General features: G+C 58.4%; 2 protein-coding genes across 3 annotated transcripts; one reads left to right on the forward strand and one right to left on the reverse strand.

Moving 5' to 3' along the window:
• Window positions 1-2059: 2059 nt before the first annotated feature.
• GNLY (granulysin) lies at window positions 2060-9242 on the reverse strand. Of its 2 annotated transcripts, none has more exons than XM_084615043.1 (8): window positions 9163-9242; window positions 5945-6075; window positions 5378-5479; window positions 4685-4865; window positions 3927-4075; window positions 3343-3423; window positions 2417-2498; window positions 2060-2186 (listed from the first exon to the last, which is right to left on the reverse strand). In XM_084615043.1, the coding sequence occupies exons 2-7, from the start codon at window positions 5951-5953 to the stop codon at window positions 2418-2420; spliced, it is 603 nt and encodes a 200-aa protein (XP_084471169.1). In that variant the 5' UTR covers window positions 5954-6075; window positions 9163-9242; the 3' UTR covers window positions 2060-2186; window position 2417. The 2 variants fall into 2 exon arrangements, with proteins under 2 accessions (XP_084471169.1, XP_084471168.1); XM_084615042.1 differs by lacking the exon at window positions 9163-9242 and adding an exon at window positions 7493-7556.
• Window positions 9243-65197: 55955 nt separating this feature from the next.
• PAX8 (paired box 8) lies at window positions 65198-112534 on the forward strand. The gene is made up of 12 exons (XM_084615032.1): window positions 65198-65301; window positions 65605-65803; window positions 90554-90719; window positions 91963-92163; window positions 94107-94195; window positions 94947-95072; window positions 95888-96063; window positions 96713-96833; window positions 99003-99179; window positions 102543-102644; window positions 105887-105976; window positions 106489-112534. The coding sequence occupies exons 2-12, from the start codon at window positions 65779-65781 to the stop codon at window positions 106557-106559; spliced, it is 1344 nt and encodes a 447-aa protein (XP_084471158.1). The 5' UTR covers window positions 65198-65301; window positions 65605-65778; the 3' UTR covers window positions 106560-112534.
• The last annotated feature ends 7905 nt before the right edge of the window (window positions 112535-120439 follow it).

Genomic DNA, 120439 nt, shown 5'->3' on the forward strand with positions numbered 1-120439 from the left:
TGGAGACCCCAGCGACTGGTGACAGGGAGGCCCAGCTCAGGAGTCGCAGCTGGGTCTGGCCAGTGGGAAGACAATGGGCTACGAAAGGAGGACCCTGGTGACCTGCCCAGCCAGTTCCAGCCAGAGGGGCCAGAGGACAGAAGAGGGGAGAGGGGGCCCAGGTGTCACGGAGTCCCCGGGCGATGCTCTGGAACTGCTCCCCATGAAGCCAGTCAGGACTCTGGGGAAGTCTCCTTTCTGGGAGCAGCCTGTCTTCAGGACACACAGCTCACCCGGCTTCCACCTTCCTGGGTCTGACCTCGGAGCATTCAGCATCCTCTGCCCCTCTGTGCGCATCCCACAGCGAGTCCGCCCAGGTGGGGTCCTGGGGCAGCCAGAGGGTGCGGGGAGGGATAGCTCAGTGGTTTGAGCATTAGCCTGCTAAACCCAGGGTTGTGAGTTCAATCCTTGAGGGGGTGATTTAGGGATTTGGGGCAAAAATTGGGGATTGGTCCTGCTTTGAGCAGGGGGTTGGACTAGATGACCTCCTGAGGTCCCTTCCAATCCTGATAGTCTATGATTCCTGCACCACAACTCTGCAGTCAGACGTGACTCTCAGCCAGCCAGTAAAACAGAAGGTTTATTAGACGACAGGAACATGGTCTAACACAGAGCTTGTAGGTGCAGAGAACAGGACCCCTCAGCTGGGTCCATTTTGGGGGGCAGTGAGCCAGACAACCCCGTCTGCTCTTCACTCCTCGTCCCCAGCCAGCCCCAAACTGAAACTCTCCCCAGCCCCTCCTCCTCTGGGCTTTGTCCCTTTCCGGGCCAGGAGGTCACTGGATTCCTTTGTTCTCCAACCCTTTAGCTCTCACCTTGGCGGGGGGAGGGGCCCAGGCCATCAGTGGCCAGGAAACAGGGTGTCGGCCATTCTCTGTGTCCAGACCCCTGCACATACCTGCCCTCTAGGGCTCTGCAATGATCATACACCCTTATCCCACCCCCTAGATACTTAAGAACTGCATAGGAGAAACTGAGGCACCCCCACACTATTCAGAGGAAACATTAAGAACAGTCCCACTTCGTCACAGCAGGCACTGCTTGCCCACTCATTGGGTGTCTCAGTGCTGGGGCTGTTTCCTGCCCAGCCGGTTGCCCTGTCCATTCCTGGCACGTGGTGGGCAGAGCGTGAGTTGGTCTTTGCTCAGGCCACCCTGCCCCTGCTCCGTTCTTGGCCTGACCTGGTGATGATGGTGCTGGGCTTTGCTGGGGGCCCTCATGATGGAGCGCCTCATTGGGGTCCCCATGTAGGTTGGGAGGTCACTGGCTGGGGGGCCTGGAGACAGCAGGCTGTGCTCCCCACTGGCTTGTCCCTCCTGCTGGATCCATGGGGCGCCTGCCCAGAGCTCCCTCCCACCCTTCCCCCTTCCCCTCACCCCTGTTTGCCCTGCATGGAGCTGTGGGAAGAGGATCTGGCTTGAAGGGGACCTGGATCAGGGATGGGGAGCCCGAGATGGGGACCGAGCAACAAACATCAAAGCTTCAGCATGCAGCCCTGGCCTCCCAGGTCAGCCTCCCCCCTGCCCATTGCTGCTAATGAGATGCCACCCCCGGGGAGAGGGTATTTCTCTGCCCTGGGGCACCCTGCAGGATCAGGCCCTAGCAAAGAGAGTGGCATGGAGCATCCAGGCTGTATCTGGCTGAGCTGAGCTGAGTGATATCCCTGGGAGCAAGGCCCCAGAGCTAGGCAGCATGAGAGCAGGGACTGGGAGCTGGCGGGTGCATCTGGTCTGGAAGGACCAGCTGATGACAGCTCTGCAGCTGGGAGGTGGAAATGGAAGCCAAATCCCCCACCCCCTGAGGAGGAGCGGCTGTGGGGATGACACATAATGCCCTGTTATAAACAGTTGTCACAGCCCACTCCAGAGATGGCTGCATTTAGTGATGGGAGAGGAGGCAGCAGGGGGCTGGGAGGGTCAGCGGACAATGACCCTAGCATCATAGGGTGAGATCACAGAGACGTTAGGTCGATACTGATTCTTTATTGCCCAAAGCGGGGAGGAGAAGCGAAAGTCAGAGGCGTTAATGCTGCCATCCCAGCCGTCACACACCGGGGGGCGCTGTCGGAGCTGGGGGGGAGCAGTGGAGGCATGCCCGGAGCCAGCGGGGGAGCTGCCCACTGTGGATGTGGGTGCACGAGTCCAGGCCTGGAGAAGAGGAGGAGAGGGGTCAGTGCGTGCCAGCAGAGGTGCCCACGGGGGAGGGTGCAGGGTGCAATGGGGGGCCATGGGGCTGGGCTGGGCTGAGAGCCCAAGGCCTGTGCCAGGGATCTGATGGCCAGGGGCACTGGCAAGTGTCTGGCCTGGCACAGCGCTGCCCTCGCCTATGGACACCATCACTAGCAAAGGCCCCCCCAACCCCTGCCTATGGTGCTCACCTCATGGCCATGCCCAGGTGTTGCTGCCAGAGCTGGGCTCGTCTCGGGTGGGCTCCTCCGGCAGCTGGCAGGCATCTGCGTCCTGGGGAGAAGGGACACTGCGTCTCCGAGGGCATTGCCAGCATGGGGCTGCAGGAGGAAGGTGCCCAGGGCCCCCTGCACTCGGGGCGGGGGGGATCTTGGCAGGGGGGCAGGGATCCCAGTGGCTGGGGGAGGCAGGGACCCCAGTAGTGTGGATGGAGGGGGGGGCCCAAGGATCCCATTGTGTGGGTGGGGGGGGTGGGAGGGGAGGCATTCCAGAGGCAGGGGAGGATGGCGGCGGGAGGCCTGGGGACCCCAGTGGGGAGGACAGGGTGACAGGCTCCCTTCCCGCCCCCCTGGGAGCTTGGCCAGTTTGCCATAGCGATGTCTACCCCTCTCACTGGGGTGGCCCTGCAGTGACCCCCTATGGCCCCACAGCCTGTGCAAGGAGCCGCAGGGACCCCAGGCACTCGGCTCCCCACGGCGACTGGGCCACGGACGAGGTTTGTCAGCTGCTGTGAGCGAGGTCCCAGTACCGCTCCCTTAGCTCCGGCACTTCGGGTCCGTGGGCAAAGAAGGGGCCCTTTGTGCATTGCCCCAGATGCCAGCCCACTGTGTCTGGGGCAGAGCCGTGGGCACTGCCCATTCTGAGGGGGGTGAGCAGGAACCCATGCCCACTGAGGGGCTCACCCCTCACCGCCACCCTCAGGCCACAGCCAGGTGCGGGGAGAGTGGGAGGGGTGGTGGCATCACGCCTGCCCCATCTCTGCAGCCTGAGATCTTTGCCTCCCAGCTAATGCTGATTCCCTGAGACTTGTTTCACAGGATGGTATCGCTGCTGGGGGTGGTTTGTAACTAATCCCCCAGCTCTTCTCGCTGGCCCATCACCCGCTCCAATCTCTTACCCGACAGGTGGTGAGCGGGTCCTGGGGCACCCTCAGAACCCGCAGCAGCCTGGCGTGGTAGGTCAAGACGAAGTCGTTGCACTGCAGGGAGACGTAGAGCCTGGCTCATGGCCCCCGCTTCACAGAGGTGTCGACTGCCCCCTCCTAGAGAGTGACCTCACCGACCCCCAGCTCTGCCCAGAGAAAAGAACCCAGGAGTCCTGGCTCCCTCCCAGCCCCCCTGCTCTAACCACTAACCCCACTCCCATCCCAGAGCCAGGGATAGAACCCAGGAGTCCTGGCTCCCAGCTCCTCGCGGCTCTGACCCCTAGGCTCCACTGCTCTCTCATGGCTGGGAAAAGAATCCAGGAGTCCTGGCATCTAAATCCTCCCCAGCTCTAACCACTAGACCCCACATCTGAGCCAGGCTGGTGCTTTTCTAACACGTACTTCAGCCCCTGCCCCCACAGCCCTGCTTGGGGTGGATGAGTCCTCTGGGGCACTGTCCCACGCCCCATGGAGATGGCTGGAGACCCTCCCTTCTCCTAGAGCCAGTGGAGGGCTGGCCTGTGGGACCCCGAGCAGATCTGAGCCGTTCTACTGACCCTGGGGGAACCCCCAAAGTGCCGCTTGCATGTGCCATTCAGGACGTCTCCAAGGTCCCAGCCAGGCCTCACGTGCTGCAGGTCAGGCTGGGCCAGGCTGGTGAGGGTCAGGCAGAAGTCACAGGCATCTCTGGGGGGCACCAGGCCACCTGGCACATGGAAAACAAGGATCTCACCCTCTCCCCTCTGGGGCATAGTGCCTGCCGCCTGAGGCCCTGCCCTCCTCTCCTAAACCCACGGGGAGAGTGCCCACCACCCCAGGGCCCCTCCAGCAGCGGGTGGGAGCAGGACCAGCATAGTCAGCTCTACGGTGCTCCCCTCCTGACATGTGGGGCCTGGCCGGGGGCTGAGCGGGCACTCGGGGCCAGGGCACAGCCCTCGGGCAGCAGCTGTCACTTAGAGCCACCCCAGGGCTGCTCTGCAGTACAGGGGTGCAGCCAGCTCGCAAGTTGCCAGTGGCACCGATTCTGGTACCTGCTCATCCCCCCCTCCCCTGGGAAGGACTCTAGTTTGATCCCCACTCATTCCCCTCTGCCACAGGCACCCCAGGTCTCCCTCAGCTGGGGGGGGTGTCTCCCCTCTGTCCTGCATAGAGCGTGTGAGCCCATGCCCCCAGGGAACAGGCCATACCCCCGCTGGCCAGGGCGACTGGCTCAGATTTCTCTGGCGTTGTGCCCAGCAGAGACAGCAACGCCCCAGGCTGGCAGCAGCCGGCTGATGCCCCCTGACTCCACAGCAGAGGGAACAAGTGGGAAAACCTTGGGTGGGTGGGGACGCCCGGCACATCCTCAGGCTGGTACAGATCTCCTTGGGCTCCAGCCCGTCCTGCAGCGCCTGCATGATCTTGGACTTGAACTTCTTCATCACAGAGCGGCAGAGGCGCCGCAGACTCCAGCCCACGGCCCTGCACAGCTTCTCCTCGGCCTTGGTGATGGAGTCCTGTGTGACACCGGCCCGGCCCGGGGTTAGGACACAGCATGGGACGTCCCTCCACTGCCTGAAGGGGGCGCTCGCTGGGCCCCGCCCTGGCACCACGGTCCTTGCAGGATGTGTCATCTCTACGGGATGCTGGGCCTGGGGAGGGGCTCCCCCCGCCAGGGGACAGACACGGGCTGTGTCTGGGATTGGGAGAACCCTGACCCCAGGGGGCCGTGTGGGTGGCAGGTGGAGACGGGGACAGTAGGATCTAGACCCTCCTTTCCCTCCTGGTTGTACCAGGGCACTGGGTGCTGCCCGTGCCCCCTGGCACCGGTGGCAGACGGCGATGGAGCAGATGCCCCCTGCTCCCCACAGGCTCCCCACATCCTGGTCTCAGAGCCCACCTGCTGCCCCGCCCCCCCGCCCCACTCCCCATAGGTGCTGGAGCCAGGGGCCCTGGTGTACCATTGGGGAGATCCTCCCGAGACCCAGGGAGGCTGGGCTCAGTCCCTGGGCTGCCCCAGGGCCCTCACCTCGTCGGGGTCGTCGCCGACCATAGACTTCAGCTTCTTCAGGATGCGGGTGCAGATGGTGCACTTGGGGGAAAGGGCCTGCTCCTGGATGCGCCAGCCCTGCTGTGCCAGACACAAACCCGGGGTCACCACCCGGAGTGCCCCACATCACCCTGAGCCCCCTTCCCCCACTGACCCCTAAGCCTCCCAGCCCTGAGTCCCGTGACCCACACAGACCCTCAGCCTCCCAGCCCTGAGCTCCCTGCCCCACACAGACCCTCAGCCTCCCAGCCCTGAGCCCCCTGCCCCCCATGGACCCCTCAGCCTCCCAGCCCTGAGCCCCCTGCCCCACACAGACCTCTCAGCCTCCCAGCCCTGAGCCCTCTGCCTCCCATGGACCCCTCAGTCTCCCAGCCCTGAGCCCCCTGGCCCCACGGACCGCTCAGCCTCCCAGCCTTGAGCCCCCTCAGCCGTCTGGCCCCCACTGCCCCCTCAGCCCGCCAGCCCTGAGCCCCACCCCCCCACATCATCCAGCCCCCTTTGGAGCTGGGATGGGATCAGAGCAAGGGGCGCAAGCCCCCGGCTCACCTGGGGCATGTGCTGCTCGAGGAGCTTGCAGTCGTGCTGCCGTCCACACTGAGCCGCTGTGCCCAGATCCCTGCACCAAAACTCAGGGCCCAGCAGGCATTGCTTGGGGACCAGCTCCCGGGCACAGAGGGCTGCAGAAAGAGGAGCACAGCAAGGAACAAAACCGGACTGGGTTGGGAGTACGGTAGCTGGTGGGACTTATTTATTATATGCTACAGCAGCACCAAGATCAGGGCCCCACCGTGCTGGGCGCTGCCCAGACCCCAACCGAGATCAGGGTCCTATCATCCTAAGTGCTGCCTAGACCCAACCGAGAAACTGAAGAATTTGAAGCCAAGGGTGATTCAGTGATTAGTCCAAGAGGGCTGGGATGTAGACCAGAATTGAACCCAGTTCTAAACCCTACCCCACTGGGCTTGGGTCAACTCGGTTTGGAGCCGGTGATGGGCATGACTTTGCCAGTTCCAGAAAAATCGGTCAAGAAACCAAGGGTCTGGAATAGACAGATCACCTTGGGTGCTCCCTGTGGCACTGGGGCCCCGGCCCGGGCACTGAACCAGGATTGGCTGCAGCTGGGATCGGGGGGCACCTGGCCAGAGCGCAGCGCTGGGATTGGCTGCAGCCAGGATCGGGGTGACCATACATCCCGTTTTGGCCGGGACAGTCCCTTTTTTAAGCCCTGTGCCAGCCATCCTGACTTCTTTGGTGAAAGGGGGCATTTGTCTAGTTTGCTCTTGCCGACTTGATCAAACGGGACAAATGCCCACCTTTGTCAAAAAAGTGGGAGCAGGGGAATGTGTGTGTGTCTGAGGGTGAGCAGAGATGCCAGCCCTTCACAGGGAAGAGGGCTTGGGTGAGCAGCTGGGACCAGCCCCGCATGGGGAGGAGTGGGAGGCTTGGGGTAGCCCAATGCAGTATCACGTTTTCCTACTGAGAAATATGGTCACCTGGTCACCTGGCCAGGGCGCTGTGCCGGGATTGGCTGCAGCCGGGATCAGGGGCACCTGGCCAGGGCGCTGTGCCGGGATTGGCTGCAGCCGGGATCAGGGGCACCTGGCCAGGGCGCTGTGCCGGGATTGGCTGCAGCCGGGATCAGGGGCACCTGGCCAGGGCGCTGTGCCGGGATTGGCTGCAGCCGGGATCGGGGCACCTGGCCAGGGCGCTGTGCCGGGATTGGCTGCAGCCGGGATCAGGGGCACCTGGCCAGGACGCTGTGCCGGGATTGGCTGCAGCCGGGATCAGGGGCACCTGGCCAGGGCGCTGTGCCGGGATTGGCTGAGTCAGGATCAGCTGTGCCTGCACATGGCAGGAGGCTCCCCTGGGATGGGTGGGCTCTCACTGTGCTGGTAACCCCCTTGTATTGGGGTGAGGCTCATATGCCCCCAGGGGCAGAGAGAGGGGAGGCAGGTGCTGTCAGGGCAGTTGCCAGGCCCTGGGGTGCTGTCTTGGGGAAGGGTCTGATTCTGCCCTGGGGCTCCCCCCTGTAGGCCCCCAAGGACTGTACCGGGGAGGTGCCCCTGCTGGTGACACCTGTCGGGGGCTGCTTACCTGAGCCCAGCCAGAAGAGCAGGAGCAGAGGGGCCATGTCAGCGCTGACAGGACACTGCCTGAGATGTGCCCCCCCCGTCAGAGTCACTTCCCCCCGCCCTGGCCTTGGCCCCGCCCTTAACTATGATCTGTGGGGTTTTGCTAGCCCCAAAGCTGCTCAGCACATTTCCTGCCTTGCTCCGCAGGCGGGGGAGTGACAGCAGCCTTGGGCCCTGGGCCCCTCCAGCCCTGCCTGGCACCAGGGGCATCCTCTGGCCTCCACCACAGCCATGCCCCCCATGTCTCAGTGCTGGGGTGAGGGGTTGTAACGGGTGCCCAGGCTCAGTGCTCTGGAACGGCTCTGACTGGTTCAGACAGGCCCCTCTGGCAGTGTGACACCCCTTGGCGCGCCCCCTCGGCTCCAGCATCTCCCGGGACCAACTCGGAGCGTTCGGCCCCCTGCTCACCCCGTGAGCTCCCAGCAATGAGCCTGCCTGGATGGGACCCCTGGGGAAGCCTGAGGCCCACAAAGGGCCCTGCCCCCAAGCTTGCACTGACTCCCAGCCAGCGTGTGACACAGACAGGAGCACAGCGTAGAACAGAGCTTGTTAGCACCGAAAGCAGGAAGGTTCAGCAAAGTCCAAGGCCTGCCCCCCAGGCCTCAGGCAGTGCCGGGGATGGGGCTCCCACCCCTCCCTGCCCCCCAGGCCTCAGGCAGTGCCGGGGATGGGGCTCCCACCCCTCCCTGCCCCCCAGGCCTCGGACAGTGCAGGGGATGGGGCTCCCACCCCTCCCTGCCCCCCAGGCCTCAGGCAGTGCCGGGGATGGGGCTCCCACCCCTCCCTGCCCCCCAGGCCTCAGGCAGTGCCGGGGATGGGGCTCCCACCCCTCCCTGCCCCCCAGGCCTCAGGCAGTGCCGGGGATGGGGCTCCCACCCCTCCCTGCCCCCCAGGCCTCGGACAGTGCAGGGGATGGGGCTCCCACCCCTCCCTGCCCCCCAGGCCTCAGGCAGTGCCGGGGATGGGGCTCCCACCCCTCCCTGCCCCCCAGGCCTCAGGCAGTGCCGGGGATGGGGCTCCCACCCCTCCCTGCCCCCCAGGCCTCAGGCAGTGCCGGGGACGGGGCTCCCACCCCTCCCTGCCCCCCAGGCCTCGGACAGTGCCGGGGACGGGGCTCCCAGCCCTCCCTGCCCCCCAGGCCTCAGGCAGTGCCGGGGATGGGGCTCCCACCCCTCCCTGCCCCCCAGGCCTCGGACAGTGCCGGGGACGGGGCTCCCACCCCTCCCTGCCCCCCAGGCCTCAGGCAGTGCCGGGGATGGGGCTCCCACCCCTCCCTGCCCCCCAGGCCTCGGACAGTGCCGGGGATGGGGCTCCCACCCCTCCCTGCCCCCCAGGCCTCAGGCAGTGCCGGGGATGGGGCTCCCACCCCTCCCTGCCCCCCAGGCCTCGGACAGTGCCGGGGATGGGGCTCCCACCCCACCCTGCCCCCCAGGCCTCAGGCAGTGCCGGGGATGGGGCTCCCACCCCTCCCTGCCCCCCAGGCCTCAGGCAGTGCTGGGGATGGGGCTCCCACCACTCCCTGCCCCCCAGGCCTCAGGCAGTGCTGGGGGATGGGGCTCCCACCCCTCCCTGCCCCCCAGGCCTCAGGCAGTGCTGGGGGACAGGGTTCACACCCCCGCGCTCTCAGCTCACCCAGCCTGGCTGCTCACGTATTTTTCCACCACAAAGACAGAGCTGAGAAACCAATACCCCTTCCCTTCCCGTGGTCCCACGGCTCTGCAAAGCGCGGCTTGCAGGGGGCAGCAGGATGCTGGGGGCATTGCTGAGGGAGGGGCTCTGGGGCTGGCGCCCAGTGGGATACTCAGAGTCACCCCTCACCAGAGACCCCTGGAGCCCCAAACCTAGGCCAAGCAAACCTGGCTGCTGCTGAAAGGGGGCTGACAACTCAGCAGGGAGTGCACCCCTCACTCTCAGTGCTGGCCCCAGTGTGCTGCTGGGAGGTGCCGTGCTGCGGGGGGGGGCACTCAGCATGGGGCACCATGCTTCAGGGGGAGGGGTAGGGGGCTCAGCGGGGGGGGGGCTCGGCAGGGGGCGCCGTGCTGCAGTGGGGCGGGGTGGGGGGCTCGGCAGGGGGGTGGGGGTTCAGCAGGGGGCGCCGTGCTGCAGTGGGGCGGGGTGGGGGGCTCGGCAGGGGGGTGGGGGTTCAGCAGGGGGCGCCGTGCTGCAGTGGGGCAGGGGGGGGGCTCGGCAGGGGGTGCCGTGCTGCAGTGGGGCGGGGGGGCTCGGCAGGGGGTGCCGTGCTGCAGTGGGGCGGGGTGGGGGGCTCGGCAGGGGGGTGGGGGTTCAGCAGGGGGTGCCGTGCTGCAGTGGGGCGGGGTGGGGGGCTCGGCAGGGGGCGCCGTGCTGCAGTGGGGTGGGGTGGGGGGCTCGGCAGGGGGTGCCGTGCTGCAGGGGGCGGAGGCTCAGCGGGGGGGTGCTCTCCCTGAGTCAGTGCTGACCCCAATGCCCCAGGCAGCGCTGGGGGTGCTGTGCTGCTGGGAGGTGCTCTCAGGCGGTGACACGCAGCCCTGGTCTCTAATTGGTGTTCATCTCCCCGGGATGTCACCCAAAGCTGGGTGTGAGCACAGGTGCCTGCCCAGGGTCTGACGCAGATGAAGCCATTCTGCCCTCTTCACTTCCTCTGCAGCTTCCAGTCAATTCAGACGTCATCAATTCTCCCCTACCCCACTCTGGGCTGTTGGTGGGTGCCGTGAAGCAGCTGTCTTGCCCCACCCCAGAGGTGGCTGCAATGCAGTTCAGGGTGATTTCTGTGCCTACCAGGCCAGATTCACCATGTCAGCCATGACCACTAATGGGCATCACGTACAACAGCCAACCAAACTGTCACGGAGTCCCTGGGCGATGCTCTGGAACTGCTCCCCATGAAGCCAGTCAGGACTCTGGGGAAGTCGCCTCTCTGTGAGCAGTCTGTCTTCAGGACACACAGCTCACACAGCTTCCACCTTCCTGGGTCTGACCTCGGAGCATTCAGCATCCTCTGCCCCTCCGTGCGCTTCCCCCCAGTGAGTCCACTCAGGTGGGGCTCCTGGGGAAGCCAGAGGGTCCTGCACCCCAACTTCGCAGTCAGACGGGACTCTCAGCCAGCCAGTAAAACAGAGGTTTATTAGACGACAGGAACATGGTCTAACACAGAGCTTGCAGGTGCAGAGAACGGGACTCCTCAGCTGGGTCCATTCTGGGGGGCAGTGAGCCAGACAACCACGTCTGCACTTCACTCCATGTCCCAGCCAGCCCCAAACTGAAACTCCCTCCAGCCCCTCCTCCTCTGGGCTTTGTTCCTTTCCCGGGCCAGGTGGTCACCTGATTCCTTTGTTCTCCAACCCTTCAGCTCTCACCTCGCAGGGGGGGAAGGGCCCAGGCCATCAGGTGCCAGGAAACAGGGTGTCGGCCATTCTCTGTGTCCAGACCCCTGCACACACCTGCCCTCTAGGGCTCTGCAATGATCATACACCCTTACCCCACCCCCTAGATACTTAAGAACTGCCTAGGGGAAACTGAGGCACCCCCACACTATTCAGAGGAAACATTAAGAACAGTCCCACTTCGTCACACAAACGTTCTGCACACAATTCACCTAACCATCTCCAACTCTCTGGCCATGTGGTGTGAGTGTACGTTTGGCTAATGAAGATAATAGCGGTGACGTAAGAGGCTCAGACATCTGACTGGGCACCACATGACACGTTGATCACAAAACTAGAAAGCTATAACATCACCAAGGGCACACAAAACTGGATGTAAAGCCCGATAAGGCTCAAAAATTGTTGGAAACGGGGAATCATCTGAGAGAGGGCATGTTTCCAGAGGGGTCTCACAGGGATTGGTTCTTGGCCCTCTGCTACTTAACGTGTATCTATGACCTGGAAGAAAACCTAAAATCATCCCTGATAAAGTTTGCAGATGACACAGGAATTTGGGGAGTGGGAAATAATGAAGAGGACCAGGCATTGCTAGAGTGATCTGCCTTGCTTGGTAAACTGGGCACAAGTGAATATGGGTTTTAATACAGCTAAATGTAAATGTGCATATCTGGGAACAAAGCATGCAGGCTGTACTGACAGGCTGGGGGACTCTATCCTGGGAAGCAGAGACTCTGAAAAAGATTTGGGGTTCTTGGTGGATAATCAGCAGAACATGAGCGCCCCATGTGATGCTGTGGCCAAAAGAGCTAATGTGACCCAGGGATGCATAAACAGGGGAATCTCCAGCAGAGAGATTTTCCCTCTGTATTTGGCACTGTTGTGACTGCGGCTGGAATCCTGTGTCCGGTTCTGGTGCCCACAATTCAAGGAGGGGTGTTGATAAATTGGAGAGGGGGGCAGAGAAGAGCCACGAGAATGATGAAAGGATTAGAAAACCTGCCGTAGAGTGAGAGACTCAAGGAGCTCTGTCTATTTAGCTCAACAAGGAGAAGGTGAAGGGGTGACTTGATCTCAGTCTGTCAGTACCTACATGGGGAACGAATATTTAATACTGGGCTCTTCAGTCTAGCAGAGGAAGGTCTAACACCATCCAAGGGTGGGAAGTCAAAGCTAGACAACCCCCTACTGGAAACAAGGTGGACATTTGTACCAGTGACAGTAATTAACCATGGGAACAATTTGCCCAGGGCTATGGTGGATTCTCCATCCCTGGCCATTCTTAAATCAAGACTGGCTCTTTTTCATACAGATCAGTGCTAGGGATTGTTGTGGGCAGGTCTCTGGCCTGTGCTATGCAAGGGATCAGATCAGGTGAACACACTGGTCCCATCGGGCCTGGGAATCTCTGAATGTAGCAGAGCTCTGACTCGTGCTCTGGGACGGTTCCTACAGGAATATGGGGCCTGGGGCGAGAGCAACCACAGAATCCTGACCTGCAGCTCCCACTGCCCCCGGCGCTGCTCTAACGATGTCCCTCAGTCTCAACCCACAGCCCCCTGCTATCCCAGCCCCAGGATCCCCAGCGCTCATTGCGTTGCTGGTCCCTCTCCATCCCGAGCTGCAGCCGCCAAAGAGGGCTTTCACCCCTGCTAAGCAGAAAGTCTGACAATCGGGTGTAATTGTGGCTTTTTAGGTGGACAAATAGCTAACGGAGACTAGCCTGAGAACAGCCAAACTCGGTGCAGTCATGACCTGAGTGAGCTCTTGGACCCAGAATGTTTAGTGCCTGGATCACCCTGGGCCTCCCTGTGATCTCCCCCAGATGCCCTGGTCTGAGGAAAGGAGGGCCTGGTCAGCTCTGGCACCCTCCCCTTACCCCATTTCCAGCGGGGCTCTCCTAGAGAGGGGGTTGGGACACATCAGGAACCTGAGTTCTATTCTGGGCTCTGCATGAGCTAGGGCAAATCCTTCCCCTTCTCTGTGCCTCAGTTTCCCCCTACACTGAGGTGTGACCCTGCCCCAAGGGGGTCACAGGCCACCGTGTCAGCTCAGCCCAGCTCCAGTCCCTCCTGCAGAGCTGAGGGTTTGTGGCCTCACTGGGTCCTGGGGGACTTAGTGGCTCGTGTTCCCTTTTGCAGACATGTGGGGGCGGATCGGAGGGGGCTGTCCCCTCCCCAATTGGTGAATACCTGGGACGCATTCAAGCTCGGGGAGGCGCAGTTCCCCATTCCCACCACTAGATGGACCCACAGCCACATCACACGTTAACAGGCCTATACAGCCAACACCTTACCGTGCCCGTGGGCAGCTGCCATGTAGCCCCCCTGCATAGGGCCCGTCCCGTGCCCGCTGCTGCCCCCTTCGTGACGGCCCGGCTGGGGATCTGACCTCATGGATCCAGGCTGCCTGGGAGTATGGACACCGGCCTTGAGTGGGCACAGACCCCCTGCTCTTAAGCCCAGCCTGGGCTGCCCTGGAGATGATGGACCTTTGTCCCAGTGCGACCTCTGTGGGGGGAGAGATGTGGGGGAACCTCCCTGTGGGACAAGGGAGGATGGTGGCATCACCCTCCCCCCAGTGCCCACCCCTCATGCTCCGCGACTCAACCCCAGAGCCTGGCCCTTGAAGGCACCACAGACTGGGGTACCAGGGCTTGATCCGAGTCCACGGGGGTCAATGAAAAACAGTCCTGGCCTTTGGGTCAGGCACCCAGCTGGGAGACCCAGCCCCATGGCGGGGCAGGGGGAGATGGGCCCAGGCGCTGCAGACAGGGCAGGGGAGTGGCGGGGGCTTTCCGGGGCATATGCAGGTGATGGGCCATGACAATGTTGCCCTCTCCTGGCCATGGGGTGTGTGTGGGGGTCTGGGGAGGGCAGGTCTGCATCGAGGGGGTGCTGCAGCTCGCTGGCGTGCAGAAGGCAGAGTCTGGCTGGGAGCCCCCTGCCCCGAGCTGGAAGAGGGGCTGCTAGGGGTAGGGGTCGTGGCTGGAGTGGGAGTGTCCAGGTGTTGGGGGCAGGGCGGAGTTAACGGGTTGTTGTGGGACCTTAACTCTGAGTCTCGGGAGTTTAAAAAATCTGATTCCCACCCCCATCCACTGCAAGTGTAACCCCGACTCTGGCTTTCCTGCCTTGACTTATAGGGCAGGGTCTGGGTCTGACCAGCACCTGGCATGGGGGAGGGGCAGCTGGGACTGGGACTTCTAGGCAGTACCATAATACACCTAGTAATGTGCAGTGACTGGCATGGGGGGGTCAGGGCCAGGGGCTGGGGCTGGGGCTGCTAGGCGGTCCTGTAATACAAGTGCCCCCCCTCCCCATTGCCTCTGCAGCGAGTCTCCTGAGACCTGGGTGAAGTTTTAAACAATTTTTTTTAAAAAAAGAATAAATAAAGAATAAAGAATCCCCGCAAACACTGTGCACATCCCCCACCCTTCCTCCTTGTGTTTTGCAGCCTTAGTCCTGGAGGGAATTGCCAGGTGTAGCCCCCCTCCAAGAATTGGGACCATTTAGAAGCAAAATGCCAGCCTGGGCCGGCTACCCCGGGGTGAACTGGACCCAGCGCCGCCCCAGGAGCCGGCTGGCGGAACCTACACAGGTTCCCCCTGCCAGGCCCCGACTAGTGGTGGCCGTGTGGGATGGGAGACCTGGGAGTGTCACTCACCAGCTCAGACCCCTGGGGCCAGAGGAGACTGTCCTTTTAACACCGGGAACCAGCTCAGTGCCCCAGGGGCAGCCAGCGCAGTGCAGAACTCCCACCTGCCAGGGCACTGGGGGCAGGCAGCTGTGAAGGGCAACTTCTCTGGAGCTTTGTCAACAGCCAGGATCAGCCCCTGTTGTGGGAACTTAGAGTCTCCCCCCGGGATCAGGGCCCCGTCATGCCAGGCGCTGCCTAGACCCCAAATGAGATCAGGGTCCCCTTGTGCTGGGCATGTGCTGCCCAGACACAGAGTGAGCCCCTGTGCTGAAGAACTTCCAGTCTAAACAGATTAAAGGTGGGAGGGGAAACTGAGGCACAGAGGGGGTGGTGACTGGCCCAAGGTCACCCAGCTGGCCAGTGGAAGAGTTGCAACTAGAAGCCGGGTTTGTAGGTCCCACACTGATGCCCTGCCCACTGGGCAGCACGGCCTGTAGCTGCACCACCGTTCAATCCACCCTGGATCCGACGGGCCCGGCTGCTGTCCTGAGGGGTGCGTATTTGGCATCTAGGTGCCCCTGTGACATATGGGCCCTTTGGGAGGTGACAGGGCTGGGTTCAAAGGGGCAGCAGGGCCGGGGTCCTGTTACTAGATCTGTATCTCTGCAGGAGCGGGGGCTCACCCTGTATCTGGGGCTTGTTAGGAAGATGAAAGGCCCTGGCTAATTAAAGAGATAAGAGGAGGAAATTGGGATTCTCTCTGCTTGTCCCCTTCCCCCCAACCCTTGGCGCTGTCACGGTGATATACGGCCTGGGGGCGCTGGTTGTTTACATAGAGCAAGGGGGGGGATAGAGCTGGGCTGCCCCCCCTCCCTGTCTCTCTGATCTCTGTGCTGGGAGAAAACCCCTGCTCGTGTCCTGCCCTGGCGCCCAGTGGGGCCGCACCAAAGACCTGCCAGCTGCCTTCGCCCCCTGCCCCGTGAATCAGAGCCTGGGCGTCTGCCCTTGCGGCACCTGGGCTCAGCAGAACCGTCCTGCGGCCCAAACCTGCCTGCGGAGGAGCCGGGCTGGAGGGCAATGGAGCCATAAATGTGGGCCGGGCATAAATGTGGAGGCGTGTCCCTGGTGCGAGTGAGGGGCACCCTGACACTGCAGGGATGGGATCTGGCAATGGGGGGAAGGAGGGGTCAGAGCCCACAGTGATGGGGTGATAGAGTGGGGTGGATGGAGATAGACAGATAGATAGAGGGGTGGATGGGGAGAGAGAGAGAGAGAGAGGGTACGTGGAGATAGAGAGAGAGAGAGAGGGTACAAGGAGATAGATAGATAGATAGATAGATAGATAGATAGAGGGGTGGATAGAGGGGGTGGATGGGGAGAGAGAGAGAGAGAGAGAGGGTACATGGAGATAGATAGATAGATAGATAGATAGATAGAGGGGTGGATGGGGAGAGAGAGAGAGAGGGTACATGGAGATAGATAGATAGATAGATAGATAGATAGATAGATAGATAGATAGATAGATAGATAGATAGATAGATAGATAGAGGGGTGGATGGGGAGAGAGAGAGAGAGAGGGTACATGGAGATAGATAGATAGATAGATAGATAGATAGATAGATAGATAGATAGATAGAGGGGTGGATGGGGAGAGAGAGAGAGAGAGGGTACATGGAGATAGATAGATAGATAGATAGAGGGGTGGATGGGGAGAGAGAGAGAGAGGGTACATGGAGATAGATAGATAGATAGACAGACAGATAGATAGAGGGGGTGGATGGGGACAGACAGACAGACAGAGGAGGAGTGTCTGGGGATAGAGAGAAGGAAAGGACTGAGATAGCAGGAAGATTTGATGGTGGGGCGGGCGGGGGCTGGCTGTTGTCTCCCAGGCCAGCGTACGGGAGGAGTCGGGGCAGCTGCGCTTGGATCCGCGCCCCAGTGAGAAGACCCGGGAGCCAGACGGCACCTCGGAAACACCGCAGTGCCGGGGCGTTGGCACACGCCGAGCATTGGGCCCGCAGGGACGCTGCAGTGCGGGACCCAGCCCCGGGAAAGGCAGGAGGAAGTGGACGTGTTGCAGATGGTCCAGATCAGGGCCGCGTCGTGCCGGGCGCTGCCCAGACGCTGGCCGAGATCAGGGCCCCGTCGTGCTGCACCCCCAACTCCCTGCGCCCCCCACATTGAATCCCAACTTCCCTACGGCAGCGCCGGGGATCCAGCCACCTGCACCATTGAACCAGGACCCGCCCCCCCGCTTCCCTGGTGCCAGCTTGGGGGGAGCCCTGGGCTGTGGGGAGGGGAGGCCAGGGTACCTCCCCCCTCGCCTCCCCCCTACGTATCCAGGTTTCTTTCTTCCCTTCATCTCTTGGCTGGGAAATGCTCTTTTGCATGTGAACGCGGGGGGTGGGGGCGGGGGGGCACTGAGGCTCATAACTGCGCCGATAATTGCTTTTGCGGGTATTTCCCCCCCCCCACACCCCGTCTTGCTTCTTGGCGGCTTCTCAATTTCCCTGCAAAAGAGGGAATTCATTTCCAGGCGCTAATGTAATGTCAGCGCGCGGGGCGCCCAGCATGGATGATGTATAGGGGACGCGGCGGCACGAGGACTATTTAATGATGCATAGAATTAAATCCAGCCCTCCTCAGCTGAGCCGGCGCCTCCCCCTCCCGGTTCCCAGGCTCCTGGGGGGGGGCAGGGGATGCGACCGCTGGTGGCCCCCCCCATCTCCTGCTCTCCTGGCCTGGTTTGCACTAGCGCCCAAGCTCAGAGACCGCCGGCCCCTGGAGCTCGGGGCCCTGCCAGGGCACCCCGGGCTGGGAGTCAGGATGCGGGGTTCTGCTATGTGACCGCAGGTGAGTCACTCGCCCGTGCCTCAGTTTCTCCTCCCAGCCCTTGTCTATTCCAACCGTGAGCTCTTTAAGGCTGGGGCTGTTTCTCGTTGTGTCTGGGCAGCTCCTGGCACAACAGGGCCCTGACCGAGATCAGGGCCCCCTTCCCCAGCTCATGGCCCATCTGCAGAGCTGCTCCCAGCCCCCCAGGACTAGGCCCCTGGACCCAGGGCCCTGTGAAAGCTCTGGCCTCAGGCCCTTTCCCCAGGGAAGCTGGGATCCCTGGGTGGCTGCACTGCCGGTCAATCCCCCCCTCACCATGGAGGGGGCCCAGGGGCAGGGCTGACACCTTATCCCTGCTCTCCCACCCCCATCATCACTTGCACAAGGCATCCCCAGGGGGTGCTGTTCTCTCAGGGGGCCTGCAGGGCACTTTTCCCCAACAGCTGTAACATGACAGGGCGGCTCCACCCCACCCTAGTCCTAGCCTGAGGGGAAACAGGCTCTCAGGGAACCTGTGACTCACGGAAACCCTCTGCTCTAACCACTAGCCACCACTCCCAGAGCCAGGATCGAGAACCCAGGAGTCCTGGCTCCCAGCCCCCACTTTGCCCCCATTTCTTGATCACACATGGCACTTTCATCGGCATCAGCGGGAAGGGGGTTAGGCCCTGAGGCTGGGGATTAAAATGCTCCTTCTCTGGCTCTGTGCCCCCCTCCACCCCAGCGAAGCACCCCCAGCTTCTCTTGTCAAACTCATTGTATTTGTGTTTGAAACATCCCAGGAGCAAATTGGTGGTGCGGGGGTGGGGGGGCCGGGAAGAGTGGGAGGGATGCTACCACTAGCAGGAAACATAGGGCATGTGGGGAGCCCAGGGCTGGGACAGCAGGGGCTGTGGGTCGGGACTGAGGGACCCCAGCGGGGCTGGGTGGTGGAGAGGAGCCCAGGGCTGAGCTACAGGGGGCTGCAGGTCAGGAGTGAAGGGCCCTGGCAGAGCCGTGGTGGCCCAGAAAGTTGCTCATCATTTCCCTGCACTGCCCTGGCTGGCAGCCTGGGTGCTGGACTGGCCTGTTCCCGCCCTGAAAAAGGGCTGAAGGCACTGGAAAGCACCGAGGAGCCTGATCCTGCCTGCTGCCTCATGGGCTCATTGACACTCTGTGGGGAGGGGGGAGAGCTGCCAGAAAGGGCCCCTCAGCCCCACTGATATTAATGGGAGTTGGGTCCTGGATCCTTTGGAGGCTTGGAAAACCACAGTGGTGAGGTGCAAGGGATGGGAGAATCGGGCCCCAAGTGCTGGGTGAGGAGAGGATCAGGGCCTCAATGCTGGGCAGAGGAGGATTGGGCCCCCGGTGCTCGACTGGGCAGAATCAGGGCCTAGCAGTTGGTGTGGGGAAGGGGGAATTCTAGGCCTGGGCTGTCTCTCCCATTCTCCAGGCTGGCCGCACGGCTGTGGGGCTGGCGGGTACATTGCCCATTGGGGCAGGGAGGAAACAGGGGGCGTGTGCTGGCCCCTGCCCAGCAGCTTCCATGGATATTTGTATAACGCGCCACTCGGCCAGGTTCACACGCCCGTGGCTGGTGCTTGGAGCCGGCTCCATTGAGCTGAGCCGGGGCGGGACAGTCACCGATCTGGGGGTTCTCTGCAGAGGCTGCTGGACACAGACGGACCCTGGGGTGCACTCGGGCGCTCCTGCTCCTGGCCTGCACTGCTCAGTGTCACCACCTGCGAGCTCCCTCCAGCCCAGCCCAGCCCAGCCCCCCAGGAGAGGCCGTGTCAGAGGCGGTGCCCTACACATGAGGCCGTCGCTGCTCCCACCATGGCACGAGGGGGCACTGGGCTGTGGATGGCCATAGCTAGAGACGCTCGCTCCTAGCCCCTACAACGGCATGGGGCTGGCACCTGGGCTGGGACAGATACAGGGGGATACAGCTGGGCACAGGGGTTTACAGCCAGGCATGGGGGGGATACACATTGGGGGGGGGTACAGCTGGGCATGGGGCGGATACAGCTGGGCTTGGGGGAGGATACACATTGGGGGCTTACAGCTGGGCATGGGGTGGATGCAGCCAGGCATGGGGGGATACAGCCGGGTATGGGGGGATACACATTGGGGGGGTACAGCTGGGCATGGGAGGATATAGCTGGGCACAAGGGAATACAGCCAGGCGTGGGGGGATACAGCTGGGCGGGGAGGGGGGTACAGCCAGGCATGGGATGGGAGGGGAGGTACAGCTGGGTATGGGGGGATACAGCTGGGCGGGGAGGGGGATACAGCCAGGCGTGGGAGGGGAGGGGAGGGGAGGTATAGCAGGGTGTGGGAGGGGAGAGGGGTACAGCCAGGCATGTGGGGGAGGGGAGGTACAGCAGGGTGTGGGGGGTACAGCCGGGTATGGTGGGGTACAGCTGGGCGGGGAGGGGGAAGGGGAGGTACAGCAGGGTGTGGGGGGGTATAGCCGGGCATGGGGGGAGGGGAGGTACAGCAGGGTGGGGGGGGTATAGCCGGGCATGGGGGGAGGGGAGGTACAGCAGGGTGGGGGGGGTACAGCCGGGTATGGTGGGGTACAGCTGGGCGGGGAGGGGGAAGGGGAGGTGCAGCAGGGTGGGGGGGTATAGCCGGGCATGGGGGGAGGGGAGGTACAGCAGGGTGGGGGGGTATAGCCGGGCATGGGGGAGGGGAGGTGCAGCAGGGTAGGGGGGGGTATAGCCGGGCATGGGGGGAGGGGAGGTACAGCCGGGTGTGGGGGGTACAGCCGGGCATGGGGGGAGGGGAGGTACAGCAGGGTGGGGGGGTATAGCCAGGCATGGGGGGAGGGGAGGTACAGCAGGGTGGGGGGGTACAGCCGGGTATGGTGGGGTACAGCTGGGCGGGGAGGGGGAAGGGGAGGTGCAGCAGGGTGTGGGGGGGTACAGCCGGGCATGGGGGAAGGGGAGGTGCAGCAGGGTGTGGGGAGGTACAGCCGGGCATGGGGGGAGGGGAGGTACAGCAGGTTGGGGGGGGTACAGCCGGGCATGGGGGGAGGGGAGGTACAGCAGGGTGGGGGGGTACAGCCGGGCATGGGGGGAGGGGAGGTGCAGCAGGGTGGGGGGGGTACAGCCGGGCATGGGGGAGGGGAGGTACAGCAGGGTGTGGGGGGGGTACAGCTGGGCGGGGAGGGGGAGGGGAGGTGCAGCAGGGTGGGGGGGTACAGCCGGGCATGGGGGGAGGGGAGGTACAGCAGGGTGTGGGGGGGTACAGCCGGGCATGGGGGGAGGGGAGGTACAGCAGGGGGGGTACAGCCGGGCATGGGGGGAGGGGAGGTACAGCAGGGTGGGGGGGGGTACAGCCGGGCATGGGGGGAGGGGAGGTACAGCAGGGTGGGGGGGGCGTACAGCCGGGCATGGGGGGAGGGGAGGTGCAGCAGGGTGGGGGGGTACAGCCGGGCATGGGGGGAGGGGACGTACAGCAGGGTGTGGGGGGGTACAGCCGGGCATGGGGGGAGGGGAGGTACAGCAGGGTTGGGGGGGGTACAGCCGGGCATGGGGGGAGGGGAGGTACAGCAGGGTGTGGGGGGGTACCAGCCGGGCATGGGGGGAGGGGAGGTACAGCAGGGTGGGGGGGGTACAGCCGGGCATGGGGGGAGGGGAGGTGCAGCAGGGTGGGGGGGGGAATAGCCGGTCATGGGGGGAGGGGAGGTGCAGCAGGGTGTGGGGGGTACAGCCGGGCATGGGGGGAGGGGAGGTACAGCAGGGTGGGGGGGTACAGCCGGGTATGGTGGGGTACAGCTGGGCGGGGAGGGGGAAGGGGAGGTGCAGCAGGGTGGGGGGGTACAGCCGGGCATGGGGGGAGGGGAGGTGCAGCAGGGTGGGGGGGTACAGCCGGGCATGGGGGAGGGAGGGGAGGTGCAGCAGGGTGGGGGGGTACAGCCGGGCATGGGGGGAGGGGAGGTGCAGCAGGGTGTGGGGGGTACAGCCGGGCATGGGGGGAGGGGAGGTGCAGCAGGGTGGGGGGGGGTACAGCAGGGCGTGGGGGGAGGGGAGGTGCAGCAGGGTGGGGGGGGGTACAGCCGGGCGTGGGGGGAGGGGAGGTGCAGCAGGGTGGGGGGGGGTACAGCAGGGCGTGGGGGGAGGGGAGGTGCAGCAGGGTGGGGGGGGTACAGCAGGGCGTGGGGGGAGGGGAGGTGCAGCAGGGTGGGGGGGATACAGCCGGGCATGGGGGGAGGGGAGGTGCAGCAGGGTGGGGGGTACAGCCGGGCATGGGGGGAGGGGAGGTACAGCAGGGTAGGGGGTACAGCCGGGCATGGGGGGAGGGGAGGTGCAGCAGGGTGGGGGGGTACAGCCGGGCATGGGGGGAGGGGAGGTGCAGCAGGGTGGGGGAGGTACAGCCGGGCATGGGGGAAGGGGAGGTACAGCAGGGTGGGGGGGGTACAGCCGGGCATGGGGGGAGGGGAGGTGCAGCAGGGTGGGGGGGTATAGCCGGGCATGGGGGGAGGGGAGGTGCAGCAGGGTGTGGGGGGGTACAGCCGGGCATGGGGGGAGGGGAGGTACAGCAGGGTGTGGGGGGGTACAGCTGGGCGGGGAGGGGGAAGGGGAGGTGCAGCAGGGTGGGGGGGTACAGCCGGGCATGGGGGGAGGGGAGTTGCAGCAGGGTGGGGGGGGTATAGCCAGGCATGGGGGGAGGGGAGGTACAGCAGGGTGTGGGGGGGTACAGCCGGGCATGGGGGGAGGGGGAGAGGTACAGCAGGGTGGGGGGGGTACAGCCGGGCATGGGGGGAGGGGAGGTACAGCAGGGTGTGGGGGGGTACAGCCGGGCATGGGGCGAGGGGAGGTACAGCAGGGTGGGGGGGGTACAGCCGGGCATGGGGGAGGGGAGGTGCAGCAGGGTGGGGGGGGAATAGCCGGTCATGGGGGGAGGGGAGGTGCAGCAGGGTGTGGGGGGGTACAGCCGGGCATGGGGGGAGGGAGGTACAGCAGGGTGGGGGGGTACAGCCGGGTATGGTGGGGTACAGCTGGGCGGGGAGGGGGAAGGGGAGGTGCAGCAGGGTGGGGGGGGTACAGCCGGGCATGGGGGGAGGGGAGGTGCAGCAGGGTGGGGGGTACAGCCGGGCATGGGGGGAGGGGAGGTGCAGCAGGGTGGGGGGGTACAGCCGGGCATGGGGGGAGGGGAGGTGCAGCAGGGTGTGGGGGGTACAGCCGGGCATGGGGGGAGGGGAGGTGCAGCAGGGTGGGGGGGGTACAGCAGGGCGTGGGGGGAGGGGAGGTGCAGCAGGGTGGGGGGGGTACAGCCGGGCGTGGGGGGAGGGGAGGTGCAGCAGGGTGGGGGGGGTACAGCAGGGCGTGGGGGGAGGTGAGGTGCAGCAGGGTGGGGGGGTACAGCAGGGCGTGGGGGGAGGGGAGGTGCAGCAGGGTGGGGGGATACAGCAGGGCGTGGGGGGAGGGGAGGTGCAGCAGGGTGTGGGGAGGTACAGCCGGGCATGGGGGGAGGGGAGGTGCAGCAGGGTGGGGGGATACAGCAGGGCGTGGGGGGAGGGGAGGTGCAGCAGGGTGGGGGGGTACAGCCGGGCGTGGGGGGAGGGGAGGTGCAGCAGGGTGGGGGGGGTACAGCCGGGCGTGGGGGGAGGGGAGGTGCAGCAGGGTGGGGGGGGTACAGCAGGGCGTGGGGGGAGGGGAGGTGCAGCAGGGTGGGGGGGATACAGCAGGGCGTGGGGGGAGGGGAGGTGCAGCAGGGTGGGGGGGGTACAGCCGGGCATGGGGGGAGGGGAGGTGCAGCAGGGTGTGGGGGGTACAGCAGGGCATGGGGGGAGGGGAGGTGCAGCAGGGTGGGGGGGGTACAGCAGGGCGTGGGGGGAGGGGAGGTGCAGCAGGGTGGGGGGGGTACAGCCGGGCGTGGGGGGAGGGGAGGTGCAGCAGGGTGGGGGGGGGTACAGCAGGGCGTGGGGGGAGGGGAGGTGCAGCAGGGTGGGGGGGGTACAGCAGGGCGTGGGGGGAGGGGGAGGTGCAGCAGGGTGGGGGGATACAGCAGGGCGTGGGGGGAGGGGAGGTGCAGCAGGGTGTGGGGGAGGTACAGCCGGGCATGGGGGGAGGGGAGGTGCAGCAGGGTGGGGGGATACAGCAGGGCGTGGGGGGAGGGGAGGTGCAGCAGGGTGGGGGGTACAGCCGGGCGTGGGGGGAGGGGAGGTGCAGCAGGGTGGGGGGGTACAGCCGGGCGTGGGGGAGGGGAGGTGCAGCAGGGTGGGGGGGTACAGCAGGGCGTGGGGGGAGGGGAGGTGCAGCAGGGTGGGGGGGATACAGCAGGGCGTGGGGGGAGGGGAGGTGCAGCAGGGTGGGGGGGGTACAGCCGGGCATGGGGGGAGGGGAGGTGCAGCAGGGTGTGGGGGGTACAGCAGGGCATGGGGGGAGGGGAGGTGCAGCAGGGTGGGGGGGTACAGCAGGGCGTGGGGGGAGGGGAGGTGCAGCAGGGTGGGGGGGGGTACAGCCGGGCGTGGGGGGAGGGGAGGTGCAGCAGGGTGGGGGGGGTACAGCAGGGCGGTGGGGGGAGGGGAGGTGCAGCAGGGTGGGGGGGTACAGCAGGGCGTGGGGGGAGGGGAGGTGCAGCAGGGTGGGGGGATACAGCAGGGCGTGGGGGGAGGGGAGGTGCAGCAGGGTGTGGGGAGGTACAGCCGGGCATGGGGGGAGGGGAGGTGCAGCAGGGTGGGGGGATACAGCAGGGCGTGGGGGGAGGGGAGGTGCAGCAGGGTGGGGGGGTACAGCCGGGCGTGGGGGGAGGGGAGGTGCAGCAGGGTGGGGGGGTACAGCCGGGCGTGGGGGGAGGGGAGGTGCAGCAGGGGTGGGGGGGTACAGCAGGGCGTGGGGGGAGGGGAGGTGCAGCAGGGTGGGGGGATACAGCAGGGCGTGGGGGGAGGGGAGGTGCAGCAGGGTGGGGGGGGTACAGCCGGGCATGGGGGGAGGGGAGGTGCAGCAGGGTGTGGGGGGTACAGCAGGGCGTGGGGGGAGGGGAGGTGCAGCCGGGTTTCGGCAGCTGGTTTAGCTGAGCCAGGAGCAGGGCAGGGCAGGGCAAGGAGGGGAGGGGCGGGGCGGGGCAGGGAGGGGAGGGGAGGGGCGGGGCAGGGAGGGGCAGGGCACGGCAGGGCAGGGAGGGGAGGGGCGGGGCGGGGCAGGGCAGGGCAGGGAGGGGAGGGGCGGGGCAGGGCAGGGAGGGGAGGTGCAGCAGGGTGGGGGGGGTACAGCAGGGCGTGGGGGGAGGGGAGGTGCAGCAGGGTGGGGGGGGGTACAGCAGGGCGTGGGGGGAGGGGAGGTGCAGCAGGGTGGGGGGATACAGCAGGGCGTGGGGGGAGGGGAGGTGCAGCAGGGTGTGGGGAGGTACAGCCGGGCATGGGGGAGGGGAGGTGCAGCAGGGTGGGGGGATACAGCAGGGCGTGGGGGGAGGGGAGGTGCAGCAGGGTGGGGGGGTACAGCCGGGCGTGGGGGGAGGGGAGGTGCAGCAGGGTGGGGGGGTACAGCCGGGCGTGGGGGGAGGGGAGGTGCAGCAGGGTGGGGGGGGTACAGCAGGGCGTGGGGGGAGGGGAGGTGCAGCAGGGTGGGGGGGATACAGCAGGGCGTGGGGGGAGGGGAGGTGCAGCAGGGTGTGGGGGGTACAGCAGGGCATGGGGGGAGGGGAGGTGCAGCAGGGTGGGGGGGGTACAGCAGGGCGTGGGGGGAGGGGAGGTGCAGCAGGGTGGGGGGGTACAGCCGGGCGTGGGGGGAGGGGAGGTGCAGCAGGGTGGGGGGGGTACAGCAGGGCGTGGGGGGAGGGGAGGTGCAGCAGGGTGGGGGGGGTACAGCAGGGCGTGGGGGGAGGGGAGGTGCAGCAGGGTGGGGGGATACAGCAGGGCGTGGGGGGAGGGGAGGTGCAGCAGGGTGTGGGGAGGTACAGCCGGGCATGGGGGGAGGGGAGGTGCAGCAGGGTGGGGGGGATACAGCAGGGCGTGGGGGGAGGGGAGGTGCAGCAGGGTGGGGGGGTACAGCCGGGCGTGGGGGGAGGGGAGGTGCAGCAGGGTGGGGGGGTACAGCCGGGCGTGGGGGGAGGGGAGGTGCAGCAGGGTGGGGGGGGTACAGCAGGGCGTGGGGGGAGGGGAGGTGCAGCAGGGTGGGGGGGATACAGCAGGGCGTGGGGGGAGGGGAGGTGCAGCAGGGTGGGGGGGGTACAGCCGGGCATGGGGGGAGGGGAGGTGCAGCAGGGTGTGGGGGGTACAGCAGGGCGTGGGGGGAGGGGAGGTGCAGCCGGGTTTCGGCAGCTGGTTTAGCTGAGCCAGGAGCAGGGCAGGGCAGGGCAAGGAGGGGAGGGGCGGGGCGGGGCAGGGGAGGGGAGGGGGAGGGGCGGGGCAGGGAGGGGCAGGGCACGGCAGGGCAGGGAGGGGAGGGGCGGGGCGGGGCAGGGCAGGGCAGGGCAGGGCAGGGAGGGGAGGGGCGGGGCAGGGCAGGGAGGGGAGGGGCGGGGCAGGGAGGGGCGGGGCAGGGCAGGGCAGGGAGGGGAGGGGCGGGGCGGGCAGGGCAGGGAGGGAGGGGCGGGGCGGGGCAGGGCAGGGCAGGGGAGGGAGGGGAGGAGCGGGGCGGGGCAGGGCAGGGAGGGGAGGGGCGGGGCGGGGCAGGGAGGGGTGGGGCAGGGAGGGGAGGGGAGGGGCAGGGCAGGGAGGGGTGGGGAGGGGCGGGGCAGGGCAGGACAGGGCGGGGCGGGGCGGGGCAGGGCAGGGAGGGGAGGGGCAGGGCAGGGAGGGGAGGGGCAGGGCAGGAAGGGGCGGGGCAGGAAGGGGCGGGGCGGGGCAGGGCAGGGAGGGGAGGGGCGGGGCGGGGCGGGGCAGGGAGGGGAGGGGCGGGGCGGGGCGGGGCAGGGAGGGGTGGGGCGGGGGCGGGGCAGGGCAGGGAGGGGAGGGGCGGGGCGGGGCAGGGCAGGGAGGGGAGGGGAGGGGAGGGGCGGGGCGGGGCAGGGAGGGGAGGGGCGGGGCGGGTCAGGGCAGGGAGGGAGGGGCGGGGCGGGGCAGGGCAGGGAGGGGCGGGGTGGGGCGGGGCGGGGCGGGGCGGGGCAGGGCAGGGAGGGAAGGGGCGGGGCGGGGCAGGGCAGGAGGGGAGTGGAGGGGCGGGGCAGGGCAGGGAGGGGAGTGGAGGGGCGGGGCAGGGAGGGGCGGGGGCGGGGCAGGGCAGGGAGGGGCAGGGAGGGGGAGGGGCGGGGCAGGGAGGGGCAGGGCGGGGAGGGGAGGGGAGGGCAGGGCAGGGCGGGGCAGGGAGGGGCGGGGCGGGGCAGGGCAGGGAGGGGCAGGGAGGGGAGGGGCGGGGCAGGGCAGGGCGGGGCAGGGAGGGGAGGGCAAGGGCAGGGAGGGGCGGGGCGGGGCAGGGCGGGGCGGGGCAGGGCAGGGCAGGGAGGGGAGGGGAGGGGAGGGGCGGGGCAGGGCGGGGCAGGGAGGGGAGGGCAGGGCAGGGCAGGGAGGGGCGGGGCGGGGCGGGGCGGGGAGGGGAGGGGCAGGGCAGGGCAGGGAGGGGCGGGGCGGGGCAGGGCAGGGCAGGGAGGGGAGGGGAGGGGCGGGGCGGGGCGGGGCGGTGCAGCAGGGAGGGGCGGGGCAGGGCAGGGAGGGGCGGGGCAGGGCAGGGCAGGGAGGGGAGGGGCGGGGCGGGGCAGGGCAGGGAGGGGCGGGGCGGGGCAGGGCAGGGCAGGGCAGGGAGGGGAGGAGCGGGGCGGGGCAGGGAGGGGCGGGATGGGGCGGGGCAGGGCAGGGAGGGGAGGGGCGGGACGGGACGGGGCAGGGCAGGGCGGGGCGGGGCAGGGAGGGGAGGGGAGGGGCGGGGCGGGGCGGGGCAGGGCAGGGAGGGGAGGGGCGGGGCAGGGCGGGGCAGGGAGGGGCGGGGCGGGGCAGGGAGGGGAGGGGCGGGGCAGGGCAGGGCGGGGCAGGGAGGGGAGGGCAGGGCAGGGAGGGGCGGGGCGGGGCAGGGAGGGGAGGGGAGGGGCGGGGCGGGGCAGGGAGGGGAGGGGCGGGGCGGGGCGGGGCAGGGCAGGGAGGGGAGGGGCAGGGCAGGTCGGGGCGGGGCGGGGCAGGGAGGGGAGGGGCGGGGCGGGGCAGGGCGGGGCAGGGAGGGGAGGGCAGGGCAGGGAGGGGCGGGGCGGGGCAGGGCGGGGAGGGGAGGGGAGGGGCAGGGCAGGGCAGGGAGGGGCAGGGCAGGGCAGGGAGGGGAGGGGCGGGGCGGGGCGGGGCAGGGCAGGGAGGGGAGGGGCGGGGCAGGGCGGGGCGGGGCGGTGCAGCAGGGAGGGGCGGGGCTCGCTGGCTGCTCCTGTCGCTGCTGGTTCCCCGCAGCTCAAGCTGGTGGCGCCTGATTCCATCAAGCCCTGGTGTGAAATGAGCAAGAGGGTGGGCCACTATTGGGTACATTACGGTAGCAGCTGGAGGCCCCCTGCTGAGATCAGAGCTGCCCCAAAGTGCTTCCCTCTGGGCACAGGGTGGGAGGGGAAATGGAGTCACGGGGCAGCGAGGGGGCTTGCCCAGGAATCACCCGCAGCCCCAGCCATAGACCCATCTCCTGACTCCCGCCCGGTGCTCAGTGGTCCATATGCCTCTGGCTCCGGGCTGCAGCGAGGGGCAGGACTGGCGGGGGGACGGGGGCGGCATCTTGAGTGGCTCTCCCAGCCCCAGAGGAGATAGGGCAAAACCCTAACCTCTGGGCTAAGAGCCCGTGCCCCTCCCCCCTCATTTGCATAATGACAGCATGGCTAAGGCTCTGGAAATGAGATTGCCAGGTACTGAGGCCGGTGGGGCTGATGCTGGGCAGCCCGGCGGCACCGTATGCCAGCCAGTCCCAGCAGCAGAGCGTGGTATCCAGCTCGTCCCCTCTCTGTCTTGACAGTGTGTGTGTGTGGGGGGGGGTGCTGAGCATCGCCTGGCACAGGAGCCATGGGCATCCGGCCACTCACCTCCTCGGCACTAGCCCTCACAGCCCCTGCTGCACAGCTGGGGAAACTGAGGGGGGGTAATCTGGGGGAGACAGCCTCAGAGTCCAGCCCTGTGCTCTGTCCACTAGGCCTCCTGCAGCCTCCCAGCCAGTGATCCCTCAGCGGTTGCTCTGGTCCTACGCACAGCAGCTATGCCTCCTGGGGTCCCAAACATGGTGGGCAAGAGACTCGAACCCATCCCAGCCCAGGTGCCAGCCTCGCGCCGTGCTAGGGGCTAGGAACAAGCATCTCTAGCTATGGCCACCCGCAGCCCAGCCCGCCCTCGTGCCATGGTGGGAGAAGCAATGGCCCCATGTGTAGGGCACAGCCTCTGACACGGCCTCTGCCGGGGGGCCGGGCTGGGCTGGAGGGAGCCCGCAGGTGGTGATACTGGGCAGTGCAGGCCGGGAGCAGGCACGCCCAAGTGCACCCCAGGGTCCGTCTGTGTCCAGCAGCCTCCGCAGAGGCACCCGGTCACCTCTGCTCGGCTAGCCTGGGTGTCAGGCCAGGAAACAGCCCCACTGGCCCAATCTGGAATCCTACAAGCCGTTGTGGGCACGTGGCCCACGGGGTGGGATGGTGGCCTGAGAGCCACGCCCAACTGTACCACAGCATGAGCAGGGACGTGCAGCTGGAATTGAGGAGACGGAGAATGTGCCACCCTCCCGTGCCACCATCAGCAAGGGGGGCCTCCAGGGCAGAGCTATGGGACCCAGTGTGGCTTGTGCTCTGGGATGTGCAGAGAGGGATCCTGTGCCCGCAGGGGCCCATGGGGCAGGGATGCCCACCTGGGGTCCAGGAGCAGCTTGGAAGAGCCAGCTGAGAACTGAATGCAAGTAAAGGCTGGGTTAATGTGGTGTTTGCTGTGTTGGCGGGGGGGAGACACCCACGCGGGGGAACCGAGATCGCTCCCATGTACACACCTGCCCCAGGGCTCCTGGGAGCTTGTTAATAACAAATCCTCACCATAGCCCTCTCCGTCCACAGATCTCAACCGGTGCATTACACTGGAGGAAACTGAGGCATAGGGAGGGGAAGTGAAAAATCACAGTGGAAGCCAGAGTTGGAGATAGAACCCAGGTGTCCGGACCCCCAGCCCATCCTAGTCTAACAAGGAGACCCCATGACCTTCTTAAAATGTGGCAAGTTCAAACCCGCTAGAAAGAAGCATTTTCCCACACAAGGTGTTATCAGACAGTGATATCAGTTATCAGTTATCTCTGCCACAGGCCAGGCCAAGAAATTAGCAAGACTCAGAGTGGGATTGGCTAAATCTCCAGCGTTAAATCGGGAAGGGCGATTAAACCTCCGGCTTCAGGATTTAAGCCAGAGAACAGGGCGGGACCTTTCCAGGGACAGGGTACCTCACAGCAGCCCCTGCCAGGTTCTGCCACCTCCCTCTGCCAGGGTCACAGAGAGGAGCCTGGACTAGATGGGCCATGTTCCCCTCTGGCCATCTCCATGTTCCCGCTCAGAGGCTGAAAGAGAACCCAGGAGTCCTGATTCCTCGCTAGCTCTAACCACTACAGCACACTCCCTAGGCCAGGCATAGAACCCAGGCATCCTGACTCCTACCCTGCACAGGGGAAGTGTGTGTGTGTGTGTGGGGGGGTGTCTGAGGCAGGCATGCCAGCTCCCCCTCCCCCGCCGGTCTCCCCCAGTTCCTCCCTCCACCTCAGCTCCCCCGCCCCAGCCCGGCAGCGTCCTCCCCGGTTTGCAGCAGGGGGCTGAGCCAGTCCAAAGCCAAGTCCCGTTCGACCCTACCCCCATGCTGAACCCCTCCCATGTCCTCCCCACTCACCATGCTCACCCCTCGCCCTCCCCCACGCGCCGTGCACTTGCCCGTCTCACTCTCTTGCTCTCCCACGTATGATTTATTACTTGCCCTGATGCGTCTGACAAACTATTTGTGGGGAATGAGCCTGGATGGCTCCTTTGGGAGGGGAGCGGGGCGGGGGGGGGGGGTTTTCCTCTCTGCCAAGATTCCCCCTCCTTCCCCCACGCAGCCGCTCCCCGCGCTCACCCAGGCCTTTAAGATAAACGAGCAAAATTAAGAGACTCCTGGGGGGGTGGGGCAGGGAGGATTTAACAGCAGTGAATGTCTCCCCCCCCCCAGTGTGGGGTGCATGTGGAGTGGGGGCACTCTCTGGTTTCCATGGCAGGGGGCTGCCTGGCTGTTGGGGATGGGGGCGGGGGCAGGGGGAGCTTGGAATCAGCATCCCTGTCAGGGTTCCTCTGGGGCACACGGGGTGTCAAGGGGATAGAGTCTGTATGGGGTGGAAGAGCTCAGGTGGGGGGAGGGGGGCAGTGGGGGCAGGGGCAGGGAGGTAAGGAGCCTATGTGTGGGTGGCAGGGGAGATGAGACCCACCCGGTCCAGGGCCCTCACTCAGCCCAGCAGAACCACTCCTGCTTTGCACCCAGGGGTGACAGGACACTCCCGGGACACCGGAGCAGGAGCTGTCTGCGCCTGCCATGAGATGACATGAATTTCCACCCACTGGGGATCTGGCGGATGGGTCTTGCACTCACTAGGTGTGACCCCGCCCCACCGGCAGAAGGCATGTGTCACACCACCCTCTGGGTGCGGGTCCATGCTCTGATAACAGCCTACTACTTCTTCCAGCTACTGGCGTTACCCCGTCAGATCCCGGGGATGAGGCCTATGGCTTGGTGGCGGAGGGCCTGTGACCCATATGCGGGGCTTAGGTGGGGGTGGTTATGAGCTGGGATTTGAGCCCCTGAGGGGTGCAGACACTTGGGAGAAGCACCCCATCGTGTGTGTGTGTGGGGGGGGGGGGCTGTAACATGCTTGTAAGGTGTGTGTCTGGGCCGCCTCAAGAGAACAACCTACTACTGCTGCCGACAGTTCCTCCACTACCTCCAGCACTGCTGGGGGCCTGAGAGCCACCTCCACGGGGGCACAAACGTCACTCTCCCCCCAGTGCCCACCCCTCCCATCTCCCCCCAGTGCCCACCACTCCCATCTCCCCCCAGTGCCCACCCTCTCCCATCTCCCCCCAGTGCCCACCCCTCCCATCTCCCTCCATCTCCTATGCCCACCCCTCCCATCTCCCTCCATCTCCTATGCCCACCCCTCCCATCTCCCTCCATCTTCTATGCCCACCCCTCCCATCTCCCTCCATCTCCTATGCCCACCCCTCCCATCTCCCTCCATCTTCTATGCCCACCCCCTCCCATCTCCCTCCATGTCATATGCCCACCCCTCCCAACTCCCTCCATCTCCTATGCCCACCCCTCCCATCTCCCTCCATTTCCTATGCCCACCCCTCCCATCTCCCTCCATCTTCTATGCCCACCCCTCCCATCTCCCTCCATCTCCTATGCCCACCCCCTCCCATCTCCCTCCATCTCCTATGCCAACCCCTCCCATCTCCCTCCATCTTCTATGCCCACCCCCTCCCATCTCCCTCCATTTCCTATGCCCACCCCTCCCATCTCCCTCCATCTCCTATGCCCACCCCTCCCAACTCCCTCCATCTCCTATGCCCACCCCCTCCCATCTCCCTCCATCTCCTATGCCCACCCCCTCCCATCTCCCTCCATCTCCTATGCCCACCCCTCCCAACTCCCTCCATCTCCTATGCCCACCCCTCCCATCTCCCTCCATCTCCTATGCCCACCCCCTCCCATCTCCCTCCATCTCCTATGGCCACCCCCTCCCAACTCCCTCCATCTCCTATGCCCACCCCTCTCATCTCCCTCCATCTCCTATGCCCACTCCCTCCCATCTCCCTCCATCTCCTATGCCCACCCCTCCCATCTCCCTCCATCTCCTATGCCCACTCCCTCCCATCTCCCTCCATCTCATATGCCCACCCCTCCCATCTCCCTCCATTTCCTATGCCCACCCCTCCCATCTCCCTCCATCTCCTATGCCCACCCCTCCCATCTCCCTCCATCTTCTATGCCCACCCCTCCCAACTCCCTCCATCTCCTATGCCCACCCCCTCCCATCTCCCTCCATCTCCTATGCCCACCCCCTCCCATCTCCCTCCATCTTCTATGCCCACCCCTCCCAACTCCCTCCATCTCCTATGCCCACCCCCTCCCATCTCCCTCCATCTCCTATGCCCACCCCCTCCCATCTCCCTCCATCTCCTATGCCCACCCCTCCCAACTCCCTCCATCTCCTATGCCCACCCCCTCCCATCTCCCTCCATGCCATATGCCCACCCCTCTCATCTCCCTCCATCTCCTATGCCCACCCCTCTCATCTCCCTCCATCTCCTATGCCCACTCCCTCCCATCTCCCTCCATCTCCTATGCCCACCCCCTCCCATCTCCCTCCATATCGTATGCCCACCCCTCCCATCTCCCTCCATTTCCTATGCCCACCCCCTCCCATCTCCCTCCATCTCCTATGCCCACCCCCTCCCATCTCCTCCCACCCCAATGACCTCTGCGCTCCACAGCAGGTCCCCTCCATGGAGCTGGGCCAGGAGCTCTTCCTGGCAGGGCTCTGGGCCTGAGCTCCCTCGCCGGCTCTGAATGCGTGTGGGTGTGCGTGCGGGGGGAGGCAGATGGCTCCCCAGGGTGGGGCTGAGCCAGCTCCGGGCTGAGAGGTAGCCACAGTGGAGGGTAACTTGAGTGCCACTGTGCCCACTGCAGCCAGGGATGAGCAGATTGGGGTGCCCGGACTCCTGGGTTTCCAAGCACTCTGCCCCCTTCCGCCCTGCTCCTCCTGTTTCGGTAATAGACCCTGAGGAGAACCTTTTGGAAACCACCTCTCGGGGTGGGGAATCCTGCTAGGGATAAGGGACCCCCCTTACAGGTGCCCGCTATCGATCGTCGATCTAGGTAGTGTAGTTATTATTTTCAAGGAGGAGCTATCTGCCAAGGAATCTAGGTAGATAATTGATTGAGGATCTATAAGCTCTCTCTACAGGTGAATCCATCTATGAGTCTCCCTTTAGGGGATCCTCTATCTATGAGTCTCTGTAGGGGATCTCTCCTTGTGCCTTCAGGGCCCCGCTCTGTGCCAGGGAATGCCCCAACCTGCCTGGGACTCGCTAGCCCCAGGAGGGATGGGAGCAGCCCCCTCCCGCCTTCGCCACGGCAACGCTGGCTGCCAGACAGCAGCGCGGCCGTGCCCCGGCTGAAACGCTGGCCATTGTTGGCCGCACAAAGGCTCCAGGCGGGCTTTGTGAGCGCCCTGCAGCCAGGCCATTAACCAGCCCCCAGGCCTTTGAGGGACATCCTGGGAGTGGGGAAAGGTCGCTGGGGGCAGCTGGGCAGAGGAAGTGGGAGGGGACGGGAGAACAAAGGGGAGGCTGGACCCCCCCCAGCTCAGCTCCCCCCAAAGAGCAAGGGGCACACATGCTGGCAGCCCAGCAGAGAGGGAAAAGCCCCCAGGGGCTGGGCAGAGACCGGGGATTCCCAGCATGCAGGACAGCTAGCCCCAGCTAGAGCCGAGCAAAGCAGCCTGCCTGGAAAGGAAGCTGACTGAGGAGCCAGGACTCTTGAGTTCGAGCCCCAGCTCTGGGAGAGGGATGTGGGTTAGAGCAGGGGGACCTGGCAGCCAGGGCTCCTGGGTTCTAGTCCAGTTTTGAGCGGGGCTTATGTGCCATTTTATAGTGGTGTTTTATCCGTCCCCAGATCCCCAAGGGTTTTACTAACATCACCCCTCCCAGAGAAGTGGGTCAGTCCCACCCTCCCAACTTCATAGATTGGGGAAAGGGAGGCACAGAGCTGTGATGGCAGTCAACAGAACCCAGCCCCCTGTCTCTAACCTTTCCACTCCACTCCCCTCCCAGCTCTGGGGAGAGAACCCAGGAGTCCTGGCTCCCAGCTCCTTCCTTCCACAAGTCTGGTTGGGCCATGTTTTCAAAGCCAAACCTCAGCCGACCTAACCTGCATCCTCTGCTACCCCAGCACTGGACTCCCCACACTCTGCCGGTGCCCCTCACTCCCGACCCGCAGCCCCTGCTAGCCCGGCCCCAGGCCCCCCACACTTCTGTGGGCAGAAGAATCAATGCTGTCGGAACAAGGCAAGTGCTGAATCCTTGGGAGGGGACAAGCCCTGCTCTGGAGTCCAGCCACAGCCTGGATGTCTAGCCCCTGAGTTGAGATGCCCCAGGCCAGGAAGCGAGCAGTCCCCACAAAGGCCAAGGTGCTAGATGCTGCAGACACATGGACAGAGACAGTCCCTGCTCCCCACCCCCAAAGCTCACCCTCTCCATAGCCAAGACAGACACAGAACAGGAGGGGAAACTGAGGCACAGAACAGGTGGGATTTGCCTATGGTCACCCAGGAATAGAACACTGTTCTCCAGAGTCCCAGCCTGGTGCTCTGTCCACCAGCCCAGACTGCCCCCCTCACCCAGGAATCCAGACCAACTCCTTATCTGAGAGCCCCCTGACTGCATCAAGAAGTCTCCCCCCTCCGCCCCCTTGCTCCAATGCAACCTTTTAGGAGTTCCCGGAGGTCTCCCATCCACAGACTGATCAAACCCCAGCCTGCTCAGTGGGTCCCGCAAGCCACCCCCGCCCCAGCACAGGCTCTGCCAGGCTAACTGGGTACCTGGGGCGCTGCCAGAAGGGAGCTGTTGCTGGCAGCTTCACGACAGATTAAAACCCCCAACAAATGCCCCCACCCACAAATAAAATAGCAAATGGGGAAAAAAGATTCCGCTGTGCTTTGCATTCTCGTTAGCGGGGCCCTGTGAGATGAAGCACGTTATGTTATTAGCCGCATTCTCTCGACTCAGTAAACACAAGCCGAATAAATTTATAAACATCAGCATTAAGTGAGATTTAACAGGGGGCTGTTTATCTTCCGCCTGTCAGGCGCTGACAGGAGGCTCCGGCTGCCATGTATCACTCAGCAGCCGTGCAATGCAGCCGGGCCCGGTGCACGCCAAGAGCCGGAGCCGCCAGATCGCCCACCCGCCGTGGCGGGGGAGTGCGCCGAGCATCCAGGGCTGGACAGGCCTGTTGTGATCCAGCCTGCATAGCCCCAGGCCTGGAAACGCTCCACCCACGTCCCGGGGAAGCCGATGCAGCGGTTGAGCCCCCTCCCAATTTCCAGTCTGAATTTCTCCAGCCTCGACTTCCGGCCACTGGCTCTTGTTCCGCTGAGCGGGGCCCTTTCCTGGGATTATTTCTGCTCGAGGAGGACCTAAGAGACTGGGCCGTGGTGTGCCAGGTGCTGCCCCAAGGAGCTCACTGGCTGAATAGACAAAGGGTGGGAGGGGAAACTGAGGCACTGAGCAGGGCCAGGACTGCCCCACAGTCAGCAGCAGGGCCAGGCATAACACCCAGGTCTGGCGTGCCCCACCAGGCTACGCTGCCTCTGAGGGCAGGAGAAGAGGCTGGCTGACGAGCAGCGGGAGAGACAAAGGCGGTCACCGTGCCCCGCCCGGGCCTTGGGCCGCAGCCAGCTTCTGGGCCATTGAAAGCACAATGGTGGCCATGTTTAGTAGGGGTGCCTCACTTTCACGTGCCCAGAATGTAGGGACATGGCAGCCATCTTGATTGAGGGTCGTTCGGCTTCAGCCCCATGGCCGGAAAGGGGAGCTGGCTTCCTTTTTCAGTGGGGGGAAATTCTTGAGTCTGAGGCTGGGAACCAGGAGCTTGTGGGGAAGGCAAAACCCCCCGTCGCGAAAGTCGGCTGGTGATTTTCCTTCCCTTGCCCACCTGCCTCCCTTCGTCTGAGCACCCGGACGACCTGGCGGGAGGGCCGGCTGGGCCCAGGGAGGCTGCCATCGACCCCCGGCTGCCCCTTTCGCACTGTGTGCCCCCTGCCGTCCTCCCCGCACATCCGCCTGCCCTTGCACACTCGTCACTCCCCCGCTGCTCACACACGGACATGCGCACCTGGGCACTCGCTTCCACACACAAACGCCCGCTCCTGCAGGCTCCTGCACACACAAACACACCCAGCACCTCCCCTCTCGGAGTAACACCCAGCCCACACACCTGCAGTATTGAAGGCTCATGCACACAGCACACACACCCCCCCAGAGACAGGGTACACACAGTACACACAGACAGTACACACAATACACACAATACACACAGACAGTACACACAATACACCCAGAGACAGGGTACACACAGTACACACAGACAGTACACACAATACACACACACACCCCCAGAGACAGGGTACACACAGTACACACAGACAGTACACACAATACACACACACACACCCAGAGACAGGGTACACACAATACACACAGACAGTACACACAATACACACACACACACCCAGAGACAGGGTACACACAGTACACACAGACAGTACACACAATACACACAGACACACCCAGAGACAGGGTACACACAATACACACAGACAGTACACACAGTACACACAATACACACAGACAGTACACACAATACACCCAGAGACAGGGTACACACAGTACACACAGACAGTACACACAATACACACACACACCCCCAGAGACAGGGTACACACAGTACACACACATACACCCAGAGACAGGGTACACACAATACACACAGACAGTACACACAGTACACACAATACACACAATACACACAGACAGTACACACAATACAGAAACACACGCACAGAGCTCTGCAGGTTCACGCACACACACTCTTTCACCCATGCAGCCGTATACACCACACACACACACGCACACACGCGCGCACACTCATTAGTCCCCCAAGGGGAGCTTCTCTCTCTGCCCTTCACGCCATGTTCTCCCCCTTTCCCTCTCCCTGCCCACTCCCCCACCCCTGACCTGCCTGCTCCAAGGCCATACCGCAGCCAGTGCTGATGCTGTTAACCTGGCCCCCGGTAGCCTCCCCCGCCTTGCCCCTATTTCCCCTGCCTTCGGGGCGACCCCCGTCGTCCCAAGGGGTTTCGCTGCCCTGCGCCCTGTGCCCTGATCCTGAGGCCGGAGGCCGGAGACGCTGTGGAGTTGAGCGTGCCAGAGGGCCATTGGGATGGGCAGCGCTGGGCCATCAGGTGCTCTTGCCCCTCATCCCACCTGGGGGTTTCACACACCTGCGGCTTTGGCTGGCTCCCCCTGAGCTGCAGGCATCACTTCCAGCAGGCGGTGTTGCTAAGTGGAGCCCAGGCCTACCCCAGTCGGATTAGACTCGAGGCCCGGTCAGTCCAGTGGCCCATGGACCCTGCCCCCTACATGAGGTCTCCTCCTGAGCCCTAACAGGGCTTGTGCCCTGAAGCAGGACGTTGTCATTCATGCTGATCACTCCAGAGAGTCGCGCCGTCCAGTTCCTGCTCAGCTCTTGTGACGCTCCTGGCCCCTGCAGCTCCCTGTGGCAGAGAGATCCACAGGCCAAGCTCCCGGCATGTTTCCTTGCACTGACTGTGAATTTCCCACCGTTCTGTCTCATTGCACCGGTGTCAGGAGGCCGGGAGAACAGAAGGTCCCAATCTCCCCTTTCTACCCCCTGGCTCGCTCCCCTATTCCCTGTCTCTGGGGATCAGTACTCAGATCTTCTCTGCATGTGGGTACGTTCAAAGCAAAACCAGGCACCCTGCCCCTCTCCCATCCCCCATCTCGGACCGGCACCCCTCGCTCCCTAAGAACTGCTCCCAGCTGCTGCCCCATGGCCCCTGCTCGCTCATCTCAGCTACCAAAGCCCCCACAGGGTAGGACGTGGGGTCGTGGGCAGGGGAAATGTCCCGCGCAGCGAGAAATGACAGCAGCTCAGCGCGGCCGGCCAGGGCGAGTGAGACTCACCGGGTCTCTGCCCACGTGGAATGTGGACAGGTGGCATTTCACGCCCACACAGCCTGGCCTAGGGATAGAGGGAAGTTCAAGTCTCTGTGTGGGGGCTGCTGCCGACGGCCATGGAGCACCTCAGAACTGCCCAGCAGCATCGTCACACAGCTGCTAACAGGAGAGACACCATGGACTAGAGCGGGGCCAGGGCCATCAGGACTCCTGGGTTCTAGTCCCAGCTCTGTGAGGAGACTGTGACCTAGAGGTAAAAGCAGGGGGGATGAGGGAAGTGGGGTCTACTGGCTTGGGTCTATTCCAGGCTCTGGGAGGGTGGCAGGATCTACTGATTAGAGAAGGACTCCTGCGTTCTGCTCCCATCTCTGCTTACTAGTGATCTGGTAAAAGTCACTTCACCTTCCTACCTCATTCCTCTCAGCTCCGGGTGCTGAGAATTTGCGCCAATCATGTCTGTGAAATGCTCAGAACCCTTCAATAAGGAAAGGCAAATAATTATTATTAGCTGTGCCTTAGTATCCATTGGATCAATTCCAACCCGGCGTCTCATTGGCATACAAGAAGAAGGGGCACACGATGACATGACTGGCAGGTGCATCGCCAGGGAATAGCGTGGGACCAACTTGTGGAACTCACCGCTGCAGCAGACCATGACCAATAATAGCACTGGTAGCTGCTCAGCCTGAGGAGGACTAATCAAATCTCATGCTTCAGGGTGTCAGCCGATCACTGCTGGGTGGGGTCAGGCACCAACCATTGCTCAATTGGCTCCAGGGCCAGGGAACTTCCCACTTTCTTCTGAAGCATGAACAACTGGCCGGTGACCTCCGCTGGAGGCGGGAGACTGGACTGGGTGGACCAATGAATTGCAAGGCTGCTATGCTCCCTTAATGCCCTTGAAGTGACTAGAACAGGAATATTCCAGTGAAGAGATTTAACCCTGGCTGGGATCAGCTCCCCCGGGTGCGAATCTGCAGCCTCTGATACTGATGCACCATGGCAGGATTTGGCCTTGCGAGAGATTTCTTTTTTCTGTCACCTCCCCCCGACCTTCTCCTGTGCCGATCCAGCTCCAGCACCTTAATGACCTACCTGCCCTTTGCCAGGTATTTCTCAGCGCTTCCTTAAACTCAGCAGCCTCTGACTCCCCTATGCTGACTCCCCCTCGCCCCCCCAGCTGCCATAATGAGTTGTGTACAGGAGAAGCCAGCCCTGAATAAGTCAGCTATTGTCCCCGCTGGGGGATCGGGCCTCTCTGTCCTGTCCTCTTATAATTCCTGCCGTGCCAGCGTCTCTGTGGCCAAACAGCTTTTTCTGAGCCAATCTCCTCCCAAGAATTTCAGTGCAGGGCGAAGGAGCTGCTAAACCATAACCAGAGAGAGAAGTCCAGTACCCACAATGCACCAGGCGTGGGCCACGAGGCTAGCGCTGCGGGCCCAGGTCCCTGTTCCATGAGACTCTATTATATTCCTGTCATTACTGTAGCACCTGAAGAGCTCCTGCTCTGTGGGCGGGGGGAGAGGGGGGCATGTCCCTGCCCCAGATCCCACCCTGGGCCGCAGCAAAGGGGTCTCACTGGGCCAGAGGGGGATGGCTGCTGTTACAGATTCATCCTCCAGAGGGCGCCAGCGATGGGCCAGAACTTCAGGCAGAAGTGCAGATGGGGGAAGGGCGGCTCTTCTCCCGTGGCTGGCCAGTAGAGATCCCCAGTCCTGTATCTAGAACCGTGGCCTGGGGCTCTGGCGACATGAGCTCTAATCCCAGCTCTGTCACTTGCTGCCTCTGTTTCCCCTCCCCACCCATTGTTTATTCACACTGTAAGTCCTTAGGGACAGGGAACCATTAGCTAGTGATTAGAGCAGGGGACAATGTATCAGGACTCCTGGGTTCAGGAGTGGGGTCTTGTGAGGGCAGATAGGAATCAGGACTCCTGGGTTCTGCCCTCAGCTCTAGGAGGGAAATGTGTGTTGCCGGTTAGAGCAGGACTCCTGGGTTCTATTCACTGCCCTGCTACTGACTTGTCTGTACAGCACTCAGCACAATGAAGCGAAGCAAGAGCTGTGGCCTGCAGCGTTAAGGACAGTAAGGATTTCTTAAAAGTATATTACTAGATGGCAATGGTAGAGCTATCCAAAATAAGGCAGAAGAGTTCAGTACATATTTCTGTTCTGTATTTGGGGAACATGTGATGTAGTCACATCCTATGATAACACTCTTTCCATTGCACTAGTATCTCACGAGAATGTTAAACAGCAGCTACTAAAGTTGGACCTTTTAAAATGAATAGCTCCAGAGAACTTGCATCCAAGAGTTTAAAAGAGCTGCCTGAGGAGAAAGTGGGACTCCTAATATTGTTTTTCAATAAGTCTTCGAGCCCTGGGGAAGTTCCAGAAGACTGGAAGAAAGCTGATGTCATGCCAATACTATGAAAGGGTAAATGGAATGACCCAAGTAACTATAGGCCTGTCAGTCTGACATCAATCCTGGGCAAGATAATGGAGCAGCTGATATGGGACTTGACTGGAATTAAAGGAAGGTCATATAATTAATGCCAATCAGCAGGGGTTTATGGACAATAGATCCCATCAAACAAACCTGATATCTTTTCTTTTGAGGCGATTACAAGTTTGATTGATAAAGGTAATATGGCGATATAATAGACTTAGACTTGAGCAGGCATGTGACTTGGTACCGCACAACATTTTCATTACAAAACTAGAAAGATATAAAATGAACATGGCGCACATTCAATGGATTAAAAACTGGCTCACTAATACGTCTCAAAAGTAATTGTAAATGGGGAGTCATCTTACAGCAGGCGTGTTTCCAGTGGGATCCCGTAAGGATCAGCTCTTGGCCACCTGCTATTTAACATTTTGATAATAATGACCTAGAAGAAAATCTAAAATCATCCCTGATAAAGTTTGCAGATGACACAAAGACTGGGGGAGTGGGAAATAACAAAGAAGATGGGTCACTGATACAGAATGATCTGCATTGCTGGGTAAATGTAAACGTGCACATCTGGGAACAAAACATGCAGGCAGGACTGACAGGATGGGGGACCGTACCCTGGAAAGTAGCAACTCTGAAACAGATTTGTGGGGTGTGGTGGAGAATCAACTGAACATGAGCTCCCAGTGCAAAGCTGGGGTCAAATGGGCTAATGAGATCCTGGGATGCACAAACAGAGGAATCTTGAGGAGGAGGAGAGAGGTGATTTTCCCTCTCTATTTGCCACTGATATGACTGCAGCTGGAATCCTGTGTCCAGTTCTGGTGCCCACAGTTCAAGAAGGATGTTGATAAATTGGAGAGGGGGCAGAGAAGAGCCACGAGAATGATTCAAGGATTAGAAAACATGACTTGGGGAGCTCAGTCTATTTAGTTTAACAAAGAGAAGGTCAAGTGACATGATCCCAGCCTAGCAGTACCTACAGGGGGAATCATAGAATAGAATCATAAAATATCAAGGTTGGAAGGGACCTCAGGAGGTCATCTAGTCCAACCCCTGCTCAAAGCAGGACCAATCCCCAATTTTTGCCCCAGATCCCTAAATGGCCCCCTCAAGGATTGAACTCACAACCCTGGGTTTAGCAGGCCAATGCTCAAACCACTGAGCTATCTCTCCCCCCCCCAAATATTTAATAACAACAAATATTACAATATATTTAATACTGGGCTCTTCAGCCTCGCAGAAAAAGGTCTCAAACTATCCAATGGCTGGATTCGGAAGTTGAAGCTAGACAAATTCAGACTGGAAATAAGGTATACCTTTTTACCAGTGAGAGTAATTAACCATGGGAACAATTTACCCAGGGTCGTGGTGGAGTCTCCATCACTGGCAATTTTGAAATCAAGGTGGGGCATTTTTCGAACAGCTCCGTGCTAGGAATGACTGTGGGGCAGGTCTCTGGCCAGTGCTCTACAGGGGGTCAGACAAGATAATCACCATGGTCCCATCTGGCTTTGGAATCTCAGGGAGCCCTGCTTTAGGTGCTCTGTGATAAGGGTTGCTCTGCCCCCCTTCCCCCGTTTTGTAGATGATCTCCTCCCATCTCCATTGCGGGCGGCTAGACGCCCAGGGCCCAGCTCCTTGCTGGTTATCCCCAGTGTGGGCTTGACGAGGAGCTCTGGAAAGGGGCATTAGTGTCTCTGCACAGGACATTTCGCTAACCCACTGCAGCTGCCTTGTAATTATACAGCACCAAGGAAATGTGGCCCATGCAAATGAGGGACGTTAATTAATTATCATTAAAAAAGGCACGTGGAAGCCAGCCCCAGTGGTGAGGAATCCGCACAATGCACCAGCAGTCGGGGATGGCAGCGAAGGAGACGCATGTGCCAGGGACTGATGGGGAATGTGCTGGAGTGGGCATGCATCTGGGCACTGCTCTGAGAAAGTGGCCGGCAAACAGGATCAAGAAGGACAGTGCCCCATGGGCGGGCTAGTCCAAGGGACATTTCTTGCACCTACCTCTGAATCAGCCCCATAGTGGCACACTGTTTCCGAGGTGCCGAAGGGTCACTGGGACAAAAACGGGGGGGATGAAGGACAATGTGGGGTCCTCTGGGACCACACTCTTGTGGGTAAGCCAAAGAAAGGGTTGGGCAGGAGATCTGGGCCAGGAGGTGCAAAGGCACCTGAAGAGGTGCCTAGTGAGGTTGTATAAGTGCCCTAACCCCCCAGAGTTCTACCCACAACCCTCCTAGGCCCTGGTGGGGGCCTTTGCCTGGAGTGAACTGCTCGCCAGCTAACTGCAGGGAGTGAGCACCTGTGCACCGGCGGGTGCAGACTCGCCCCTCCTGCTTGTTGCAGGCTCCAACCCTTCGTGATTAAAGCCCGGCGAGTCCTGGTGGGGGCCCACACAGCAGCCTTCAAAAGAGGTTCGCTGACCTGGAGTAAATTGGCCGATGAGTCACACAGCCCCCTATTGACTCTGCATGTGAGGCTGCTGGGCCGGGTCTGTTGTCGTTCCATGCCTCAGTTTCCCCATCTGTGAAATGGGGGCGATGACCCTGAGTGTGGATCCCGAGATGGTAGCGTTACTATAGTTACCTAGGCAGACCCCAGCCTAGATACAAACTGGGGAGGGGGAAGAGCCAGCGTTCAGAGGCTGGCAGCTCTGCTGTGGAGACCAAACATCAGCAAGCATCTCACCAGGGAGGGGACGAGCTTGATCAGGAGTTAGGAGAGCTGGATTCTAGTCCTGGCTCCTCTATTGGCCCAGACAAATCACTCCCCTGTCAGTGCCTCCATTTCTCCTGTGTCTGTTCAGGCTGTGAGCCCTGACCTCAGCTGCCATAGCAATAGGGGAGTCCTGTATAAAATGAACGTGAAATTGATTAAAACTGATTAAATGAGCGGTCTCAAAATGTAGCTGTGAACAGGGCATGGTCATCAAGCAGGCACGTTTCCAGTGGGGTCCTGCTGGGATCAGTTCTTGGCCCTGGGCTAGTTAACATCTTTATTAATCACTGGGCAGAGGAAATAAAATCATCACTAATGAGCTGATGAAACTGATGAAGCTTGTGGGTGACCCAAAGTCTGGGGGAGTGGGAGATAACAAAGGGGACAGGTAATGTGCACATCTGGGCACAAGGCACGCTGGCCCCACTGACAAGCTGGGGACTAGACCCTGGGAAGCAGAGACTCTGAAACAGATTTGGGGGCATGGTGGAGAAACAGCTGAACACGAGCTCCCTGTGTGATGAGGGGGCCAAAAGGGGTAATGAGACCCTGGGGTGCATGAACAGGGGAATGTCAGGTTGGAGCAGGGAGGTGAATTTACCCCTGCATTGAGCATTGGTGTGACCACTGCTGGGATCCGGCATCCACGTCTGGTGCCCACAATTCAAGAAGGATGGTGATAAATTGGAGAGGGGGGCAAAGAAGAGCCACGAGAATGATGAAAGGCTTGGAAAACCTGCCGCAGAGTGAGAGGCTCCAGGAGCTCCATCTATTTAGCTCAACAAGGAGAAGGTGAAGGGGTGACTTGATTCCAGTCTGTCATTACCTACATGGGGAACGAATAATTAGTACTGGGGTCTTCAGTCTAGAAGAGGAAGGTCTCACATGATCCAAGGGTGGGAAGTCAAAGCTAGACAAATCCCTACTGGAAATTAGGTGGACATTTGTACCAGTGGCAGTAATTAACCATGGGAACAATTTGCCCAGGGCCATGGTGGATTCTCCATCACTGGCCATTCTTAAATCAAGACTGGCCTTTTTTCTAACAGATCAGAGCTAGACATTATTTTAGGGCAGGTCTCTGGCTGGTGCTATCCAGAGGCTCAGACAAGATAATCACACTGGTCTCGTCTGGCTTTGGAATCTACAAATCTATGACATCCAACTTTGTTAGGTCTTAGCTCAGCTGTAAGCAGCCACTTGAGCTAAAGTAGCAACTCCCGGAGCTGCTGGCAAGAGTAGGTTGTTATCCTATGCGTGGCTCAGCTAGCAGAGGGGGTTGTGACACACCCAGTCAGCATGTTACCCTTGGCCTGCTGCTGCTCATGACCCATGGATAGAGGCCAGCAGTCTCTAGGGCTGTCAGCTCTGTTTTGCTCTCCTGGGACAACTCCTCAGAGACATGGCTGGAGGGAAACCTTTGTACCTCCAGTGGGAGCGCGTCACCTCTGCCCTGTTTCAGGCCCAGTGCACAGCTGGGCTGGCAATGGGTAACGAGGGCCTGCTGTGCTGACACAGCGAGCTGGGGGAATGGCTCAGCCTGGTTTCCCCACTCTCCCCTCCCTGCCACATGGCCTGGAGCTCCCCCCGCCCCCAATTCTGCACTGGGCAGCAGCTGTGCTTCCGGAGCCCAGAGCCACAAAGCAAGACCACTCCAGCATGGGGGTTAATGACACATGGGATGCTTCCCCGCTCTGTGCCTCAGATTCTCCCTGGCTAACATGCCCCCTGCATTGCGACTGCTAGGCGAAGGGCACTGTTGGACCCTACGGGCTCAGGGCTCTGAGGGAGACAGCGCCCTGATAGCCACACGATGGCCCTTTGGCTTTCTCAGCTGTGGCCTTGGAGCCGTTGTGACCTGGGGACCTGGCACGTGGGCTGAGGCTGGACTCTGTCTTGAAGAGCGGGCGGATGGGAGCGCAATCCTATGGCAGCTCAGACACTTCCCCTGCCCCTTCTCTGGGGCTCTGCTCCTGCCCGCGGGGCGTCACAGCAGAGCAGCAGGAAGTTTCATTACAAGGAACATGTTCTGCAAACACAAACCCCAATCATTGGTTTTCCTGCTCCAAGCCCCGCCCATACACTGGCGAAAGGTACTTCGGCCAATGGAGTCTTTTTTGCAAACCAATCCCATGGGCTAGTTGCCTTCCGTGGTTCATGATGCATGGCCAGTCATTGAAGTCATGGCTTCTCAGCTCCTTTATTAGGTGATGGGGAAAACATTTAAAGTGCACTTTGCGGACTCGTGCGAGCGTTGGTAAAACACAGGTTGGTGAGCATGGGCATGAATCCCCAGCAGCCGTGCTAATCCATGTGTGCAACAAAGAGCACAATCACCTGGAGCACGAGGGAGTGAGCATGTCCCTTCAGTTGGCAGAGTCACTGCTGGGCTGTTAGAGCAGCTCTGCTTTGGACCCTCCCTGGCAGATCATCTCTGAGGTATTTCCTGGCAACCTGCCCCAGCCCTGATCCAAACCAGCCCGTGGCTGATGGGAAAGCAGGCTCCAGAGACAAGGCCAGCATCAGAGAGCCTGGAGCTTCCTGATCCCTCACTGGCTGGGGGCCCATGGGACACCAGAGATCAGGATCCCAACTGGCCGAGAGAGCTGGGATCCTCTGGGAACCAACTCCTCCAGCCTGCTGGGAAATACCTGGCAAGATGTGCAGACTGGCTTTCAGAGTGTGCAGGAGGCAGCAGGCACCATTACTGTTGCTCCAGCCATTCCCAGACACTCCATCCATCCATCCATCCATCCATCCATCCATCCAGCCAGCCAGCCAGCCAGCCATCCATCCATCCAGCCAGCCAGCCAGCCAGCCAGCCATCCCCAGACATGACTTCTACCCATCCATCCATCCCCAGACACAACTCCTTCCCTCCCTCCATCCCCAGACAGTCTGTGATGCTCTGTACCTTGGGGAAACATCCAGCACCCCCATGTTCATCCTTGTAAAATGATTGTGTTGGATCCAATGCAAAGTTTGTCATGTCGGGTGTCTTCGGAAGGCTCATGATGCACTGAGCATGGTTGTTCTAGTGATGTGACAGTGATTGTTGTTGCAGCAATGTTATAGTAAGGTTATAGATTATAATTTCATGTATATAGTTATGAGGCTGAAAATGTATCCTCATGGCTTAAAATAAGCCCAGGCAAAAACTCTCCAAGAGCAGAGAGGCAGTTCACACCTCATCAGGGCATGTATGACACAAACCCAGCCCTGCCTCACAGGAACAAAGGACGCTGGCCTAGGCAGCAATAAAAGGATCTGTTCAAGTGAGTCACCCCCTTCCTTTGGTCAGTCTGGGACTACAATGAGGTAATGCTCACCTGACTCTGAAAGGTGGGAGGGGCAAAGCCAAGAGGGAAGAAAGAACAAGATAAAAGGGAGAGATGTTTGCCATGCTTCCTCTCTCTCTCACCTCCATCTACAGATACCACCACCAAGCGACTGAAGCGCTGATCAAAGGGGAGAGCCTGGCTGAAGAGCAACCAGCCAGCCTGTGGTGAGAAGCATCTAAGTTTGTAAGGACACTGAAAGTGTTAAGATCCATTTAGAACGCATTTTCCTATCATTTCATTTGACCAAATCTGACTTTTTATGCTTTGACTTATAATCACTTAAAATCTATCTTTATAGTTAATAAATCTGTTTGTTTATTCGACCTGAAGCAGTGCGTTTGGTTTGAAGCATGTCAGAGACTCCCCTTGGGAGAACAAGCCTGGTACATATCAATTTCTTTGTTAAATTGATGAACTCATATAAGCTTGGAGCGTCCAGCCGGCAAAATGGACACTGCAAGACGGCGGTTGTGTCTCAGGGTTGTGTCTGAGACTGGGGGTACTGGCTAGTTTCATTTGGTTGCAAGTAGCTGGGAGCCCCTTACATGGCAGAGGCTGTGCGTGAACAGCCCAGGAGTGGGGGTTCTCCCAGCAGAGCAGGGTAAGGCTGGCTCCCAGAGTCAAGGATTGGGGGACCTAGCAGATCACCGGTCCGGATAACAGCAGAGGGGAACATCACTGTGGGGCAGTGAGCAGGGTGTATGTGCAGCTTGTTACTCCAAGTGAAGTTCACACTTTAAGCACTGATATTTGTGATTTTAAGTGAGTCTGAAGTGCAGTGGCTAAGAACAGTCAGGAGGAGGTCACAGTTTTCTTATTTTCTGTTTGTTTATTTCGGGTGAGGGAAATAAGCACAAGAAAGCAGGAAAATGACTACCAGTGAGGCAGTTACAAAACTAGAGCTGGCCAGACTGGAAGCTGCAGAGAAGGCAAAGAACCACGAGTTTCACATGTGGCAGGCAGAAATGAAGCTCAAAGAACTGGCTGCGGCCAGGGAACCTGTGGAGGCAGAGGCAGCCAGGGAGGAGGCTGCAGACAGAAAGACCATGGAAGAAAAAAAGCGGGAAGAAAGAGAAAGAGAGAGAGAGAGTGAAAACACCAACTGGACCTGCTAGAGAAGCAGAACCAGACCCCCCCAATCTCAATGACTCCCATCACTCCAAAAATCCACAGGTGGGAACAGTTATGTCCTGCACACAGTGAGGAAGATGATATTACGGAATATCTGACTACCTTCGAAGGCTGTGTGTAATACATGAAATCCCTGATAAGAGAGTTCCTACCCTGATTGTGAAATTAACTGGTAAAGCTCGAAATGTATTCAGCAGAATGCCTATTGAAGATGCTTTGGACTATTGTACATTGAAAACTTCGCAAAACAGTATCTTTAAGATTACCCCTGAAACATAGAGTTAAATTTAGGAATCTTAAGGGGGCTATTGGGATGAGTGATGGGGAATATGTAAACAATATGAAAGATTTGTTGGGAAAAGGGATGAGGGGTAAAGAGGTGGCAGGTTTGAGGGAATGTTGGATCTTGTTGCTCAAGAGCATTTCCTAGGCGTGTGTGAGGCGGATGTGACCCAGTGTCTGTGGGACAAAGATGGAAAGTCTGGGGAGGAGCTGGCTTTTTTTGCTGATGCCTTCAAACAGAATCAGGCGTCTATTGAGGGCAGGGCACAGAAAGAGGGTTTAAAACTGGGGGAAGGGAGGATCCCATTTTGCCCCTGGAAAGAGAGAAGGGGGTTGGGAGCCTAAACATTCCCTTACCTTAAAACATTCCTCGACTGGTAACTCCTATCCCAAACCTCCTGTAAAAGCAGACGAGCCCAGAAGGTGCTATCCGTGTAATTCCACTGATCACCTGAGGAATAAATGCCCTGTGCTGGGAGGAAGCAGGCAACCAATAGCTCCTGTTAGTTCTGCTGCCCTCACCACAGAACCCGCCAGGCAACTGAAACCGATCAAGAGGTGCTGTCGTTATCATGAATAGGTCGGAATATGAACAAGAGGCTGCTCGGCAGCTCTCCAACACCACTTTCTACAAGCCATTACGCTCTGATCCCACTGAGGATTACCAAAAGAAACTACAGCATTTGCTCAAGAAACTCCCTGAAAAAGCACAAGAACAAATCCGCACAGACAAACCCCTGGAACCCCGACCTGGGGTATTCTATCTGCTACCCAAGATCCATAAACCTGGAAATCCTGGGCGCCCCATCATCTCAGGCATTGGCATCCTGACAGCAGGATTGTCTGGCTATGTAGACTCCCTCCTCAGGCCCTACGCTACCAGCACTCCCAGCTACCTTCGAGACACCACTGACTTCCTGAGGAAACTTCAATCCATCGGTGATCTTCCTGATAACACCATCCTGGCCACTATGGATGTAGAAGCCCTCTACTCCAACATTCCACACAAAGATGGACTACAAGCCGTCAGGAACACTATCCCCGATAATGTCACGGCTAACCTGGTGGCTGAAATTTGTGACTTTCTCCTCACCCATAACTATTTCACAGTTGGGGACAATGTATACCTTCAAATCAGCGGCACTGCTATGGGTACCCGCATGGCCCCACAGTATGCCAACATTTTTATGGCTGACTTAGAACAACGCTTCCTCAGCTCTCGTCCCCTAATGCCCCTCCTCTACTTGTGCTCCATGGATGACATCTTCATCATCTGGACCCATGAAAAAGAAGCCCTTGAGGAATTCCACCATGATTTCAACAATTTCCGTCCCACCATCAACCTCAGCCTGGACCAGTCCACACAAGAGATCCACTTCCTGGAGACTACGGTGCTAATAAGCGATGGTCACATAAACACCACCCTATACCGGAAACCTACTGACCGCTATTCCTACCTACATGCCTCCAGCTTTCACCCAGACCACACCACATGATCCATCGTCTACAGCCAAGCTCTGCGATACAACCGCATTTCCTCCAACCCCTCAGGCAGAGACAAACACCTACAAGATCTCTATCAAGCATTCTTATAACTACAGTACCCACCTGCTGAAGTGAAGAAACAGATTGACAGAGCCAGAAGAGTACCCAGAAGTCACCTACTACAGGACAGAAATAACAGAACGCCGCTAGCCATTACCTTCAGCCCCCAACTAAAACCTCTCCAACACATCATCAGGGATCTACAACCTATCCTGAAGGACGACCCATCACTCTCACAGATCTTGGGAGACAGGCCAGTCCTCGCTTACAGACAGCCCCCCAACCTGAAGCAAATGCTCACCAGCAACCACACACCACACAACAGAACCACTAACCCAGGAACCTATGTGTGATATATGCCATCATGTGCCAGCAATGCCCCTCTGCCATGTACATTGGTCAAACTGGACAGTCTCTACGTAAAAGAATAAATGGACACAAATCAGACAACAAGAATTATAACATTCAAAAACCAGCTGGAGAACACTTCAATCTCTCTGGTCACTCGATTACAGACCTAAAAGTGGCAATTCTTCAACAAAAAAACTTCAAAAACAGACTCCAGCAAGAGACTGCTGAATTGGAATTAATTTGCAAACTGGATACAATTAACTTAGGCTTGAATAGAGACTGGAAGTGGATGGGTCATTAGACAAAGTAAAACTATTTCCCCATGTTTATCCCCCCCCCAACTGTTCCTCAGACATTCTTGTCAACTGCTGGAAATGGCCCACTTTAATTACCACTATAAAAGGTCGTCCCCCCCCCCGACCCCCTCCACTCTCCTGCTGGTAATAGCTCATCTTAAGTGAGCACTCTGGTTACAGTGCGTATGGTAACACCCATTGTTTCATGTTCTCTATGTATATAAATCTCCCCACTGTATTTTCCACTGAATGCGTCCGATGAAGTGAGCTGTAGCTCACGAAAGCTCATGCTCAAATAAATTGGTTAGTCTCTAAGGTGCCACAGGTCCTCCTGTTCTTTTTGTGAATACAGACTAACACGGCTGTTACTCTGAAACATGTTGGTTTTGTGAGGTTAGCCTCCGCAGAACCAGACATGGAGCATGTAACGGCTGCCCAAATTAACGGCAGGGAACGCTTGGGGCAGAGGGATGCAGGGGCCCAGATCTCTCCGGTTAAGCAGGGTGTGGTCCCAAAGGCCAGTATGTTGCCTGGCCAAATGGCAGAGATTGTGGGGGAGGGTGAAAGCAGATTCCTTGTGCCACTAGCTAAAATCCATGTGGTCTGGGAAGGTTTGGAAAGTGTTCTGACTGTGGGGGTAATAGAACACCTCCTAGTCGACCTGCTCCTGGGGAATGATTTTTTCCGTATAGCTCAGGTTAAAGTATTTGCCTGCAGCAGGAGCGCGTGTTATGCTGGGACCCTCGAGGGAAAGGGGAAGGTCTCGGGAACTGCTGAGAGAATGGGAGGGAGTCTCCTTGATTCTTCAGCAGCAGGGGGAAGCCACATGGTTCCAGGCGGGAGGGTGGTTGAGACCAATCTCTGCACTGCAGCTGGAGGCAACAGCACCTCGGGAAGGGATGGGGGCGTGATGCCTGCCAGGGAGAGAACTGTCCAGGTTGTTAGCGGCCAGCAAATTTCAGCTGAACCAGAGACAGACCCAGCTCTAGGGAGCAGAGAGAAATGGGTCCCAGAGGAGAGCCCGGAGAAGGGGCAGGGAATCTCAGAAACCACTGAGGTGGGTGAGGATTCCTGTGACGCTGTAACACAGGGAAGCAGGGTGCTTCCAAGCATGGGAGGGGCTGAGACAAGCTCCTTTCCAGCAGAAGGCGACATGCCCTCAGGCGCAGGGGCAGGAGAGGGGTGGTCAGTGATTAAGGAAACTGTCCCAGTTGTTAGCTGGCAGGGTTCTGCAGCTGAACAAAAGATAGAACCCTTCCTAGGGAGCACAGAGAAATGTGTCTTGGGAGGGGGCCCAGAGGAGGAAACGGGGGAAGGAACAGTGGGAGTACAGGAATGTCTCCACCCTAGACACTTGGGGCAGGATGCCCAGGACACTAGCAGGATGGCTGGGTCAGGTTTTGAGAGGGATTTGTGTAACTGACCTCCTGGAGGGGAGCAGTCACACAGCTGACTTCCCAGGGACAGAGAAAGGGGTGGCGGAGGGCACCCCAATACAGGTTCCAGTTTTTCAGGATGTTATTCCTGATAACTGTTTGGAAAGTAACTGTGTCTCTTTACATCAAGATGCAGCTCCAACGCCTGTGACAGCAGAGGAGTTGGGACCAGGAAATTGCCAAGTGGTCGTCTGTCAGAATACAGATGATCTAACGCTCTTGGGGGGGGGGGGTCCCCCAGGCAAGTGAGACACATGGAGCAGTTATGGAAAAGGTGCTGGGGAAAGGTGCATCTGATCAAAGGATAAACACACTTATCCCACAGAGCAGGGATCACAGCCCTCTCGGGGGCAGGGAAGGATTCAGTGCAGGGAGGGGGAAACACAGGGTAACCCCAAAAGAGAAGCTAGATTTTCTGCATATGTAGAGTCCTGGGGTTGGGAGACTGCTCCCCAAAGGGCCAGCCAATGTGCAGGATCCCCCTAAACACCTATCTTGCCTGACCCTGAGGCACCAAGATTCCAGAAACATGATTAAATTAAGAGCCCACTTAAGAAGAGAGCACTGGAGGGAAGGAAAAGCCAGTGACTGATTACATGGGAAAGAGTCAAAGGACACCATGGGTAATGAACCAGCTGACCTCAAACTACACTATCAGAACAGAGGGCGTGGTATCATAAAGATACTTGTAAACACCCATCTGTGATAAAAATTTTGGTATCAATGTTAAGTTTTGGGGATAAGAATTTTGACATGGATGTGAAACTTTATGATAATGCTACTTTTCAGTTAATACTTGTAAACAAGTTTAAAGCTTATCACAGCAGATAAACCATTAAAACTTGGTTTGCTGTGTGTGAATAGGGAAACTGAGGCACACTGTCTCATGGCTTGATGGCTGGGTGCCAAGAGAACTATAACACAAACTGCCTTCGAGCTAATCAGCGACTAACCCTCTTGCAGTAAACTAAGGGGGGAGATGTGATGCTCTGTACCTTGGGGGAGTGTGCTGTAACCCCCATATTCCTCATTTTCATATAATCATGATCTTACATATAAAGCATCCTTGTAAGGTATCGGGGAGGGAGGTTGTGTCTGGGGATGGATGGATGGATAGATGGCTGTATTTTAAAGAAGCCTTATTAAGGGCGCAGGAACAAACCATCCTGAAGTGCAGAAAGAATAGCAAATATGGCAGGCGACCAGCTTGGCTTAACAGAGAAATCTTTGGTGAGCTTAAACTCAAAAAGGAAGCTTACCAGAAGTGGAAATTTGGACAGATGACTAGAGAGGAGTATAAAAATATTGCTAGAGTATGCACAACTGGAGTTGCAGTGAGCAAGGGATGTGAAGGGGAACAAGAAGGGTTTCTACAGGTATGTTAGCAACAAGAAGGAGGTCAGGGAAAGTGTGGGACCATTACTGAATGGGGGAGGCAACCCAGTGACAGAGGATGTGGAAATAGCTGAAGTACTCAGTGTTTTTTTTCCTCGGTCTTCACAGACGAGGTCAGCTCCCAGACTGCTGCACTGGGCAACACAGCATGGGGAGGAGGTGAGCAGCCCTCAGTGGTGGAAGAACAGGTTCAGGACTATTTAGAAAAGCTGGACATGCAGAAGTCCATGGGTCCAGATCTAATGCATCCAAGGGTGCAGAGGGAGTCGGCTGATGTGATTGCAGAGCCACTGGTCATTATCTTTGAAAATTCATGGTGATCGGGGGAGGTCCCGGACGTTTGGAAAAAGGCAACTCTAGTGGCCATCTTTAAAAAAGGGAAAAAAGAGAACCTGGGGTACTAGAGACTGGTCAGCCTCACTTCAGTCCCTGGCAAAATCATGGAGCAGGTCCTCAAGGAATCCATTTTGAAGCACTTGGAGGAGAGGAAGGTGATCAGGAACAGTCAACATGGATTCACCAAGGACACGTCATGCCTGACCAAACTGCTTGCCTTCTGTGATGAGATAACTGGGTCTGTGGATATGGGAAAAGCGATGGATGTGATACATCTTGACTTTAACAAAGCTTTTGACACGGTCTCCCACAGTATTCTTGCCAGCAAGTTAAAGAAGTATGGGCTGGATGAATGGACTATAAGGTGGATAGAAACTGGCTAGATCATCGGGCTCAATGGGTAGTGATCAATGGCTCCATGTCCAGTTGGCGACCAGTATCAAGCGGAGTGCCCAAGGGGTAAGTACTGGGGCTGGTTTTATTCAACATCTTTATTAATGATCTGGATGATGGGATTAGTTGCACCTTCAGCAAGTTCGCAGATGACACTAAGATGGGGGGAGAGGTAGATAAGCTGGAGGGTAGGGATAGGGTCCAGAATGACTTAGCCAAATTGGAGGATTGGGCCAAAAGAAATCTGATGCGGTTCAACAAGGACAAGTGCAGAGTTCTGCACTTAGGAAGGAAGAATCCCATGCACTGCTACAGGCTGGAGACCGACTGGCTAAGCAGCAGTTCTGCAGAAAAGGACCTGGGGATTACAGTGGATGAGAAGCTCGATATGAGTCAGCAGTGTGCCCTTGTTGCCAAGAAGGCTAATGGCACGTTGGGCTGCATCAGTCGGAGCATCGCCAGCAGATCGAGGGAAGTGATTATTCCCCTCTATTTGGTACTGGTGAGGCCTCATCTGGAGTACTGTGTCCAGTTTTGGGCCCCCCACTACAGGAAGGATGTGGACAAATTGGAGAGAGTCCAGCAAAGGGCAACAAAAATGATTAGGGGACTGGAACACATGACTTACGAGGAGAGGCTGAGGGAACTGGGCTTGTTTAATCTGCAGAAGAATGAGGGGGGATTTGATAGCAGACTTTCATTACCTGAAGGGAGGTTCCAAAGAGGATGGAGCTCAGCTGTTCTCAGTGGTGGCAGATGACAGAACAAGAAGCAATGGTCTCATGTTGCAGTGGGGGAGGTTTAGGTTGGATATTAGGAAACACTATTTCACTAGGAGGGTGATGAAGCACTGGAATGGGTTACCTAGGGAGGTGGTGGAAACTCCATTCTTAGAGGTTTTTAAGGTCAGGCTTGACAAAGCCTTGGCTGGGATGATTTAGTTGGTGTTGGTCCTGCTTTGAACAGGCGGTTGGGCTAGATGACCTCCTGAGGTCTCTTCCAACCCTAATAGTCTATGATTCTATGGATGGATGAATACAAGGAGTGTCTGGGGATGGATGAATGGATAGAAGGAGTGTGATGTTCCCCTCTGGTGTTGTCTGGACCAGTGATCTGCTAGATCACCCAATCCTTGACTCTGGGAGCCAGCCTTACCCTGCTCTGCTGTGAGAACCCCCACTCCTGGGTTGTTCACGCACAGCTTCTGCCATGTAAGGGGCTCCCAGCTACTTGCAACCGAATGACACTAGCCAATATCTCCAGTCCCAGACACAACCCTGGGAACCGCCATCTTGCAGTGTCCATTTTGCCAGCTGGACGCTCCAAGCTTATATGAGTTCATCAATTTAACAAAGAAATTGATATGTACCAGGCTTGTTCTCCCAAGGGGAGTCTCTGACATGCTTCAAACCAAACGCACTGCTTCAGGTCAAATAAATAAACAGATTTATTAACTATAAAGATAGATTTTAAGTGATTATAAGTCAAAGCATAAAAAGTCAGATTTGGTCAAATGAAATGATAGGAAAATGCATTCTAAATGGATCTTAACACTTTCAGTGTCCTTACAAACTTAAGTATCAGAGTGGTATCCATGTTAGTCTGTATCCACAAAAACAAGGAGGAGCCCGGTGGCACCTTAAAGACTAACAGATTTATTGGGGCATAAGCTTTCATGGGTAAAAAACCCAGAGACAAAGACAAGATCTTTACCAAGCATTCTTAAAACTACAATACTCACCTGGGGAAGTGAGGAAACAGATTGACAGAGCAAGACTGGTACCCAGAAGTCACCTACTACAGCACAGGCCCAATAAGGAAAATAACAGAACACCACTGGCCATCACGTACAGCCCCCAGCTAAAAGCTCTCCAGCACATCATCAACAATCTACAACTTATCCTGGAAAATGATCCCTCACTCTCACAGACCTTGGGAGGCAGGCCAGTCCTCTCTTACAGACAGCCCCCCAACCTGAAGCAAATACTCACCAGCAACTACACACCACAGAAACACTAACCCAGGATCCAATCCCTGTAACAAACCCCATTGCCTTCTCTGTCCCCATATCGACTCTAGCGACACCATCAGAGGACCCAACCACACCAGCCATACCATCAGGGGCTCATTCACCTGCACATCTACCAATCTGATATCTGCCATCATGTGCCAGCAATGCCCCTCTGCCATGTACATTGGCCAAACCAGACAGTTTCTACGTAAAAGAATAAATGGACACAAATGCGGAAAAGGACCTAGGGGTTACAGTGGACTAGAAGCTGGATAGGAGTCTTGTTGCCAAGAAGGTTAATGGCATTTTGGGCTGTATAAGTAGGGGCATTGACAGCAGATTGAGGGACATGATCATTCCCCTCTATTCAACATTGGTGAGGCCTCATCTGGAGTACTGTGTCCAGTTTTGGGCCCCACACTACAAGAAGGATGTGGAAACATTGGAAAGAGTCCAGCAAAGGGCAACAAAAATGATTAGGGGGCTGGAGCACATGACTTATGAGGAGAGGCTGAGGGAACTGGGATTATTTAGTCTGCGGAAGAGAAGAATGAGGGGGGATTTGATAGCTTCTTTCAACTACCTGAAAGGGGGTTCCAAAGAGGATGGATCTAGGCTGTTCTCAGTGGTAGCAGATGACAGAACAAGGAGTAATGGTCTCAAGTTGTCATGGGGAGGTTTAGGTTGGATATTAGGGAAAACTTTTTCACTAGGAGGGTGGTGAAGCACTGGAATGCGTTACCTAGGGAGGTGGTGGAATCTCCTTCCTTAGAGGTTTCTAAGGTCAGGTTTGACAAAGCCCTGGCTGGGATGATTTAGTTGGGGATTGGTCCTGCTTTGAGCAGGGGGTTGGACTAGATGACCTCCTGAGGTCCCTTCCAACCCTGATAGTCTATGATTCTATGAAATCAGACATCAGGAATGGTAACATACAAAAGCCAGTAGAACACTTCAATCTCCCTGGACATTCAATAACAGATTTTAAAATAGCCATCCTTCAACAAAAAAACTTCAACTTCAAAAACAGATTTCAAAGAGAAACTGCAGAATTACAATTCATTTTGCAAACTTAACATCTTGGGCTTAAATAGGGACTGGGAGTGGCTGGCTCACTACAAAAGCAATTTTCCCTCTCTTGGTATTGATACCTCCTCATCAGTTATTGGGAGTGGACCACATCCCCCCTGACTGAATTGGCCTTGTCAACTTTGGTTCTCCACTTGTAAGGTAACTCCCCTCTCTTCATGTGCCAGTATATCTATGCCTGTATCTGTAATTTTCACTCCATGCATCTGAAGAAATGGGGTTTTTACCCACAAAAGCTAATGCCCAAATAAATCTGTTAGTCTTTAAGCCACCAGACTCCTTGTTGTTCTTACAAATGTAGGGCTTGGCTACACTTGCAAGTTAGAGCACATTAAATCAGCCCCAGGCACCTGAACTCCTGAGGTGTTCACACTGGCAAGGCACATAGAGTGCCTGGACTCTGCAGCTGGAGCACCCCTGGTAATCCACCTCCACGAGAAGCATAGAGCTTGCTGCACCCAGGCTGGAGCGCCAGGTCTCAGTGTGGACGATGTGTTGCATTACTGTGCTGTGATTGGCCTCTGGAAATGTCCCATAAACCCCTGAAGTCAAGTGGCCGCTCTGGTCATTGTTTTGAACTGGCTGCAGGCATGCGGATATCCCTGCAGCCGGCTGCTTCTCTGCTCCGGGACAAAGCAACCATCACTGTGGAATACTCCTGCTGCTGAGGGAGGCGTGTGTGTGTGTGAGAGAGAGAGAGGCGGGGGGGATCTGCTGCTGTCTGAACTTACAAGACAGCATGCTGACACACTCTCTGCCCCCCAAAACACACTGTCTCTCCCCCCACATACACACAACACACTCCCTGTCACACTCCACCCCCCCATTTGAAAAGCACACTGCAGCCACTTGCACACTGGGATAGCTACCACAATTCATTGCTCTCTGTGGCATTGCAAGAGCTGCTAATGTGGCCACGCAACTGTGCTTGCAGCTGACAGTGTAAACACAGGGCAGTGTTTTCCCTGCTGCGGGCTCCGAAGGCTGGTTTAATTCCCAGCGCTCTATATCTGCAAGTGTAGCCATAGCCTTAGATTAGGGGTTCTCAAACTGGGGGTCAGGACTCCTCAGGGGGTCACGAGCTTATTACATGGGGGGTCACAAGCTGTCAGCTTTCACCTCAAGCCCCGCTTTGCCTCCAGCATTTATAATGGTGTTAAATATATAAAAAAGTGTTTTTAATTTATAAGGGGGGGTTGCACTCAGAGGCTAGCTATGTGAAAGGGGTCACCAGTACAAAAGTTTGAGAACTGCTGCCTTAGATGCGTCTCACCGCAGGCTGGCTGGTTGCTCTTCAGCCAGGCTCTCCCCTTTGATCAGCGCTTCAGTCGCTTGGTGGTGGTGTCTGTAGATAGAGGTGGGAGAAAGAGAGAGCCTGGCAAACATCTCTCCCTTTTACCATGTTCTTTCTTCCCTCTTGGCTTTGCTCCTCCCACCTTTCAGAGTCAGGTGAGCATTACCTCATCACAGTCCCAGATTGACCAAAGGAAGGGGGTGATTCACTTGAACAGATCCTTTTGTTGCTGTCTAGGCCAGAGTCCTTTGTTCCTGTGAGGCTGGGCTGGGTTTGTGTCATACCTGCCCTGATGAGGTGTGAACTGCCTCTCTGCTCTTGGAGAGTTTTTGCCTGGGCTTATTTTAAGCCATGAGGATACATTTTCAGCCTCATAACTATATATATTAAATTATATTACATGATTGTAACACTTACTACAACATCACTATAACAACCATGCTCAGTGCATCATGAGCCTTCCGAAGACACCCAGCATGACAACTTTGCATTGGATCCCACACAATCATTTTAGAAGGATGAACATGGGGGTGCTGGGTGTTCCCCCAAGGTACAGAGTGTCACACCAACCCTCTTAGTTCACTGCAAGAGGGTTAGTCACTGACTAGCTCCCTCCCTCCAGCCATTCCCATACATTCCATCCATCCATCCCCAGACAAAACCGCCCTCCCTCCCCCCATCCATCCCCCCATCCATCCCCAGACACTCCATCCATCCATCTATCCATCCATCCACAGACACTCCATCCATCCATCCATCCATCCATCCATCCATCCATCCATCCATCCATCCATCCATCCATCCACAGACACTCCTTCTATCCATCCATTCCCAGACACAATCTCCCTCCCTCCCTCCATCTCTAGACACTCCTTCTTTCCATCCATCCATCCATCCTGACACTCCTTCTATCCATCCATCCATCCCCAGACATGCCTTCCATCCATCCATCCATCCATTCATCCATCCATCCATCCCCAGACACTCCATCCATCCATCCATCCATCCATCCATCCATCCATCCATCCATCCATCCACAGACACAACCTCCCTCCCTCCATCCATCCCCAGACACTCCATCCATCCATCCATCCATCCATCCATCCATCCATCCATCCATCCATCCCCAGACACTCCTTCTATCCATCTGTGATGAAGCGGAGGATTTTCTTGGCTTCTTGAATGGTTTGCAAGCTGAGGGGGTGGGACTCAGTTTCCCTGGGTGTTACTGGTTTAACAAGGTGGTGGGAGAGGGAGTTTGTTGTTACAGAGGACCTGGAGAATGGCCTGGAGAATGGATACCACAGCGACTGGTGACCTGGTGACCAGGAGTTGCAGCCAGTTCTGGCCAGTGGGAGGACAATGGGCTGTGAAGAGAGGACCCCGGTGACCTGACCAGCCGGTTCCAGCCAGAGGAGGCCAGAGGACAGAAGAGGGGAGAGGAGGCCCAGGCGACCCTGTTTACCTGGATAGAAGACAATGGACAGAGGGGAGACTTGGGGGAGGTGATCTCAGATGCCCAGCTGGGAAGCAGGGGGGCTTGGGACTGGAGAGAGAGAGCAGTCAGAGCCCACCTGGAGGGATGTGCTGTGCTGAGGGAGGCCAGGGCTGTGGGCTCTGAGAGTTTCCTATGTCTTGTTCAGACACTCAGTAAACCCTCCTGTTTTATGCTGGCTGAGAGTTGCTCTGGTCTAAAGAACAGGGTTGCATTATTCCCTCTGGGAGTGGGGACCCTGGGAGTCCATAGAGAGCGGACTCCCTGCGGGGGCCCATGACAAGAGACAGGCATGCTAAGGCTCAGAGAGGTGCAGTTTCAGGAAGTGGAGGGGCTTAACCCCCGAGAGAGAGTGGACCCCCAAGAAGGGCTGTCACACTGAAGGGGGTTCCCCCCAGGGACCGTACGGGCCAAGAGTGGACATGACCTGTGACACCATCCATTCATCCATCTGTCCATCCATCCCCAGACACTCCTTCCATCCATCCATCCATCCATCCCCAGACACAACATCCCTTCCTCCATCCATCCCAACACTCCTATCCAGCCCTAAACAGCCCCTTTATCTCTCTATCCATCCCCATAACCCCACTCTCTCTATCCAACCCCATACACACCTCTCTGTCTATCCCTCCCTCCCCATACACACACCTCTATCCATCCATCCCCACACTCCCAGTCTCTCTAACCCTGTGTGCAGCCCCTCTATCTACCTCTCCATCCCCACACTCCCAGTCTGTCTCTCTAACCCTGTGTGCAGCCCCTCTATCTACCTCTCCATCCCCACACTCCCAGTCTGTCTCTCTAACCCTGTGTACAGCCCCTCTATCTACTTCTCCGTCCCCACACTCCCAGTCTGTCTCTCTAACCCTGTGTGCAGCCCCTCTATCTACCTCTCCATCCCCACACTCCCAGTCTGTCTCTCTAACCCTGTGTGCAGCCCCTCTATCTACCTCTCCGTCCCCACACTCCCAGTCTGTCTCTCTAACCCTGTGTACAGCCCCTCTATCTACTTCTCCATCCCCACACTCCCAGTCTGTCTCTCTAACCCTGTGTGCAGCCCCTCTATCTACCTTTCCGTCCCCACACTCCCAGTCTGTCTCTCTACCCCTGTGTGCAGCCCCTCTATCTACCTCTCCGTCCCCACACTCCCAGTCTGTCTCTCTACCCCTGTGTGCAGCCCCTCTATCTACCTCTCCGTCCCCACACTCCCAGTCTGTCTCTCTAACCCTGTGTGCAGCCCCTCTATCTACCTCTCCGTCCCCACCCTCCCAGTCTGTCTCTCTAACCCTGTGTGCAGCCCCTCTATCTACCTCTCCGTCCCCACACTCCCAGTCTGTCTCTCTACCCCTGTGTGCAGCCCCTCTATCTACCTCTCCGTCCCCACACTCCCAGTCTGTCTCTCTACCCCTGTGTGCAGCCCCTCTATCTACCTCTCCGTCCCCACACTCCCAGTCTGTCTCTCTGCCCCTGTGTGCAGCCCCTCTATCTACCTCTCCGTCCCCGCACTCCCAGTCTGTCTCTCTGCCCCTGTGTGCAGCCCCTCTATCTACCTCTCCGTCCCCACACTCCCAGTCTGTCTCTCTACCCCTGTGTGCAGCCCCTCTATCTACCTCTCCGTCCCCACACTCCCAGTCTGTCTCTCTACCCCTGTGTGCAGCCCCTCTATCTACCTCTCCGTCCCCACCCTCCCAGTCTGTCTCTCTACCCCTGTGTGCAGCCCCTCTATCTACCTCTCCGTCCCCACCCTCCCAGTCTGTCTCTCTACCCCTGTGTGCAGCCCCTCTATCTACCTCTCCGTCCCCACACTCCCAGTCTGTCTCTCTAACCCTGTGTGCAGCCCCTCTATCTACCTCTCCGTCCCCACCCTCCCAGTCTGTCTCTCTACCCCTGTGTGCAGCCCCTCTATCTACCTCTCCGTCCCCACACTCCCAGTCTGTCTCTCTACCCCTGTGTGCAGCCCCTCTATCTACCTCTCCGTCCCCACCCTCCCAGTCTGTCTCTCTACCCCTGTGTGCAGCCCCTCTATCTACCTCTCCGTCCCCACACTCCCAGTCTGTCTCTCTACCCCTGTGTGCAGCCCCTCTATCTACCTCTCCGTCCCCACACTCCCAGTCTGTCTCTCTACCCCTGTGTGCAGCCCCTCTATCTACCTCTCCGTCCCCACCCTCCCAGTCTGTCTCTCTACCCCTGTGTGCAGCCCCTCTATCTACCTCTCCATCCCCACACTCCCAGTCTGTCTCTCTACCCCTGTGTGCAGCCCCTCTATCTACCTCTCCGTCCCCACACTCCCAGTCTGTCTCTCTGCCCCTGTGTGCAGCCCCTCTATCTACCTCTCCATCCCCACACTCCCAGTCTGTCTACCCCTGTGTGCAGCCCCTCTATCTACCTCTCCGTCCCCACCCTCCCAGTCTGTCTCTCTACCCCTGTGTGCAGCCCCTCTATCTACCTCTCCGTCCCCACACTCCCAGTCTGTCTACCCCTGTGTGCAGCCCCTCTATCTACCTCTCCGTCCCCACACTCCCAGTCTGTCTCTCTACCCCTGTGTGCAGCCCCTCTATCTACCTCTCCATCCCCACACTCCCAGTCTGTCTCTCTACCCCTGTGTGCAGCCCCTCTATCTACCTCTCCGTCCCCACACTCCCAGTCTGTCTCTCTACCCCTGTGTGCAGCCCCTCTATCTACCTCTCCGTCCCCACCCTCCCAGTCTGTCTCTCTACCCCTGTGTGCAGCCCCTCTATCTACCTCTCCGTCCCCACCCTCCCAGTCTGTCTCTCTACCCCTGTGTGCAGCCCCTCTATCTACCTCTCCGTCCCCACACTCCCAGTCTGTCTCTCTACCCCTGTGTGCAGCCCCTCTATCTACCTCTCCGTCCCCACACTCCCAGTCTGTCTCTCTACCCCTGTGTGCAGCCCCTCTATCTACCTCTCCGTCCCCACACTCCCAGTCTGTCTACCCCTGTGTGCAGCCCCTCTATCTACCTCTCCGTCCCCGCCCACCCGCCTGTATCTAACCATGTAGTTATCTGGGCTGTCTGGGCCCCTCACAGTTATTAGGGGCATTAGCCTCATGCACCCTGTGCAGAGGGCTGTGCTGCTTTCCCCATTGTACTGGTGGTAATGCAGCCCTGGGTAGATTAAGTGACTTCTCCAGGGCCCTGCAGGGAGCTGTGGGCGGAGTTGGAACTGAACCCGGGTCTCCTGTGTCCCGGGCCAGTGCCCACTTTGTGGCGTCAGGGGCATCCTGGTGGCCCCCGAGCACGTGGCCAGACATGACGTGCCATGGGACGCAGCACAACACTTACCTGGGTTCCCAGCACCACCCGCAGCTCAGACACCCAACCCCAGCTGTGGTGGGCCACGGACGCAGCCCACTGGCAGCATGTGGCTGGTCATGCAGCACAGGGCACGTGCTCTGCAGTGCCCCGTGCTGTGCCCTGCATGTGGCCCTGCCTCATGCCAGTGCTGGCCTCCAGCGTGGCAGGCAGCCAGCTGAGGGCCAGGACATGCCCTGGGATGGTGCCAGCAGAGCCCCCCAGAATGCAGCTATCCCCCACCCTGCACCGGGGCTGTGGCACAAGCTGCCCTCTCCCTCCCCCCCAGCTATTTTGGAAGGGACAGTCACACCAGCGCCTTGCAATGACACCAAAGGGCAGGTGTGATGCCTGCAAGCCTGGTCCTGCGCCATTCGCTACCCAGTCTCTACCTCTCTCGCCTGAGACCAAGGAGAGTACCACACTTACCCCTATGCCAAGTGCCCCGTCCATCCTGCCCCCTGCTTCCCAGAGTGCCAGACTTTTCTGCCAGGGCCTTAGTTCCCCTGTATCTCATCAGTTTCCAAAACAGATTGCAAGGCACTTGGGGCAGGGACTTTGGCTTGTCTGTGGCTCTAACCTTGGGCCTGAGTGGACAGCCTGTTATAGCCAATGCAGGGCCACGCTCCACAGAACAATAAAGGAGGGCTTTGTCATTATCCCCATTCTACAGATGGGGAAACCAAGGCGGGGCAGTGACTTGCCTCAGGTCACCAGGAGGCCAGTGGCAGAGCTGGGCCTAGCCCCTGTGCTGCTGTCCAAGGGTGAGGGGCAGCACAAGGCTGGACCCCCGCCCCTCTCTGTGTTGTGTTCGTAAAGCGCCTAGGAATGTGGGGCCCTGTCTGGAGCTGAGGGTCCCACAGCTACCCGCATTGCGATGATGTATACTGACGGGCCTGGCCCTGCTGAGCCCTGGGAAACATTATGGCAGCCGCCAAGGGGAGCCGAACCGGCCCACACGAGTGGCAGTGGAGAATCCCGCCCAGAACAGCTAATCTTGTAGAAACACCCAGACAAAGGCCAGGAGGAAAACTGAACCATGTCTCTGACTGGAGGCAGCGTGTCCTAGTGGGCAGAGTGCCAGGGTGGGAATTGGAACTGTTGAGTTCTGTACCCAGCTGTGGCCCTGACTGGCTGGGTGACTTTGGGCATGTCCCTTCCCTGCTCTGTGAGCGCCGACTTCCCAGCAACTGAGACTCAGTGTAGGTGTATTGAAAACAGTATTAATGTTGTGATGTCTCACTTTAAATTCTCAGGTGTTTTCCTGGTCCTTCTTGCAGGTAGGGGGATCTGTAGGGCAAGGTGAGATCAGAGTCAATCTCCAGAGAGCCAGCTTGCTACAGAAAGGTGGGGTGCATTGCGTTTCACTGCCTTCAGGAGCAGCCTGTTTTGTCTCTCTCTGTTTTCTGGTTCTTGAGTGTGTTTGATTGTAAGCGATAAAGTTGTGTGACCTTGAGAAGATTTCTATTTTATAAAGCTGCTTTCTGGGGTGTGTGCCAGGAACATAACACAGAGGGGACATAGGCAGGGCAAGGAGCATGTGGACAGAGTGGTGAAATGTTATAAGTAATGACACTGTGCCATTTTCTAGATCACCATCTCCACCCACGCAGCCCACACACCCACCATACATGTGCGTGCACACACAGACACATACTCACAGATGTCTCAGGGCAAGTGATGCAGGGTGGAGCGGTTTGATCCTGATTCCTCACCCCCTGATCAGGCAAAGCTGCCAGTTTGGAAAGCAGCCTGCATCACCCGGGGGCTGTCGCTTTCCCGCCATCGCTGCCTGGCACCTGAGTACAGCTGGCATGACGGAAGGGCCCAATCCCACACGCACCTGCTCACCCAGGGCTGGTCTTGGCCTTTGCTCCCCGGGCCAGGCCTGCCAGCTGGTTGCACCCTCCTGTGGGCTCTGCTTGGGCCCCACCTGCAGGGACTGGCCCCTGGGGCCAGTGGAAGTGACTCTGGACCTTTGCCGGGAACAGGCCCCTGGGCTTGAGGGAAGGATGGAGCTAACCACTCCAGATCTGCCCAGAGCCCTGCCCCTAAGCCCGGCTCAGTGAGGGGGAGCCCTGGCCCGGGCGAGGGGGGGCAGTGTGGGGGGCTCCCCACTCTCCTCCCTAGTCTACAAACCCCGGCTCCTGTGTCTTTCTTTTTAACTCTTCAAGCCACTCAGCCATGACCCCCCTCCCCCTCCAAAACCCCAGCCAGCCAATCCCGCGCCTCTCCGCTCTGCCGGGCCGCTCTCGGGGGGACCCCGTGGGATAAAACCGGCTGGAAATGACTCTGATTGGAAAAAACTTCCCAAGCAATCAAAAGTCAAACGGAGATTTCTGGTGGTGCGTCCCCCGCCCCTCCCCCCGCCGACTCGGAGACAGGCAGCTCGAGGCGGGTGCTGCAGCCGACCAGGTAACAGCAGTGCCCCCCCCCCCCACATCGATGAGTGCTTGGATCTCTGCTCCCCAGGTGCGGGGGGGTCCAGATTTCGGGGTGTGTGTGTGTAAAATCTCTCTTCCAAGTGAAGGGGGCGACCCTTAGCGGAGGGGGGTTGGGGTGTGACCCCCCCATCTCTCAGAACTGGGTGTATTTTCACCCCTAAGCATCCCACAGCTGAAGCTGCCTCGGACACCTGGGTCCCTCCTGGCTGCAGAAGGGGGCTGCCTGGGTTCCTGGCCCTTTCCAGCAGCTCATTTTCCCTTCTCCCCCTTCCAGGCCTGCAAGACTTTTCTTGGCGGGGCGGGGGGGGGGGGCTTGAGATCCAAAGGTGACCCCCCACCCCTGCTCCTCTGCAGCGCCCAGCTCCTGCTTGGGAAGAAGAGATCTACCGCCAGGAGCACCTGCCCGCCTTCCTTTGGAGGGGCGATCTCCCCCGCCCCCTAACCGGCCATGCCCCATAACACCATCCGATCAGGTAAGATCTGCCCAGCCTGGGCCTCCTCCGTCCTCCAGCCGTTCCCCGTACTGGGCTGGATCGGAGCCTGCGCCGCTAACCCACTTCTTGGCGACGGAAAGACCGGGGGCTGCGGGGTGTGAAATGCGGGCTCCACTGGGCAGCGGGGGGAGAAGAGAGGAATCCCGCCCGACATGAGCCCCTGCACCGGGTCCCCTCCAGTCTCCTGCTGACGGGCCATTTCTTCCGCTTTCCTAGCCCCGGGCCAGCCGGAGACTGGGTGTCTGCGGGCTCGCTGCGCAGGGGTTTCTCCCCACGTTTGCTTTGCGGGGACACTACTTTGGTCCCTTGTCTTGCTGATTGATCGCGTGCCCCTCGCACTGGGAAATCCGGCAAAAGGGAGAGAGACCCCGGAGAAGAAAAAAATCTCCCCTTCGGGCGGCCAGATTGAAACAGGGACATTTTAAGTTTAAAGTCAAATTGGAATAAAGTTTAAAGTCAAATTTGCCCGTCCTCTGCTCCCTGCTGACTGCTGAGTTTCCATTCACTTCACGTGGGTCTGGATTAAACCCAGCGCCCATTTCCAAGCGAACCCCGTTAGCAGAAGGGAGGGCTTCTTTGGCGGGGCCTAGTACAGTTTATTCATGTTTAATTCTTTTTAAAAGGGAGATAATTGGGGGTTGTTTTTTGGTCTTAAAGAAGGAGAAAAAACTCTCCCAGATCTAAATATCCCGCAGTTAATCCCGGGGTAATTATGTGATTAAAATCTCCCCACGAAAATCTGGAAATCAACCCCGCCGGTCGCCCCTAAAGCAGGGAATACATCCTGAGATGTGTAAGTTTCCCTTGATTTGTGCAGAGCTGCAGGCGGCGGCCCGGGGTGAATATTGACTGGACAGTTCGCTGGGCTTGTTTTAATACCCCAGATGCGGGCGAATACATGGGGCTTGGGGCAGCGGGGATCTGAGTGTGCCGGGAAATAACCACTCCCTCGCTAGGTGTGGGAATAAACACGAGCCACTCGCGGGAAGCGGGGGGCTCTGGGCGGGGGGTGGCAGGGATGGAGAAAAGCCCTTGGCAAACAAAAGCAACCCCCGCGTGGGCTGCTAAAAGCCACGCCGGGCTCGGGTGGCCGGGCGCGGGACAAGGCAGGTGGGCGGACAGGGGGACCTGAGCTGTGGAAGGGGCGAGTTTGTAGAACTTTTCCCTTTGCTTCGGCCGGCTCCGCTTCGGGTCCTGCTGGCCCACGGAGGTCGCGGTGGGAACGGGATGGCAGCCGACTGCGCATTCGTATTGCGGTGGCCTGGCTCAGGCTGGGACGGACAGGTGGCGGGGGCAGGGGGTTCGGCTGGACACCTTTTCCGGGGGCGTGGGGCGATTCCAAGAAGATCCACGTGCTTATTTGCCCCACAAGATCCTGTGTTTGTCCGAAGCTACCAGCCTGGGGCGGCGTGCGGGGCTGGGAGGGAGGGAAACGGGGATTTATAGAGAGCGCTTCGCTTGGATTGATCCCGGGGGGACACAATCGATAGTTCCGATTAATTCCGGCCGACTAGGAAGTCCAGCTTCGTAAAGGAAGCTTGACTTATAATAACACAGGCTAGGAGCGGGGTACGGAGGTATCTATTTATCTCTCTGTTAAGCCTGCTGTGTAACACACCCCAGTGTTTTAGAGCGTCATTCCGGTTCTTGTGTAAACCCAGCGGTTCCAGGGAACTAGTGTCCGAGCTGCCTGCCCCGAGCACTGTGTTTCTATGGAGCGGGGGCTCTTTGATCCGGATCGGGGCATATTTTGGTTGTGTGGTTTCCGCAGCGAACGGGCTCGGGTCCGCTCTGCCCCATGGCACATCAGACCCGAGCCCGGCTTTGTGTGCTGATCCCAGGTCTCGGCTCGCGTCCCGCTTTTTCGGCCGGCAGCCCCTGGCTGGGGGGATTTTCTCTTCGTTAAAAATAAATGCACCGAACGTGTTTCTTCCCCCTTCACATTAAATCCAACATTTCTCTTCGCTTCCCCTTTCCTTCTCCTGCCTCCCGCCGGCCCTGTGTAAACCGACACAGGCCCGGGGGCTGCAGTGTGTAGCCTGAATTCGGACTCACGAGGCCGAATTGGGTTTAAACAAATCCGAGCGATCCAGGGACTTTGCCACGTAACAAAGAAAACCCGAGAGGAAATCTATTTCTCCCAATCGATGCGAAATCGGTCGGTCAACGCAAAGCGGGCAGCGACGGGCTCTGTTTCCATTGCTACACTCCTTTCCTTGCTGCTTCCAGAGCTTCCTTCTGAAGGGAGAAACCAATCTCTCAGCCGGTGGGCGAAATGCAGCGTCCGCTGGCCTCTCTCCAGCCAGACACGTTTTAAAATAAAGGCGTGAGCCCCCAGTGACCGCCGCGCTGGCCTGGGCCAGCTCCAGACCCAGCCCTTGTGTTTGCTGTCCCCGGGTCCGTTCTCACCCCAGCATTGTCCCGAAGGGAGCGACCGCAAGCATCGGGATTTTACAAGGCGCGGCCTGATTTGTGGGTCCCGTTTTTAAAGAAAAATTGATTCCCGGCGATTCTGCTCCCGGCGTGTCCAGCACAAACACAGACGTGCCGTTGTCTTTGGTTCGGGGGTTTGGCCGCTGTGTTTTCTCTCTCGCTGGCTCCTTCGCTCCCTGGCTAGCGGGATTTTTGGTTTGGTTGTTAAGGGTTGATCCTGCCCCCTTCAGCTCCCCGTGCCGGGGAAATGGGACCTGCTCGGGGCCTGCGACTCCCCGAGCCGGCCGGCTCCACCGACAGGGGGGTGAAAGTCCCAACTAAAGAATGGCCATGGTCGCCAAAAGACGTCTGCGAGGCAGGAAGGGCCATTCCCCAGCCCTGCCAAAACCAGGGCGCGAGAATATGGTTAAAAAAGGGAAAATAAAAGAAATCTCAAATCAACCACAGGGCGCTGCCGCTGGACCCAGGTCATTTCGCGGGGGGGCGCTGGGGCGGGCAGCAGTGTCCCCCCGGCCCGGCTGTCCAGAGACCGAGGCGGGTTCTGACACCCAGCTCGGGCTTTGCCTTTGTGGACGGTTCGCGTCCTCTCCCCCCACCCCAGCCCCGCAAGAGAAAGTCCTCAAGGAAAGTTAATTAGGAGATAATGTAGCCACCTCCCGGATGAGTTTCCAGATAAGAGTCTTTTCAGGCTTCGTCACTTGAATTGTGACCGGGGGGGGGGGGGGGGGGTTGGACACTTTTTCGGAAGTCACATGGGGGACTTTATCCTGGGTTCTCGGGTTACGCGGGGTTTATTATCTTGTCATAAATCTACGGCTACATTCCTGGGGGCGGGGAGGGGGGCGGTTAATTCATGTTAAAGGGTCACCCTGCCACACGTCCTTCGGACTTCATTTTTTAAACGGTGGCCCGGGACAATGGGGCAAAGAGGCTGGCAGTGAGCGCAGAGGGATTTGGGTGGCTGCTGGGAAGCGGGTAAACACGGGTGGGTCCTTCATGTCTGGGCCCAGGGACAGCGGCAGGCAGGGAATGGCCTGGGTGCGCAGGGCTGTGATTTCTTACCCCTGCGTGTGTCTGGATCTAGCCATAGCCCCTGCCGGGATAGGGGGTTAGTCAGGGCTCTGCTGTGTAGCTTTATGTCTAGAGGAGACCAGGTGCTGACAGGTGCTATACAGACAGGTGTAAGTGTGTTGGGAGTCTCTTGTGTGTCTGTGGGGTGTCTGGGAATTGCCAGCCGCAGTACTCCTGTGTTTGTGTCTGTGTTCACTTTCGATCGAGGTGTGAAGCTAGGGTGACCGGATGTCCTGATTGTCCCAATATCTGGGGCGTTGTCTTATAGAGGTGCCTATTTCCCCCATCCCGATTTTTCACACTTGCTGTCTGGTCACCCGGTGTGTGGCAAGCTGCGGCCTAGCAGTGGGTGTGTACCGCACACTACCACAAAGGCCTACATCTGAGCAGGAATAAGGAAGGACACCCAGATAGAGTGATCACTTTAGATAAGCTATTGCCAGCAGGAGAGTGGGGTGGGGGGAGGTATTTTTTCATGCTTTGTGTGTATAAAAAGATTTTCTGCAGTTTCCACGGTCTGCATCCGATGAAGTGAGCTGTAGCTCACGAAAGCTCATGCTCGAATAAATTGGTTAGTCTCTAAGGTGCCACAAGTCCTCCTTTTCTTTTTGCAGATAGATCATGTAGCCAGAAACCGTAGCTTGCAGAACGCCCCCAGCTCTATAAATCCGCCCAGCCGGCCCCATCCCCGGCGTCAGTCTCACACACACGTACAGCGCCGCACGACTGTCGTGGGGATCCGTCCCAAGCGACTCCGTTAAAAGACAAGAGAGGCCTTGTCCGCTGGACCAGCCTAGCCAGCAGAGCTGCACCAGCCTGGCCATAGCAGCAAATCCCCCCCCGGGGCTGGGATCCCCAAGGCAAACAAGCGCAACCAGGACAACCAGCTGAGGCTGCTGCTGGCAGGGCTCTGAGGCAGGGGTGCTGGAACTAGGGGTGCGGGGGGAGGGGGGCTGCCGCACAGCCTGGCTGGAAGTGGTTTCCATCATACACAGGGTTTACTTTGGTTCAGTGGCTCTCAGCCCCCACCGTACAAATTGCTCCAGTGCCCTGGGGGCACCCGGCCCCCCTCCCCAGAGCCAGGCCGGCAAAACTTGGTCGTGTCGCTCGGCCTGTAGAGGCTGTTTCTGCAGTGACTCGGGCCCCAGGAGCCTGGATCCGCGAGGCGGGGGCATCTGGCCAGTGACCTCAGGGCCGGAGTCCAAGTGGGTTTCATGTTGGAGGCTCTATAGAACGTTTTACTCTGTCCCAAAGCAGGAGCAGTTCAGCCCAGGAGCTGATGGGCTGGCGGGGGTGGGGGGATTGTAGCACTCGCCTGTACTCAGAGAGATCCCCAGTCACCCGGCCCTGCTCAGCTCCGGGGGGGAGGGGCAGGATAGCAGATGTCCCCGTATTAGGGGCTTTGTCTTATACACACAACTCTACCCGACCCCCCACCTCAAAGAAGTGTCCTGATTTCTCACACTTGCTCTCTGTTCACCCTAGTGCATGCCCAGGGCTGGATCCTTCTCTCCCTTGTAATTTACATCAGCCCCAGCAGCTCCGCTGCCTTGGAGGGAGCTAGGGAGCAGGGACAAGAACCAGGCCCCTTATCCGTGGGCCCGATCCTGTGGTGGCTGCGGTGAGTGCAGGTTTGGTTCTGGAGCGATGGGAGCAGGACTCGGCAGCCCGCCCCCGCCTTGCTGTAATTATTAATGGGCGCTGGGATGCAGGGGCAGGGGGAGTGTAAGCCCATGCCCAGGGTCTAATCACTCACGGCCCAGAGCAGGGGGTTGGGAGGGGAGAAATGAGAGTTGTTTTTTAAAAGGCATAAAATGCTTTAAAAACCCAGTCTGAGCCCAGGGGAGTGGAGAGCCATGAGGCCTGACCGGGCAAGGTAAAAGCTTTACAACAGAGCACCCCCCACTATGTTCCCCCCACCCATGTGTCACGCATAAACCACTGCACCCCCCACTTCCCACTGCATCCCCCCACCCAGTCACCCCCATGCACCACTGTGACCCCCACCCCCCCACTGAACCCCCCACTCCCCACTGTGTCCCCACCCTCACCACTGCACCCCCCACCCAGCCAGCCCCATGCACCACTGTGACCCCAACCCCCAGCACTGTGACCCCCCAGCTACCCGCATGCATGACTGTGACCCCAACCCCCACCACTGTGACCCCCCACCCAGCCATCCCCATGCACCACTGTGACCCCAACCCCCACCACTGTGACCCCCCACCCAGCCATCCCCATGCACCACTGTGACCAACCCCCCACTGAACCCCCCACTCCCCACTGTGTCCCCACCCTCCCCACTGCACCCCGGACCCAGCCAGCCCCACCAGTCACCCCCATGCACCACTGTGACCCCCAGCCCCCCACTGAACCCCCCACTCCCCACTGTGTCCCCACCCTCACCACTGCACCCCCGACCCAGCCAGCCCCATGCACCACTGTGACCCCTACCCCCACCACTGTGACCCCCCAGCTACCCGCATGCATGACTGTGACCCCAACCCCCACCACTGCACCCCCCACCCAGCCAGCCCCATGCACCACTGTGACCCTACCCCACCACTGTGCCCCCCAGCCACCCCCATGCACCACTCACCCCCCACTGCACCCCCCACTTCCCCACTGCACAGCTGCTCACCCCATGCACCGTGCATGCACCACTGCATCAACACGCCAGTGCATCCACACGCACGCACTCATGCAGGATACGAACCTGCATCATCGCACCAGCATAGAGGGTACACTTGTCAACACACCAACGGTCACAGATCCCCACGCCAAAGACTGGAACAGACACACACAGCCAACCTACGCCCACCATCCAGACAGACGTGGACAAATCGACACAGCATCCACAACCCACTATATGCACAGCCAACCTACAGACAGCCGCAGCATCCACAGACCCCCACGATTCTGTACGAACACCTTCCCGCCCCCAGGGTGTCTATACAAACACGCCCAGTCAAATACACAGACACGCACCGACGCCCAACATACACACAGTCTAACATACACAAACACAGCCAACATACGTGAACACACCCATATGTATAGATGTCCATATCCCCCCTCTGGCCACAGAGCCCTGCAGAGAGAGAAGAGTAAGAAACATGTTTCAGATCCGAAAATATATTTGAAAAATGCTGCGTGTATTTTTGCCAGCTGGAGCAATGTGAGGGGGCGAGATGCCCAGCGGGTGCAAACTTGCGCACGCGGGATCCAGCAGATGCCCAGTGACTGATACCAGCTGAGGATCTGGCCCTGGTCTCTGGAACGTCACGGTGGCATGTTTTCCCTGAGCCAAGGCAGGAATCGGAACGAATCGAGGGAGAAATACAACTGCGTAAATCACCTTGTGGTGCAGCCGGTATCATACACACCAGACAGACGGGGCTTTTCGTCACCAGTGCAGCACCCCACCACGCAGTGATGGAGTAATCGGGTGGTCGTAACGAATTGTCACTTACTATCCGGCTGTCGCAATAGCGCTGAATTCTGAATGGGGCAGATTTTCAGAGCGGAGCGCAGGCCTGTGGGAAGCCAAAGGGCTCTATGCATCTCACTGCACCCTTGTGCCTTTTGAAAATCACCCCCCTATTTCTTTGAAATCAGGGGTGGAGCCAGGGAGAGAGGCTGATTTACCCCAAGTAAAGATCTGGCCCTTTAATCACAATGCCACACAAATCCACCCCTCCCACCTTTAAAGGGAAAAGAGGGGAATGGAGACACCTGGGCCACCCCGGAACACCCATCCCTGGGTGATCTGCAGCCTCCAGAGCCAGCGCCTGGTGGGGAGCGGCTGGGCTGGGGCGGGGCGGCCCTCTGCCAGAAGGGGGTGGCCCTGGGATGCTGTGAGGTGATCTCCAACCAAAAGCAGAGGCGAGGAGTGAACCCTGCAGCCCTTACTCCCTCGAGTAAGGACTGGGCAAGGAGATGAGGCTTTGGTGTAAATCAGCAAGACTCATTGCAGCGAGGGCCAGATCCTGCTGGGGGTGATCCTACTGGCGTCAGGGGCTGGAGCAGAGTCCCTCCCATGCACAAATGTCAGAAGGTGGGGACCATGTGTGCGCAGGTCTGGCACAGGCATACAATAATCTTTAGGCTTCAGACTCGGGCGGGGCTAGGTGATGCTGGGCTGAAACGTGGCCATGCAGCGTGTGTGATGCGTGGCAATGCGCATGCTGTCCTGGGGCGGGGTCATGCTGCACCACGGGGCCGTAATAGCGTGGCACAAAAACTCCCGGGACCAAGAGCTACTGACCAGGGACCAGCCTCCACTCCTCCTCACATAGCTGCGTGGCGAGGCTAGCGGACGGCACGGGGTGGCCCTTGGTGCACTCCGGATCCATGCAGGGAAATGGCCAAAGGGCCCCGTGTTCACGTGGCTGGGTCGTGAGCTGGGTCGATGCCTAGGGCGGGGGTCCTCAGTCTGGGCTCCGCAGACCCCTGGGGGCTTAGACTGAAAACTCACTGAACAGAATCTAATGACAGCCGCAGAGAAGAGATTTCCAAAGGGGTCTGCGCCTCCCTTCGGAATTTGTTAGCGGGCCGCAAATGAAAAAAGGTTGCAAACCACTGCTCTAGGGGTGGCCTGGGGAGCCTGCGGCTGGGGGTGTTGGGCTTTGTACCACAGGGCTCTCAGGGGTTGTTCCTGAGTCCCTTTGGGTGGTGTTAAACGTTCTCTGGGAAGGGAAAAGCCAGGCTCCTTCATGGCTGCTGGGCCCGAGAGCTGAGCTCATCAGCGTTAATGGCCCCCAGAGGCCCGCGGGGGCCGATGCGCGCCAGCCGAGCGTCGCATGGGGCTGTGCAGAGCAACGCTCGTCGCTCCGGGGCTGTGGGGTCATAGGCCAGATTCTGCCTCTAGGGACTGCCATGTAACAGCTCTGATTTCTATGGGGCTTCGCCTGATTTACACCAGGGCATTGCCAGGGCTTTGCCTGTATCCGTGAGGCAACTGCCGTGTCGGGTGGGGGCGACAGGGTTCAAAACAGCCCAGAGCTCTGCTGGGACCCAGTGGAAACTCCCCCCTCCTGCCCATCCTCCATTGTACGGGGCGGGGGGGAACTGAGGCACAGGGCAGGGCCTGACCCAGCTGGTCTCTGACACAAGTTGGACACAAGTTTTGGCCTTGCTCCTGCTCCCCTTATTCAGCTAAGTCCAGCTGGAGTTTCCAGATCAGATTCTTAGGGGAAAGCTCCCTGCTCCCTCAGCTGGGGCTGCATCCCCAGGCCTCTGCTCCCCTCCCGGGAAGCCCCACTCTGAGGTCCAGGCGTATGGCTGGGGGAAAGCCAAGGAGCTCCCTGTCAGGCACTGGAGCTGGGTCAGCTTGGCTGGAGGTTGTTGCTGGGAATGGTGGGGGCTGGCCTGGGGTTGGGGGATGCTGTTAAAGAGGACACTCGGGGCTGGGGTCAGTATTTGGGGCCTGGTGCTGAGTGTGGGGTTGGGGTGGCCGCTGGCTGCGGACGGGGGAGCCAAGTGTCGCAGCGGGGTCTAGAAGCAGTTAATGGGGCTGGAGGAAGGGTTCAGATTTTCCCGTTAAAGGCATTTTAATGGCGCATGACGTCTTGCCTCCCCCCGGGGAGGGGGCCAAATGCCTCTCTCCATCTGCCCCAGAGCGGACCCCCTGCATCCCACTGCTCCCTGTAGGATGGAGGCCTCTCTAGCAGGGATAGGCCCTGCCGGGGGACCTTGGGCCCCATTCCCTCTCCCATGCCTCGGTTTCCCCTCCCAGCTCTTTGGAGCAGCCTCTCACTGTGTGTCTGCACAGTGGGAACCCTGATCTCAGTGGAGGTCCATGCGTGCCCCCTGCTAAGGCCACGTCCCCCTGGCCATGCCAGCCTGCTGAGTGTGGCCTGCCCCTAACTCCACCATGCCGAGGTCCTGGCTAGCAGCACGTCCTTCCCTCTGGCAGCTGCCTGGCTCTGACCCTGCCCTGCTCCGGGCCTGGGTGCGGTGCTGCTGCTTGCAGCCACAACTGCGCTGGCTGAGGCACCAGTGGAAGCATGTGCCTGATCCAAAGCCCCCCGCGCTCAGGGGAGGGACTTGCAGTCCCTGGGCTTGGATCAGGTCCTGCAGGGCAGAGAGCAAGACCCCTGAATTGTCCCCCGTAACTTGACCTCTGCCCCTCCCTCCCCCCAGGGCTAACCCTGGCCCCGACTGGCCCCCAACATAGACTGCGAATGAACCCACCCGCCAGCAACCCGTTTGAACACCAGGGTCACTGAGTGTCATGGAAGCAAAGTGCCGTGGAGCATTTGGTTGAGCAAAACTGGGACAAAGATCTTGGTGGCTCAGAGGCCGATGTGGCAAGATAGCTGGACCCGTCCGACAGACTGTGCTCTACAACCAAGATGGCCCACAGCCTGGAAGGATGTCCGGGAATCCCCGAGCCCTGTCCTCTGAAAATCAGCCTTTTGTCACGTCTCGCACCTGAGACGGAGGGCTGAGGGGGAGGGGTGTTCTCTTACTGTGTGTCTGTGCAGCAGACTGTTCCATAAATATTTCTGCTCCGTATTTGGAAAAGAGCTGGATGAAGTATTCGTATCATAAGATGACGAAATACTTTCCTCTCCAACAGCAGCTCAGGAGGATGTCAAACAGCAACGACTAAAGTCAGACCTCTTTAAATCAGCAGGAGCAGAGGCCTTGCACCCAAGAGTTTCAAAAGAGCTGGCAAAGGTGTCTCCTGTCCAATTAGTGCTGATTGTTGTTGCTAAGTTGGGGAAGTTCCAGAAGGCCGGAAGAAAGCTAATGTTGTGCCAATATTTAAAAAGGGGACGACCTAGGGAGTTACAGGCCTGTCAGCCTGACATCAGCAAAATAGTGTGGTGGCCAATCTGATACTCCTTTAATAAAGATTAAAGGAAAGCAATGTAATTAACGCCAATCAATGTGGGTTTATGGAAAACAGATCCTGGCAAATTCACGCTGTATATTTTAAAAATGAGAATACAAGGTTGATTGGTAAAGTTATTAGTAGTGTTGTAATTAACAGTGTTGGGAGGAGGGATAGCTCAGTGGTTTAGAGCATTAGCCTGCTAAGCCCAGAGTTGTGAGTTCAATCCTTGAGGAGACCATTTAAGGATCTGGGGAAAAATTAGGGATTGGTCCTGCTTTGAGCAGGATGTTGGACTACATGACCTCCTGAGGTTCCTTCTAACCCTGATATTCTATGCTTAGACTCCTCTAAGGCGTGTGACCTTGTGCTGACATTTTGATTAAGAATCTAGAACAATATAAAATCAAGGGGGCTCAGATTAAATGGCTTGATAAGTGGCTGACTGATACATGTTCAGACCAAACTGTAAAAGGGAAGAAGGAGAATCTGGGGAACTACAGATTGCTCAGCCTCACCTCAGCTCCTGGAAAAAATCATGGAGCAGGTCCTCAAGGAAACCCTTTTGAAGCACTTGGAGGAGAGGAAGGTGATCAGGAACAGTCAACATGGATTCACCAAGGGCAAATCATGCCTGACCAACCTGATTGCCTTCTATGATGAGATAACTGGCTCAGTGGATATGGGGAAAGCGGTGGACATGATATATCTTGACTTTAGCAAAGCTTTCGATCCGGTCTCCCACAGTATTCTCGCCAGCAAGTTAAAGTATGGGCTGGATGAATGGACCATAAGGTGGATAGAAAACTGGCTAGATTGTCGGGCTCAACGGTTAGTGATCAACGGTTCGATGTCTAGTTGGCAGCCAATATCAAGTGGAGTGCCCCAGGGATCGGTCCTGGTGCTGGTTTTGTTCCACATCTTCATTAATGATCTGGATGATGGGATTAGTTGCACCCTCAGCAAATTCACAGATGACACTAAGCTGGGGGAAGAGGTAGATAAGCTGGAGGGTAGCGATAGGGTCCAGAATGACTTAGCCAAATTGGAGGATTGGGCCAAAAGAAATCTGATGAGGTTCAACAAGGACAAGTGCAGAGTCCTGCACTTAGGAAGGAAGAATCCCATGCACCGCTACAGGCTGGAGACCGACCGGCTAAGCAGCAGTTCTGCAGAAAAGGACCTGGGGATTACAGTGGATGCGAAGCTGGATAGTAGTCAGCAGTGTGCCCTTGTTGCCAAGAAGGCTAATGGCACATTGGGCTGCATTAGTAGGAGCATTGCCAGCAGATCGAGGGAAGTGATTATTCCCCTCTATTCGATACTGGTGAGGCCTCATCTGGAGTACTGTGTCCAGTTTTGGGCCCCACACTACAGGAATTATGTGGACAAATTGGAGAGAGTCCAGCGGAGGGCAACAAAAATGATTAGGGGGCTGGAGCACATGACTTATGAGGAGAGGCTGAGGGAACTGGGATTGTTTAATCTCCAGAAGAGAAGAGTGAGGGGGGATTTGATAGCTGCCTTCAACTACCTGAAGGGAGGTTCCAAAGAGGATGGAGCTTGGATGTTCTCAGTGGTAGCAGATGACAGAATGAGGAGCAATGGTCTCAAGTTGCAGTGGGGGAGGTCTAGGTTGTATATTAGGAAAAACTATTTCACCAGGAGGGTGGTGAAGCACTGGAATGGGTTACCTGAGGAGGTGGTGGAATCTCCTTCCTTTGTAGTTTTTAAGGCTCAGCTTGACAAAGCCCTGGCTGGGATGATTTAGTTGGTGTTGGTCCTGCATTGAGCAGGGGGTTGGACTAGATGACCTCCAGAGGTCCCTTCCAACCCTAATCTTCTATGATTCAATTATTATGATGGCTGGACAGATGTGTAAATAGCCCTGTTGGTGTGATCACTTGTCCATTATTTCAGCAAGTGTGAGCATCCCTGTTGCTGGTCCTGGCCCTGTGGGATGCAGCACCCCCTTCCAGTGAGTGAGGGGATCTGGCACCTCACAGGATCAGGCCCTAACAGAGCCCCCTTCAGGGACAGATTCTGACAGGCCTTTTAGCCTTATGCCCACAGTGCTGTGGAGTTCCCCCTCTCTGGGGCTGTCCCACATGGCCTGCAGCGGGACTGGGGGTCTCTGGGCCGGCCCAGGAGTGGGGTGGGGAATCATTGGAAGGTGGGGGCTTGTTTAAAAGATGGTGCAGTGAGGTGGCCAGCCTGGCAGCGCGTCCCAGCCCTGCGCCAATGTGTGGTGCCCTCCCCTCCATGCACACCCACTGCCTGGCAGCCAGCTGCCCCCCTTTCCCCCCCACCGCTCTCCATCTCGCCTCCCCTGCATAATCGTTCTTGCCTGCATGAGCGCTCCGGCTCCGCAGCCCGGCGCCCCTCGGAGGCATTCTCCCCTCGTCTGTTATTTTTGTATTAGCGCCGAGCCCATTACAGCTAATTTGCTCGCCCTAATCTCCATTTATTTCTCCCTCGTTGATATTAGATTTTGCTTCTCTATTGCTCCGGCCTGATTTCCTCTTTGTCTCTCTAATGGCCCCCCCATTTCTCTATTAATCTGGTTTCCTCTCGCCATGCGCCCCCCCCCTTACCACCCACCCCAAACTGAGTCCCCTTTAAATTAACTCCTTACTGCCCAGGGGCTGGTGGAGCAGGAAAGCAGCCAGGCTTCGCAGAGGAACAGGCCCCTACTCAGAGCCCCCCATGTGTTGGCTCTCGCACCACACTGAGACCCCAGAAACAGGCCACATCCTCCAGCACCCACCAGGGGCCTGCCCTACAGCCTGAACCCCCTAACACCATGGGGAGCACTCCCTGACCCAGCCAGGCTCACCCTGCACAAGCCCAGCAGCCTCTGGGGGTTTGATCCCCACTCTCTTTGTGGTGTTTTGTAAAGCCCCAGCTCCTGGAGCCAGGGGAGTTTCTGCTCCAGACTGCCTGTTTGCAGAGGGCAGCTGGTCATGTGGCCCCAGGCCCCCTCGCAAAAAAGCAAAGACAAAAGGACCCCACCTTTGGCATTGCAAAAATCCCTTGTGGTTTCTAAGGCCACCTCATCATTTTGGGGGGCCTGGTTCATTGGTTTTGACCACTAGGGGCTGGCCAGATGGAAAAAACTCTGCTCTGGAGAGTTAATGGCACTTCTCTGTAACCCAACTCTTCTCTCCCACCCCCTTGGTCGCTGGTACTCCAGCTCCCCTTCCCCACCCCTCTGCCCCCATTCCCTGTATCCTGTCCTCTGCTCCACATTCCTGGACACCCTCCCAGAACCCGCCAGGCTCTGTCTCCCAATTCCACTGCCCCTCCCCAACACCCTTACCCCACCTCTGTTCCCAAGCGCTGTACCCTGACCTCCCCAGCCCCTGTAACCATCTCAGCCAGCTCCTGTATGTCACCCCCTTTCACGTCCCACACTGAGCCCCTCTAAGCGTTACTGGTGCCTCAAGCTCCCTGCTCCCACCTGGCTGACCTTACGTTCCTGGGAGTGGGGCTGGGAGTGGTATATCGAGTCAGAGATTATTAGGCCAGACAGGGCTAAGGCAATCATCCAGTCCAACCACCCAATCCCCAACTTAATCCCTCTTTGAACTGGAGCAGACTGTTAGCAAAGCAGCCCGCTCGCTTTAGCAATGGGCTGTGCTGGAGAACACACCAGGCCCTTGGGAGGTCGTTCCAATGGTTAGTGACCCTGGCTTGGACCTGCAGCCAGCGGATCGTGTCAGGCCTTAGACTGAAGACCCCTCTGGTACCAATTTCTGTAGGTTCTGGGATCCAGGGACAGGGATCCAGGGACAGACTGGGATCCAGGTCCCCCTTGACAGTCTCTTTGATGGAGCTCCTGGGGTCGATGGCAGGTTGTCCAAGCCTTTAACCATTCTTCTGGCTCTGCTGCAAACCCTCCCCCATTATCAACAACCTGCTTAAATTGTGGGCACCAGAACTAGGCACGGGATCCCATCAGCGGTCGCACCAGTGTCAAACACAGAGGTGAAATCACCTCTCTGCTCCTACTTGAGATTCCCTTGTTTACCCATCCCAGGGTCACATTAGTCCTTTTGGCCCCAGCATCGCACGGGGAGCTCATGTTCAGCAGATTCTCCTTGCGATGAGCTTCAAACCTTACAGTGGTGCTTATGCAGCGACCCAGGCCTTGGTCCGGCAATGCCTACCGTGAGGAGAGGAACATAAGAACATAAGAGCGGCCAGACTGGGTCAGACCAAAGGTCCATCTAGCCCAGTGTCCTGTCTGCCGACAGTGGCCACTGCCAGGTGCCCCAGAGGGAATGACCAGAACAGGGAATCACCAAGTGATCCGTCCCCTGTCACCCATTGCCAGCTTCTGGCAAATCAGGACGATGGAGAGATCTTCCAGTTTTAAACTGTATAAAGGAAAAACCCAGAAATCTGGCAGAACAAGAACAGAAAATAAATAACATCTAGTGTCATCAAATGCTCGGTTAGGAAACTAAACTGTAAATTACTCTGCGTAGCTCGAAAGCTGGGCTCTCTCCCTGCCAGGAGTTGGGCCAATAAAAGCTCTTTCTCCACCCACCTTGTCTCATTGCAGTACAAAATGTTTGTCAGCACCACAACCCATCGCCCAAGAGGGAATCCACCCCTCTCCCTGGCTGTGAAGTTCGGCTTCGCCTCACCTCTCTCCGGCGTGCGTGTCTCCTTTGCTTCCACACCCCTTTCCAACAGCTCCCCCCCAGATGGCCATGCCTCGTCCCCAGGCGCCCGAACTGTACCCCTCTGCCAGGGTCCCAATGGTCAACCTGGGTTGTACACTCCGTACCCCTCGCCACCTTGCGGGCAGCTTCCTCTCCGGCCCAACCGAGCCTTACCCTCTTGGTTGAAACTGCAGCTGGTGCCAGGGCCAGGGTTACTGCACTTCTTTTCCTACCCATGCAACCCTGCACTGCACCAATATCTGCCCGTGCATTGGCCTGTAACGACGCCAAGCCAAATGAGGGCCTTCCCACCCATTGCCTTTAGAGCAGTGGGTGGGAACGTGTTCATCTGGCCAAGGGCAAGCCTGACAATCCTGGAGAGAAGGAAGCGGGCACATGGTGGAGCAGGCAGGGAGTGCTGCTGGCAACTAGTGGAGTGTATGGGGCTGTGAGGGGCAATGGCTGGGGGGGTCCAGGTAGCGTGTAGGGCTGGGTGTCTGTGTTGGGGTGTGCAGAGATACGAGTGTGTCTAAGCCTGTGTGTAGCTCCCTGCTGGCATGTAGGGGTGGGCACACATGGGCATGTAAATCTGGGTGCATGTAGATCTGTGCATGCGTGTAGAGCTGTGTGGATGTGTGTTGGTCAGTGCATGCGTGTAACTCTGTGTGCAGATCCATGTGCATGTGTGTAGATCCTTGCGTGTGCATGTCGGTCTGGGGGTCACTCAGGGAGAATACTGCCACACTGGACACAAACAATCACAGCCCGGGGCAGAGCACGGAGCTGGGAACCAGGAACTGCTGAGCTCCTCCCAGCTCTTCCCCTGATTCGCTTCATGAAGTTACATAAGTCCCGTCCCCTCTCTGTGTCTCAGTTTCCCCATTTGCAAAATGGCAGTCAGCAGACTTATCATCCTAGCTACGTACTCACATTCCCCTCTCCAAACAAGAGCAGTATCTGGGCAAAAGCTCTTAAGGAATTTACCCCCAACAACCCTGCTGGTTTCAGATGGGGAAACTGAGGTCCCAGATAGGAAGGGACTTGCCCCAGGTCGCCCAGTGAGTCAGCGGCAGAGCTAGGATTTATACCCAGGGCTCCTGGCTGTTAGTCCCGTGCATTAACCACAGCCACACCCTTCGCCTAGTGCATGGGGCAAATACATTAGAGCATAAAGTTCTTTCCAAATGAACAGCTTGATTCTGATTTATCTCATGTTCCTGTGAACCCAGGGTAGCCCCAGTGACTTCACTGGTGTGAGCTGGCGTAGAGAAGATCCGAATCTGCCCAGACACATGCTGCTGAAGGAGCACGGGCTGCAGAATTGTTCTGCTCAGCTCCATACAGGCGTATAACATATTTGGCATGGAAATGAGCGACTGATGCTTCTCCCATGTCACTTTAACTGCATGTTAGGTTGGCTACAGCCCAGTCTGGGGGCGGCCTGGTCCAAGCTGTGATGGCTTCCCTATCGCGCAGGGCATCACGCCTCCCTCCCGCTCCAAGCAGCTGGCCGATCGCTGGCACCAGATGGCAGGAGCAAAGAGAGGCCCAAAGACCCGCAGACGTTATGTCCTCATGGCAGAGCCAGCTCCTCTGGAGCTAGCCTAGCTCAGGTGATGGCAACCGAGCAGGCTGTGTTGGCAGCGGGGATGGGCAGTTAAAAGCACCACCAGGCTCCAGGGACAGGGTTCTGTGTGTGGACAGGCTGGGCCGAAGCCCCAGCTGCAGCTCAGTTCATCCTGCGGCGAGCCCAAGCTGCCAGGCAGCGCCGAGTCAGTAGGTAACGGAAGGGGCACTGCTGAGTACAGAGAACGTGAGGAAAACGCAGACAGTGCTCAGGTCTGGCAGCGAGCCTGGGCAGCCGTGTGCTTCTGGACCTGCAGCGTTGCCCCCTTCGGCCGCCACTCTGCAAGCTGGGGGGTTCAGATCAACAGCTTCCAACTGGTTCCCCCTGCCCAGTGCCAAGTGGGAAGCTGGCTGCAGAAGGAGACAGGACAGGTGGGAAGAGGCTCCCTGGTGGTTTTAAGGGTACGTCTACCCAGCAAAACCAGCCCCCCGGCAGCGAGTCACTGAGCCCCGGTCACCTGACTGGGCTCATGGGCCTTGCCCAATGCAGCTAAAAACTGCAGTGGAGACATCTGGGCTCAGGCTGGTGCCTGGCTCTGAGACCCAGAGAGGCAGGAGGCCTCAGGCTCCAGGTGCCAGCCCGAGTGGACGCATCTACACAGCTATTTTTAGCCCCTAGCGCCATGGGAGGCAGACGAAGCTCCCTGTCCTGCCTCCTCCATCCGTGGCCACACCCACACTCCACCCCGCCCCCTCCCCTGCACTGCCCCCTGCCCACTCTGCCCCCCTGCCGCCACTTGCCACGTCCCTCCATCCCTCCCTCCCCTCCGTGAGGGGGTCTCGCAGGGGACGGGGTGGAGGAGGGGAGGGACCGGCTCACCGAGCAGTGGCAGGCAATGGGGACCTCGGGGAAGGGACAGAGCAGGGAGGGGAAGAGGCAGGACCACCACGGCCCAGGTGTCGGGCAGCGGGGCTTAGCCTCCCCTGGCCTATTATACCCATTATACCCACGGCCCATGCCTAGCACGATCCCCGTCATCCTGAGTCAGTTGTCCAGGCCCTGGACTTGCAGCCACAGGGCTTTTGCTGCGTAGACGAACCCTGACTCAAGTGGCTACTCAACTGACTGCTACTGGCCATGATCTTAGCAAGGTTCAAAGAGAGACTGGATGTGTCTATCAAGCATATGCAGAGTTCTATGGACAACAAATCCGCGCGGGAGTTCTGAAAAAGGAAGTGCTGGAATGCAGGGCAGTGGGCAGCCAGGAGGGAACAGCATGGGGAAGGGAAAGTCGGGGTGTGTGTGTGGGGAATGGGAGGAAAATAGGGCAGTGTGGAAGCTAGAGGAGGAGGGGAGCAGGGGTGATTCCCCATAGAGCCTGTCCCATCCCTGCTTCCCCTCTGCTTGTGCTCCCCATGAGGGGCTCCAATGTTGGGGTGTCCTTGCTGCTTAGCTCCTGACATCTCCCAGCTCTGGCGCTCCAGGCCAGTCTGGGCTGCAGTGATTCAAACCACCGGGCGGAGAGCGGGGATCCGCAAACCATCGATTTTAATCCACTTTTCTGCTTGTTCTCATTGGCACTATAACCATTAAAACATGCACATTTTATAGTCACATGGAGCCTTTACACTAGATTTGGGACCTGGCAGGGTCCCCGCTTACTACATACATTTATTTACACAATTATATAGTGTAATATGTTCAGATTCTTATCAACTGTACATTTTTAGTCTGTTCAAAAATGGTGACTGATCTGTTTCTTATTTCCTAGATAATTAACTTTTTGTTCATGGTTTGTGTCAAGCAGCATTTGGATGCTAACTGGGAATTTAATTAAACACCCAAAACAGCATCTACAATTTATTTTTATTAAAGAAAACAACCTTGGATGTTTTGGATACATCAGCTTCGCTTATCAAACCATATTTCACATTCCAGCTAAATGATTTGTTAAAGGAACAGAGGGATTAACTGTAGTTAGTGAATTAATCTGATTATTTCAGGTCAGCCTGGGAAAAATTTCAAGTCGACATAAATGAAAGTGACTGGAGCATAAGTTCTTACTTGCCTAAGGTGACGAAGTGGGAATTTTCGATAATATTTTTATGCAGCCTTGGCGTGCCTCAGTTTCCCTTTGTATGTTGCATTTCTACCCAGCGGGTAGACAAGGGTTAACACTGGAGCAGTGTAGGAGTTGGGGGTGGGGGGAGTCACTTTGCTGTCTGGGGCAATGGATAAAGCCATTAAAGAACTGGCTCAATCCCACTCAAATCAACAGAGGGTCCAGCAAGACAAAGAGTTGCCCCAAGGACAGAACAACTCCAGAAGTGGAAGGGAGCTGGAGAGCAAGGGGTCAGGTGGCTGGAAGAAGGGGGCCTTTTGGAGGGGCGCAGGAGCCTGGACCGGGGGATCCAAGAGAGGGAGCCAGAGGTGGAGTCCCTCACTACTTGGCTGGCTCATCACGGCACTGGTTGGACCAGGGTGGACTATGGCGTAACCTCTGCCCCTCTGTGCTGACCGAAGGATGTCCAGATTCTGTAGCCAGGTGACTAATTAATGGTGACCTTGTTTGGGAAAGGCTGCCTGTGGGAATATTCCCTGAGAGCATTGTGCTCTGAGGGGCCCGGTCAGCTTGGCTGGATTCACTGCAGGGAGTGTGGGAGCTGTGGAGGCCACGGGCCTGCCCTGGTGGAACTGTGCGGGTCCTTGGGGCCCGGTTCAGTGAAGGGGTCATTCCCAGAAGACTGGGGACAGGCTGGGCAGAGACTAGACCCTGGGACTCAGTGACGCTTGTCTCTTGAAATGAGACAACAGCCTCCTAAGTGACTTAGGCTGTCCTTCAAACTAGTAGATCTCACTGACTTTTTCAACTCGCAGTCGACTTCTCATCTGTGAATCATAGAATATCAGGGTTGGAAGGGACCTCAGGAGGTCATCTAGTCCAACCCCCTGCTCAAAGCAGGACCAATCTCCCATAGTTGCCCCAGATCCCTAAATGGCCCCCTCAAGGATTGAACTCACAACCCTGGGTTTAGCAGGCCAATGCTCAAACCACTGAGCTATCCCTCCCCCATCAAATGAAGAACATGTTCTCTCTGCACCTTCAGAAGAGGTGACTGCTGCAAAAACTGGGCTAACACTTCACCAAACTGGTTCCAGGTGCTTCGCCAGTGACTTTCACCCGTTCAGTGGTGGGACTTTCCTTTAAAACATGAGCAGCCAACACGTGCTGCTTGCAGGGTTCACCTTCAGCCTGGAATTTATGATGGTTGGGATGATTGATGTGTGATTCTTAGGTGCCACATCAGAGCAGCATCTTCTGCAGTTACACATCTCCCTGGGTCTGCTGGGTTGAGAATATCGACAAGAACATGACTTGGAGGAAGTGCTGGATCCCGCCATTTCTCTCCTGCCTGCAATTTACCTCTGTTGGGGGCTATTTCTTTCTTCAGCGTCTCTTGAAGTTCTTTCCACATTTCCACACCAGCAGCAATTCAGCAGCACCCTGCTGCCGTTTGTCCAAGGCAGGATTCGGGATAGCCAATGTCTTTCTCCACTTCTCTTGTTGTTGGTTGGCTACTTTGGCTGGGAGATTTCCATCTACTTTGTCACGATTTTCCTCATAAATTGCCGTCAGAACAGGCCAGTTCTTAATAAACAGCTTCAAACTGCCATTGAAAGCCCATTGTACACCTAGGAGGGGACTTCGTTTGAATCCTCCTGCTCTCTTCAGTGACGCTGAAGCAGTGTGGTTGTTCTGGAAATATTTTGCAATTTCAACAACATTTTCCTTGATTCCTGGAGTTGTACTTAAGTCTTTGGCTAAAAGATGCATCACATGAGCCCTGCACCCACAGGTTATAAGTGTCGGGGTTCCCTTCATTATCTTGCTTCTAGATTTCTTCTCATCTTTGCTACATTGGCAGCATTGTCTGGGACAAAGCTACACACCTGACACTTGGTTTTTTGTTCATGGTTTGTTATCACTCTTCCTGCTACTTCTTTTAAGTACTTTGCTGAACGGGCATTTCATGATGTATCAGTTGTTTCTATAAGACAGCCAACCGCATCTTCTGTTGTCACGCAAGCACCTATTACTAGATGATTGTGTACATTGCTTCGCCCATCAAGACTCAGATTAACAAATTTCCCATCAATGTTTTTTGCAAACTGTTCAATGCCCTTCTCATGCGCTGTATCCAGCATCTGTTCAGCAGCGGCTGCTCTGCCGGGCGGAGGCAGCCTGCTCAGAGATTGAACCATGGCAATCAAATGTTTGTCCTGAACAAGACGAAAGGGAGAATTTGTTGCCCAAATGAATTGAGCAATCTTTGCATCTGTGGAGTCTTTGTGGAATTTGCTGCTCCTGGTTACAAACTCATCCATAGTTTTACTGGACAATGAAGGCAAGTTTGGTTTGTTGTTTTTTTTAATCCAAGTAATTTACTGCCTGACACTTGTTTACTTAAAAAGAACAGGAGGACTTATGGCACCTTAGAGACTACCCAATTTATTTGAGCATAAGCTTTTGTGAGCCACAGCTCACTTCATCGGATGTAGCTGCATCCAATCAAGTGGGCTGTAGCTCACGAAAGCTCATGCTCCAATAAATTGGTTAGTCTCTAAGGTGCCACGAGTCCTCCTTTTCTATTTGCGAATACAGACTAACACGGCTGCTCCTCTGAAACCTGTTTACTTGCAGCACTGCTGGCGGCACCGGCAGATGACTCTGAAGTTGCAGACAGTGCAGATGATGGACCATTTATGTCTAGGCTGGACCCTGAAACAAAGCGGTAAAAAAGTCACTCTCGCTCACGGAGTATTGTGCCTTGCACTGCTTTGTAAAAAATGAGATTGTATGATAGATTCCTCCTCCTGCAGCTGTTTGCACCACTGTTTAAAAGATATTTACTCTAAATCCAGTGTTATAGGGAAAATAACAAATCATAGGGAATATCTCAATCTGTTTAAACCCTTATCTCTAGCAACACACCAAACAGCTTGGAAAAAATTGTTACCGTTCCTAGATGCCAAATAACCCTTTACTTTTAAACGGGAAATCGTCACCCAGGGTGTTTGATTAGATTGAGCAATAAAAAAAATGACCCTCCGAAGTCCAGCAGTAGTCAATAAATCCTCCCACAACAAAGTAACGTGACAGTTCTATTCGGAACACCAACATTTTGAAATCCCTATGTAAGCAATGCCCTCAAAACACAACCAAATGACCATAATCTACGGTGTCACTTGCTAGCGCGGTAAGGCATGGTAACTAGTATTTGAGAATGATGCAAAAATAAGTTTACTAACCAACTGATCCAGATCAGATCCAGACCAGACATGTTCACAAAGTTGTTCCCTTCTGAGGAGCATTTTTCATGGTGGTTCATTGTGACACGCAGGCCTCGCATCTCTTTGTGGCACAGTTCACGTTTGGCGCATGTTCCCTTTTTACAGGGATTTCTTGACAATATTCCCAAACAGGGTCTCTTTGACAACCTGCAGCCCTTACAGGTTTTTTCCTTCAGCTCCCAGGTGTTGAAACTGACCCTGCCTTGACAGCAGCATTGCACATTCTGCTCCCTCTCCCTTGCTACCTAACCCCTCCCACCCCCGCCCCCAGAAACGCACATCACTCCACGACTTCTGCTGGTGTGACCCACATGCCAGTCGTGCTGCAGTTTCTGGAGTCAGAGAGGGAGGCTGGCGCGGAAATGAATGGATTTCGGTGTGTTTGCGTCTCTGCCCGTGTATGCTCACAAGGCGACAGAGCGAGGCTCTTTACGTGAAGGGCCCAGATCCAACCAGAAGCAAGGGCTGGCCATTACCGGCATTCCGTGTTTTTCCATGAGCTGGAGAGTGCGTTTCCATGGTTGTCATAATGTGAGAACGGAGCTAGTCTGACCAGAAGCTATAAACCAGCAGTATGAGATGGCCCAGGTGGGCTCAGAGGATGATCCCAGTGAGATACCTGATGGCGTCTGCTGGCATCAGAGGCCAGGTCTCAACGCCTGGGATGACTTTGCCAGGCTCTTGCACCCCCTAGCACAGTCCCAGGTCACCTTAATACAGCACAGGACCTAGTGTGCCACATTTACAAAACTCGGCTTCCAAACTTAGATGTCTTGCTCCTGATTCTTTCTTTCTAGAGACAAGCAGCTGTTGGTGCAAAGGTTTTGCTGGAGGATCATGGATTCAGCCAATTTATTTGTATTGAAATGTTTGAAGAAATTATAACAAGCGTTAGCCCTGAACATATTTCATATGACATTCAGATTGCCTTTGAAACAGGTGTATTTTTAAAAAGAAAAACTTACTGTCATTTCAATAAAATCCAAAAATGTATTTAAATAAAAAAATCCGATTTCTGCCCCCACCCCAATCATCATTTTTTTCCCAGGGGGCTTCACGGCTATTTCCTAGACAGCAGAGGAACAGGGAGACTCAGGACTCCTGGGTTCCATTCTGGGCTCTGATGGGGAGTGTGTCTAGTGGGGATGGACTCTTCTGCCCCCATCCAGTTCTAACCTCTCCCTGTCCTCTTCCGCTGCTGTCCCCCACCACACTACATCTCCTGTTCACCCTCCCCCATTCCTCCCCCTTGGCATTAGCCTGGAGGCCTGGAGGGGGAATTGCTGAATGCACGGGACAGACAGTCTCCCTGATCCCAGCACCACAGCAGCCCCAGCCTCTAGGAGGATCAGTTGCAGGTAGGGTGACCAGACAGCAAATGTGAATAATTGGGACAAGGGGGGGGGGGGTTAATAGGAGCCTATATAAGAAAAAGACCCAAAAATCGGGACTGTCCCTATAAAATCAGGACATCTGGTCACCCTAGTTGCAGGGAAAGTCCTGCTCCGCTCCTGCAGCCCTGGGATGGAGCATGCTCATTCGCACTGTGGGGCTGGAGCATGCAACATCCAGTCACATGTGAGGGGATAGAGCGCACTCAGGGCAGATGGAATCTTTGGAGAATTTAGCTGCCAAACTCTAACAAGTCTCCACTGAGCATGTGTGAACTGAGATTTTAGGGGCTCATCAAATGGCCAACTTTAAGTGAATTTGCATGGGGATGGCAAAAGGCACCTCACTGATCCAAGGGCAACCTCCCCCTGCCAAATTTCAAGTTCTTCCTCCAAAGCATGGAGGTGTTAGAGCTTCTCGACATTTTTGACATGTGCAAAGCCATGTATTTCCCTGCCAGTCTCGGTCTTGGAAACAGCAGAACCATTTTAGCTGAAACTTTCCAAATCAGTTCAGCCTGTGGCAGACCCTGGCCTGGAAAATTTCAACCCTGAAAGTTTAAGTTTGCAAAGTTATACACAACTGAAAACAGGGGTTCGTAATGGGAAGTATCAGACCACCTTAATGATAGGTGTCGCTGCTTGTTCAACCTAAAACAGCTCCAGTGAGAATTCCTACACATCACCCATTTAACACACACCCTTATCCCTTGGATCTGCTCTGTCCAACAATCTCAGATCTAATCTATGTTTGTTTGGTTTGCCTGTGCAGCACCTAATCTTGGAGCAGGGCTCCGAGGTGCTACCAGAATATATCTTTGGGTGAGGCTGGTGCCAGGAAAGCCAGGGCCTGTGCCATCCCTGGGGACAAACAGAGGCTGTTAGCAGTGCCACCAGTACCCAGGGAGCACAGATCCCAAGCCAGGCTAAACAAATCAGGAGATTTTGCTTTCCGGGGTTCGAACCATTGGGCTCATGTTGGGGGTCACATTTTCTCCCCAGCCACGAGAGACAGAAACTTACTTACTTTTTAATAAAATGCCAGTGGAGATTCTCTTGTCATCCTGTGACTCTAGGAGCTGTGGCTTGAAGGAAAACAGCCAATATCGCGAGCCCCGTGATGGAATCACAGGTGTTGGTGACCCTCGTTGGGCTCCAGGAATCTCACTTGTTAGCAGCCCAAAGTTTGCTAAAAATCTCATTGATCCATGGAGTCTAAGGCTGGGAGACAGTGCGATGCGTCTGGTGCCTGCAGGACCCCGGCCAGAGAACATCCCTGGGGGTTCTGCACTCAGCCTGATCTCTCGGGGCTGAGCCAGTGCGCGTAACCGGCTGCGGTACATGGCCCCTAAGTAATACCAGGCCTCCCCTGGCCTGCCTGGGGCTGGCTTTGTCTCTTGGCAGGGCACGGCGGGTTGAACCAGCTGGGCGGGGCCTTTGTGAATGGCCGCCCCCTGCCAGAAGTGGTCAGGCAGCGCATCGTGGACCTGGCTCACCAGGGCGTGCGGCCCTGCGACATCTCCCGCCAGCTGCGGGTCAGCCATGGCTGCGTCAGCAAAATCCTGGGCAGGTAAGCGCAGAAGCGGGAGATGTTTGCTGGCTGGCAGTGGAGCTGGGACGTGGCCTCACAGTCTCCTGGCCAGTCACACCCGGCTTCCCAGCAGAGTCCCCCCAGCTTGCCCTCCATGGGAGGAGCCGGGCCAGGGGCTGTTACAGGCGGCACAGCTCGCCATCCAGTCTGGGAACAGTCCTGCTGCAAAGAGCCCAGCCAGGGTAACTAGAATCTGTCTGGGCAGAGCTAAGTGGACACAAAGGTTGGTCTAGTGGCTAGGGCACTGTCTGGTGCTCAAGAGCCCAGGGTTCAATTCCTGGCTTTGCCCCGATCCCATGTGACCTTGGGCCTGTCCCTGTAGTTCTGCATGCCTCAGTTTCCCGTCTGTCAATGAAGATAATGATCTCGGGGCCTACACTTGGCTGGGGTCCTCTTGGGCAGGCAGCTCTCGGCATGGAGGGACAGGACTCTCTGCTCAAACAGCTCCAGAAACTACGGTCTCTGGCCATCCCTGCACCTGGCTCCCAGCAAGGCTAGTTGGCTGGCGCAGAGTGGCTGGGAAACCCCCACCTCCACACAGGAGCCAGCGGTTGCTGCCACGGGTGGTGGGCTCAGGGTGGATGGTGCCAGGAGTTTGGTAGAGTAGCATGAATGGGTTCTTCACCCCAATATTCAGTACATCCCCTGCCACCGGTTAGTCTCCGAAGTGCTTGTGAGTTACCATGCAGCGTGCCCTAGGCTGGGGACAGTCCTGCCGAGCTGGGGGTGGCTTGGGAGGGACTGTATGGGGAGGGTCATTTGTTTGCAATAAGTAATTCAACCAGCCCCAGCCCAGGGTCCCAGAGTGCCACCAGACACCACTGTGGTGGGCACAGTAGGAACGGATGGCTGGAGGAAGTGGGACATGCCTGATCAGCATATATCAGCTTATATCAGCATATATCAGCTTGATATAGTTCCCCGAGGCTGGATACCCTCTGACTATTTACAAAGACCCCATCGGAGACTGGGGTGATGCCCTGTTACCTCTCCGTGCCTCAGTTTCCCCATCTGGGGCTAAAGGCACTCAGTGAGCCGGGAGGAACCAGCTGTTCATTTCACGCTGAGCGATTGCAGTACTGTGCTGAAAGACGAGCCCCGGGCTCAGTCCATAGGGAGGGAGGTATCGCAGCATAGACCCCGCAAGCGCTCATACTCCAGCAGCGCCCGCCCTCCACTTCCCTCGCTTTACCCGGTAACCCTCTTGCTTTCTCTATTGGAGTAGGTACTACGAAACTGGCAGCATCCGGCCCGGCGTGATCGGCGGCTCCAAGCCCAAGGTGGCCACCCCCAAGGTGGTGGAGAAGATTGGGGATTATAAGCGGCAGAACCCCACCATGTTTGCCTGGGAGATCCGCGACCGCCTGTTGGCCGAGGGCGTCTGTGACAACGACACCGTGCCCAGTGTCAGCTCCATTAACAGGTTGGAGGTGGCAAGGGTCCGGCCCTGGGGGATCCCCACCCATCTCCCCTAGATGTAGCCAGTCCTGTCCCCTTCCATCTCCCAGGAACCCCTCCTATCCGTCGGGGATCCCCCCACTCTCATTTAGTTGGGACCCCAGTGGACATAGTGTACTTAGATTTCCAGAAAGCCTTTGACAAGGTCCCTCACCAAAGGCTCTTATGTAAATTAAGTTGTCATGGGATAAGAGGGAAGATCCTTTCATGTATTGAGAACTGGTTAAAAGACAGGGAACAAAGGGTAGGAATAAATGGTAAATTTTCAGAATGGAGAGGGGTGTTCCCCAAGGGTCAGTCCTAGGACCAATCCTATTCAACTTCTTTATAAATGATCTGGAGAAAGGGGTAAACAGTGAGGTGGCAAAGTTTGCAGATGATACTAAACTGGTCAAGATAGTTAAGACCAAAGCAGACTGTGAAGAACTTCAAAAAGATCTCACAAACTAAGTGACTGGGTAACAAAATGGCAAATGCAATTTAATGTGGATAAATGTAAAGTAATGCACATTGGAAAAAATAACCCCAACCATACATACAATACGATGGGGGCTAATGTAGCTACAAGTAATCAGGAGAAAGATCTTGGAGTCATCATGGATAGTTCTCTGAAGAGTCCACGCAGTGTGCAGCAGCCGTCAAAAAAGCAAACGGGATGTTAGGAATCGTTAAAAAAGGGATAGAGAATAAGACGGAGAATATCTTATTGCCCTTATATAAATCCATGGAACGCCCACATCTTGAATACTGCCGACAGATGTGGTCCCCTCATCTCAAAACAGATATACTGGCATTAGAAAAGGTTCAGCTCATGAAAGCTTATGCTCAGATAAATTGGTTAGTCTCTAAGGTGCCACAAGTCCTCCTTTTCTTTTTGCGAATACAGACTAACACGGCTGCTACTCTGAAACCATTCAAAGAAGGGCAACTAAAATGATTAGGGGTTTGGAACGGGTCCCATATGAGGAGAGATTAAAGAGGCTAGAACTTTTCAGCTTGGAAAAGAGGAGACTAAGGGGGGATGTGATAGAGGTCTATAAAATCATGAGTGGTGTGGAGAAAGTGAATAAGGAAAAGTTATTTACTTGTTCCAATAATATAAGAACTAGGGGCCACCAAATGAAATGAATGGGCAGCAGGTTTAAAACAAATAAAAGGAAGTTCTTCTTCACTCAGCGCACAGTCAACCTGTGGAACTCCTTGCCTGAGGAGGTTGTGAAGGTTAGGACTATAACAGGGTTTAAAAGAGAACTGGATAAATTCATGGAGGTTAAGTCCATTAATGGCTATTAGCCAGGATGAGTAAGGAATGGTGTCCCTAGCCTCTGTTTGTCAGAGGGTGGAGATGGATGGCAGGAGAGAGATCACTTCATCATTACCTGGTAGGTTCACTCCCTCTGGGGCACCTGGTATTGGCCACTGTCGGTAGACAGGATACTGGGCTGGATGGACCTTTGGTCTGACCCAGTCTGGCCATTCTTATATTCTTATGTTCTTATGACCCCCATCCCCTGGGAAAGGCAAGGAGGTGCCCAACATGGGTCCGGTGGAGTTATTAGGCCTTGGTACCACTTAAATCCCACAAAGCCTGGACACCATTTCAGTCCTGCTCCCTTTCCCCTCTCTGTGCCTCGGTTTTCCCATCTGGAACGTGGGGCTAAAATACTTTGCGATGCCCCACAGGCAAAGTGGGACTGAAGTGGTACCTAGGACTTTGCCCAGGGATGAATCTCTCCCCAATCTGTGCTAGGAACCACTCCCCGAAGTCCAGGGGACCTGCCTCCAGCTTCCTTCTGGACAGGAGTCGGTCCAGCCAGTCTGTGCTGGAGCAGCCCCAGCTCTCACACTGGGCATGCCCACGCCCAGGGCCTGCCATTTAATTTTTCTGATACCCTTTTTCCCCATCAGAATCATCCGGACCAAAGTCCAGCAGCCATTCAACCTCCCGATGGACAACTGCGTGGCCTCCAAAGCCCTGAGCCCCGGGCACAGCCTGAGTGAGTCTCAAAACTTGAGTTTTCAACAAAATGGAATTTTTCATGAAAAGCGTCAGTTTCCTGCAGAAAAATCTAGATTTTTTTAAATAAAAAAACCCAAATGCTCCCAAACTGAAATGTTTCAATTCAGAAATGTGCCCTGGTGCCTCATGGGAGTTGTAGTTCATTGCCCCATATCACTGTTTTCCTTTATGGGCTGGGCTTCTTGGCTGGGGGCATCTCCCATGATGCACCATAGCCAGGGACTCCCAGCTGCCATGCATCTGTGGTGCACCATGGGAGATGTAGTCTCACCCCGGATCCTGGCTTATAGAGGAGAACAGGGACTCAAGGCACCCAAACTATAATTCCCAGAAGGCACTGCAGCAGCATTGCCAAATAAAACATTTTCTGTTTTTTCCTGAAATTTTTTAGTATTTGAATTTCCACCAAAAAATGGAAATTTTCTGTGGAAAATGCCCTCCATTTTTGACCACCCTGTGCCATTGCCCCAGACAGGGAAATGGGCACAGAGAAGGGACGGCTCACAGAGCCAGCTGGCGTCAGGCTTGGAGCACCCAGAGTCCCCGGTGCACCAGGCACATCTGCAAGGGATGATTCCCCTGGGTGGCCTGGGATACCCAGCCTTGCCCCTGTCCTCGGGGCGGGTGGCACGACCCAGCGCCATGGGGCGAGGTGTCCTGGCGTCGTGCCCACCCCCTCTCCTGGCGCTTGCTCCAGGACTTACTGACCCGGCGGGGGTTGTTTTCAGTCCCCAGCTCGGCCGTGACCCCCCCGGAGTCACCCCAGTCGGACTCGCTGGGCTCCACCTACTCCATCAGTGGGCTCCTGGGCATCGCCCAGGCCAGCAGCGACAACAAGAGGAAGCTGGACGACAGTGAGTGGGGGTGGGACGGTGCTGGGGGGGCTTCTCTGGGGCTGGGCTGGCAGCAGATGGGGACAGAGGAGTCCGGCGTCTTAGCCCCGGGGTGGGTGCGAACACCCCGTGAGGGCGACAGAGACCGGGCCAGGGCTGCTCCTACCAGCCCCCCCGGGGGAGGCGGCGCTGAGACTGGCGGGGCCCAGGGCAGCTCCCACGCGGCGGGTCTCAGTCTGCCATGCCCAGCCCAGGGCCCAGCAGGCAGCGATGCCCTCTGTGGTGTCATCACGCTGCTGGGTGGTGCCCGGGCATCCCTGGGGCAGCTGGGCCAGGCCTGGAGGAGCTATGGGCTGGCTGGGGGGCAGGGCCTTGCCCGTGGTCAGGGGGCCAGTCGGGGATCGGGCCGTGCCTGTGGCTGGGGGGCCAGTCGGGGATTGGGCCGTGCCTGTGGCTGGTTGGGGGGGGCGTGGTCAGGGATCGGACGTGCCCATGGCTGGTTGTGGGGGGTCCAATCGGGGATCGGACGTGCCCATGGCTGGTTGGGGGGGGGCAGTCGGGGATCAGGCCATGCCCATGGCTGGGGGGCCAGTCAGGGATTGGGCCGTGCCCGTGGCTGGGGGGCCAGTCGGGGATCGGGCCGGGCCCGTGGCTGGTTGTGGGGGGGCCGGTCGGGGATCAGGCCATGCATGGCTGGGGGGCCAGTCGGGGATCGGGCCGGGCCCGTGGCTGGTTGTGGGGGGCCGGTCGGGGATCAGGCCATGCCCGTGGCTGCTTGTGGGATCAGGTCATGCCCGCCCCTTGGAGCGGGGTCTCATGGCTGCTCTGCCCGGCAGGCGACCCGGAAAGCTGCCGGCTCAGGATGGACACCCAGAGCGGCCCCCGTGCTGCCCGCAAGCAGCTGCGCTCCGAGGCCTTCGGCCAGCCCCCCCTGGAGCCACTGGAGTGCCCCTTCGAGCGGCAGCACTTCCCCGAGGCCTACGCCTCCCCCAGCCATGCCAAGGGCGAGCAGGTCCGGGTCATGCCCATCGCTCTGGGGGATGAGCAGTATTGGGAGGTCCCAGCGGGGGGGGGAGCAGTATTGGGAGTCCCAGCGGGGGGGGGAGCAGTATTGGGGGCTTTCCCAGTGGGGGGATGAGCAGTATTGGGAGGTCCCAGCGGGGGGGGAGCAGTATTGGGGGTCCCAGTGGGGGGTGAGCAGTATTGGGAGGGTCCCAGCGGGGAGGGGGTGTTGAGCAGTATTACGGGGTTTGTACTGGGGGTTCTAGTGGGGGGGAGCAGTACTGGAGGGTTCCAGCGGGGGTGTGTGATCAGTATGGGGGGCCCTCTGGGGTGAGCGGTACTGGGGGCCCCAGGGTGGGTGAGTGGTATTGGGGAGGGTCCTCGCAGGAGGTGAGTAGTACTGGGAGGTCCCAGTGGTGGGTGAGCAGCATTGGGGGGGTTCCCAGTGGGGGGGCTGAACAGTACTGGGGTCCCAGCTGGGGGGGTGAGAAGTATTGGAGGTTCTCAGGGGGGCTGAGCAGTACTGGAGGTCCCAGCTGGGGGGGGATGACCAGTACTGGGGGCTCCCCTGGGGGGTGAGCAGTATGAGGGTCTTAGGAGGACTCGGGGGGCTGAAACTTATTAGGGGTCACTGACCTTTCTGTTGCCCCCTCGCCCAGGGTCTCTACCCACTGCCCCTGCTGAGCAGTGCACTGGATGACGGCAAAGCCGCACTGACCCCCTCCAACACGCCACTCGGCCGCGGCCTGGCCGCCCCCCAGCCATACGCGACCGTGACAGGTAAGGGCTGCCCCTCGAGGCTTGCCCCCCACAGCCGTGGGAGTCAAGGGCAGGCTGGGGCTGGCGTGGGTGTGAAGAGATGTCAGGGCCAGGGGCTACAGGACCAGCACCCACCGGGACCCTGCTGCCTGGGGGACCCTGCGGGAGGTGCTCGCAACTGCCCCCGCCCTGCATCCCCCAGGGAAATGAACCTCTGGGGAAGGCAAATAGGGAGATGGAATTTCTGTTGGGACCTTACTCCTACCCCGGACAGCACAGCCCTGCCCCCACCGCGCACACACAGTGACCCCCACTGCACAGCCCTGCCCCACTGCACAGCTCTGCCCCCACTGCACACACACAGTGACCCCCACTGCACAGCCCTGCCCCACTGCACAGCCCTGCCCCCACTGCACATACACAGTGACCCCCACTGCACAGCCCTGCCCCACTGCACAGCCCTGCCCCCACTGCACATACACAGTGACCCCCACTGCACAGCCCTGCCCCACTGCACACACAGTGACCCCCACTGCACAGCCCTGCCCCACTGCACAGCCCTGCCCCCACCACGCACACACAGTGACCCCCACTGCACAGCCCTGCCCCCACTGCACAGCTCTGCCCCCACTGCACACACACAGTGACCCCCACTGCACAGCCCTGCCCCACTGCACAGCCCTGCCCCCACTGCACATACACAGTGACCCCCACTGCACAGCCCTGCCCCACTGCACAGCCCTGCCCCCACTGCACATACACAGTGACCCCCACTGCACAGCCCTGCCCCACTGCACACACACAGTGACCCCCACTGCACAGCCCTGCCCCACTGCACAGCCCTGCCCCCACCACGCACACACAGTGACCCCCACTGCACACACACAGTGACCCCCACTGCACAGCCCTGCCCCACTGCACAGCCCTGCCCCACTGCACACACACAGTGACCCCCAATCCACAGCCCTGCCCCACTGCACAGCCCTGCCCCACTGCACACACACAGTGACCCCCACTGCACACACACAGTGACCCCCACTGCACAGCCCTGCCCCACTGCACAGCCCTGCCCCCACTGCACATACACAGTGACCCCCACTGCACAGCCCTGCCCCATTGCACACACACAGTGACCCCCAATCCACAGCCCTGCCCCACTGCACAGCCCTGCCCCCACTGCACATACACAGTGACCCCCACTGCACAGCCCTGCCCGCACCGCACACACACAGTGACCCCCAATCCACAGCCCTGCCCCACTGCACAGCTCTGCCCCCACTGCACATACACAGTGACCCCCACTGCACAGCCCTGCCCCACTGCACACACACAGTGATCCACTGCACAGCCCTGCCCCTACTGCACATACACAGTGACCCCCACTGCACAGCCCTGCCCCACTGCACACACACAGTGACCCCCAATCCACAGCCCTGCCCCACTGCACAGCCCTGCCCCCACCGCAAACACACAGTGACCCCCAATCCACAGCCCTGCCCCACTGCACATACACAGTGACCCACTGCACAGCCCTGCCCCCACCGCAAACACACAGTGACCCACTGCACAGCCCTGCCCGCACTGCACACACACAGTGACCCCCAATCCACAGCCCTGCCCCACTGCACAGCCCTGCCCCCACTGCAAACACACAGTGACCCCCACTGCACAGCCCTGCCCCACTGCACACACACAGTGACTCCCATTGCACAGTCCTGCCTGCACCGCACACACACACTGACCCCCCAATCCACAGCTCTGCCCCACTGCACAGCCCTGCCCCACCGCACACACACAGTGACCCCCACTGCACAGCCCTGCCCCCCACTGCATGGCACTATGCACCCGCCCGCCACGACATTGCACTGACGCCCCCTCCTGCCCCACCCTGGTACAGCCTCACCAGCGCCAGTACATGGCCCTGCCCCTCCCACTGCACAGCACTGCCATCCCAACTTCCCCTTCGCCTCCCCTCCCTTTAGCCAGCCTTCTGCTGCCCAGCCCCTCCTCCTCTGCTCCGCCAGTGGGCCGGGGTGGGGTGGGGAGTGTGGGGAAGGGCAGGGGATCCAGTGCCCCCTTTGTGATCCCACACCCTGGCTCCAGATCCCCGGCACCGGCCCTGTGATCATTTCAGCCCATTTTCATTTCATCTCCTGTCTCTTTTTTTTTTCACCATCCCCCTCCCCCCAGACCCTCACTCCCCTTTCCTTGTAAAGCAGGAAACCCCCGGGGCCTCCAGCCCGAGCGCCACCCCTTCCTCTTTATCTAGCACCGCCTTTTCGGACCTGCAGCCCGGGCCACCCTTCAGCGCCTTCCCCCACTGCTCCGCCATCTACGGCCACTTTCCTGGCCAGGGCCTCGTCCCAGGTATGGCTGTGGTGCAGCAGGGGCTGTTGGCAGCGGCTGGCATCTAGCAATGCAGGGGCAATCCCTGGGGTTCTAGGCTGACAGCCCTTCCTCTGACCTGAGCTGCAAGACTCACTCGAGAGCCCAGCTGGCAAATCAGGTTCTGGACCCCCTCTCCAGACCCCAGTTTATAGGAGGACATTTCCTTCCAGCAGCTGGTTAGAGATTTGGGTTCCAGGCTCCTCCTGGCAGCTGTCTGTGGGCATGGGTTCTAGACTCACTTGTGGGTCAAGTGGGAGTTTGGGTCTGTGGACTCCCCTCGGAGAAGGCAGCTCAAGTGTGGGTTCTGGAGTGTTTTAGACCTGGGCAGAATTTATGCGAAGCCAGGTTCTAGCCTCCCTCCAGAACCCAGCAGGCCAGTGTGTTCTGGGTTCCCTCGAGAGCCCAGGCAGGGGCAGGTTCTGGAGTCTGGCTCGCGCTGGGGTCTGGACCCAGGGACAACTGGGATCTGGGCTCCCTGCTGGAGCTGGGCAGCAGTTCTGGACTGTGCCCCGCACAGAACCATTGAGCTTCTACTTTAGCCCAGCCCACTGGTGTCCTGTTCATAGTCCAGGAACCCCTTAGCCGCAGGATCTGCACATGGGCGGGTCCTTCCCCCCTCCACCTTGGCTTGAGACCAAAGGTGCATTTCCCGTCCCCGCCCTCCTCAATTGTCCTTTTGTTGGGCTGAGGGCTCTGGCTGGGGGCCAGATGGGCTGGAGTTCAAACACTGCTGCCGTGCCCTCCCCAGCCAGACCCGGGGGGAGCCCTGCCCGGGCTCTCTGATGCCTCCCCGCTCCATCTGCCCTCCCACAGCTTGCCTCCTCAGCCCCCGGCTGGCTAACAGGGCTCGCCACTCTGCTGTGTGTCCCCCGCCCCGAACTGCTCTTGGAGAATCAGGATTCTCCAGAGACAGGGATTTGAGTGGCCCAGCAGAGGGGCAGCTGCCTGGCCCCAGGGTTAGGCCCCCTCCTGGGATTAGAAGACCAGGCTCTGAGGCCTCCCAAGATTTGGGGCAGTTTGGGCCATTAGCTGGGAGCAGGGGCGGCAGCACTGGACCCACCCTCCGGCGGTTTTGTCTTGCCTGGGGCCAGTCCCAGCTGCTCCAGAGGAAGGTTCCAGGGCCCTCCCCTGCACGCCAAGTGGGCAGTGGGTAGTTCAGGAATCACCTGCTCCCAGGGGATGTTTCTCCCTGACACCATCAGGCCATGGCTGGCTCACGCCCTGGGGCAGAAGGGGTTAGATCCCAGCTAATGGAGGTGGGCCTGTGCCCATTTATCCATCAGTGTCTCCTCTGCTTTGGAACCCTCCTGGCCCCAGTGCTCCCCAGTGGCAAGGAGTTCCACAGGCTAACTGCATTTGCCACATGCACTTTCAGGCTATGGACTGGGATTGTGATACTCCCCTTCTCCTCCCCCCACCATGGGGGCTTGGTTCTGGGGTTCTGATCCAGTCCACGGGGTGGAGGGCAGGGTCAGAGAAGGCCACTAGAGAGCAGGGGGACCTGCAGAGCTGACTCCAGCCCAGGAGGCCTCCCCCTCGGCCACAGGAGAGGAAATTGCTGGGTCTCAGCTCGGGAGGGTGGTGGGAAGGAGCTCAGGCTGCAGGCCGCCTGCCAGCTGTGCCGATACCAGAGGGAGGGGCACTACGGACAGGGGAGCACCCCAGGGATCCAGGAATTGGGGCGGGCGGAGGGTTACAGGCCTTAGCTAGCGACAGAGCTACAGACTGAGGACTGGATCCCCTGGCCCTCCCATGGCAGCTACGTCGCCATCTCAGAGCCGGCCCCCTCCTTGCGCCCACCTGCCCTGACCCCCCCCCAGAGGGTAGCAACCCTAACTGGTGGAGGCCAGGGCAGGTTGGGCACCCAAACCCTTAGGCCACCTGCACTGGCAGGTCGGGCGGCTGGTGGGGCAGGCACAGACGCAGAGAGCTCTTGAGCAACACAGCTGGGCAGGGCTGCCCAGAGCCCTCCAGGCACTCGCCTCAGCCTGGTGCTTAGGGCACAGAGCTTGGCCACAGGACACCGGGGTTCAAGGCCTGGCTCTGCCACCGACTCCCTGGGGGACCTTGGGTAAATCCCTGCCTCAGTTTCCCCAGCTGTAGAAACGGGATAATCATCCTCTGAAGTTTGTTTAGACTGTTGGCTCTAGCACCAGGTCAGTGTGGCAATGGGGCCCTGATCTTGGTCGGGGTCTAGGCAACACCTGGCCACAACAGGGCCTGATCTTGGTTGAGGCTTCCAGGTGCTACCATAATAGAAATCATGATGTAAAAATGTGGCCTTCGAGCTCCCGGCCTGGAGCATTTTGGCCGTGCTCATTAGCCCCTTGTGTCCATGCCCATCCCAGCCACCTTTCACTGCTGCTGCGGGTCACCGTGCACTCCATGTTTCCCATGCATTCTTCACCGACGCTCAGGCTGGTGGGGTCATCGCCAGAGCGCAGGGCTGGGACAGGGGTGCAGGAAGCTCAGACAGGGATTTAGGCTCCTGCCAGTGCCAAAGTAGAAGAGGGTTAGAAAGACAAGGGACGGTTGCCCAGTATGGGAGGCGGGGGTGTAGCACTGTCCAGTTAAACCCTTAGCACCCGTCTGGCCTGGGGAACATGGTAGGTTCAGCGGGGCTTCCACCTGCTCGATGAGCTCCAGCCAGAGCTGCCTGGATCCGTAAGAGAGGGGCAAGAGGAGTGGGGAGCCGGGCCGGGGGGTCTGCCCGGAGATCAGACCAGCAGCTCCTGGGGCTGGAGAACAGCGTCAACACCCTGGACCCTAGAGACCCCTGAGGGATGGGAGTGCGGTGGCCCACAGTCACCAACAGGGATCTGGGGCTGCAGGAAATGGAGAGGAGACAGAGAGGAAGAGCTCCCCAGGGAGATCCCCAGGTCAGTAAGGTACTAGATCCCCCAGGGAGATCCCCAGGCCAGTATGGTACTAGATCTTCAGACAGATCCCACAGGTCACTAAGGTACTAGATCCCCAATACCTGGGAAATCCCCAGATCACAAAGGTATTAGATCTTCAGGCAGATCTCCCAGGTCAGTAAGGTGCTAGATCCCCAGGCAGATCCCTCAGGGAGATCCTGTAGGTGGGTAGAGCCCCAGATATAGCAACCCCCCAGATAGGTAGGGAGATCCCCAGGGAGATCCCTCCAGTAGGTAGAAGGATCACACCTGCAGATCCCTAGGCAGATCTCCAGCTAGGTAGCTGCATTCTGCCTGGCTCCCTGGCAGGCTAATCCCAGGATCAGGCCCCCAGGCCAGGATCCAGCTGGGCTGGGGGCTGCTTTCAGGGCTGCCTCCTACCTCCATGTCCCACCTTACACCTGCTATCCCTTCTCCCTTGCAGGGCGCGAGATGGTTGGTTCCACCCTGCCTGGCTACCCCCCGCACATCCCCACCGGTGGGCAGGGCAGCTATGCCTCCTCCGCCGTTGCCGGCATGGTGGCAGGTAGGGCCATGAGGAGCTCGGGGGTGCTGCAGGACCTGGGGGGCAGGAGGAGGGGGCAGCAAGCGCTGTGCCACAGGGCAGCTGCACTGGGGAAGCTCCGGGGTAGTTAGCAGGCAGCCCCTCAGGTGCCATTCAGCTCCCAACGGAAGGGCAGGGCTGCGGGTCGGGATTGAGGAGCAGAGCTGGGGGTGGGAGAGCCTGGGCTCAGGGACACAGTGTATGGGGTTATTAGAACAGGTGGGGTGATTAGAAGGCAGGACTCCTGGCTTCTGTCCCTAGCTCTGGGAGGGGAGTGGGGTCTAGTGATTAGAGCAGGGGAGCTGGGAGCCTGGACTCCTGGGTTCTTTTGCCAGATCAGTTTTGCAGCTGACCTTGTCTGTAATCGGCTGAACCAAAACTCAGGATCCACCCCTGCATCAGATCTAGCTGTGAGTTTTGGCTCTGGGGACCTGGGAAGAGTTGTGGCGGGGTTGGGGGGGCTGTCTGTGTGAGCAGAGCAGGTGGACTCCCCCCGCCCGTACCACCCTGATGCTAAGAAATGCGGTGAGGGGGACAGGCTCTGGGAACCAGCCAGACCGTAATCCCCCTGCCACACCCCACACCCACTCCCCGGTGCTGCAGCCGGCTGTTCCCTGCGAAGGGTTAATCTCTGTAGGCCATGGCCCAGGTAGCTGCACGGCTCCCCTGGGCCGGGAACATGCTGAACTGGCTTGTTGCCCGTTACCCTGGAGATGTGCTTAATGCAGCGTTGAGAATCCAGCGCTGCACCCGGGCCTCCACGGCCCCTCTCCTCGAGCGTGAAATGAGATTGGAGAGCACAGGGCGGGGGGACTCGGGACTGGGTTAGACAGTGTGTGCTGGGGGCTCCGCCAACCACCCGCAGCCCGCCTGGCCCCCGGCCTGCTGAACAAGGCAAGAAACTCGACCTTCTCGCTCGCTCGCGGCTACCTCCGTCCCCAGCTGGTGCCAACTGGGCCTGCAGGCCAGCGAAACACTGCACATAGACCGACTGGCCACAGCGTTTGGCAGGGCCAGTCAGTATGTCCATCTGCATCTATCTATCTATCCCCATCCCTCCGTCTATCTATCTGTCCTCATCCACCCCATCTATCTATCCATCCCCATCCCCCCGTCTACCTATCTATCCATCCCCATCTACCCCGTCTATCTATCTGTCCTCATCCACCCCGTCTATCTATCCATCCCCATCCCCCCGTCAACCTATCTATCCATCCCTATCCACCCCGTCTATCTATCTATCCCCATCCCTCCGTCTATCTATCTGTCCTCATCCACCCCGTCTATCCATCCCCATCCCACCGTCTATCTATCTATCTATCCATCCCCATCCACCCCGTCTATCTATCTGTCCTCATCCACCCCGTCTATCTATCCATCCCCATCCCCCCGTCTACCTATCTATCCACCCCCATCCCCCCGTCTCTCTATCTATCCGTCCCCATCCCCCGTCTCTCTATCTATCCACCCCATCCCCCGTCTCTCTATCTATCCACCCCATCCCCCGTCTCTCTATCTATTCACCCCCATCCCTCCGTCTATCTATCTGTCCTCATCCACCCCGTCTATCTATCCGTCCTCATCCACCCCGTCTATCCATTCCCATCCCCCTGTCTATCTATCTATCCATCCCCATCCACCCCATCTATCTATCTGTCCTCATCCACCCCGTCTATCTATCCACCCCCATTCCCCCGTCTACCTATCTATCCATCCCTATCCACCCCGTCTATCTATCTATCCCCATCCCTCCGTCTATCTATCCATCCTCATCCACCCCGTCTATCCGTTCCCATCCCCCTGTCTATCTATCTATCCATCCCCATCCACCCCGTCTATCTATCTGTCCTCATCCACCCCGTCTATCTATCCGTCCCCATCCCCCCATCTACCGATCTATCTATCCCCATCCCCCCGTCTATCTATCTGTCCTCATCCACCCCGTCTATCCATTCCCATCCCCCTGTCTATCTATCTATCTATCCATCCCCATCCACCCCATCTATCTATCTGTCCTCATCCACCCCGTCTATCTATCCATCCCCATCCCCCCGTCTACCTATCTATCCATCCCCATCTACCCCGTCTATCTATCTGTCCTCATCCACCCCGTCTATATATCCATCCCCATCCCCCCGTCAACCTATCTATCCATCCCTATCCACCCCGTCTATCTATCTATCCCCATCCCTCCGTCTATCTATCTGTCCTCATCCACCCCGTCTATCTATCCATCCCCATCCCCCCGTCAACCTATCTATCCATCCCTATCCACCCCGTCTATCTATCTATCCCCATCCCTCCGTCTATCTATCTGTCCTCATCCACCCCGTCTATCCATCCCCATCCCACCGTCTATCTATCTATCCATCCCCATCCACCCCGTCTATCTATCTGTCCTCATCCACCCCGTCTATCTATCTATTCCCATCCCCCCATCTATCTATCTATCCATCCCCATCCCCCTGTCTATCTATCTATCTATCTATCTATCTATCTATCTATCTATCTATCTATCTATCTATCTATCTATCTATCCCCATCCCTCCGTCTATCTATCTGTCCTCATCCACCCCGTCTATCCATCCCCATCCCCCCATCTATCTATCTATCTGTCCTTATCCACCCCGTCTATCTATCTGTCCTCATCCACCCCGTCTATCCATCCCCATCCCCCCATCTATCTATCTATCTGTCCTTATCCACCCCGTCTATCTATCTGTCCTCATCCACCCCGTCTCTCTATCCGTCCCCATCCCCCGTCTCTCTATCTCTCTATCATTGGCTCCTCACCATGGTAACTGCTCTATCAGCAGCACTCCTGGCTTAGCTGCATCCTCCCCAGTCTCCCAGGGTGCCCTGAACGTCGTGCCCTGTGCCCCGGCGCTCATGCCCACCCTCTGTCCTGGGGGGTGTGCCCTGGAATGGCCTATGAAGGGACTTTCTTGTCCTCCTGAACCCTTGGCCATGCAGGCTGCCCAACACCAGGAGCAGCTGCCCAGGGCTGTGCTGAGTCATGGTACCAGCCCTCGGTACACCACGCCCCCAGCCCGCTCTCTGGCTGGCCCCCCTGGGGACGTGGGCGCTGCCCGCTCTCTGGCTGGCCCCCCTGGGGACGTGGGCGCTGCCCGCTCTCTGGCTGGCCCCCCTGGGGACGTGGGCGCTGCCCGCTCTCTGGCTGGCCCCCCTGGGGACGTGGCACTAACTCCCCTTTCTGTCCCCAGCAGGCAGTGATTACTCTGCGAACGCCTACAGCCATTCCCCCTACTCCACCTACGGTGAGGCCTGGCGCTTCCCCAATTCCAGCCTGCTGAGTGAGTGCCTGGCACGGGATGGGGATGAGGGGGCTCCACTGCATGGGGGGTGGAGGGAAGGGGTCTGCCCAGCTCGCGACTGAGATGAGGGTTCCGTCAAGCCGGGCGCTGCCCAGACTCTGCCCAAGATCAGAGCCCCATCATGCCAGGTGCCACACACACACAACGGATGGCTCCTGCTCCAGAGCTCCTAAGGTCCCACAGTGGTAGAGGCAGGACTAGAACCCAGGTCCTCAGGATCCTCTCCCAATGCCCCACCCATTGGGCCGCACGGCTTTGCTGCGGGGACACCGGCCACTGGCTGCTTCCTGCTCGTTGTAGCCAGGAGGCCTGGGAGCTGGGAGGGGGTGGGAGATGGGCTCGGGCAGTGGAACCGAGCGGGGGGCAGAGCTCCCGGTGTGGGTTAACCTGTGATGCTCAGTGTGAATGGTTAATTCTGGTGGGGCGGGGGGCGGGGGGGCAGGGGGGCAGGCTGACGCTCCCCTCTAACAAGCACTATTGGTCCTGCCCAGGTTCCCCGTATTATTACAGCTCTGCCTCGAGGGCCCCTGCACCCCCCACCGCTGCCTACGACCACCTGTAGCTGCCGTGGGAGCCACGGCACAGGACCCCGGGACGGGCCCGGTGCAGCCAGCCAAAGGCATTGTATTATTACCTGGCGAGAGAGCGGAGCCAGCCCCAACCCCCACAGGGACCGGGAGACACAGCTGCCCTTGGCACCCACAAAACAGCCTTGTGGGAACGTGGGGTGGAGGCATCTGGGTGACGTGGCTCCCCCGGGGGGGATGGGCAGGGGGCACTCGCCATGAAGATGCCCCCTTAGCACCAGTGATTTGGGGAAGAACAATGGGGTGCCCAGGATACCCAACAATGGGCAGCATTGGCCAGAGCCCCTCCCAGACAAAGGGGGCTGGACAAAGACTTTTGATCATCACATGGCCTCTAGAGACCCAGATCGGATTGAACTGTCTGTCCCCACACACCCCATCTGTCCATCCATCCCCGCGTACTCCCCCCCGTCTGTCTGTCCCCCCCCCTACGGATCTATCCATCCCCATACACCCCCTGTCTGTCTGTCTGTCCCCATATATGTCTGTCCCTGTCACGGAGTCCCTGGGCCATGCTCTGGGACTGCTCCCTACGAAGCCAGGCAGGACTCTGGGGAAGTCTCCTCCCTGGGAGCAGCCTGTCTGCAGGACACACAGCTCACACAGCTTCCACCTTCCTGGGTCTGACCTCGGAGCATTCAGCCTCCTCTGCCCCTCCGTGTGCTTCCCACAGCGAGTCCGCCCAGGCGGGGTCCTGGGGAAGCCAGAGCGTCCTGCCCCCGAACTCCGCAGTCAGACGGGACTCTCAGCCAGCCAGTAAAACAGAAGGTTTATTAGACGACAGGAACATGGTCTAACACAGAGCTTGTAGGTGCAGAGAACAGGACTCCTTAGCCGGGTCCATTTTGGGGGGCAGTGAGCCAGACAATCCCGTCTGCCCTTCATTCCATGTCCAGCCAGCCCCAAACTGAAACTCCCTCCAGCCCCTCCTCCTCTGGGCTTTGTCCCTTTCCCAGGCCAGGAGGGCACCTGATTCCTTTGTTCTCCAACCCTTCAGCTCTCACCTTGCAGGGGGGAAGGGCCAGGTCATCAGTTGCCAGGAAACAGGGTGTTGGCTGTTCTCTGTGTCGAGACCCCTGCACACACCTGCCTTCTAGGGCTCTGCAAAGATCATACACCCTTATCCCCCCACCTAGATACTTAAGAACTGCATAGGGGAAACTGAGGCACCCCCACACTATTCAGAGGAAACATTAAGAACAGTCCCGCTTCGTCACATCTCTCCCCCCTTCGAGACCGAACTGAGCGGGGTCACTTTAGCCGGTGACCTGGGGAAGTTCGAAGCCATCAATGTTCCCATGGATGCCCCAGCATCTCTCCCATTCCTTGGTGGGAGTTACACCAGTCCCTTCCAGTTTCATGCCCTCCCTTTAGGTCGGGGTTGGGTGATAGCACTCGCAGGCCGCATGTGGGAAGGTTTATGCGGCCCATGCCCTTTGGCCACCCCAAAACCCCTGGGGGTCAAACTGGGATCGGGTCTTCTCCCAGTGCTCCACTCTGGAGGCCTGCAATTCGGGCTCTCTTGGTTAAGAGCCCCCATCTTTACCTGGGCCACATACTGTTCACTTACAGAATCAGCATGGAGACATCCCTTTCTCCACAACCTTGTCTCCCCAACAAGCTGGCCAAACACAGCCACTTGGTTATAGGACTATTTAACTTTCTTAACAGCTTTCACTCCATCTGAGACCTTCTCAAAACTATCCACACTGGGTCTTTCAACAGGACAGTCAGTGGATCCATTCACAACAGAAAATTTCTGGCTTTTAGGAACTGAAACTTTCTTGATTAAATCACTTTCACACCCTTCAGTTGCAGTAAACTCCATGAGGATTCCTTTCCCGAGCGCTTTTCTATGCAACAATTCACCTCTCACAGAAATTCTGCCCTTACCCTCTTCACCTAGGGCTTGCTCTAGAGGAACACTTTCCTGAGCAACAACAGACTCTTTCTGGGTCTCCCTTACATCCAGAATTACCTCTGGCCCATCAGGCGGATTCTTACACAATCCCCTCTCAGGCAAACTTACAGACTTCCTAGATAAAAGGTTAGAAGCATTCTCCTTCCCTTTGCCACACACAAGTTCAGGAATCTTTTCCTTCTTGCTACCGGTTTCCACACCCTCAGTAGGTAACACAATCACAGCACCTTCATGCTCTCCTTGTGCCCTGGCTAGGATCTCACCCTGATTAGACAGAGTTGCTACACCCTTTCCAACAACACACTAGCAACAGGCAAAATACAAGCACCAGAATTGTCTGGTCTCTGGGATTTTGCATAGACACTAACTGGATGCAACCTAGTTACAGGGCCATTCTCCCGAGCAGACACAAACTTAGGACCCTTCCCTTCCTGGACTTTAGCTGAATCCAGAGCCAACTCTGAGACAACTGCACGACCCTCAACCGGCACAGGCTGAAAGGCCCCTTCTGTCTGCTCCACAGACAAAGAGGAGCCGGACACACTTTCTCCTTCCCCAGACACCCAGCTTGGGATCTCATTTCCCTCGTCCCAGCACACAGGGCTGGTCACAGACAACTGCTTGGAGACTGGGGTGGCTCCCTCCATAGGCAAGTCAATACCCCTGAAAGACACAGACACATTTCCTTCACTGGTTTCAGAGTAACAGCCGTGTTAGTCTGTATTCGCAAAAAGAAAAGGAGGACTTGTGGCACAAGTACTCCTTTTCTATTTCCTTCCCTGTCACACTTCTCCCCCCAGCTAACAGGTAAGGTCGAGGGACACTCATCTTCCACTCTCCTCGCCTTCCCACCCTGCTGACTAGACACAGCCATCAGCTCACAAGGCTGCCTAGGCTCATCCAGACTTTCCTTACCCAGCACCTTGCCACTCCCAACAGATCCCCTGCCCTGCCTGTGTCTCCCCCCGCACAGCTGGGGTCTCAGCTCCCCCCTTGCTCAGCGCTGCCCTTGCTGTCCCAGTGGGGGCAGGCAGCGAGCTCCCTGCTTTCTTCACTGCATCAGAGCCAGCCTGAGCCCCCTGAGCCCCCCTGCTCCGGTGTGCAAGGGGGCAGGGAGCATCTCTCTGTCCCACCCAGCCCCAGGGGTCTGGTTACAGGCAGGCAGGTATCCTGAGCCTAGCAGCTCCTCCCCCCTGCCAGCCAGGTCATCTGCATTTTCACTGACCATTTCCCTCTCTGCCGATTGGTTCCCTGGAGTCAAATTCAAACCCTTGGCAGTTACAGGAGCAGGGCCTGGATCCTGTCCCAAAGAGACCCAGTCACCCCACAACAGGGTCTTGCAGCTGGTGTCCTGGAGCACCCCAACGGCCAGCCAGCCCCACCCCTCCTGTGTCTGCACAGGGATCTGGGCCATAGGCGGGGCGAGGGGCTTCGTCCCTGGGACCCTCACCCAGCTCACACAGCCCCCCAGCGTCTGGTGAGGCTGCACCACCAGGGGCCTGACAACAGTCCTCTCTGTCCCAGGATCTCGCCACCCCAAGAATGTCTCCCCATTGACCATCACCTTCTGCTCCCACTGGAGGTCCGAGGGGCCTGGCCCCAGGAAACTCCACACAGACATATAGGTTGGGGTCAGGAGTGGGAGCCTGTCCACCTCCCCACCCATCTGGCTGACGGCGTCTATGGCCTTGGGACCCAGCAAGGGAGCTAGACACCGGGGCTTTTCCACAGGGTCCCCCTGGTTCAAGTCGCCAGCCTGCTCAAAGGCAGTGAGGTGGCATCCACATCCCCCCACCCCCAACCAGGGGCAGCAATTTAGTCTCGAGGTTCCCTGCGGAACTGGCCCCCCGGGGTCTATCCCCACTCACCCCGGGGAGGTCCCCTAGGCCTCTCAGCTCCCCACCGCCAGTTCATGCTGCTGCTGCTTCTGCAGCTCTTTCTCGGGCTCTCGCTGTCTCCCACGGTCCTCTTGCTCTCTCGGACTCAGCTCCAATCCCGTCCGTCTCCGATCCCCCGATGGGGAACCCGATTGTGAAGACCCCCGTCTGGTCGGGGACAGGAGTCTTGGGGATGCCTGGCTCCCACTCCAGCTGCTCCCAGATCCTGCTATAGCCCCATCTGGGTCAGGAATCTGCTCCTTAGAGCGGTCATCCTCCTCCAGCTGCATGATTAACTCTGCTTTGGTGAACTTTCCAACGCTCAACCCTCTCTTTTTGCACAGGGTTACAATGTCCTTCTTCAGGAGACGGTGACAGGCCGTCACTCCGCTTCTCCCAAGTTGTTGTGGACTCACAGGCCCGTGTGCTCTCAGCTCCCCACGGTTTCCAGGGAGAACCCCTAGTGTGCCAGCCCTTCTCGAGGTCACCTCCTCTTTGCCAGGGTCGAGCTGCAGACTCCTCCGCCCCTGAGGCTGCTCACCGCAGTCCCCAGGGGGACCCCATTACTGCACAGTCCTTCTCGCTGGTCACACACTCCCAGGGTTAACCGCCCTCCGAAACCGCTCCTCTCTGAGCCTTCAGCATGCCTGGTCCTTGTCAATCCCACTTTGTTTTACTGCTCCCCAGTCAGTTACTGCAGAAAGTGCCATCCACGGGGTGCAGTATATCCCAGCACTGCCACCAGTTGTCACGGAGCCCCCGGACGATGCTCTGGAACTGCTCCCCCCTGAAGCCAGTCAGGACTCTGGGAAGTGAGCAGACTGTCTTCAGGACACACAGCTCACACAGCTTCCACCTTCCTGGGTCTGACCTCGGAGCATTCAGCATCCTCTGCCCTTCCGTGTGCTTCCCATAGCGAGTCCACCCAGGCGGGGTCCTGGGGAAGCCAGAGGGTCCTGCCCCCCAACTCTGCCGTCAGACGGGACTCTCAGCCAGCCAGTAACACAGAAGGTTTATTAGACGACAGGAACATGGTCTAACACAGAGCTTGTAGGTGCAGAGAACCGGACCCCTCCGCCAGGTCCATTTTGGGGGGTAGTGAGCCAGACAACCCCGTCTGCACTTCACTCCTCGTCCCCAGCCAGCCCCAAACTGAAACTCTCCCCAGCCCCTCCTCCTCTGGGTTTTGTCCCTTTCCCAGGCCAGGAGGGCACCTGATTCCTTTGTTTTCCAACCCTTTAGCTCTCACCTTGCAGGGGGGAAGGGCCAGGCCATCAGTGGCCAGGAAACAGGGTGTCGGCCATTCTCTGTGTCCAGACCCCTGCACACACCTGCCCTCTAGGGCTCTGCAACGATCATACACCCTTATCCCACCCCCTAGATACTTAAGAACTGCATAGGGGAAACTGAGGCATCCCCACAATATTCAGAGGAAACATTATGAACAGTCCCACTTCGTCACAGTCCCCATACACTCCTCCTCTATCTGTCTGTCCACACCCCTTGTCTGTCTATCCCCACACCCTATCTATCTATCTATCTATCTATCTTATCTCCAACCCCCCCATCTAGCTATGTCTCTATCTGGAGCTCGCTCTCCCCCACAGCCCCATGACCTGAGGACTGGCTCTGGGACCCTGCTGAGCTGCTCTGCTGTGTTTCTCACCAGCCCCTTTCCCAACACAGGCTTTATTTTCTGCTCCCCTCTTCCTGGCCGTCCAGCCGTGCTGGGCTGGTGGCAGGACCTTCGATGCCCAGCTGGGCCCCATTGGTATCCAAGCCCTGGAACGCACTGTTTGTTGAGGCTTGCCCTGCTGGGCTGGTGTTTGCCAGCGGCTGGGGAGGGGCAACGCACCCAGGGGAAGCCCAGCTCCCTCCTGCCAGCCTGGCCCCTGCTCCATGGGCAGTGCCAGCTGTCCCCATGGCGCTGTAGACGGGCATTCCAGCCCCCCAGGGACCACGCACATTGCTAGGTCTCCATCCCAGCCTCACTTTGCTTGTGTATAGACTGTACATCAGCCCCCTCCCCTGGTGGGGCGCGGGGCAGCCCCCTCTAATTCTCCTCTTTCGCTCTCTCCCCTTTGGATGCTCCTGCTTTTTATTAAAGGTTCAATAAACCCGTTGTCCTGGCGTGCCAGGCATGCCAGCGTGAGCCGGCAATGGTGTGTGTGGTGTCCTACCTGTCCAGCCCCTGCAGGGATGGGGGAGATCTGCCCCTGCAGGGGGCTGGGGAGGGCGTGGGGCTGAGGCAGCGCACTTGGCAAGGCATGCTACGGTGCCCCCAGAGGAAGGGCAGGTGCAGGGACAGGATGGGATTCACACGCCTCCTGGCTGAACTTCAGCAGAGGAACTCCCTGCTCCAGCCGAATTCGCACTGTGGGCTCCAGCTCCTGTGTTACAGCAGTGGGGGTGCCCCCCCCCACATCTGCAGCCCCGACTCATTGTGGCTGCAGCGAGAGCTGCATGACTGGCTATGTACAGCGTGTGACAGCACTTAGCCGCCAACCTGCTTTGGGCCCCATTGTGTCAGGTGCTGTACCAACCCCAGGGCCGTAAATCCCAGCCCCAAGGAACTGGCAGTCCTGCCCTGCCTCCCCCTGCTTGGCCCCTCCTGCCCCGCTTTCCACAGCACCTCCTGCTGGGAGATGCTGGGACTGGAGTAGCTGGGAGCCCCACCCCCAGCCAGTGATCAGAAACCAGGGCTTTCGACTGAGCTATGGTTGTGCGTACTCTGTGCAGGAGAAGGATCCACAGTCACCCCGGCTGTCCTAGGGACACTATGCTGTGCCCTGAGACGGCAGCAGGAAAGAGCCAGATCTGTCTCCTGCTTCAGAAACCCAGGGATTGAGACCCTGAGGTAACAGAGAATCCCCCTCCGCTGTCAGCAGGACAGGGCCAATGACGCAGAGGTGTGAAGTTCTGGGGCCATCCTGCAAAGGGCAGTGGTGTTCACGCACAGCCAGTGCAGGACAATATTAACCATTTATTGCCTGAGGACAGTGCAGGCTGCCAGGGGCACCATGGTGAGGGCCCACAACACAGGAAGTTTGCCATGGCCAGCTGCAGACGCCCATGGTCCAGGCCAGAGAGAGCTCCCGAAGGGTGACACTGAGCAGCACCAGCTGGGACCTGGGGAGCCCAAAGGAACTCCAGGGTCTGGCTGAGCCCAGCAGCCTTGACAGAGACACCTGCACCCCCCTTTGCTTCACCAGAGCCCAGCCCCGAAACCGCCACCCCTGCTGAGCTGGGACTGAGATCCCATGTACCCCGTGCTGCATCCAGCCCCTGACCTCCCACGGGCAGAGAGAGACGTGGTGGCCACGGTCAGCAGCTCCCAGCAGTGAGCGAGGCAGCCGCATTGTGCGGAGGTTGGTGGAGCAGGGAGATGCCAGGGCAGTGTTTTCCCAAGTGCTCGACTCCAATGTAACATTTCGTTAGTGGTTTGATTCTGGCCTTTGACCAAACCCAGGGTTTAATGGACCCCTCCCCCACCCCCGCAAACTCCACCCCGCAGGCTTTGGGCTCCAGTCCGCCAGGTCTGGGCCAGCCCAGGGCAGTATGGAGCAGATGCTGGCCCTGCCCACAGGTCACAGCCTGTGGCCACAAGGCAAAGCCATGGTCCCAGGTGGAGCCCTCCACGATGGACGCAGATCCCCAGTTCGGGAGGAATCCCAAGAGCACACAGCTGGGGCACAGGGGGTGAAGGTTGGGGGCAGTGGGTGGGGGGAGGGGCTCACCCCACACCTCTTTGGCAGAGAGAGGCTTCGGTGTCCAGGGACCAAACAACGCTGCATCTCTGGCCAGCACCAAATGTATGCAACAATGGAAGGCGAGGAGCAGCCGCCTGGCGTGAGCAGCGGGGAACCCATCCGGGCAGCCCAGGCTCCAGGGCCTGCTGATGCTGGCAATGCGCCCAGGGACAGCCCATGAAGCACTGGGTCTGCTAAGGGCGAAGTAAAACCCGGAGGCTGCCCTCGAATTTCAAGGCTCTCTGATGTAGAGCCCCCAGGCCCTGTTCCTATTAACAAGAGGCCAAAAATATGCCACCAGGAGCGTGATTTTTTTTTTAAGTTGATGCTGTCCCTTTAAAGGTCAATTTATTGCTACAGCTGCCCTGGGTGCGCCCTGGCTGAGGTCAGGGTGCCGGGGCATCGGGTGCGGTATAAACATACACCAGCATTCAAAAATCATGTCAGACACTCAACCCTCCCCCCCGCCCCCAAAACCAACCCAGGAGATTGGCTTAAACACTCACAGGATTTTAAAACCATAATAAATGTGGGGCTGGCACCTTTTTGGGGCAACCACCAGAGTGAGAAACCCGCATCCTGCCGTGATTTGAAGTCACATGAATCTGAGGCAAATCCCAAGCGGCATGAGACAAGGGAGAAAATTGCCAGAGTTGAGGAGCCTCCACAGGGCAAGAGACAGCCCCTCCCTCCAAGCACGGATGACTGAAATAGGCAAGGCAAAGGCAAGAATATTATTCCCATTGTACACATGGGAAACTGAGGCCCCAGATAGACCAAGGTCCAGATCCTCTCAGGAATTTAGCCACCTAACAGCCATTGAAATCAGAGGAAGTTTGGCTGGGCCAGGATCCCACGGGGTGTCCATGGCAGAGCCGGCAGCCGAACAAAGAGAAGGTTAAGGGAGGACTTGATTAGTCTGTCACCTACACAGGGATTTCATAAGGGGCCCTTCAGTCATGTCCCACACTCCAACAGCTGGGAGTTGAAATGTGACCTAAGATGTAAATGTTTAACAGGGAGGGGAATTGACCGCGGGGCAGCAGTGGGTCTCCGTCACTGTCCAGTTTTAAATCAAGCGTGGCTGTTTTGCTCCCAGGAATGGTTGTGCAGCAGGTCCCTGGCCTGTGCTACTCAGCTGACCACAGTGGTCCTTTCCGGCCCTGGAATCTCTAACCACTAGCCTGGCCTTCCTCTGCAGAAGGCCCGTTATCAGCTGCAGCCCAAGGAAGCAGTTTGCTGTGACTCTCGCTGGGTTTGGAGCACGCCGGATGGGAGCTAAGCTGCTGAGAACAGCTGGGCAGGGGGAATGCCTCCTGGCTGTTAGTGGTTTATGCTCATCAGCTATAAAATATTACAGTTCTCTCTCCCAGCCTGTTACCTTTAGCGCAGATTTAGCTGTCGCTCTGTGAAAACTGACGGCGCCCCAGCAGCAGGAGAGGAGAGAGATTTATCCTGCTGCTGAGAATGATGGAAAAGGATTTGGGGAGGAGGGTGGGTTGTAGTGAGTGAGGAGAATGACCCATTGGTGAAATAGGCTTTCCCAGAAAATGGGAAAAAGCTAAGCTGGGCCTCAGGACACCTGGCTTCTAGTCCCAGCTCTCCTGTTGGCCTGCTGGGTGACATCGGACAAGTCACGTCCCCTCCCTGTGCCTCGGTTTCCCCATCAGTTGAGTGGGATTCATGACACTGCCCTCCCTGGTGAAGAGCCTTGAGATCAGTGGACGGAAAGGGCGCAGTGTGCGTGCAAGAAGGAATGTTATTGTCACTTGTATTTATGGTAGGACCTACAGGCCCCAACTGAGCTGGTACTGAGAGCTGTACAAACCCAGTGTGAGAGACACACCCTGCCATGAAGAGCGCACAGGCTCACCAGACAGGAGAAGAAAGGAAAAGTTATTAGCCCCATTTTACATCTTGGTAAACTGAGGCCCGGGGTGGGTCAGTGAGTGGCCCAGAGTCAAAGAGTCATGGATTCTAAGGGCAGAAGGGCCCACCACAATCATCTAGTCTGACATATTTAACCCAGGCCTGGGCCTGCCTTGAATTAAAGCAGTCACACAGGGAGTTGGTGGTAGAGCTAGGAATTAAACCCAGATCTTCAGCAGCCTGAACCATAAGAAACATAAACAGCTGACACGCTCCTCCCCAGAGGCAGCTGCATCTCAGCACCAGGTGAGGGATCGCTGTATAAACAGTCTGTGTCTCACCCCAGAGGGGGTCGCATCTCAGTGCCAGGCGAGGAATCCCTGTATAAACAGTCTGTGTCTCACCCCAGAGACAGCCGCATGCTCACTCCCTTTGCAGCCATGAAAGAGCTTTTATCTGTACTCATTCTAAATACCCCTCTCCGTGGATCTGTGCTCCTTTCCCCTGCCCCATAACCACCGTGACACATGCAGCTACGTAAGCAATGACTTTGCTGTGCTGCACTAGAGATAAAATTCTTGGAAAACTTCTGGCAAATTCCAAGTCCTAAGGAAAATAACTTGTTTCAAAATGTATTTCCTGAATTGAAAACAAAATTCCAGCCCAGAACGAGCTGCACTTCAGGCAGAGCTGCTTTGGCCTGTCAGCTGAGCGTACAATAGGAGCGAAGTTTAGAAACACACTTTGCACCAATCCAGCGGGAAGCCAGACTAGCCAGGCCCAGGCCAGCCAGGCTCAGCAGCTGGTCCTGTCACCCCCCGCCCCAAATCCTGAGATGTTCAAAATAATAATTTGGGGAGTCCCTTTGGCCTTTGCTTTCTGGGGGTCCCATTTTTCCAACCAGTGTGCAGCAGTTGCTTTTCTCCCCAACCATGAGGGACAGACACTCTTCTTTTTAAGCAGAAGGCGAGATTCTCCCATATTCACATGACTCCAGGAGCTGGGGATTTAAAGCAGCACATGTGGGCAGACTTGCAATGACATGGCAAGAGCTGGCAGCCCCTAAGCTTCTCCCAGGCACCCAGGGTGTGCTCCTCTTTAGGACCCCCTGAACTGCCCTGGCCATGGGGGCTTGGCAGGAGAGCCCGGCCCCAAACCTGCAACTGGATTTGAACCAGGCTCTGGAAGTGAAAGGCTTCAGTGACCTGGGGAAGGGGGGGATTGTGTCTGTGGCATCTGGTGCCTCCTCATCAGTCAACCTGGGCACCAGCCCCCTGCCTGGGGGCCTATGGGAATCACTCCCCGCTCGCAGCTGGCCCAGACCAGAGTCCCTGTGCTGCGGGGGTGGGGGGCAGTGTCTGTCAGCTCGTGTCCCGCCACCTGAGGGGGCTCTGGGTAGCACAGCAAGGGTGGGGATGCCCTGTCTTAGTGAAGAGGGGTGTTGTCCTCTGCCAGCGGGTGCCTCAAACCGGGGCAGGGCCTGTGAGCTCCGAGGGCCTTAACCCCTTTGCTCTGTCCCCTGCCCTGTCCCCCACCCGTTACATGGCTCAGCACAGGCCCCAGCTGGAGCCGCTCTGCTGGGGCGGGGGCAGAGACAGTCCCACCCCAGCAAGCCCCCCAGGGGCAGTTCCCAGTTGGCTCCCACCCGTGCTCAGGCTTGTGGGGTCAGTGGTGCAGCCCAGATGCCACGTCGGTGGGTCGGGGGTGGGGACAGCCCACCTGGGCTGGGGGAAGCTTGAACAGGGAACAACAGGGCAGCTGAGTGGTACAAGGGGCTGGAGAGCGGGGTGCCTGGGGGACATGATGGGGGGCAGGGGCAGAGGCCTCCTGGGGCAAGAGCTGGTCCTATTTTATCTGGGGTCCCAGAGTTTGGGGTCCCAGAAGGGCAGAGAGATTGGCTGTACTGTGGGTCCTGACCCCTGCCTCTGCCCAGCCCCAGGGTAGAGGGTGGCATGGACACACACACAGCGCCCCCCATCACTCTCACACTCCACGCAATGGGTGGCTGGGGAGGGGGACCAGCCAGCTGCCTGCCTGCCAGGGGTCCCCAGGGCTGGAGTGGGGGGTGGGGAACCTCGGAGACTCTCCACAGCAGGGTCTGTCTGCATCCATTTCCCTCTGGAGTGGAGCATCCTCTTCAACTCTCCTGCCCCCCCAGTCTTCTGTACCCCCAAACATCTGTACCCCCAAACCCTCCATCCCCCTAACCCTCCATCCCCCCAAACACTTGTACCCCCAAACCCTCCATCCCCAACTCTCCCATTCCCTCCATCCCCCCAAACACCTGTACCCCCAAACCCTCCATCCCCCTAACCCTCCATCCCCCCAAACACTTGTACCCCCAAACCCTCCATCCCCAACTCTCCCATTCCCTCCATCCCCCCAAACACCTGTACCCCCAAACCCTCCACCCCCCTAACCCTCCATCCCCCCAAACACTTGTACCCCCAAACCCTCCATCCCCCAACTCCCCCAAACCTCCATCCCCAACTCTCCCATTCCCTCCATCCCCCCAAACACCTGTACCCCCAAACCCTCCATCCCCCTAACCCTCCATCCCCCCAAACACTTGTACCCCCAAACCCTCCATCCCCCAACTCCCCCAAACCTCCATCCCCAACTCTCCCATTCCCTCCATCCCCCCAAACACCTGCACCTCCAAACCCTCCATCCCCCGAGATCCCAGGATCTTTCCATCCTCCAATCCCCCATGTTCCCACAAGGCGCCGTGCCTCCCAATCCCCCCAACCACTCCATCCCCACAACAGCCCCAAGCTCTCCCTCCCTGGCCCAGCACCTCCCTCCTTTTGTGGTTTGTTTTCACGCTCTGTTTTCCCCTCTCCCCACAGAGGGCTGTTTATCATGGGGGCCCTGAGCCATCGGCGGCTGCAGGTGCGGGGGGGCTGCGGAGCGTGGCATGGTGAATCCTAACGAGACGAAGGGGGCGGGGAGGTGAATAAATAATAGGAAATAAAAGTTCATGAAGCAGAAAATAAAAGGCAGATTATACAGATGTGGCAATTTGCAGGATCATTGCGCCTGTCCTCCTTTTAACTGCTGCATCTGGCTTTTCCACGGCCTCCTCCCCTGCTCCAGGGCACCAGCCGGGTGACACTAGGCTGGTGCCCCTCCGAGCCAGGCGCTGGCTGTGGTTCAGCCAGGGTGGGATAGAGGGGCCCCATGTGGTGACACGGGGGACAAGGGGCCCCAGGGTCTGCAGGAGTCCAGCAGCCACACTAGAGAACCCCCTTTAGACTGCTCCAGCCCAGCCTCAGCTGCATGGAGCATTGCAGCCCCTGCACATCATGCCCCCCCATTTCAGTTCAGCTGGGGGTGGGGAGGGTGGCCACGTGGCCTGAGGTGCCACGGGGGACAGACAACGGTGGCGCTAGGGGAGCAGGAGGCGCCCACCAGCCATAGCAGGGTGGGGGTGGCATGGCTGGGCTTGGCAGGGCTCTCTCAGACCAGGCTGGCCGCCAGGCTGGGGAGATGAGGCTGGAACCTGTGGCCTCTGGCCCTGGGAATGCAGCCCCCTGCCCACGCGCGAAGGGCTCCGCATAGATGGGCCCCATCTCCCCTAGGCCTGGAGGACCCGGAGGGTGAGGGGGCTGCTCTTTGGAGCTTACACGAAGCCCCCACTCCACCGACATCTGGGAATGGCGTGTTCAGATATTGAGGCGCAGAGACCTCTGGTGGCTGGGACATTTATAGCTGTGTACGGCCCAGTGCCGCGCGATATTGGATGAGTAACGCCCCGGGTGGGGGTGGAGCCCCGTTCAGCAGGGCAATCATGGGTCCTGCTGCTTTAAAACCAGGGCAGGACTGGCCTCCTCCTTCTAACCACCTGGCAACGACACCTCTGGTGCAGCAGGACCACACCATGCTGGGCAGCCACAGACAGAAGGGGGCTTTGCTGGGAGGTGGGGAAGCCTAGCAGATGGAGCACAAGGCTGGGCCTCAAGACACCTGGGTTCTACTCCTGGCCCAGCCGCTGACCTGCTAGGAGAACACAGGCCAATCACTTCCCTCCTCGGCCTCAGTTTCCCTCCAGCTCTTGTCAAGTCTTTGCGGCAGGAACTATTTGTGCGTGAGCACACACCCAGTGCCCAGCTCGACGGGGCCCTAAGCTCAGTTAGGACCACTCGGTGCTGCCCCAATGATCCCAACTCAGCCCTGTGACCTCGCCTGCTCACCAGCCCCAGTGCTGCTGGGCCCTGAGCGGCAAAATGAGCTGCTCCTGCAGGAGACTGGACCTGCCCCCCGCCCCCCTCAATCCCGGGCACGGCCTGCGCTGGGCTTGGGGCAGGGGGGTTGGATGGCTGTGTTAAGTGGCCAGCGAGTCAGTTTGTGGCTGGAGCTTGCCATAGCCGGAGTCCAGGTCTCACCCGGAAATGGGGGTTCCACCCCCTGACCCCTCCCCCGCATTACAAATGAGCTGT

The sequence above is a fragment of the Lepidochelys olivacea genome (genome assembly GCF_965140295.1).
Source record: "Lepidochelys olivacea isolate rLepOli2 genome assembly, chromosome: 26".
Lineage (NCBI taxonomy): Eukaryota > Metazoa > Chordata > Testudines > Cheloniidae > Lepidochelys > Lepidochelys olivacea.

Bases quoted from the DNA above. Each gene is read 5' to 3' on its own strand.
- GNLY (XM_084615042.1), bottom strand. From the start codon at position 7,529: ATGGCCCCTCTGCTCCTGCTCTTCTGGCTGGGCTCAG. The intron at 5,480-5,944 runs GTGAGCCGGGGG...TGTCTGGCACAG, and splicing joins TCGAGCAGCACATGCCCCAG to CAGGGCTGGCGCATCCAGGA. The intron at 2,499-3,342 runs GTAAGAGATTGG...CCTTCTCCCCAG, and splicing joins ACCCGCTCACCACCTGTCGG to GACGCAGATGCCTGCCAGCT.
- PAX8 (XM_084615032.1), top strand. From the start codon at position 65,779: ATGCCCCATAACACCATCCGATCAG. The intron at 90,720-91,962 runs GTAAGCGCAGAA...TCTCTATTGGAG, and splicing joins GTCAGCAAAATCCTGGGCAG to TAGGTACTACGAAACTGGCA. The intron at 95,073-95,887 runs GTGAGTGGGGGT...TCTGCCCGGCAG, and splicing joins CAAGAGGAAGCTGGACGACA to GCGACCCGGAAAGCTGCCGG.